This window comes from Papio anubis, chromosome 19, assembly GCF_008728515.1.
Source record: "Papio anubis isolate 15944 chromosome 19, Panubis1.0, whole genome shotgun sequence".
NCBI classification, from domain to species: domain Eukaryota; kingdom Metazoa; phylum Chordata; class Mammalia; order Primates; family Cercopithecidae; genus Papio; species Papio anubis.
In genome coordinates, this window is record NC_044994.1 from 24,692,058 (window position 1) to 24,836,236 (window position 144,179).

Consider the following 144,179-nt stretch of genomic DNA (forward strand, 5'->3'; position numbering starts at 1 on the left):
ATATAGTTATTTTGAATTCTTTTTCAGGCATTTCATACATTTTATTTTTTTCATTTGGAATCTATTTCCTGGAGGTGTGTTCCTTTGGAGGGGTGTAAAATGCTTTCCTTTTTTTTTAATGTTTCTTGTGTGTGTCTTTATGTTGAGTATTTGCATCTGAGGTATATGATTGTTTTCTTCAGGTTTTGGATTGCCTTTCATAAACAAAGACTTTTTCCTGTAGATGTATGTATGGTATTAGTTGAGTAGGGCACTTTAGTTTTGATTCTGGGTATGTGCAGTATGTTTATGTTTGTGATTTCTTTGGCTGTAAGTAGTGTCAATGGTGTCTGTGATTTCCTCAGTGACTTAGGCTGAAGTTGTTAGTGGAGGTTGTGGTGAGATGTTGCTTAGGATGGGGAGGCCAGGTGGGCCAGTCCTTGGGCCCCTGTAGTGGCAGTGGTGAGCTAAGTATACCTGTCCTTGGGTCCCCCTCGTGGCATACATGGGCACTGGTATTAGTGGGTCTAGAAAGACCCACTAATTCTTGGGCCTCCAGGCTACACGATGGCAGTGACAGCAATGGGCTGGGTGGCTGGGCAGGCCTCAGGTTGCTGGGCAGTGTGTATGGCATACATGATGGCAGTATCAGTAGTAAGATAACCTCAGGCTCTCAGATGGCATGAGCTGGTGTCAGCGGTGGCTGCTATGGCTGGGTGAGGCAGTCTCCAGGCCCCTGGTGACATGTGTGGGTGGTGGTGGTGGTGGTAGCAGGCTGGGTGGGCCTGTTCTCCGGCCTCCAAGAAGAGTGCACAGATGTCAGTGGTGGCAGATGAGGTGGGGTGATTCTCAGGTTTCGATGGTATGCTTGGGTGCTGGTGGCAGGTTTTGTGGGACTGGTATTATGGTGAACATGTGCACCTGAGGCGACTGATGGGTCAAATGTTCCAGATTTAAGCAACGTGACTGGAAGCAAAGAGCCTGCTATCTCCCTGCAACCAGATGTTCACCTTTCCCCGGCTTACCCCTACAGATCATTGTGTTGTATGTAAGGGATTTGGAAGGCCACAGAATAAGAGTCAGCTTAATAAGTAAAGAAGGGAAAGGGAGATTACAATCAAGGATCACTTTATTACTCTATCTGAAGTGATAATAATTCTTCTGTGCTTGAGGAGTAGACAGTCCCATACATTAATTTACTTCATTGTCCTGTCTTTAGCATCATTAGTGAACTAAAATACACTAAAATAATACTACTGCTGTTAATGTTGAGAATTAACATTTACTGGGTCCTTAATATAAGTTAAGCAACAACCTAGAATAGAATAGAATGAACAGAATAGAATAGGCCACTCAAGCTTCAAGTTACAGAAAATTTTTCTTATTCTAAACTTTGTGTTGGGTTCTTGAAGCACATTTTTACTATGCATATCTAGAAATGCACTTTTTGTTATTGCACCAAGCCTATGGAGTCAACAAATATAGAATACCTTTGCTATGGCCTGAATGTTTGTCCCCTCCAAAACTCATATTCAAATTTAATTGCCATTGTAACAATGTTAAGAGGTGAGGTCTTTCAGAGGTGTTTAGGTCACAGGGTCTCACCTCCGTGGGTGGAATTGGTGCTGTTATAAAAGGGCACATTGGGCCTCTCTTGTGTCTCTCACTTTCTTGGTTTCCACCATGGGATGACACAGTAAGAAGGCCCTGGATAGATGGCAGAAACTTGGTATTGGACTTTTCAGCCTTCAGAATTGTGAACCAGTAAATTATGCTCATTATAAGTTACCCACTTTCAGGTATTCTGTTCTACCAGCACAAAATGGACTAAGATAACCTCCATAAAGACACCCCACCCTATATTTCGTGTATATTTATTCTACAATTCAGAGCAGCACTATATAGCTACAGCTACATAAAGCAAATATACTATGCATTTGAATATTTTATTCCTCCATAGACCCTTCTGCTGCTTCTTACTGGCATAATATTTCCCACCGAAGTTTTCATATCCTCAATGTTAGGTGCTTCTAGAAAGTCAGGCATGATCAGTCATGATCAGTCCTTTCTGTGAGAACTCAGTCTATCGAGGTTCTCATCAGTGTGTATTAGTTGGCTTCGGTGTGCTTTACTAATCCTATTTTAGCTTATTTATTTGTTTTTTAAAACTCTTTTGACCTGAAGAATTAAGTTTAATCAGAAATCTGGCATTTATAATGATGCCCTTTGGGATATATTCAGTGAATACTTGATACTTACCATGTTGATAATGATATAGTTTGTTAAGTGATATAAGTGTCAAAGAGCTGGGAAAATATGAGTCTGACTGACTAGGATAGAACAAATGCAGACACTAATTTCAAGCTCACAGACACAGCTTAATTAATTTAAAAAATCTGGTCTGTAGTTTTAGCCAGTTTTAAGACGTATTCTTAGAAAAAATATCTTTTTTTGCCCCCTCAGTATATTTCCACTTTACCCAAAATTCCTTCAAGTATTAACTAACTAAATATAAAACATGAAAGTACCGTCTAGCGAGGGACACCAAGTAGGTGGTTTCTTGAGATTAGGGAAAAGATAAGCATGTCTTCTTAACATCTCATGATATTTAGTCAGCACTGGAGCCTTGGGTATTTCAGGGGATTTGGAGAAGCACTTCAGCAACTAGCCATTGGCTCAGGAGACGGGTCTTCTTTCAGTGTGCTACTCTAGTATGTGGAGGAGAAGATCCAATGGAAGGAGAAAGAAACTCCATTACTCTTTCTTGTGGAATACTAGGGAGGATCAAAAGATCCTTTAATTCTGAGTTTAATCATCACTAATGATAGATTTGGCTGGGAAGCATTAAAGTAAATTTCCCCCAGCTTACAGGCTTCCGAGCCTAGCTCCTGATCTTACATAGCTCTTTGCCTGGAAGGTTGCCCAGTTACTACCCTCACCTACAAGCCTTAGTTCCCCCTATGTCTCCCATAGCCCCTTTAATTGCCCTGTACAACCACTTCATCAGATCTTTAAAAGAGAATAAAATTAAATACTATGTATTTGATCATTGATTTAATAAAATGTGTGATTCATTATCCTTTAAAAAGTATTTGTTAACACATATGGTACTTCTAATAATGTGTGTAAATATTTAGTTATTTGATCTCAGGTAAGTTATGTCTTATTGTAACACCCTTGTAGTGAAAACATCAGATTCCATATGATTTTTAACTGACAACATTTTCCAGAAGTATTCCATAATTTTAGCACTGTCCATACTGTATACATTTACATATTGTGAGAAAGCCAAATACACTTGTAAATCATAGCTTCAGAATGAAAATATTTAGGCATTTACATATCACTAACCTTCAAACAGTTTAATGTAGAGATTTATACATATGCTATGTAAGTAGGATATGAGAGACAGTTGAATTAGTACATAAAGTTTTTATTTAAAGTTTTCCCCTTCCAAGCAAGCTTCATTTACACATTCTAATACTGTACAAAATTTACATTCTCTGTGACTTATTTATTCACTTTTCACTTTCTAGTAACTTATGTCTTTCTGAAATACAGAAAGCTTTACTTATAGTTCTCATAAATGCTTTTATTTATTTTGGCAAGAAATAAAAAATAAAATTCAGAACAAGTCTAAGGAAAGCAAATGTTCTTGTATAAACTGTGACTTTTGGAAGAAACAGTGACAGTTGACAACAAAAGGTTCTGAAACAGACCTCGTTCTATTCATGATGTCAGCTGAGATTTTCCCACAGAGTACTGTAACTTTTCTTTCTATATACTCATATCAAGGAAAAAGAAATGAAAGTTGATTGCACTGGATATACATATATTTATATATATATTTTTACAACGGATCCTTTGGATCTGAACATACAAATAAATACAAAAACAATGAAGATTGCACTTTACTGTAGAAACGGCATTGGATTCCAGTATACCCATTTATCTTGACGTGCTCTGCCATGAAAGCTTATCACCAAGGCATTTTTCATCTGTGGGATTTCCCTAATTATTGTTTTGAATGACACATTTGTTGAAGGATTCAACGCCATCTCTGGATGGTTAAAAAATATTTTAGGCTTTTATTTACTCCTAAAGTTGTTGCTCAAGCTCTGAAGGGCGTGAAAATCGAATGTGCATTCCTGTCAGTTTTGTCCTTTTGGTTGGCCACACTGAGACTATCTTATGCTATCCTGACCTTCTGCTCCTGAATTCCTCATGCTCCTCAAGACAACTAGCAATTGCTCGCTTAACTGAGTTCAAGCATCTCTGGTGATAACAAACAAAATATGATGAATTGGGGGAATAACGATCGTAAGTCAAGTGTCTAGAGCCACCCAAAGGTGAGGAAGAGGAGAAGTATTTTGTCAGGTGCTATAATTGGCTCCTGTGGCTCTTGTAAGTTCTGTGTTTTAGAAACAGAAAGACAACTGGAATTGTACTTAACAGAAATTATTCTTTCTTTTCATCCCTGAATTCCTGAAAACAATCTCTCATTTTTTTTTATTATGGATTAAATTTGGGTCAGACATATCATATAACAGAATCTCTAAAATAGTACGTGACTGAATTTGTCAATCCTGTCTTTTGAAGTAAATAACATGTTAGGAAAAAGCACAACCTCCATGAACTGAATAGTGACATAATGTGTTTTGTTTTAATCTTTCAGATAAAATTGAGGATACAGAATTGATGACATTGTCTAGCTTAGAACCTAGGGTAGAAAGCATTTATTACAAGAGCCAACATGTTTCTCTTTTCTGATCCCATGAGGTGCTATAAGGGCAGAAGGTGTATGAAATGAAGTTGTATAGAAACGAAGATGCCTCTCTTTAATCTTATATGATTTTCAATAACAGTGTTGCCAATGGAGTCTGTGAAGTAGCCAAAGGTTAAGAATACAGAATCAAGTGGCAATTTCTGTAATGCAGTATATTTTGCTGGCTCAAATTTGGAATCATTCTTGAACACAATATCCCCGAAATGTCAACATAGATCACATGCAGGTAGACTACAATGCACAATACTGATCTCAGGTCTCTCTGGGGCCAGTCTTCTGTATTTTATCTTTCTCCTTTTGAAAGTTAAGATTCACATGAAGAGTTTTTGTAAAGCTGGGATAAGTTAAAACCAGTCTGAAATGGAAGAGTCTGTCACCACAGGAAGTTTGGTGCGATCTGGGTTACAGACACAGTATATGTTCAAGAACAGGTCTCTTCCTTTTGTAGTTACTTATAAATCATCAGAAACCAGGGGTGGGTTTTGGCAGTTGTACCATTAGAATGCATTGTTCCTATTATAATAGTGATGTCACGTGCCATCGCTTCCTAGAATGTGATACCGTTCATTCCAGAGTTTCCTGGTGTTATTTATTGTATGGCACACAAGAGGGCAGAATAACTGTCACACAGGCAGGGCCTGCCAACGGTTCTGCTACATCTCCTTCGAGTTCTGTCCAGGTTCCTTTCTCTGGACAATAGCATATTGTAGATGACTTGTAGGCCCCCTGTAATGACAGAGGAGGGAGCATTTAGAGAAGGAAGTCAGAGAAGTGCAGCGGCAATGTTACTGAGCACATTTATTAATATATTGAAAAGAAAATATCTGTTCTCCATTCTTGCTAAATAATTCCAAATGAAAGCAATGGATTTTAAACTGTTCTATTCCAAGGTAAAAGGTAAGATTGACAAAATTTTTAAAAAAATTTTGTGTGTGTGACTAACAATAAAAGTCAAATAAATACCTAGAGGATCCTGGATGCTCAACAAATCCTAAATTGGCTGGGCCCAGTGGCTCATGCCTGTGATTACAGAGCTTTGGTAGGGAGGGCGAGAGGATCACTTGAGCCCAGGGGTTTGAGACCAGTCTGGGCAACATAGCAAGACCTCATCTCTGCATACACACCAAAAAAGATAAAAACAAATTGGGCCTGATAGTACACATCTGTAGTCCCAGCTGCTTGGGAGGCTAGGACAGGAGGATTGTGGTTACAGTGAGCTCTGATCATGCCACTGTACTCCAGCCTAGGCAACAGAGTAAGATCCTGGCTTAAATAAATAAATAGATAAATAAATAAAAATAATATACTAAAAATAGAAGTTATCCAGCTGGTTTAAGTTTTAAAAAAAAAAAGAACAAATTTACTTTAAACATTCAAATAGTTAAGACAATGATATTTCAGATTGTTGTCTCACTTTTCCATTTTTATTTTGCTACTGTGAAGAATCAGAGCTAGGATTGAAAACCAGTTTGAAGTAAACTGGACAAGAAAGTTTGTCAACTTTCTCATATATTGATTTATTTATTTTCAAGAGGCCACATGAGAAATAAAATGTCCTTAATCTTGTTTTCTTTGTCAACTTTAGAGGCTAGTGCTTGTGTAACATTTCCCTCCCCAAACCAAGGCAGCTTTGTGTTTATCATAGGAAACAAACAGAAAAGCCAACCAACCTAATAATTATTTTTTTGAAAATGCCCCAATGTCTACTTCCAAATGTATATATTCTTGCAGCTAACAATTTGTACAAGCAAACAAGTGCATACATGAATATCTAGTTACATATGTCAATACATATTTGCCTACATATAACTAATAATGTTTTAAAGCTCCCCAAAACATTATGTCACAATCTTGTTAGAGGCAAAAGAAATAAAACTAAATAATATTATTAAAACCACCAAATTAATCTTATAAAACTAACACTGGTAATTAGGAAAATATACAAATGTTCATCATTTTAAAAGTGAATATGTAATCTGCTAGACCCGATGTGTCTCCTGATGTACTGTAATTTGAACTACAAAGCCACCTTCTCAGGTATTCTTGCTAAAAAAGAAGAAAGAAGTTAGCAAAGGAAATAAAAAAAGGAAAAAGAAAAAAGCTGAATTTAATTATGCCCTTATCTCTAACTTCCAGTCTCTAGAAAATATGCAGACGGAGGACTATTTCAAATGACTCCACAAGGAAGTCATTAACCAATTTCAGAATGTAGGGTATTCTGTATAACTGACCCTCTTTTGTCAAAAAGTCAATGGCATGAAACAAAAAGAGGCTGGGTAATGTTCTAGATTGCAAGAGATACAAGAGAAATAATGATGAAATATAAGAAAGATTTGTTGGATCCTGATTTGGATATGTCAATTTGAAAAACACATCTTTTTTTTTTAAGTCAGTGGCAAATACCTGAATATAAAAATGGTTATAAATGAATTATTGTTAATATTTTGGAGAATGTATTTACACAAGTTAACGATTTTTAAAAGGTAAATACTGAAGCATTTAGGGTGAAATGATATGACATCTGGGATCTACTTCATATTGCCTGAGCCAAAGATTTTAAAAGAGGGGATAGATGAAGTGTGGCAAAATGTTGATGGATGTTGAAGCTGAATGATGGGTTAATGAGGGCCCATTCTAATCTCGATTTTTGTGTATGTTTAGAAAATTTCATGATAAAGAGGGGAAATAAGGGGAAAAATCAATGGCAAATCACACATCCTAAATAGACTTCATGAATATTGGAGAATGAATTTCCATTTTTCATGCCTTACCAGTCAGAAACCTTTCAGACTCTCTTAATGAACTGCAGACCATTTGTAAAATCACCTCAGTTTGACTTTTAGTTGGGAAGCCAGAATCACAAGATCATAGAGATAGGAGAGAAAGAGACCTGCCGCACCTTGTCATGCTGTTGATCAGCCAGCAAGCCAGTTCAACAGCCACCAGGCTGATCCTATTTTACTGCCTAAAGCAACTGACTGCTTGTGTGTAAGTATGATACTCTTAAAAGGTACGTGTGTGGAAGATAACACATTTGGAAGGATACAGAAAAAGTAAGCACAAACAAAATAAAGGAGCATGCAGTAAATGTGGACACATACCATACTCCAGCTGTAGCCTCCCACAAGGTAAATGCTGTCATCAAGCACTGCACAGCCAGGGCCGCTTCGACCCTCCAAAATGGGAGTTTGCAGTATATTCCACTGGTCACCTTTCGGGTCATAGCATTCCACAAGCATTACATCAAGGTGGGAGAAACCTAAGTGACAGAACAAAGTGGAACAACAAAATAATAAATGCTCAGGGTCCCAATTCAATGCTAGGCCTTCTTTTAAAAACAGGTCTCAAGCCAAAATAGATAATTATGGTTTTGAAGATACAAAAGCATAAATTCACTGAGATTGGGAGAAATGTCAGAAAGACCTAAAAAACCCCAAAGAAACTCTAGTTGTTTTAGATTACTTCAAAGCAAGAATACCTGAGCAGATGTCATTAGTAAAGGTTGATTATATGTGGATAGATCTTATTAATATGGTTTATTAAAACCTTATTAATAAAGGTTTAAAATAATAGTTTAAGCAAGCATTTTACAGGGCACTTACAATATGCTAGTTTTCTTTTCTAAGGACTTTATTTAAATGAACTCATTTAATCCCTTCCATCATTCTATGAGATAGTCCCTGTCCTTACTTTCATTTTATAGATAAGGGAACTTGGGGACAGAGAAAGTCAATTACTTGAGTTAAGTCACAAGTCAGTAAGTAGACAGGTTGAGATTTGAATCCGGGAGAGGCTTCAGAACTCAGACTCTTGCATACTAAATTATATTGCTTTTTCTCAAATGAATATTTAACTCTCTCAGAATGTTTTGATAAATTAAAAATATGTTGTTCAGCATCTTTTACCTGTTTCACAATTTGACTATGTTTATAAACAACTCCGATGATGTAAATGGTTTCTAATATTTACCAAGAATCAAGGTTTAGAGTAGGAGGCTGAGTACCTTTCACTGAAGAGCTTCTCCTACCGCTTCTGATAGGGTTCCCAGTGTCTGGGGCAGTACCTAGGTCACTGAGAACAACTTAAGTTCCTGGACTCTACGGGAGCCCTGCCTTTAATTTAAAGGGTGAGAAATACCTAGTGGGAGCTTCATACTCACCAAGCAGATCAAACCCTTAATGTTTTTATTTATTTTATTTTTTCCTGTAGTTAAATGCAGGCTATGGATATTTGCTAGCTGACAATCACAGTGCGTATTTTAAAGTAACCAACATACCGGATTCTTTAAAATAATTGAGAAGATGAATCAAAAAGTGGAGAAATTTTGGTCTTGAAGAGGTAGACAGGTTATTTCGGTTACTAACTTCCTACAGAAAATAAATCACATAGATGGTGGAACAACAGAACAATGTACTCACTGCAACTCCAGAGTATATTCCTTTCCTTTACCATTAAGATTATTGATGATGATTTTTGAAACATATACACTTAGAATGGGCACTTGGGCAAATTCCAGGTTCTGACCTTGGAGGCATAATTTGAAGATATATATGCCTTCTCTGTACCAATGTTATACATGGGGACTGTAATCCTCATAGAAACCACAAAGGCAAGATTAATTATCCCTCCTTTACAGACATGAGGTTAAGCGTCTTGAGTGAGACCACACAGCTAGAATGTGCATAACTAGAATCAAACCCAGGCTTAGATGCAATGTCTATATCCTATGCTCACCATGATGCCTCCTTGAGCTAACCCAGTTTTGATGTGTGTGCACTATTTCTCATTTAGATTGTCATTACCTGAGTCTTTCTGTCCAAACCCAACCTTAAATGTTAGAAGATCCTAGAGCATTTAGACAATATCTTGTGCAGAAGAAATGAAAAGAAATCACATTTTAACATAAAAGGATACAAAGTTAATATAAAACATGTCGACATAAAGGAATGGGTGTGTGACTTGAAATGAAAGAGCACCATCGAAAGAGATAAAGAATAAAAAGGGAAGAGTCACAGTAGTAAATAAAATCTTTTCCCACTGGAGAGAGCACTTAAGCTGAGCAGCAGATATGCACTAGGCTATTGGCATTTCTGAACATGAACTTGACTGAATGAACACGAACTTGGAAGTATCTACGTAAAAATTACACGTGTTCAGACTTTATTACATTTACAGGTAAACATGTATTAGGAAAATAGAAAAAACATCTAGGTCTAAACCATCTAAAAAGATATATATACTATTAAAAAATAAATGCACACATGTGTGTTATCTACCATCCTTAGATAGCCTGTTTCCCATTTAGCTCAATTTCAGGGATCACAGACTAACAGAGCTGAAGGAGATTTTAGAGATCATAGAGCAGTTTCTTCATCTTCAGATGAGGAAACTGAGGCCCAAAGCAGTTCAATAATGTTCTCGATATCATCGGTCTCTCTGTTTTCCTGTCACATTCAGTGTTACATGCATGCACATAATGTTATATATGTACACATACACTACAAAAAGTTGCAGTCACATACATATCTGGGGCAGGAAAGGTGCCAAAACATATCTCTGAAAATGCTATGCCTTAAGATTTTTATTGAAAAAAGCAACAGAATTTGATAATCATAAGTGGTTTGCTGTTCAATTCTTAAAAAATTCTAAATTTAGACACAAAAATCTGATAAATATTACCTTTTAAGAAATCACGTTAGCTTTGTGCACTTATGACTAAAGCTCTTTATGATTATTGCAAAAAACAATTTTCTGGAAAAAATTCATTACTACCACTTTGGTGATAAGAAATAATGTATTTCAGTGAATTCATTGTTACAACAAATTGTTTGTGCTCTTCAGTTATTAATGCTCCTGTTTCTTATTTTCTGTAGACATCATTATTCATTTCTTTTATGTGTATGGTAACTAAAAAATAATCCTATCTGCAGAAAAGCCAAAATAAATGCTTGCTCAAGGGTACTGCCAATTTACACAGAGTAGATTTTATTAGATCAACATGTTTTTTACTTGGTTAACTATCATTATCTAAGGAGAAACCCCCTTAGCAAGAAATATGAGATGCAAATGTTATTGTGACTAAAAAACAAAACAACAAAAAAAAGACCTTTCAAATGATTTCCTCCAATTGCATACAAGCGATCATTCATTACAGCCAAAGTGTGAATTGCGCGTTTTGTGTTCATATCTTGTTTTCGAGCCCAGACATCCATTACTGGGTCATAGCAATATAGCCATGGGACATATTCTCCATTGTGTACACCCCCTGTGAAATAAACATAGACGTACAAGTCAAGAGAGTGCTTTGGAACTGAACTTTGTAACAAAAAGTGGAGGAATTACTCGCCTGAAATGTATATTTTCCCATTGTGCACTGCTCCCGCATGAGCCGCCAGAGGCTGTGGCAAAGAGGACACATAGCGCCATTCATTTGTTTCTAGGTTATAGCACTCCACGCTGGACAAGTAGCCAGTTTCATTCCTTCCGCCAATAACGTATAAATGTTTGTCCAACCGACATGCATAGAAACTGGCTCTTCTACAATGAAAACAACCCACAGTAAATCACAAGAGGAGCTGTGAAATGTTACCTTTTGAAATAAGGTAAGCACCACCCAGGTAGTCAGGAAAAGGGGTGCATTCTGCTTCAGAAAGGGTTGCAAATCTTTAAAAATTACACATATACCTTGTAAGTCTGAGACCTTCTACAGTAATCATATGTATTGCCCTTTCTGGTTAATATTCTTGATATTAAAGTAATAGTAGGGGAGAAATTCACCAACTCTTTGTTTCAGCCCTTTTTATCTTGCTTTTTATACACTGTTAAGTGTTCATTAATATTTGGGATATTCGGTACCTTGTGAGGATATCGTAGCTCTGTAAGACAAAGTGAAAAATGAAGTAGATAATGTAACAATAATAAATTATCTTGACATTCACTTTCTTTATGGTCCTTCAAGGGTCATTGTTCCCAATTTATAAGAGAACTACATCATCAAAATTTTTCTTCAATTATCACTTTTTTTTACCCTTAGTACTACTACAAATAGAATAACTTTTGTGAACTTCATATAAAGTTCAAATTTTGCACTTATATAACCAGTTACAGGAATTTCATCTAAGTAGTTTTTTGTGTTGATTCTTAAAAGGCTATAAGATATTTTAAGTCCCTTTTTAAGAGAGGCTATTGACTATATTATCCCATTATGCCATCAGAGCAAAAGATACAAGCTGTGTTGGAAGGACTGTAGACAGAACGATCCTAAGATATGCCATCATTTAGGAGTGAGATTTGAAGATACTGAGGACCTGAATTAGAGCTGTAGTAGAAGAAGTGGAAAGGGGTGATGCAAAAGATATTTTAAAGTTAGAAAATGTAAAACTTGGCAAGTAATAAAATATGGGAGCTCAGGGAGAATAACGTTCAAATAGCAGCCAAAAATTGGGAGTTAAGATGACTAGTTTGAAACTTTAAGCAAGCTTTTGACTGTTTGCTTCTTTTTTTCATTGCTACTACTGGAATAATATACTTCACAAGGAACACATGTGATCCAATATTGAATAAGTATAAACTGTTAAGTGCCATGTCCCTCAGATAATGTAGTTTATATTTAATGAATTAATGATCTCTATTAAGATAGATGCCAAGATTCTTGTGCAATGTCGATTGCAAGACAAGGAGTGCTACAGGTTTTTATCAAGTAAACATGTTGCTTCGAGATTTTCCAGGTTGTGTTTAGGAAGTACCAAAACATTTAGGAGGTAGTGTGTAGCATGGTGATTAACGATTTGGCTTCCTGAGTAAGACTGCCTGGCTAGATGACGTATTAGGTGTGTGGCCTTTGACATGTCACCCAACCCCTCTCAGCCTCAGGTTCTCATCTGGAACATGGGGACGATAATGGTCTCTTTCTCACAGGGCTATTGGCAAATACATATAAGTGCTTGTCATAGTGTCCAGCATTTTGTTCATGTTCAGGAACTGTCAGTTAATATTACCCGGATAAAAGGTTTTTAAAAATTGACCATCAAGATGTTTGCATGTAAACGTTTCCGAATAATGTTTAAGTGACAACTAAATTCTTTAATATTCGTTTAGATGATTTGTTACCATACAGGCATGATATTTGTTATGGATGGTAATGTATTCATTTTTTAATAGTCCTGAAATTATCCTAATAGACATCATTGATAATTTTAGAGCAGTATTTTAGCTATGTTTGGTTTTTTTCTAGATTTTCTTGATATATTTGAAGGAAATATGTGCCTTGGATAATTCAGAAAGATGATGAACAACAATAATGAAAACAGTGGTAGGGAGAAAAGTAGGAATAAAATAAAGAGAAGATGAGTCAGATTTCATAAAGTAAAGACTTAACTGGGTCCATGTCTTCTGTGGGGTTCGTGAGGCTCTGAAATTGTAATAAAATGCTGTAGATAGATGTTTTTGCACATGTGCATTTTTGGGGGGAAGCTTTTTTTTTTTTGAGACAGTCAAGCTTTGTAGCCCAGGCTGGAGTGCAGTGGGCAAGCTCAGCCTCCCGGGTTCACGCCATTCTCCTGCCTCAGCCTCCCGAGTAGCTGGAACTACAGGCGCCCGCCACTGCGCCCGGCTAATTTTTTGTATTTTTAGTAGAGATGGGGTTTCACCGTGTTAGCCAGGATGGTCTCAATCTCCTGACCTTGTGATCAGCCCGCCTTGGCCTCCCAAAGTGCTGGGATTATAGGCGTGAGCCACCGCACCTGGCCAGAGGCAGCTTTTAAATGTGATCATCAAAGGGATTTCTGATCTTAAAAAAATTGAGATTTTTCTGGTATGAGGGACTAAAAATTCATCTAAATATAAAATAAGATTTCAAAGCAGTTGCAAAATTAAGTGCATACAGATAAACTACTGATTCCTTCTATTTCCTCAACCAGACTTCAGTTACTTTCTCACTGAATATGATAGGTCAAAGTTATTCTACTAGTACGTTTACCTTTTCAAGTTTAAGTGTTTCATTGAAAAGACTGACACATGTCTACAAAAATCCGTCCTAAAGTAACATATATTTTTTTTTCCACCATTGACACTAGGGTAGTTCTGTATACTTCTTCCATGTGATTCTACAGTAGGTCTAGGGGCCTCTGAAGCAGTACATTTTCTTTTTCACTAATGGGCCATCTTTAAAGAATTGGGACTATATGGGTTGTAAGCTGGTCATGGTGAGTTCTGTGCAGCATTAGTTTAGAAGAAAAGATGCCAATTAGTATGAAAACCTTCTATTTAACTGAGTTTAGATTTTGGAGAATAAGAGGAAGATCTCCCTTTGGTGAACTCATTTTCTTGTCTAAAATTCAGTTTTTTCACTTTTTATGGTCTGGTTCCTTCCTCACCGTGACACCTGGTCAGCCTGTCAGAACCTGCTCTATTTTCTAGCCAAGGCGTTCTTCATGTGACACTCCGTGTGTACTCCTAGCTTTATCCACACAGTGTCACTGTTAGGATCTAAATGGGAAAAAATCAGCAGGTTTCACTTCCTGAGGAAAAGTGCATTTTTAGGTAGAAATTCCAACAGTAAAGATTCTGAATCTTTGACTTATTCCCTTGCGTGCCCAAAGTGAGAGTTCCTGAAATGCATTTTAGAAACCTGATTGTTAATGGTCTGCCAGCAACTGTGAACATTTGCTCTAGGCTAAAATCTTACCATATCAGGTCTCTCTTGACAATGCTCCCTGCCCCTCTTCGCCACATGAAGAACATACAAGGTTTAGGCTATTTTATTTTGAGAGGAAAGTAAGTTCAAGATTGTTAAAGATTTTTTAGTGGGATTACACTGTTTCTATTTCAAATTGTTCATCTCTCCCTCCTTCAGCCTCCCCTGCCCCCACTGCCAGAAGCAATATTCAGTATTTGTGAGATAAGTTTTAAAAAGATTAATAATAATGCATACAAATATACTTTAAACCCGGTTTATTTTACAGATCTTTACAAGTTCTTTCTGGCCCTTAGAGTTGTCAGTTTATATCCTAAAGCATGAGATTGGATTACTATATCCTTACCCAGCTTGAAGTTTTGACTTTTGTCATTGGATTAAAAACAATGGATATGTTAAAAAGAATATTGTCTCCCATCGTTTCTTGTAACACAAAATATTACTAGAAACAAAATATTTAAACATTGGCGCATTTTTTTGACATATGAAATTCTTGTCTTTTATTTACTCTGTGAAATACAGGCTTTGTTCTTAACGCTTCCCAAACTGCTTTTTCTTCTATTTTTTTTAGATTAGCTAGGGGGTAAGATCTCCATAAGAATAATACTTCAAACGTCAAGTTTTACTGAAAAAAAAATTAAGTTACCAAAGCATTTCTACTGATCCAAGTTTTTAATTTTTCCTCTCCTTACTGAAGAATTAAATTCTAAATCTGAGAGCAAAACAATTCATTGGCACTACATTTAAATTTATATTTTCATCTATTCATTTCTGACAGTAAATTCATAGCCAGCAGGTATGCAATTCATGAGCCGACTCACGGTTGAGTGAGTCTGAAGGCCATGGGCCCATTTCCCTGCTAAACTGGGAAGGCGTTCTGCACTTTTTCTCTATTCTTTTGGAAGGGTTGGCTAGGTAGGGTATTCTGGGACTCAGTCTGTCAGCACTGAGTGGGAAAAGGCAGATCTCACAAATGCCCCGTCAATCTTGCAGCTCCATCTCTCCTGTGGGCTGGTTGACCCAGGCAACAATCTATAACTTAAAATGAAATTTTTCTATCGTTACCAAGCTTCCATTCAAAATAGCAAGCACAGCTCTGTAAGGGTAGGTTACCCCGGAGGTGGCTTACAATGTGTTTTCAGTATTCTCAATTGGTTTGGTGATTTCTCAGCATAATAATTTTTCAGCAGTTTGGTAGCAGCATAAGGGAAGGGGGTAGACAGGAACTTCCGGTTTCATTCATGATCTACACAATATAAAATTAACTAAATGTTTTAAGCAACTTTTCTGATCTGAAGAGTGTCTCATATATTTCTAGATTCTTTTTCCTCTTTTTTTTAAAAACCACCAATTAATCTACACTAGTAACTGATTGTACTTGCTATTTTGAATGGAAACTTGGCAACGACAGAAAAATTTCATTTTAAGTTATGGATTGTTGCCTGGGTCAACCAGCCCATAGGAGAGATGGAGCTGCAAGATTGACGGGGCATTTGTGAGATCTGCCTTTTCCCACTCAGTGCTGTAAGGAGCTCTTTATTTGGTCTATCGAGTTGATTGTTCTAAATCTAAAAAAAAAACTTCTTTTACTAGGGACGTGACATGATATACCATAATGACTTAGAAAGAAACGTTGAACAGTCCATCCTGTCAACGGTGGCTGCCGGGCGCCGACAGACCATGGCAGGTCTTTTTATCAGGTCAATGAGCTGCTAAAAATTGTCTAAGTAGGACCCTGCCATGATAGGCCATAGTGCCTCAGAGGAGGTCATTACAGACTATCAAGTAAACAATACACATTTTCAAAAAAATTACTAATTAGGTTTTGCAGCAATACTTCCCATCCTTAGGGGCTCTACAGTGGGATAATTGACCACGACGTGAGTTATGCCTCCCAAGCCGAAGGCATGAAGGTTAATTATCATGGTGTACAGCCCCCAGCAAAGGGGTCCGCGGTGATGAGATGATGACATTTCAAACATGTATTGATAGTTGTGTTTTAAGTAAAACTTTTTGGAATAGTTTTGATTAAAGGGCAAAGTGATGCAGCTGTAATAACAGCAACCAGGAAATAACCTCCAAAAGAGAGAAACAGGGTGCACTGCAGGAAGATACCAGGAAGCTTCAGATTCATTAAGTTGGTCAAACTATTAATTGACTTAGAATTATTTCCTCAGGTACCTTTGAACTAGACATTCCTAAAAGTGTCTGTGGTCCTTAATGTATCATGCCTTATCATTTTCACTGTATAGCCTTTAGTCTTCTAAGGGAGTTTTAATGTATTTACCTGTATATAGAGTAGAAAGTTAGGTCTTGAGTTTCATTAGAGCATGGATTCATGCTGTCTTGCTGCAATAAGTACATTTTTCAATAAATGGTATTGTATGAAAATTTCTTTTAGCTTGGAATTTAGGATTAAGAATCCAATTTAATCTCAGGGTAATCTACTTGAATGTTATAAAAAGAGAGATACTCAGGTGAGAGATCATGTAAGAAATAGAAAAGAGAAAGAATGCTGATGATTCCTTTTTTTTTGAGATGGAGTCTCACTCTGTTGCCCGGGCTGGAGTGTAGTGGCGCGATCTAGGCTCACTGCAACCTCCGCCCTCCGAGTTTAAGCGATTCTCCTGCCTCAGTCTCCCAAGTAGCTAGGATTACAGGCGCCTGCCATTGCGCCCGCCTATTTTTTTTTTTTTTTTTTTTTTGGTATTTTTTAGTAGAGACGGGGTTTCACCGTGTTGGCCAGGTTGGTCATGAACTCCTGACTTCATGATCCACCCGCCTTGGCCTCCCAAAGTGCATGCTGAAGAGGCAATAGGATGCAGCTTACTGTCTATCACACTGGAGAATTTGCTCAAGAGGATGTCTAGATATTATTTGAAAAGAACCAAGTGTTCAAAATCTAGGCTGTGAATTTGCATATGCAGATAAAGACATGGTGTCATGCCTGAGGAATAGCTAGGAGAGACAAACTATGTGTAAATATAGTAGCCATCTTGTCCTTTGGTAGCCAGGAGACTTGGCTGAGATAACTAACTACTCTGTATGCAAAAAATGAGATGACACGTTGGAAGACTAATTTTTTTTCAAACCTAACAAATGACTTGTTCTTGAATGTATGGATTCAAAGACATTTGGGGAGGTAAATGTAAACAAGACAAAATTTACTATTGAAATCTTAAATTTCAATATTTCATATCTAATTATCTAAATGTCTAATATTTAAATATTGAATTTTAATATTGAATATTGAATTTAATATTACATAATTTAATATTGAGTATTGAAATGTCTGTACCAAAATGCACATCATTGCAAGTATAGTGTTTTATATTTCAATTTTAGGGTTTAAATATATTATCACCAAAAAGAGGGATATAGCCAGAGAAATTTTAGCTCTGTTTGCAAAATGCCAATCAATATAATCAAGAAAGACAAGTCACACATTTTTTTTTCTTCCTACATTAGGACAAATAGTTGACTTATTTTTCTCTATTGAATTAACAAGGAAGGTCATGTAAATTGGCTAGGCCAAGTTTTGTATTTTGCCTCATATGTCTTTCATTGACTCTGTTTATCATTCCTTCTCATGAAAAATCACCTAGCACCCATGCCCCCTATAAAGCCGTCACAAACATTTCAGGTGCAAGAAATAAACACTTACCTTTCTTGCATGGGTGGAAGTTGAATCCAGCTGTTAAATCGAGGATCATAACGGCTGACAAAATTTGTACTGTGTTTGCCTGTAAAAATATATTTGAGACATTTAAAACTGAGATTCTTTTGCTGATTTGCACATATAGTAGTATTTTATAAGACGTCTCTGTTCTCAGGTTTAACAAATAGATGAATTAAGTAGAGGGAGTGCCTACCACAGCACAGGCGACGAGTCAATGGAAAAATAAATGTGCCGCCTCAAGTGTTTTTCCTCTTTCCTTCTCTTTCCTTCTTCTGTTTTTGCAATGAGTTAGGATAAAACTAAATCAACCACAAGAATCAAAGCAACTATATTTACCAAACTGGCTTTTATTACAGTGTTAGGATAAAAATATCTGGGGTGTTATTGGTGTTTTAATGCTTTAAACACAGTAAGTTATTGTCTGTAAATTATCAGTTCCACTCACATGTGCACGGCCTCTCTATCAGGGGGATTCTCTCTGTTCAATAATAGCAGCCACTACAAAAAGAGCCTGATTGGGAAAGTTAGTTTTGTTCTACACACACCATGTAAGTTCTGTGTGTGTATTTGGGGGAAGCACAGTTGCTGTGACATATACACAGGTGTATGTGCTGAAATGGGAAACATGAGTCCTCCGAGCTGCTTAACTAGCTTATCCCCTCTGTTGAGCCTGAGAAGCATGGTAATGCCTCCAAAGTATTAAAATGAATCTTATTTTATACACAAGACAAGAAATGGAAGCAAGATAATATATTACATTCTCTGTGTAGCACCTGAGATGATAATCATCTAGAGGACTTGAAGCCTTAACTCTAAGTCTGCCTTTATTTATATATGTGTAACTAAACATTGAGAGATGGGTACCAAACTTCACTACAGGACTGAACAGATAGGGGTGTGTGAGTGTGTGTGCATGTACTCAACATGGAAGTGTCCGCCCAACACAATTATTACCTGTACAAATATATATCAAGCACCTAGCACCTACTGTGTGTTTTATGTGTTCTAGACTCTGGAAATACTTTGGTATGCAAGATAGACATAGTCCGTATCCTTATAAATGAATAAACAAACGTATAATATCAAGCAGTGATGAATGCTATTAAAAAGTGAAGCCAGGAATGATAAAGGGAGGCCAGCTTAAGTAGGAGAGTCGCCTGCTCACAGACGTCTTTTGCAAGTCATGCAAATATCTACAGAATGAGCCTCTCAGGCAAAGGGGCGGGAAAGAATTAAGTCTCTGGGTGGCAGTAAGTTCAAAAACAGCAAGAATGCTGGGGTGACTGGACAGAGGTCAGAAAGGGGTCAAGGGCCAGAACATAGTGTGCCTTGGGGGCTGATGCAGGATTTTATATTTTGTTATAAGGACAATAGCAAGTCACTGGAGAGTGTTGAGCAAGTGAAAAACAGTCTAATCTATCACGCTGGCTGCTGTGTAAAGAGTAGACTATAGGGGGGCCACTGTGGAAGAGGGGAACTGTCAGGAGGCCACTGCAATCATCAAGGTAAGAGCTGTGGTGGCTTGAATGTAGGTGGAGGTGGTGAGAAATGGTTGAGTTTTAAATCTGTTGTGCAGGCATAGCCAAATAAAATTTCCTGCGGGCTTGAACATTGGTATGAGAAAAAGTGAGTCATTCAGGATGACTGTTAGGTTTTTAGCCTGAATAATTGAATGGAAGGTTATGCAATTTGCTGAGGTGGGGAACACCAAGGAGGAGTAGCTCGGGAGTTGGGAAGAGAAGTTATGAGCTCTGTTTTGGAATTAACCTTGGGAGACCTATAGGATCTCAAACAGGAAGTGTCTGGTAGGCCACTGGCTAAATGCGGCTATGGGTGCAAATTTTGGAGTCATTAGTCCAGAGTTATTTAAAACCATAGGGTTGAGTGAAACCATTTATGGAGAGTATATGAAAATGAAAGACAATGGGTCCTCAGAGTGAGCCCTGGAATAGAAGAAGCAAAACCGACAAAGGAAAAGAATGCTCAGAAATAGGGGGAAAGGTGTGGTATTTTGAAAGCAAATAGTGTTTCAAAGGAAGGGAGGTGAGCAGCTGAGAGGTGACTATGGGATTTGGCAGCATGAAGGTTGCTTGTGGCCTCGACAGGCATTGCTTCAGTGGACCAGAGGGGATGAAAGCCTGAGTGCAGACTACTCAGGAAAGACTAAGATGTAAGAAAGTGGAGGTAAGAGGATAGGCACTGCTTCTTAGGACTTTTGCAATAGAAAGAAGGTTGTAACTGGAGGATGCAGCCCTGAAGGAAGGTTTGTTTGGTTGTTTTTAAAGTTCGGTCACACTGGAAAGTCCTGAGCAGGCAAGAAGGAATGAGGAATAGACTTTAGGATTGGGGCAGAAACAATAATAGGGGGAAGACAGAATATATAAGTTGCAACGGAAATAAGTGAATAGATTGGAGGTAGCAAAATGAAGAGTTTATCTTCTGAGTGCTTCTATTGAATTAAAAAGTAAGGTCATCAACTGAGAGTGAGGATGGTGACTTTGAAGAAGGAGGCATTTGAAAAGACTGAGGAATGAAATAGTTACCTTGGAGGGTAGAAAGGTGCATTGACCACAGAAATTTAGTGGAGCTGAGTAGTTGCCAGTTTGGCTGTGTGGTTTTCTCTATCCACATTTAGTTGCTCAGGGGCAGGGGAGAGAGGGAAGAGGGTTAGGTTTAACCAGGACTAGTATTGCCAGGCAAATACAGAGGAAGGAGAGAGAGAACAAAAGGCAGGTGTATGAGGAGTGTTTATAGGGATGGGCCATAGAAGCTAAGCTCAGTAAAATGGGAAGTAAGGTCACGAGGGGATGATGGTCAGTGAAAAGGTGGCATTACCGGCAAAACAGTGGATTACTGCCACATAAAGAGACAGCAAATGGTATCATCTGCAGATATCCTTTAAAGTGCTTGGGGTTTTAAGGGATTGAGAATGGCAATAAAGAGAAAACAGAGAAGCTGCTTGCCTCTAATAATATAACGTGTGTGGGGGAAGTAGATACACACTGGCTCCCATTAGAAAGAGTGGGCAGGAAAGCAGTACTCTCAGAAGATAGCCAGGTTTTGGCCGGGCGCGGTGGCTCATGCCTGTGATCCCAGCACTTTAGGAGGGTGAGGCGGGCAGACCTTTGAAGTCAGGAGTTCGAGACCAGCTTGGCCAGCATGGTGAAACCCCGTCTCTACTAAAAATACAAAAATTAGCCAGGCATGGTGGCGGGCTCCTGTAATCCCAGCTACTTTGGAGGCTGAGGCAGGAGAAGCACTTGAACCCAGAAGGTGGAGGTTGCAGTGAGCCAAGATCACACCACTGCACTCCAGCCTGGGTAACAAAGTGAGACTCCATAAAAACAAAACAAAACAAAAACAAAACAAAACAGTGCTAGGTTTTGATTAGAAAAGAAGTTAAAGGAACCACTCAGAGGAGAATTTAAGGATTATAGATATTTTGCTGATGTGAGATCATGAGTTACAGGAATCATGTGGGAAAGTTTGGATGGTTAGGTTGAGTGGTAAATTGAGTTTTATTTGGGGACACACAGGAAGAAATAAGAGTACCAGGGGGAAAGGAAGACTCAGAAGATTTGTATTTCACATAAGGAGGCTCCAACTCAAGAAAGAATTATATCTAGAGCTGGTTAATAAGTGAGTTTTTGTGAAATCTGCAATCATTTCCATGTAGAAAAAATATCATCATTCTTAGTCAAGTTCCAAGGTTAATTCCCAAATTCAGGTGAAGATTAATGATATTCATAAGAAAGTAGAACCTACCCACTATGTATAGGAATGTTTCTCTAGATATTTGGTTTAGAATTTCCATTTGGAAGATGATATCTGCCTCCTCCTGGCAATGGGGCCGAGAGTGCCTTCACGTGCTGAGCAGTGGTGGTAGAAACTAGCAGTGTTCACTTTGGGTTGTAATGGTAGTGGCCTTGATTCAGAGAAGAGGCTAAGCAGAAACTGGTGTAACATGGATGTGAGATGAGAAAATGGTTTCCAGAGGCAGGGTCAGTGATGCAAAAGAGTCTGGGTGTGGTGGCTCATGCCTGTGGTCCCAGCTACTCAGGAGGCTAAGGTGACAGGATTGCTCAAGGACGGGAGTTCAAGGCTGCAGTAAATTATGATTGCAACACTCCAGCCTGGATAACAGAGTGAGACCCTGTCCCCAGAACCCCCAAAGAAGACGCAAAAATAGGGCAAGAATGGAGGACCGGGAAGACGAAAAGAAGGAAGGCATTCTGGAGGTGGCAAAGGAGGTGCAGAGAGGATAATGAACCTCAGGAGAAATGAGTGTGGTAGAGTGAGGAAGGTGAGATGAAATGGGGTTATTCTCCTTCCTTGTGGCTACTATGGAGATGCTACCAGCAGCCTGAGAGTGGCGGCCATATGCTATGAAATTTTGGATTATCTTCACACATTCTGTTTTTTCTCATCCTTTTCATGTTTTTTTTCTCATTTTCCTCCACTTTTCTTTTTTGTGCTGGTGCCCTGTCACCAACATTGTTGCTTAGCACTGGGCTGATGTGATGAATGGGGCAAAGGGTGGCGGTTTCCAGCCAATGTAGAGGAGAAGGAGGTGGGAAGAAAAGAAGTTCCCTATGAGCAGTTGTTTTGGGAGCCAGTTATCAGGAAGTGACAAATGTAAACTGGGTTTCTATAAGCTGGGGCACTGACAGAGTCTATGCATATCTATTAGAAGAGGATCATGCATTCCTATCACTAATGACATGAAGAGAGTTGATAGGAGTTAATAAATATATCTGAGTAGAAAACCTTATGTGTATATTTTGATTATATTTCCCATAACTAATATATTTGCTGACTTCAAGTTGTGGTCATCAACAGATCATCAATAGATATATTTATTTCAATGAGTATATGTTTGTGTTTTATGAGCATGTATTGAAATTCGCAATTTTGTACTTCAAGGGCACACATCTCAGATACCATTGTCATAAGAACTAATGTTTAACTTAAGAAGATTTCATCTTTGGGACTGACATACATAACATCTGAACCCACGGATTTAAAAGCTTTCTTCGTGCCAGCAGTGATGTTAAAGCATGCTATATATTATCATAGAATTACTATCCTTTATATGTTTTGGTATTAATTGCATGAGGTATTATAATACAAGACGCTCATATTTTAGAGATGGTTGAGTCTCTTCACAGTTTTTAAAATGAGGAATGATGAAGAGTTCCTTGTGAGTGAGTGGGAGCCACTTTCCATGTGATCCAATGTTGATTTAATTTCACAAGATCAAGATCAAAAGCAAAACATGACTGTTACACATCTAACCAAATACATATGGTTATGTGAAACACAGTATATTACAGTGGCTAAAGATGACAGCTCTGAAATCAGATAGACCTAGGATGAAATCAGCTCAGCTTCTTGTAAGCTATGTCTGCTGGCAAGTCATTTAACCTCTTCAGGCTTAGTCTTCTCATAGTAAAACTAGAGCTACCATGGAATGATTTGCAGGATGCTTGTGAGGACTAAGTGAAATGATGTAGGTGTGTGCTTAGCAAAGTTCCTGGCAATAAGGAGTACTCAATAAGTACTACTAATAATACTAATGAAGTTAACTATTGTTGACCAGATGGATGGAGTATGGAAATGATTCATGGGATTGTGGCGGATGCTCTTGGTCCTTAGCCCAGATTCCTTTACCAGACCGGTTCACCCATTCTCTGGCTGCTGAATGCTGGCTGCTCATGGTCGCGGCAGCTCCTGCTGCTGAACAGGCCACCTCATTGCCTTCCCTCATGCCCCACCTGGGGGAAGGCTTTAGCCAATGACTGACATGAAGTGCATAAGACTGGCCTGCTTGCCGTAAGGCGTAACCAGTTCTCCTCTACTTAGGTGAGCCCAGCCCATGGTCCAGCCTCCTTTGCCCAAATCTATGCTAAATGACTTCACTTGCCAAATGAGTCAGGGACACAATGACTCAGCCTTTCATGTGGAAGCTTCCAAAATTCTAAAAAGGGATCTTAAACACACACACACACACACACACACACACACACAGAGAGAGAGAGAGAGCACTCCCAGGCCTGTATTAAGGCTAAAGGTAAAATTAAAATATAGTAATTAAAGTTATACTAAAATTTAGTTCTGTGCATCCTAGTGGTTAAAGCAAAGAGAAGAGACACAATAGTCACATGGTTAGCATTAGTAATAATTTTCAAAAGCACACAATGCCTCAGTACTTTGGTCTAAAGAATTTATCCTCTGGGGCTTCACAGGGAGCCCATGAGTGGCAATGGTGAGAACCATCCCTATGGTAAATGCAGTTGTGTGCTGTTTCTAGTCATTTCTCACAGCATATTCACTGATGGCTTTAAACCCAACTGCTGTTCCTCTCAGGGCCGGAAAAGAGAAAATCAGTGTAATCCAACAGCATGATTTTATGGGAGTCTGAATTAGTTCAAAGATAAAATCTTGATTCTCTAGACTAGAGGAAGGAGTATGTCCTTTCAACTCTCCCCTGTTCCCCCCACCCAATTCTCTCAGATGTGTCTTTGATTAGAAATTGAACAGCAAGTAGCTACAGGATTGTTTGTTTGTTTGTTTGTTTGTTTGTTTATTTATTTTCTTTGCATATGCCTGTGGGACAGGTTTTCTGTGTTGCTGCTTAAGGTCTGACTTAAGACCTTAAGTCAGGCAGATTCACAGTGTTTTGTGAGAATGAACTGTGGCACCAAGACTGCTATTTTAACAAAGGCCTGTTCTACCTGTGAAGCGCAGTAGGCTGAAGACGTTCCTGTTTTGTCTTGTCATGTTTTAGTTTTAACCTGGCCTTCAAAAAGAATGTTCTGCAGATTATTCGCTTAGGTAAACCCAGTGGCTGCACACTGTGTGTTTGCTTACAAATGCTCCTTACAGTTCGAATCACTTCTGAAGAAGGATAAGTGAAATAAATGAGGAGTTTACAATGCACTGTGCGCATGTCAGGGTTTTCTGGTAACATATCGAATCTATCATTACAAAGGTAAGTTAGGGGAGAGACATGAAGTATCATCCTTGCCCCTGTTCCAAATCTGTTTCTCACAGAGCCCAGGAACTGTCTTCTTTCGAACATTAGAAAATGTGGCACAACAAAGCTGCAGGTCTTGAGAAAGAATGTCCCCCTCTCTTAAAAGAAATGTTCTTGGAGGGTGGCCTGGATTGTTTTCCTTGAAGATTTTCTAGAGTGAACAGCTGTAACAATTTTCTATAATTTGCCTTGGTGCAGATGCTGAAAGAGAGCGTTCACAATAAAATATATGCATATATGTAATTTCAGCTGGATGTTCTGGGGTTTTAAAGTAAAAATGTGTACCTGCAAGCTGTTTTATAGTTTCTCAGTCATAATTATCTCTGTTACACAGAAGGCTACAACTGCAACTCCTCCTTCATGTGCAAGCTTTCCAAAAATATCTTGATAATTTTGCATATTCTGCAAGCCACAGTGTTCTTCTTGTGTTCGATTTGGGAAGTGCGTTAAAATGTTTAATTTCTCTTTGCAATAAGTTTATGACGTAATCACATCAACGGGGAGGATGGTGGATAATCTATGGAAGAAGCGCTTGCAAAAGGTACAGCAACTGGAATGGATGTCGAGTAATACCTGCTGCAAAATAACTTCAGCTAAAGTTATATGCAGCATGACTGGACATAATGCTTGTGTATTGCAACCCACATTATTCTATTGATAAAATGGGAGAAAGGTGTTGGAGAAGATGGTGAGGATTCTTAACAGCTGCAGCTTGCTCCCTTCCTCTAGGGAGTTTGTGCTCATGCTTGTAGCATTCCTCAGGGGATGGATAAGGAGAGGGGCTGGGGTATCACTGCGAAGCCAAATCCCCAGACAGTTGATGAGTGATCGCTCTGCTACACATGTCCCCAGTTAGCTCAATGATTGACCCTCTCTCCAATTGTCAGCCCCATTTCTTGACTACTTCATTTGTCCCCGTTGCACAGAAATGTATTTTCCACACTAATTACAAAATGGACTGCTACTGATGCCCTTCATTACACACATAGTTGCTGAGCACCTCCAATTAAGTTGTTCAATAGTTACCATTCGGATTCCACTGGTCCTCTCCACCCAACACGAACAAGAAGTTTTCCACCTCCACAACGCAGTGGTGGGCACTGTTGTATGGCATAACTGAAATTAAGAAAAAAAAAAAAAGACATGAAATTTTCCGTCTCAGGATTTGCTACGTTGGCTCACTGGCTATTTGTTTCACTGAAGTGCATAAAATGTGAGACTGACTCAGAGGAAGAAGAACGCACAGGTAGCCAAGCCGCTAGTCACCAATCCAGGGATCCCTATGCAGTGACTCAGCGGTGTGTTCCCAGTGGTTTCAAACCCAACCCCTTTTGACTAATTTTACATAATGTTATTCCAGAAATTAGTCAAGAACAACCTGTCATGCTGCTTTCAATTCCTAGGTTCTCCTAACCTGCCTGATGATGTGGATAGTGATCTGAACGACTGACACTCCTAAATGGTCAGGGCTGGGGTTACTTCTTGGAAGAAGTATCCCTGAATACACTTGGAGCCATTAAGAGGCTCTGCCCAACTTGGTTTGCTGGCAGTCTTTCCATAAACAGACTCAGGGTGCTTGGTAGCTTTCTATTCCACAGCAATGAACAAGCTGAATTTCCATACAGTTTTAAGTTTTTAAATTAAGGTCCTGCTGATTTAATGCCTCCTCCAAATGTATACGCTTAATTTCCTGTACAATGTCATTAGCAGCACAATCACACATTTTCTATCTATCTGCTTAGGAGCTCTTCTGTAACAAAGATGAAAACTGTCAGGAATATCACAAATATCTATTCTCCTTGCCTCTCCCTTCTCTCTGCCCAAATGTGGTGGATGTGAGGAGGGGACATTATTCAGAAACCCACTAATGCCAGCTTTCTCTGTATTTGTTCTGATTTACATTTCCTTTAGGGAGACACAAAATACCAGAATAGGATGCTCCTGTCTCCTTTCGTGCTGTGCAGTGTTAGTCTCTGCTACATTAATATCCTGTGGTAAATGTAAACGTATAGAGCATTAGTTATATCTCCTACAGTGGTTTGGGCCCAGTAGGAAAAATGATGTCCTTGTTCAGCTCATCATATGGGCACCTTAAATCTAGGTGAGGACAAATGGGGAGGTGATGTGCATGTTCAGGCAGGGAACTTATTCCTTGACACGGATCAACAGAGCACTTAAGAAACCAGTGCAGTGGGAAATCAATATGAGTCAGGGCCAACTCTTACTTTGTGCTCCTTTGCCAATGCAGAGAGAGAGAAAGTGAGGAGACCTATCTCACGCCTGACTTATTTTGGGTGCTATATAGCTCTCATTTCATTTTGTTTTTATTATCTTTTATTTTTCTCAGGAAGCATTTATGCTGGCTAAGATATGTAAATAAAAAATAAGAAACAGGCACAGGTTTGAGACTTACAACACAGCCTCTGAAAGAGCAAATCAGATCATTTAAGCTTCTTACCATGGGATTTTAGGAGTTTTGTTTTGTTTATTTACCTACTGACTTATTTATTTGTACTGTAAATATGCATTGTTTTTGAACTTATACCCACAAGGCAGAAGGCATTGGTAGGTAAACCTCCAATCTGGGGGATAATGTAGAAATTGGGTGGGCAGTGGTTTGTGTGGTCCATGAATCAGGTCAATTGACTTTGAGAGTCATCTCAAGAATGTCCTTTAGCCCATCAATCCTCAGTTTCTCTCTTTGAAAAACACTTTTACCTGTGTAGATCCTGCAGCCTTCACTACTCAGAATTCATTGTGGCAGAGTATACGTGAGGCTCATTGAGCAACAGAGATGGAATATGTTTGAAAGATTTTCTTCCCTTTAATTAGTTCATCATTGTTTGGAGCATAATGCTGGTTCCAAAATACCAAAAACAAAACGAAGCTTCCGTTATCATATTGTGAACAACCTGGTGCCACTCCAGTTGACGGCAACGTCCTCTGGCCAGTGGTAAACTTACTCAGCATTAATGATAATGATGCTGTATGCATCAATTCACATGAGATACAGAGCAGTCATAGAGGCCATCAGCTACAACGAACTTATTCTATGACCACAGCTCTTCAAATATTTCTTTTAAACTTTCAGTCAGTTCAACATTTTGCCCAGATCTTATAAATAATGAAACATGGTATTATTATTTTTTAAACCAGAAGTCCAGCTTCATAATAAAGTACAGTCTCTGAAAATAAAATGACACTTGTGTTTTGTTCTTGCCATTCATTTGCTCTCATTCAGGCAAGCAGAAATTAAGTGAAGGAAACAATACATGATTTATTTTTAAGCCTCTTTTTCATTTGATTACCCCTATTGTTATGCTTTATGCAAACAAATGAAACTATTGCACTAAGCTAACTATGGAACTCTTCAAAATAAGAGAAAAGAAGGTCTTTGAAGTCCTAATTTAAAGGCTACTTGAAGGAATTCTCATCTATTTACACATTTTTACCCTTGTTTTAAAACCTGTCTGCTATATTTCTTGGCTGAGCATTTCAGTATTCTCATTCCTGAATTATTGTCTTTTCTGAATTATTACTGTGGATTGAGAGGCTATAAATATACTCAAATGCTCATTGAAATTATTCTGAATATAAAACTCTCCCAAATTTATTTTAAAAAATCTATATTCAATCAATGTTTGAATTTTGCAAAAGACCTAATTTCTTTGACTTCTGATTAAGCCCAAAGAAAAGCAAAATAAATAGGGTAGTGAACAAGAGCAAACAATTGTTTAAAATGGCCTTGGGTACTGCACTTATTGATTTTCTTTTAAATAACCACAGATACATGCCTGCTCCTTTCCAGATTTCTCCAGAGGTGGACAAGTGTCTCGCCCGCACAAGCAGGTAGTGGGGGAGGTTTGTACTCCTGGTTCACATACAGCCCAGTGTGAGTTTTTAGCGTGTCAGTCAGTGAGTTAGAGGGAAAGGGGAAAGAGAAGCTAATCAGGATGAAATGAGATTAAAGGCTGTCTAATTTTACAGCAACTGTGATCCATCAGCCACTGTGAAAGTGACAGTGGAAATGAATGATGGAGACAGACAGGTGGGGCTGTACATTTCACTGATTTATCCTCAAATGCACTGGGCCTTATTTTATTGAGTGAACATGACCGCATTTATCATGACTGTCATCTAAACCCACTTCCCTCCATTTAAAAAGGTCACTTTACTCGGAGTAGGAGAGAGGCACTTTCAAATCAGATTCAAAATCTAATAACACGTGTTTATAAGGCCCTTTGCGAGACTTCTCAACTTTATTAAACAAACAGGTAGTGCTAGGAGGAAAGAAAAAAAAAAAAGCCAGAAAATTGGAGAAGAAAACACTTTTCATCACCTGAAGGGGCACTTCATTTCATCTCTAAATTTCAAGCAATTTGTACCATTTTTCCCTTCCACTCCAAGCACTCAAAATTCTATTCTAGTCTTGGGAAATTAAATAAAACATTTACATTTAATACTTTCAATTAAGAAAGTAGGAATCAGGTAATGCTATAAAATAAACTTGGAGAGGATATTGTCACAGTATTTACTCTGCAGAATGACTAATCATCACACAGGAAATAGATGTTAGCAATTGTAACAAGCTGAATCTCTGCCACAATTAACTTATGTACCTGTTCATTGTTTCCCCATAACTTTAAGGCCATAAAAATCTCATTTACACAGTCTTTTACCCCTCCCTGTACCAGAGCAATAAAATGTCCTGAGATCTTGTGCACAAAATTGGTCTCTGTGGATGGGAAAATGGAGTCAGACTCTCTGGGAATTCTCTGTTACTTTTTGCAATAATAACCAGCACTGACCAAACATTTACTATGTGCCACATATATGTACATTAAATATATAATTATATTTATCTATATTATGACTTTGGAAATACAAAAACAGTTGCATTCTTGCTATTCATTTGTTCACACCTTGGCCAAGCAGAAATTAAGTGAAGGAAATAATACATGATAAAATATACCGATAGTATATTTACCTAAATTGGCTCACCTCTTCCATTTAATACAACTAATCGTAAAGGAGGCATTACTCATTCATTTCATTTTTTTAGAAATACTAAAAGGCCTTGAGAGGGTAAGTCACTTGTTGAAGGTCAGACTCAGGTACCGAACGGCAGAGATAGAATCCAAACATGGGGATATCTGGACCCCGACTCACGCCCTTATCCATTTCACTCTACTGATTTTCAATAGGTATGTTCATCCATCCAGCAAGTAATTACTGAGTTCCTGAGTGTTCAGTGATGGTGTTTTTGAAATTTGTGTATAATTTTTTATATTGAATCGTATTTTAAACGTGTTTATTGCTATGATATTTGAATGAATCCTTAAAGCAAGAAGACATTCCTTTAAATGATTTCCTATAAATCTGGATATTCGAATAGCTGGTTTTCTTAAAGCAGAGTACATTTGTTTGATAGAGCCAGAAAAAACACTGAGAAAATCAGCCAGTTAAGGGTGGGTAGAGTCTGTTGGCAGATTTTTTTTTTTTTTAAGCAATGAGGACATATTTCAACCTTGAAATGTGAAATATCTTGGTTACAGAGGCTGTTTTCCTGGCCTATAAGATGTCCAGGGGTCTTGTTTGTATTCCTGAAGGCCTTATTGTACTAGAGATCCACACTACTGTGCCTCCTCTTCTCACATTTTACATCTAAGGAATGTAAACCTCTTCCAGCAGAAAGCATAGGTATCCTTTGCAACCCCCAAATTTTCATGAATATCCAAACAAGAGATTGGATAGGGCTGTGCCAAGAATATAGACTTGCTAAATAGATGGTTATTGAATGTTTATCAATTAGATGTAACATTTGTGAAGGCCTTGATATTTTTGGTCTCAAACACATAAGCTTGCAAAACTGTCAGATATAACAAAGTTCTCAATTGTTTTGAAAAAATAATTAATGCCCATGGTAAAAATACAATCTTAAAAAAAAGGACATACAGAACAAATAAGTCTTCCTCTTACCCTCGGCCCGCCCTCAGCCTTTCAGTTCTCTACCACAGAGGCAATCTCTGTTACTATGTTCTTGGGTTTTCTTTCCAGAGACATTATATATCTGGGTCATGTTTGTTAACACAAATGGCAGCAGCATACTATAGACATACTGTTTAGTGTCTTGCTTTTTCGCACTTAATAATACATTCATTCATTCATTCTTTCTCCATTAATCAAGTATGTGTTTTTGTGCTACTCCATGCCAGGCAATGTTGCACCTGCAGGGGAGGTCATGGTAAGCAGCAAACCAGGTACACACTAGTCAGGGGAAGCACATAATAAACACAGACACAAAGAAATAAGCTTTTTTGTTTGAAATGATAAGTGTAAGAAGAAAAATAAATCTGGGTCGGAGAGAGGGAGTGGCAAGGTTAGGAGTTTTACCAGTGCTCAGGGAAGGCCTTTCTGAGTAGATGACTTGTGAGGAGATGAAGTGAGTGAGGGAGCTGTCCAGGGTGTAGGTGCAAGAATAGCAAATGCAAAGACCTTGAGGAACAGGTTTGAAATGTGTGAGGGACAGCAAGAAGACCAGAACACAGGGATCTGAGATGAGGATGAGGAGAGAGGCCCAGGGCAGACCCGTGCAGTGTGGAAGGACATGGTCAGAAGATAATGCTGGCATTATCATCCACTGAAATATTTTAAGTGGCTGCACAGTGTTCCATTTGATGGGCATTCTATCATTGATTCCATTTCCTTCTGATGGTTAATTCATTCAACAAACATTCACTAAACACTCATTAGGTGCAGGCACCTTTCCAGTTGCTGATAATACTTAACTGAACGAGGCAGACAACATCCCTGCTCTCCTAGACCTTATATGATAGAGAGGAAGAACAACACAGATAAATAAATAACAAATAGAAGCACAGCCAGGTGATGACGGATGACATAAAGAGAAATACAATGGGACGATGTGCTAGAGAGTGAGTACCTGTCTATTATTTTAGTTGAAGCAGTTGGTCCAGAAGTGGGAATGAGTTGGTTGTGCCTGAGAAGCCGGTTGTGCCTGAGAAGCAAGTTGGTTGTGCCCGAGAAGCCTGTGTGTTGTGAGCACCTTGGGTGAGGGCCCAACAGGCATGGGATGAAGTCAGCAGGCAGACACAGGCTGAAATGCAGGTCTTTATGAGCCAGAATAAGCATGGTGGATTTTATGCTAAGCATGATGAAAAGGCATGGGAGGGGTTTAAGTGGCAGAATGACATAATCTGATTTATGTTTTTAAAATATCAGTCTGGCTACTATTGAGGTTGTAGGAGGAAAAGAAGGAAAAGAGGGGGACCAAGCAGAGGTTCCTTCTGTGATCTAGATGAGAGAAGATGGAGGCTTGGCCGGGAGGGGACAGTAGGGATGGACAGAAGGGTCATGCTTTGAAGGTTGCTGCTGTTACAAGCAGTGCTGTGTTGAGTGTCCTTGCAGATACATAACACATGTGCATAGTTTATCTGTAGGATTGATTCTTGTAAGTGAAGTTTCTGGGCCAAAGAATAGGTACATTTTACATTTTGATGGATATCATCATATTGTACCCATTTTTACACTTGTATCTTTGCCAATATGGTGAGTGAACAATTCATGTCTAGTTAAAATCTAAATCTTTATTTATTTGTGGTACAGGTGCAGCAAGTGTTCCTACACTTAAAATCCATTTGTATTTTACACATTTTTGTTGAGTTTGAGTTTTTGATATAATTTGTTACTTATAATTACATAATTTCTGTTTTTAAGGTATTCTTTTCTAGGAATGAACAAAATAAATGATATTTTGGAAGCATCATACTGCTAGAATATATATTTGTGAAATATTTACTCATTGAAGCAAATTCAAATAGCAATTACATGCTGTTGAAAACCAATAACCTGAAAGAAAGATGCTTCACTTTAATAATATTGAATATTCCTTGCCATGGGATCTTAGAAGGTTTTTTTTAAAAAAAACAAAAACAAAACAAAACGAAAACTTCTGGCCGGGCACAGTGGTTCACGCCTGTAATTCCAGCACTTTGGGAGGCCAAGGTGGGCAGATCACGAGGTCAGGAGATCGAGACCATCCTGGCTAACATGGTGAAACCCCGTCTCTACTAAAAATACAAAAAATTAGCCAGGCGTGGTGGCGGGCGCCTGTAGTCCCAGCTACTTGGGAGGCTGAGGGAGGAGAATGGCATGAACCGGGGAGGTGGAGCTTGCAGTGAGCCGAGATCGTGCCACTACACTCCAGCCTGGGCGACAGAGGGAGACTCCGTCTCAAAAAAAAAAAAAAAAAAAAAAAAAAAAAAAAATTCTTCAATTTTAAGTAAATGCAATTGAGAAACATAAATGTTTTAAAATGTGCTAGTTAGTTTAATCCTACCATTCAGTCTTACAGCAAAGATCTAGCAACTTGGCTAACGCATTCCTGGAGATAGCAACAGCTACACAGTAAAACATTTTACACATTACGAAGTGCTTGATAGATATTATTGAATAAATAATCCATAGAAAAAGCTCTGCTACTTTTTTTCTTTTATATTTCGACTCTACTATCGTTTCAAACTACAAATAAATGGAAACATTTTGTATATTTGGGGGATGATTTGATCATTATGGACAGTTAGTCTGGAAAGTTTAACCCTGTAAGAGTTTTTATGGTCTGAATCCAGTTATGAGTTGGCAAATGTTCTGAATTAACCCAAAGGTGGCCAGCACTTTCTCCCTTACCTCCTACTTGTTCTGCACATACCAAGCCAGATTTTCATAATCCCTGGAGATGAATTTACTTAAGTGAGTTTAAGGTGTATGAATCTAAAAAAAGTGTGCATTTAGGAGGCTGTGCAAGAACCAAGAGAGCTTGTCTCTCATAGTTCAAAATTGTATCTAGGGGTCAGTTTTCTTGACTATGAAGATTATTTAATCACTCCCTCATTTGTGCAATGATTGGACTAAATGCATGCTTTTACTGTGTCACTTGCCAAGTGATGAAACAGTGTATTAAAATGGCTTGCTTTTGGCTTGTCACCCCCAAAAGATCTATGAGCCCCTGAAGGCCAGATGCTATCATCTCCATAGCTTCATGCCTAGCACAGAACCCAGCACATAGTACTGGGCCAGACTCAGGCATCCCTATAGCATTTAGGCATAACGTAGTAATCAGAAATATTAATGCATCAGTAAATGTTGATTTATTGATCAATGAATAGCACAAATGACTGAGTGCTAGCTAAGAGACTATGGAATTCACTTTTTTGGAAGGTGGAAAAAATTGTGATGGATGCCAGAAGATGCGAAGGAGGGAGGAAGTGAAAGAAGAAAAGAAGAAGAAAGGGTGCCTTTGGTAAGGATTCTATGGCTTCTAGGATTGATGTCACCATGCAACACGTATGTCAGTTTTAAGCAAAGGAGGTTTGCAAGCTTTTCAAAGGCTGACCATATATTATTTCTTTCCAGAACTATGATAACACCTAATTGTGCCAAGGGCAAAGGTTTTCAGTAAAACCTTGTTGATTTACAGTTTTAGTTCTGAACACTTAACTTGGGGAAGTGCTAATAAGCAGTGAGATTCATGTGATTTCACATTGGACTTCTATTACCTGTTTAAGCAAAACTGACCTTCAAAGTCTTATTTTTATCTTAGTTCAAATATTTTCACTAATATATTCCTAAATTATGATCATGTTATTTTAATATCAACTGTTTTACTTTGAATACTTCCTGGCATGCTAGTAGGAACTTAAATACAGTTTTACTTTTACTTTTGGAGAGTAAAACATCTTTGGGAATGAAAGCTGCCCTCTCTTTCAAAGATTAGTTTTTCTTCCTGTTTCACAAAGTGTTGTGTGTTTCAGACACATGTCAATGAAACACTCTAGAGCTTTGATGATTGCCCTTTTCCAAGTGTCAACACAATATCTTCCAGATCATATTTTTCTGGGAGAAAGTATCATCACTCTGATACTTTTTATTGTTCTACACCCCAAAAGGATCATGTCAAAAATAGTAAACCTTCTAAATGAATTAAATTAGTAGAGCAACATATATTCTTTAAGCATTTGATAATAAAATCTTTGACAAAGGTTAAGGGAGTCAGGGCGATTTATAAGGTGGATGATATGGCAACAGGTAGCAAAAATGATTGTTATGTAGTTTAAATTATCTTGGATGATGGCCCCATAGTTGCCCCAAGTTATTGAGGGCAGAAGGAAGGAAATGGGTGTGGCCTACATAATGAGGATTTATAAGAGGCGTTTTCTGATGCAAAACCCACATACTCAAATATGGGAAGGTGAACTCTAGTGGTTCACTTGAAAACCTGCAAGGTATCAGAAGGTCTAATTGAGAATCTATTTTGGGCCAGGCACAGTGGCTCACGCCTGTAATCCCAGCACTTTGGGTGGCCGAGACAGGCGGATCACCAGAGGTCAGGCGTTCGAGACCAGCCTGTCTAACATGTTGAAATCCCGTCTCTACTAAAAATACAAAATTAGCCGGGCGTGGTGGCATGTGCCTGTAATTCCAGCTACTTGGGGGCTGGGGCAGGACAATTGCTTGAACCCAGGAGGTGGAGGTTGCAGTGAGCCGAGATTGCACCATTGCACTCCAGCCTGGGCAACAGAGCGTGACTCTGTCTCAAAAAAAAAAAAACTGTGTACCTATTGGTTAGTATGCTAACCTAACCAATTGTATGAAGATGAATTGTATACCTTTCCTTCATCCCAGAGCTCACCGTGTAGACAGAGAGAGAACATGAGAACAGATAAATAGGATACAGAGTACTCCAGGTAGAAGAGCAATAGATGCTCTAGGGAGGAAATGACTAAAACTTCAGTGAGAAAGTGAGGCTTAAGCTTAATCATAAGGCTGAAAAGAGATTTTTCCAGGCTATTGCAGCAGTAAGTGTCATTATCAGGAAAAGGCACATAGATTCCACAAATATTTACTGAGCACCTGCTAAGTGCCAGGCCTTGGGCGAGGCCCTGTGATATAATTTTTAAATATCAGCTTAATTTTTAAAAAATGAATTATTAGATCAATGTCTGAAATCTTCTTATAAGTTCTAGTGTTCTATATCACTGTATCATGACTACAGTTAACAATAACATATCATATAGCTTCAAATAGCTAGAAGGAGAATGTTGAATGTTCCCAACACAAAGAAATGATAAATGTTTGAGATGATTAATGTGCTAATTACCCTAATATGATTGCTATACATTATATGTAGCAAAACATCACTGTGTACCCTATACGTTATTATTTGTCAGTTACAAAACAAAATAAAATTTTAAAAACGATTGTACTATGGCCGGGTGTGGTGGCTCATGCCTGCAATCCTAGCACTTTGGGAGGCCTAGGCAGGTGGATCACTTGAGGCCAGGAGTTCAAGACCAGCCTGGCCAACATGTTGGAATTCCATCTCTACTAAAAATACAAAAATTAGCTGGATGTGGTGGCACATGCCTGTAATCTCAGCTACTCGGGAGGTTGAGGCGGGAGAATCACTTGAACCTGTGAGGTGGAGGTTATAATGAGCCAAGATCACACCACGGCACTCTAGCCTGGGCAACAGAGCAAGACTGTCTCAAAATAAATAAATAAATAGACAAATAAATAAATGTTAAATTATTACAATATCAACTTTTTAATTGAGGTCTGAGAAAATGTGTTGGGAGACAATGGTGCAAATAAGAGGAACGTGCTTTTATCTACACTGTCCTTTTGGACAGCGGGTCTGCTCTACCTACTCAGGTTTCCTTCTGGACCACTCTCTTCTTACACAATCCGGTGATCACAGCCTCTGCTCTAATTAAATCTTTCCTGACATGTGGAGCCACCTAATCATTCTGGAAGCAATTGGTAGCATTATCAGAACTGTGAGCAATACCTTTGTTCCTGCTAGATAATCTGTCATTGCATTTGTTCTAGCCGTCTCGGTGTGTTATTGGTGCCATTGCACTTATTTGACTTTAAAGCCGATTTCACTGCAAAAATTCAGAAGACTCTGTCATACAGTCCTCCAACGGCCATTTCATGGTGTGTGCAGGTGTATGTGTTATGTCCAGTAAGTACTAGAGCAGTTGGGCCAGGACATCAGGATTATATTGAGTCAACAGCTCGTCACACATAAGTGAAATGAAGGTGCAGTCCGTGATCTTAGCAGATGAGCCCAAGGTGGATGCTCAGGGCCATGATGAGGCCTAGAGCCATCTTTCCAGGAGGTTCTGCAATCTTGATTGCTGGGAAAAGGTGAAGAACCGAAGCAGTGCAGGTCAGAGCATGTAGAACAACATGATGAATCCCTTTACCCCTGTTTTGGCACTGTTTTTTAACTGGCAAAACTAGACATTCACTGAATACTAAGTAATATTTTTTTATGAATGTATTTATGAATGATATGAATATTTGCCACTTCTCCAGTCTTAGAATATAGACTGAGACCCTAGTGCTAAGACAATCTAAAGATACATACCGGACTTGATAACTTGGCCCCTAAAACTGGTTTGAACTGGTTGTCTGTGTGTCCACACACATGTATTCAGTCTATGCGTACAAAGATGTGGAAGACAATTGGTGAGTAGTTTTTTTTAAGTAGTTGTGGGAATACTGTGCATTTTCCATCAACAAGAGAGAATAATGATCGTCTCACCCTCCACCCTAAAGACAAGGCAGAGAGTGGGACAATTCTTGAATCAGATGTGTGCATGTCTCCTGGAGCTTGGCAGGCACAGGGAGACATCTGAAGGCAAGAGGCTGGGGGGAAGCTATCTGTCACGAGAGTGTGAAGGAGAGCTGGGGGAGAAGTCACCTGCACTTCTGGGTTTGGTGGGACGATGGTACCTGGCACCTTCCTGCAGGCTAAGCTGGTGCAGTGGAGGCTTGCTTGGCCAGAGCTGTTTTGAAAGGACACCCCCTCCCACCACAAGAAGATTAATTGGCAGTCAAAGGTGACCCTAATAAAAGCTATGTGGTGGGTATAGCCCATGGGGCAGTAGGATGTCTTCAGAAAGAGGCTCACAACAGAACTCATAAAGACAGTTCATCACCAGAGAAACTCAGCTCTGTATCAGTTGCCTCCTGAGGAGCAGGAAGCCAGGTCCTGGAAACCAGGCAAATAAAAGCTTTTCTCCCTTTACCCCACACCCTCCTCTAGCTGTATTCCTGGTGAAACCAGAATACACAGCATGGCTGATTTCTTTCAGGGCAGGCCAGCCTGGCTCACTCTCATGTTAATACAGGTGTGCAGGAAAGAGTTCACATAGCAGGCCTGAGGCTGCTTCCTCAGAAAGGGCTACCTGCAAAACTAGCCTTTGGCTGGCATCTGAGAACTTAAGATTTCAGGAGCATTCCCACTACCTCAGCTGATAAGAGTAGCTCTCTGTACCCAAACTGTTGGTATAAACAATGTGATTTACGCTGAACACTTCCTTTTCTTCTGGTAGTCTGGAATTTTGGTATGTTCTAGAAGATGCCTACCTGACCAGCCCCCAGTAAAACCCGTGGCTGGAGTCTCTAACCAAGCTTCCCTGGTAGATAGCATTTCAAGCGTGTTGTCACAATTCGATGCTGGAAATGAATGTGTCCTGTGTGACTCCACAGGAGCAGGACGCTAGGAAGCTTGAGCTGGGTTTCCTTGGGACTTTGCCCTGTGTGCCTTTAACCTTTGCTGGTTTTGCTTTGTATCCTTTTGCTGTAATAAGTCACAGCTGTAAGTATGGCTATTCCATAATCCTGTTAGTTCTCCCAGTGAGTCACTGAACCCGGGGGTGGTCTTGAGAATTCCTGATACAGTAGGAGATGGAGACATTTTAAAGGTATTAGGGGATGATTTAATGGTCCAAAGTGACTGGGTCCACTTTAGAACTTTTCAAGGTACAACCTGCAGGGAGAGATAAATCATCCAACAGAGAGGGTTTGAAAATCGGTGGCTGAAAAAAATGAAGTTGTTTTTGGCTGGCCTCGTATGTGAAGCTCATTCAGTAAACTGATTATGGATGGATGGATGTATTTCTGACAAACTGCTTCTGGGCTCCCGAGGAACACTTTTTAAGAAAGCATGGCTCCAATTTCCTCTGGTTGGAGCCAATGTGCGTATCTCTCCTGAGAATCCACTAGTGCCCAACACCATCCCACCAGAGGTGCTAGAGGATTTGTCAGAGAAATTGGCATTATCGCCCTTTTTATTCCCTAGGGACATTTGCAATGCATTTGAAACACTGATACAGATCCATATGAGGCCATTTGAAAGGAATAGGGTGGTGGTATAGAAGATTTATGTCAAAACAAAATCTAGAGATAGCAGAAATCACTGGGGTTTGGCTTAGTTAGGTAGCATCATGCCCTCTTCAGTCTCTCCCCAGACACTACCTTCTTCTGCTGTCTTCACAGGGTCCCCTGCTGTATCTTTAAAAAATAAAGAAAATGCAAACTTCTTTCATCCTGCTCTCCCTTCTAGCTGCCCCTTCTACAGCACCCCATTACCTGACCCCCCAAGCCAGGTTTGTACACACAGCAGTAGAATGTGAGTGATTGGTCTAGGGAGGGTTGCATGATCCAGCCAGGTACTTGCAAGGGGTTTTCACACTGGAGCTGAAAGGAGAGTCGTTTCTTTCCTGACCACAAATCTTGGAGCTGCTTACAGTAATAGAGAAGCAGGTCTGAGCAAAGAAGGAGCTTGTGTTGTGAGAAATGAGACGTTCAGAGAAGCCATCCTGATGGGATTTTGAAATTTGGTTTCTTAGTCATTCTTAGGCCAGTACTGCCTTGCCCTCCTGGTCATGTGGCCCAGTAAACCTATATTCCATAGACCTTTGTGACAGCCTCCTCACGGGTCTCCTTGTTTTCATTCTTGTCCCCTTTTGGCTTATTTTTCACAATTTACTGAGAAAGGTCCTTCCAAAACCAGAGTCAGGTGATGACATTCCCTTCTATTCAGTCATTTCCTTACTTCTCATTGGAATACATTTTCAAGTTTCCAGAACGGTCTGCAAAGATCGCATGGCCTGGCCCTGGCTACCTTTCCAAGCTCCTTTTCCACACTCTGCCTCACTGACGGTGCTCCAGCCATACTGGCTGCTTTGCTTCTGCAACACTCCAAGCACATTCCTGTGTCAGGCCTTTGCACTTGCTCTTCTCTCTGCCTCTGACATGTTTTTCCTTTGAATATTCTCATGGTTCACTCTATCATTTAATTCAGGTGTCTGCTGGAAGAGAGACCTTTCCTGACAGTGCCATTTAGAAAGGCCTTGCCTATCATTCTCTGCTCCCTTACCCTTCCTTTGTGATCTCGATATCACTTGATAATGCCTACCTTTAGAACTTTTTTTTTTTTTTTAAGACAGGGTCTCATTTTGTTACCCGAGATAGAGTGCAGTGATGTGATCATATCTCACGGCAGCTTCCAACTCCTGGGCACAAGGGATCCTCCCACCTTAGCCTTCCCACGTTGCTAAGACTACAGGTGTGTGCCACCATATCTGGGTAATTTTTAAATATTTTGCAGAGATAGAGTCTTGCTATGTTGCCCAGGCTGGTTTTGAACTCCTGGCCTCAAGTGATTTATTTCTATGCTAGTGTATTAACTGCGTAAGTAAGACAAGGATTGTCTTGCTCACCACTGAAATTCTAATGTGTAGAAAAATGTTTTGCACATAGTGGATGCCCAATAAGTGTTTGTTAAATTAAAGACAAAATAGTTTAAAGTGATATAAAATTGGAGTTCTGTTATTTGCAAATAATACTACAAATTTTAAATAGAGAAAGGAAAACAATTTGGTTAAGATGAAAAGGTAATTAAATAAGTATGTAGGTTTAGATACTTGGTTCAGTATTACAGATTTATGTACAATTTGCTTTTTAAAATGGAAGACAGTGTATTGTCATACAAATCAGGTTTGATATCATTTACTTGTGTCAGTTTAGGAGCCTTGATTTTCTTCATCAGTAAAATGTTGACGATAATATCTACCTCACAGAGCTATTGTGAGAATTCTATTGAATTGGATAACTTACGTAAAGTACAAGGCTCATTACAAACAAACTGTAAAACATTGTTCTTTCATTGTCCCCTTTCTGTAGTTTCTTCACAAATATTCTCCAAGCAAAATATCTCCAAATAAACAGTGTCTTTGAGATACTAACTACTTAACAAAAGTTTGCTGAAGCATGGATTTACTACAGAACTGAATCATAATACTATTTTGAGTTATAAGGGGGCAGGAATGTATGGTTTCCAGAAGATGATGATATCTGGACATGTGGATAGGATGAAGTGCCACAAGTACCCGTATTTTTCAGAGTTACATTGGTTTAAACTTACTAGCTAACAACTCACATTTGCATGAGAAGGATAAGGGATGTCATTTAATTTTTAACTAACATGTATCAGACACCTACTATGTGCTGTATATGAAACAGAAAACAATGTAAGCATCTCTACCAGGAGCTCATGTCTCAGAGAGAGATAATTTATATGCACATGAAAATTTAACATAAAGCTGACTGTAGTTAATGATGTAATAGAGGTCCAAAGTACAGAAAAAGAGGAGGCATGATAATAGTAATCGCTTTTTTCAGTTGTCTTGGAAAATAGTAACTACAGGTGGATTTGTGTTGGGCCATTGAAGGAAGAGTGAGAAGTGGACAGATGGAGAGGGTTTCAGGGAGGTCCCACCAATGTCATCTGTGTGCACAAAGGCATGGTGGCTGGAGTGCAGCTTTGGGTGCCTAACAGTTGGCTGGCGTGTAGGGGAGGTATAAGGAGCAATGGGATGTAAAGTGGAAAAATAACAAGAGCCAAGATGGTGGAGGTCCCTGAATTCCACAAACCCTACTGCTCTCAGTAGAAAGGCCTGGAAGAGTTTAAGGAGGGGAGTAAATCCTGAACTGTATGAGCAGCAAATAGGCCCCCTCCTTAGATCTTGGTCACATTCATCACCTGTGCAGAATCTGCCAAAATAAAAAAAGCCATCATCTCAAAATGTGGAAATCCAACAAAAGAAAGGTCTCTAGGGAAAAAATATGAAGCGTATAAAACTCTTCAAGTCACAGCCCAGAAAAAATAAAGCACAGCTGCATGTAAAAGTTAAGAGGCAAAGAAAATGTGAGACAGCAAAAGAAAAAAGACCATTAATTGGCATGTGACAATGGGTATATGTAGTATTTGGGGAGAAGGAATAGGCAAGAACATCTTTATGTAATATAAAGAGGAAGAAAAGGAGTAATTTTAATAACTAAGAAACTAGATATTATTATAAACAAGACTGTTTAAAATACAATCTATTCAATACAAATCTATTCAATGTATTGTGTTTACAGTACAGATTTATTCAAATACTACTTCTGAATAGATTTGGATTCTGTTTTTCCTGGCGATAAAATGGGGAGTAACATCACTCTTACCCTGCAAAACGTTGGCTGTTCTATGCAGTCACTCAACAAGTTTGAGTCACAATTTATCTCTTACTCTTTAATAAAGTAGTTAATGAACTGTCCTCTTCCCTCAGGAAGAGTATCTGAGCATCAAGGGCTAGTAGCAAGACCTAAATCCATTAAGCCTGACTCTTTTTCACTGTTCCTCACACATCATACGATCATATCCTTATTCCCTCCTGACTCCGTTTAGTTTTCATAGCTCATCTTTGCAGTAATTTCCTGGCATACACACTCAACTCTCTTGCCTCTTGCTTTATTCTTCAGAGTTGTATAGCTGAACCAAATCTTGCCTATATTCAGTCCCATGTGAACACCCACAGGGCTGAATGTGACTAGATAAATTTATATCACTATGTGAATAAGCCTCATTTTACATTCATGTTATTGTTGCCTAAAATTCCTATTATGTTTTCTTAGTCCATTAATTATTCTATTCTCTCAAATCGAGGGACTCATGGGCCAAAATGGGCCTACCATTTGTTTTTATTAATAAAGTTTTATTGGAACACAGCCACTTTCAACAATTTATGTATTGTCTCTGGCTGCTTTTGTGCCACAACCACAGAGTTGAATGGTTGCAGCAGAGACCTAATGATCTGCAAAGTCTAAAATATTTCCTATCTTTCCCTTTACAGAAAAAGTTTGCCTACCTTTGTCCTAAATGACTATTTCACATTTGTTCTCTCTCCTCAAGTCTCTAACATCTGCTCCCTGATTTACTTTTAGCTGATAACCTTGTTTTCTATTTCACTAAGAAAATACAAACATTTAGAAAAGAATTCCCACAGCCTCCCTGCCTCATACCTACCAAATGACCTGCATCAGTAGACCTGTACTCTGCCTGCCTTTTGTTAGCATGGATGGACCTTCCATGCTCCTTTCTAATGTCAAGCCCTCTATTTGTGTACTAGGTCCTCTCAAATACTCAAGGATGTTTTTTTCCAGCAATTTTATCATGTCTTGCATCATTAATTTTCCCTCTTTATCAGATCTCTCCTATCAGCAGGGAAACATGCTGCTATATTGGTCACTTTAAAAAAAGACATCTCTTGAGTCAATATCGCCTTCTTTCTACCTATCCCATGTCTCTTTTCACCTTTATATAAACTGTCCTCAAAAAAGTTGTCTTTGCTCAAGATTTCTAGGGTGTCTCTTCCCATTTTCACTTCAACCTGTTCCCATGAGGTTTTCACTTTCATAATTCCATGGACACAGTGTTGTTAAATTAACCTTCATGTTGCTAAATCTAATGTCACTTCTCGACGCTCACCTCATATCATCTACCTGAAACATTTGACCTAGTAGATCACGCCTTCAAATGTGTTCTTCCAGGAGATCATTTTCTCTGGATCCTCCTTTTACCTGATTGGCTGCTGCTCCCTGTTCATACTCCTTGCTGGTTGCTCTTCATCTCCTCAATCTGTAAACTTCAGCGTGCTCCAAGAGCTTGCTTGTAAATCTTTCTCACCTCCATCCACACTTAATACTTTGTTTTTGTTAATAAAGTTTTATTGGAACATGGCCACTCCCAACAGTTTATACTGCTTTTGTGCCACAACTGCAGAGTTGAATAGTTGGAGCAGAGACCTAATGACATGCAAAGCCTAAAATATCTACTATCTTCCTCCTCCCAGAAAAGGTTAATAAAGTTAACCCCAGAGTATGACTTTAAAAACCGCAATCTAACTCCACTTGGGTATCAAATAGGCTCTTCAACTTACCAGTGCCCCCAAACAAACCCCTGACTTTTCTCTCCAAATATTCCCCTTCCCACCTAAGCCATTGTCAACTCTATCCTTCTACTTGCTCAGGACAAAAGCCTTGGGGTCATCCTGACTCCTCTCTTTCTATTATGCTTTGTAAAATAAATGACTTATTTCTCTTGAGATAAAAAATATCCTTTAGGCGATCATGGTGACTCACGCCCATAATCCCAGCACTTTGGGAGGCTGAGGTGGGAGAATCCCTCGAGCCCAGGAGTTTGAAACCAGCCTGGGCAACATGGGGCGACCCCATCTCTATTATAAAGAAAATAACAACCTTTAGACATTTTTCTTTGCCCACTCACTAATACATAAACATGAATTATGGTGTATATGCTTTTGTAATATGCTGTCTTCACCTAAATATATGGTAAGCTATTTTCATTTTAATAAATGTAGATGTTCATTAATAGTTTTTAATAGTAGTATGCTATTTCTTTTGGTATGGCTAAACTAATATTTATTCAACCATCTCTAATTGTAAAACACTTAATTTTTGTTCTAATTTTTTGCTGTTATAAACAACACTGAAATGAATATCTTGGAACATGTGAATTATTATTTTCTTGAAGTAAATTCCTAGAATTGGGACTGCAGGAATCAACACCATTAAATTTCTTTTAAAAAAATCTACCTTTGATAACATTTACATATAAACAAACATATTTTTGCATGTTCCTGGATGAGGGTGATATACAATATTTGTTGATGAAAATTATGTAACAAGTAAATTATTGATAATTTAGTAATGCTTTTTTACTAATTGCATTTGAACTGCAGTGGTGAACCCAGTGTACATAGAAGACATTATACTTTCAATTTATAGAGAATGTGCCTCTGATTGTGGATTCAGGAATCCCTTATGTGTTAGCTCCATGGCTGTCTATGAATTTAAAGGCTGGCGACCACAACTTTGGTGATTATTTAAAGAAGCAATTCATTCAGCATATGATCACAAATGGAACGCATTTCCTCTTTCATCCAAGCTGCCCACTTCCTGATAGAACAAAGCATTACAGTAGTAATACTAATTCTGGTACTAAGAAGGCAAGTAAAAAGTTCTCATTAAAGCAGAGTAATTATAGATACATAGTTGAAATAGAGTAGGATTTTAACTGTGGGCTATTTAAATTAACTTCCTAGATTGAATCTTTTTATGTACTGTGAGAGCTTCTCTCTGGAATTCATGGCAACTACTTCAGCGTTTCTCAGTCTCTTGCAGAAATGTAGAAGGAAGAATGAGGTCTGTTAATTGCCATGGTTGCAAACACCCGTTGCTGCTTCCTGTTCAAACTCGCCTTTCGTTAACTGCAGCAATTTTGAACTGAGCCACTAGATGGTGTACACTGTTCTTTGCTTACCCCCCAGAAAAAGCATCAAGAACTGTGCTCAGGTACAGGATTCCAAGGCCAACAAAAACAAAGAGGAAAACTTACAACACTAAGGCCAAAATTAAGGGCCTCTCTTTTAAAATTCTGGTGCTCATCTTTTTTTTTTTTTTTTTTCTGATGCAGATTACACTGAGTTGGAGAATGTCAATATTATTTTCTTGACTCTACTCTTCCTTAGTATACCAAATATTTGAGCTGGACCAAAATCTGTTTCAACCTTTCACAGCAACCTATTTTTGAATTTCATACATGAGTCCTGAAGGCACTATAAAATAGTTTCTCCTTTAGAAACTCATATGTACAGACACCTAGCAGGCATACCCTATGCTAATATTGTTAAACATACATGTTTAAAAATAGGTCAGGTTTCTCAATATCTTGAAAAATCTGCAGATAAGTCCTGTGGTGTTGACATAGCAGAGATGTAATGAGCTAGAATTTAGCTCTGCCCTTTAGTCTATAAGCAGCTCTGATCCATGTTTCAATATAAACTTGCATTTCTATATAGGGTGTATATGTGTTTGGAAAAATGATATGGTTTTCTTTGAGTTTCAGGGAATAATTTCACACCGGAGTCAAACACATTAAATTCACTTTTCAAAATGGGTAAACTGCTTTAAGAGACAAACATTTTAGAGAAGTTAGAAGATAAAGTCTTCCTCCTTACCTTAAAGAGGTGTCTCAGGTTTTTATAAATGCATTGGTATTTACCGATGGATGGTTTTTTTTAGTAGCTTCAACCTATCTTTTACTTTATTGAATTCACTTTTTTATATAATAAATTATTTTAAGTTAGGAGCAAACAAAGTTGAAAAGATAAAAAGTCTTTAAGTTACCTTAAGGTGCCCTCTCAGATTTTTGCAAATACACATATATTTCAATACGGGTGATCTTTATTCATTAAACAGTTTCAACATACCTTCTAATCTTTCTTGTCATCTTAACCTAGATCCTTTATGAATTATAGCTCCTCACCTCAAGTAGCAGTTAACTTTCTAATCCTTAATAGTCAAAGATGACCGTAGCAAATCTGTATAATCATCCTTTATGGGGAAAATAATTTTCAAACCAGTCAGGGCTCTTGAGCTGACAAGAGCTGCCCAAAGTTTATTTCTACTACACAGTAATGAGTTGAAAGAAATGTCTATAGGTAGATCTTCAATTGGAAAATCTAAAAAGTCAGTGAAGTTACTAAAAGGCCTTAATGGTGCTTCCGAAAACAGACACTAATTTTATGTTCTCATTCTTTGAATTACATTCATCTGACATTTAGAAGTCATTTTATGGGAAAAATTTTTATTGACTGAGAAACAAGATTTCTTGGATTATAATGATAAACGATGACTATATTTTTAAAATATAGGCAACTCATGATTATTCAATGACCAGTGCTCTGGTTTATATATTATTCCAATATTATTATTTCTTCAGTTACCATCTTTCAACCTGTCTTTTTGTTATTTAATCCTTCAGAGAGTGGGCAAAGCCAAAGGGCAGTGGTAAATACAAATTATCAATCATGTATCAGCTGTAAAAAAAAACTGGCTTTTTTGGTGACAGAACAGAATGATGAAAGTTAAAATTCTTATAAATTGTGAAGCTTTTAGCTTGCTAGCCTTTTTTTTTTTGAGGCGGAGTTTCACTCTTGTTGCCCAGGCTGGAGTACAATGGCACGATCTCAGCTCACTGCAACCTCTGCCTCCCAGGTTCAAGTGATTCTCCTGCCTCAGACTCCTGAGTAGCTGGGATTGTAGGCACCCACCACCACGCCCAGCTAATTTTTTTTGTTTTGTTTTGTTTTTTGTATTTTTGAGTAGAGATGGGGTTTTGCCATGTTGGCCAGGCTGGTCTCAAACTCCTGACTTCAGGTGATCTGCCCACCTCAGCCTCCCAAAGTGTTGGGATTACAGGCATGGGCCACTGCACCCAGCCCTAGCTTGCTTCACTTTTAACAATCAATTTTATACCTTCACTTCATATAGCTGATATTTACAAATTGATCAGTTTTCCTTTACATTGTTTTATACCTAGTTTATATTTTTATTTTTTTCAAATATGACTTTTGTAGATATAAGCCTTTTACATTATGACTCCTAAAAGCTTTAGTTTAATTTTAATTTTCTACTGTTTACCTATTCTTATTTGTCCCACTATCCTCATCTGCTAGACAGATGTCTAGACTGGGACTATAAGAGAAAGGCCAACTTAGAACAAGACTGAAATATCCTCTCTCTCCAAATTGGAGGGCTTTACCAAATAATGGGCAAGATGTTGAACTAATAGCTCCAAAACCTCTGGTCAACCTGATTGTACCATAGTAAATAAGGTGAATGGAATGAGTATTTTTATTCTCTTTGGCCCACGTTTAGTTACGCTAGAAAACGTTATAAATTCTTGTCATTGATGTAGTAAGTGAAATCTTAAGGAAAGAATAATCTGTTGCAAGTGCAATTTGATGGTAGATTTAAGTAAATAAGTCAAATAAAAAATAAAGCATGTCTAAGTGAGAAAAACAAGAGGAAGAAATTCCTCATGGTTGCTTGAAATTTAGAGTATGTCATTCACATATCCTCATGGGAGCCAGATGTTGAACTGTAGAATTAGTCTATGATTCATACGAAATGCCTCAGAAAACACCAAGGGCTACTATGAGACTCCCAGCTGCTCTTTCTTCATCTACCCCTGAAAAGTTGGTATTCATGCATTTCTTCATTCATGTAGTCAATGAATGATTATTACTGAACCCTATTCTATGCCAAGGATTGGGCATACGTAATCCTATTTTCTTGGAGTTGGGTATTTTGTCCTCTTTCCTCTCTATCTCTTCCCCTTCCAGATCTCAGTGATGCTGTTTGCTTAAATGCTGACTTCTGAATTGGTATTTCTACTCTTTTCTCCTCTGTCATGTAGACCAACATTTTTTAGTTCTTTCTGTAGAACTTCCCTTGAATCTCTCTCAGTCTTTAATATTCTTCCTTCCTTCATTGATATACTCACTAAATATTTGTTGAACACCTATCATGTGCCACGGGCAAGTCTGAGTATGATGAATATAGATATTTTGACTTGACATACTGAAGACTAACTGCATTCCATCCTCCTCTAAAAGTTCATTTTCTTGGTTTCATCTTTTGACCAAAGGCATCAGCTCAATTTGGCCAACCAAGCCAGGCTGTCTCTTACTTCTACAGCCCAGCAGTTACCAAGTGATGTCTAACTCTATTTATAAAATGAGTTTTACATTTGCTAGTGTCTCATCGTTTTCATAGCTATTGCCGTAAATCAGACCCTTATTATCCCTAGTCTGGGTTATGCAATAAATGATTACCCTGCCTCCAATCTCTCCTTTTCCAATTCATCCTAAATTCGCTTTTTAAACACAGATTTAATTATGTTATTTATCTGCTCAAAGATTTTTGGTGACTCTCCATTGACTACAGAATAGGATCCAAATGCTTTTCACATAATCTTTTACACCTGATCTCAACCCCTGGATTTAAAATGCAATGTCAAATTCTGCCTTGCTCACATTATCCTCTTTCTCCTGGCACAATAAGAACCCATCACATTTGTATGTTGTTTTCCAGTTTACAGTGAAATTTCCCATGCACCTTCTGTGAGGTAGGCAGAGATATTTCCCCCCAAACTTAAAGCTGGAAGAGTTAAGGTTCTGAATGTGTAGGTGACATACTGAGGAAGCTAATCTTGCTTATGATTAGCAAGAGAGCCCAGATACTAAACATCAGTGGGCAGTAGCACCAAAAAACAGATTAGGATGAAGTGTAGTATTTTACCGCCAACATGAATTCAGAATACAGATTTCCATTAATATTTGGTGTCATATATTGTAATCTAAGAGTTTCTTTTACACAGAAAGCAAAGCCCATTTTAAAATTCCATGTATCTTTTGATTTATAACACTAATCAGAGTTTCAAAAATAGTTTCAACATTTTATAGCTATTATGATAAACTCTACTTTCTTTTTAAACTTTATGTATCTTTACAGTGATATAGATATACTGACAATATCGACACAGTCTAGCTTCCATAAACATTTTGTAAAAATGGTACCTGCTACTTTCATCACAATTTTCACTATATCATGCTATAATTTGATGGAAACATGCACTTTCTTTTTTTTTTTTTTTAGACGGAGTTTCACTCTTGTCCCCCAGGCTAGAGTACAATGGCACAATCTCGGCTCACCGCAACCTCTGCCTCACGGGTTCAAGTGATTCTCCTGCCTCAGCCTCCCGAGTAACTGGGATTATAGGTATGCACCACCACAACCGGCTAATTTTGTATTTTTAGTAGAGACGGGGTTTCTCCATGTTGATCAGGCTGGTCTCAAACTCCCGACCTCAGGTGATCCACCCACCTCGGCCTCCCAAAGCCCTGGGATTACAGGCGTGAGCCACTGCGCCAAGCTGGAAACCTGCACTTTCAACTAATGTTAAGCTAATGCCTGTTTTGTACACCAATGGCAGGCACTTAATAAAACTGGCCATAGGAAAGAATACATTTTAAAAATTTAGAATTTTTGAACTTGAAGTATACTGTGTCTATATCTCGTAAGTCCACGAATGAGTCAAAGATGAGGATGAATGTATGAATGGATACTTCTCTCATTATTAACAAGTATAAGTATTTTGGGGCCTTACTATATAACATTTTATATATGTCAAACGAGTTGATATAATGCGTCTGACTTGATCCCTGTATAAATAAGATGTGAAGGTAAACTGACTTGTATGTCATCAGTTTAAAGATAGCTAGGGTTGCTTAAGCTGCTCTTGTCGTTTAGGCACTATTCATTCATTTATTCAATAATTACTACATGTGTTTGACACAGTGGCTAAAAGATTTTCCAAAGGCATGATATCCTTGCTTTCAGCGTAGGCAGGCAGACATTTAAACAACTATGTCACAAAACAACAAGCTTTCTAAGGTACCTATGGACAGGGAACTGTGACAACAGAGAGGAGATAGCAATCATTTGTCAGAGGTGGGTCAGGAGTTATCCTGGTGCTTGGTCGGAAGGATGTGCATAGCCAGGTGGGTGTAATGGGATGTTCTCCCTTCACAGCCTGTACCTACTTCATTCTCAGCCAATGGCAGTATATGTAACTGACTAATTTATGTGTTCTGTGAAAATTGTGGAGACCTTAATAATGTGGGCCTTGTTGTATTTGTATCCAAAATTCCTGCACAAAGCATAATTGTGTGTAGAATTAAACAGGACTGAAAAACATTCCACACAGAAGAAGAGGCATGACCACTGGCCTGGATGTCAGCAGCACATTTTAGAGGTCTGCCTGTATTCAGCAAAAACTGGAGGAAGATGTGTGGGATAGGAGAGACAGGAGAACGTAAATCTGAGAAGGCAGGTTTTAGGAGCCCTGCTAAAGAGCTGGATTTCATCTTGTACATTCTGAAGATTCATTGAAAGATTATATGCTAAGGCTTGACAATGAGAATGGGATGAGGAAATGGATAAGAATGGAAGCAGAAGATCTTAGCGACAGCACTTATGATGGGTTGAGGAAGGGGCTGGAGGAGAAAGAGGGGTCAGGGATGACACATAGGATTTCAGGTTGGAGAGATGAAGATAGTATTTCTCCCAACAGAGAACAACAAAGACAGAATGGGTTCAAAGGCAAAGTAATTTTAAGGCCAACTGGAGATGTTTGGGTTTCTATTTGCAGTCAGAAATACAGTAGTCTGCCTCAAGAGAGAAGTCTGGGAAGGAAACTCAGACTAGTGGTCACCCAACAATTCTTACGGCTGCTGTCACAAGGACGAATGTTCAGGATGAGAAGGGGGCTTGGGATGACATGCTGCCAAACACTAATGCTTCAAGAGTAACTAGAATTAAAAAGGCATCCAGGAAGTTACATGAGGAAGCACATTTTTCACAAAGCTGTGCTTTCCAAGTAGATGACTTAGCCAGAGAGATGTGACTTTCACTGAGATGAAGGCCATCTCACCACTACTACAAGTACAAAATGAATTGTCTCTGGACCAGAAGTCATTGACAAAGAAAATACTCTGCATTCTTCATGATTTCAATGCCATGCCCATCAGCCTTCTTCACATGTTCACAATGGTCATTACTCTCCTCTTCCTCAAGTCCTTCCTCTTCTCCTTTGGTAGCACGTGTATTTTAAGATCATCCTTTTCACACTGGTTTCATCAAATGGAAATATGGGAGAATAATGAGAGGGCAAAGTGGCAAAATGAAAGCACAATTGCCAACAAAGTGTATTTTCTACAGAGAAGGCTCTTGACTTCCACATGGGCCAGGAGCTTGGCAGTGCTCTGAGGCTGGCGGTTTTTGAGTACTCCAATAATCATGCCCTCAATTCCATGCCTCTGGACACTTTAGATAACCACAGCAGCAGGAGACAAAAAAAGGGGCAAAACCCACATTTGATATCCTACTGAGAGAAAACACAGGCTTCTATTTGTAGTCTGCAGAGAAACCTTCACCTTTGTGCACTGTTAGAGAGGCTGGGCATGCAGCAGTTGTCTGCCACTCTGATACCCCATGCCACCTGTCATAAGAATGTGTAGAGCTAAGAGATAAGACATAAGCTCTTCCTAATGGGAGCTATGTCAGGGATACAAGAAAGGAAAAAAATGACTTTCAAACTGGAATTTTTTAAGTTAATAATACTAAAAAATGATTCATTATTGATATCTACACTTACTGAGCATTTGTTCAGGCTTTATTCCCAAGAAATTTGTATTTCTACCTATTTTCTGTTCACTCTAGAGAAGGGATCTTCTCTCCCAACCTTGATACGTTATTTTTCAATGGATAATTAATGAAACTCTTCTTCCAACTCTTCTTTTTCACGTGACTGGCTTTCCTCAGGTACCAATCTGAAACTCTTCATGTGGTGAAAAAGGTTATATTTAATTCTCCAGTGTAAACAAAGTTGGGAAAAATTTTACCAATCATGTCTCTTCAAATCACAGCCATAGTGAACCCACCTACCTGACTCACCCATTTAAATCCACGAATACCCACGTGACCTAAACATTGTGACCCTTCTCCAGAATCCTCCTGGCCGTGGTTTTCTGATATGGTTTGGCTCTGCATCTCCACCCAAATCTCACCTTAAATTGTAATAATCCCCTGATGTCCTGGGAGGGATCCGATGGGAGGTAATTGGATCTTGGGGGCAGGTCTTTCCCATGCTGTTCTTGTGATAGGGAATAAGTCTCATGAGATCTGATGGTTTTACAGAAGGGAAGTTCCCCTGCACATACCCTCTTGCCTGCCGCCATATAAAACGTGACTTGCTCCTCCTTGCCTTCTACCATGCTTGTTAGGCCTCCCAAGCAATGTGAAACTGTGAGTTAATGAAACCTCTTTCCTTTATAATTACCCAGTCTCAGGTATATCTTTACTAGCAGCGTGAGAACAGACTAATACATTTTCCTTCAGCATTCTGTGACCATCAGGAGGCTCCAGCTCAAACCTATGCCATCTGTCAAATATGCAGTGACTTTACCAGAAACGGCCTCAAGCCCAATATGCTGTGAGCAACAACAACCAAAAAACGAGAGAAGCTTAACCAGAAGGAACCTGGGAAAATGGAGAGGAGATGTCACAACAGAGCTGAGCTCTTCAAATAAAAACTCTTAGAGCCCAGCAGGGAGCCATGGTACTGAAGACACCATGGTCTCAGTTCTCACCACGAATATGCCACTTGTTCGTTCTGAGACAGGTGAATCAAACCTGTCTCCATAACCATGAATGTGTGCACAACACAACACTGTACCATGAACAATACCTTCAGCTGGCAAAGAAAATCATGGGAGAGGAAAAAAAAGTAATCCATCTTAAAAATCCAGCCAGGTACAGTGGTTCACACATGTAATCTCAGAACTTTTGGAGGCTGAGGCAAGATTTGCTTGAGCCTGGATTTTGAGAGCAGCCTGGGCTACATAGTGAGACCCCGTCTCACTATTAAGAAATTAGCCAAGCATGATGGCACACACCTGTAGTCTCAGCTATTTGGGAGGCTGAGGTGGGAGGATCGCTTGAGCCTGGGAGTTGGAGGCTATAGGGAGCCATGACCACACCACTGCACTCCAGTTTAGGTGACAGGGTGACACCCTGTCTTTAGAAAAACAACAACAACAAAAACAAAAACCTAACAGATGTGGTCATTTTCACTGTAGGGAATGGGCCTAGGATAACACTGGTTTTCTCCTCCTTCAATGGAGGACAGGCTTGTGCAGTGGAATCGTGTCACTCCCCTTTGCTTCCGTTTCAATTTGTTTATTTGCTATTGGGTCAGTTAGACACAATAGAAAACATAAAGCAGCTAAGGTTTTAAGGAGCTTGGTTAAGCCAAACTAGATATTACAGTTCCAAAGAACGAAAAATGTATTTGTATTTTGACATTTTAAATAGTTGATTTTGATCTCTAATGAAAGGTAGTGAATCCAAGGATGCTGGCATCTTTTGATTTTGACCCTACAGATGCACTCTCCACCCCAGGTCCTTGCTCTGTTCTTCCACTGACCAAATTAGGGGCTCTCTTGCCTCTGGCTTCTGGATGGATATGCTTTCAGAAGACTGAGGGAGGTAGGAGAGGAAGGTCAGGGTATTTACTCTTCGCTTTCTTTTTCTGGGTCAGTGCAAGCTGCCTTTCTCATCTTAATGAAGTTCCTCAGTTGGCCCTTTCCACAGAGCCCTCCCTGTGTCTGGTTCTGGTGATCCTCTCTTCCCTTGTGGACATGTATTGAGGGCTTAGATTACATACTCAGAGTAACAATGTGAGGTCAATAGCATTACTATCTCCATTGCGTTGGTAAGAAAACCAAGGTCAAGGATGTGTCCAAGCTACTTTGTGCTAGAGTCAAATTATGAGCCCAACTGAACAGTGCCCCTTTTACTAGCACCAGGGATTGGAGAGGGGGGTACACTCGTTCTAAGATATTCTTGCCTTTTGACCACAGCTCTCAAAGTAGCTCTCTTATTATTAAACAGTGTCATCTGTTTCCTGTTGGAACCCTATGTTATATACCAAGCATGCTCAATTTTAATATGGGACTTTGTGGGTTCTCCTCTCTGCATTATTTGCAAACAAAGAGTTAATTATTTTCATTTCAAAGTGGCCATAGTGATTTAAAAGCTTCCAATATATAAACACTTTTCTGAATAAATCTAGTTGGAAAAAAAAATATCATGTTAGAAAGAGATCAAATAATGTCAGTTACAGGTCAAAGAACTCCTAATAAGGTTTCATAGAACATGGCTTAATAGAAAGAACACTGAACTAAAGTAGGTCAGAAGCCAAGGGTTTAAATCACAAATTCATCAATTATTGCATGACCTTGACAGGTCACTTAACCGTTCTGATCTTAAGTTTCCTCATATGTCAAATAGTGATAATAAACAGTGACCTGTTTATCTCCTGGGGTTATTATGGGGGAACCAATAAATGACAGATTTGAAAGTGCTTTCCAACTGTGAAGATTACACAGGGATATTACCCAGAGTGGTGATGAGGATAACATTTATCCAATAAATAAATGTGTAAACCTCCATTACCCTAGAGAGCCCTCAATACATGTCCTTACTCTTATCCTTAAAATCATAGCAACCAGATAAAAGTAGTGCAGTGTTGGGTTTCAGAGGCAGGCTCTGAAGCCAGTTGCTTGAACTCCAGAACAAAGTAGCTTGGACACATCCTTGACCTTAGTTTTCTGATCAACACAAAAGGAATGGTAATGCTGTTGACCTCACATTGTTACTCTGAGTATTTAATGAGATAATTTATGTTAGAAACAGAGCACAATGTCTTATATATAGAAGTCCTTTGTCTATGTTAGCCTCAAGCCATTAGAGGTGCAGAGAGAGCACTTCAATGCAGAGTGTCATACAGTGGTTGAGCATCCAGATTTCAAATTAAAAATTTCACACCTTGGAATATTAACTTACATATTTACTAACTGTTTAAGTTTGGACAAATAATTAATCTTTCTAAGTTTTCAGTTTTTCCATCCTCATCAAGCTAGTTACATCTGCCTTATGAACTAAATGAAACCATGTTTGTAATGTGTTTGACATGATGCTGGACACATAATAAGTGCTCAATTAAAATGTCCATTACCATGTTTAGCATGGTGTTGCTAAAGTAAAAATTCCCCTCCCTTCCTCCCGCTTTTTTTTTAGAGACAAGATCTTACCCTGCTGCGCAGGCTGGAGTGCACTGGCACAATCAGAGATCAGAGCTCACTGTAGCCTCAACTTCCTGGGCTCAAGGACTCTTCCTGATACAGCCTCCCAAGTAGCTGGGAGGGGACTACAGGCATACACCAACACACCTGACTACTTACTTTTTAATTTTTTGTAGAGACAGGGTCCTGCTTTGTTGCCCAGGCTGGTCTCAAACTCCTGGGCTCAAGCAATCCTCCCACCTTGGCTTCCTAAAGTGCTGGAATTATAGGTGTAAGCCACCAAACCTGGCCTTCCTTGCCTTTTTATTCCTTACTTCTTTTGCATATGGAGTCATCAAATAGGCTCATTTTATGTAACAGATATTTGCAGTTCAAAGAGAGCATTAAGAAGAAAAATCACACTACATACATTTAAGAGCTGGACATATCTTTGAAAGGCTGTTGTTGTCTCAGTACAACCAGCAGATGCTCCACTGGAGGAACCCACGGCTAATGAGCCAATGTCTGGCCCCCTTTGGTGCTTGCCCATGGCCCTGGCACAGCACGAGAGTTAATTCCCTGATTAAGTATTGTCCAGTGTCTGTGGAATATGTCCCGTGAGCTAGGCATGGGGCAGCTGTCAGTCATGGAGGTTGACATAATATCTGCCCTCATGTTGCTGACAGAGAAAGTGTTTCTTTTATAATCAGAACAAAGTCTGCCTCTGAAGTTAAAGATGAAGGTCACAAAATATCCCCTGAGAATCAGTACAGCTTGTGACTTTAGGTGTGATTTCTGGAGTTAGACAATCTGAGTTTAATTCTTGGCTTTGCTTCTTAGTCATGGTGTCGTACAACTTTACCTCTTTGTGCCTTGGTTTCCTCCGCTATGAAATGGAAGTTCTAGTAGAATTTGCATCATATGGTTGATGTGAGGATTAAATGAATTAATACATGTAAGTGGCCCAGTCAGTCTAATATGTTAGAGTTACTACTATCAGTATTGTCTCATTACCAAGTGGTGTGATTTGTGAGTGAAATAGTTATGGCCTTAGATTATAGTGCAAGGGTTAGCAAATATGGCCTGCTGGCCAAATCCAGCCCTCTACCTATTTTTATAAATAAAGTCATACTGGAACACAGCTATGCTTATTTACTTAGGTATAGTTTATGGCTGTGTTTGTGCTATAATGGGAGAGCTGAGTAGCTGTGACAGAGACCTTATGGCCACAAAGCCCAAAATATTTACTACCTAATCCTTCACAGAAAAAGTTTGCCGACTGACCCCTGGATAGACAACTACTATTAACATATTTTTCTTGGCCGGGCATGGTGGCTCATGCCTGTAATCCCAGCACTTTGAGAGACAGAGGCGGGCGGATCACTTAAGGCCAGGAGTTTGAGACCAGCCTGGCCAACATGTTGAAACCCCATCTCTACCAAAAATACAAAAATTAGCCAGGTGTGGTGGTGGGCGCCTGTAATCCCAGCTACTTGGGAAGCTGAGGTAGGAGAATCAATTGAACCCGGGAGGCGGAGATTGCAGTGAGCCAAGGTCGTGCCACTGCACTCCAGCCTGGGTGACAGAGCAAGACTCTGTCTCAAAATAAATAAATAAATAAAAATAAAATAAAATAAAAACATATTTTTCTCAAAAGAAAAAATTGGCACAGCAATGATTTATTCTGGGAAATATGTGTATATTCATGCTTCTGCATTCTTTCAAGGGACATATTACACACTGCGATAAGTGCAACTGAGAAGGCCTCGGATGGGTCTACCATGTGCTCTCTTCATCCTCATCAGTTCTGCTTAAAAAAGCATCATGCATGAGGATGATGCTACTAACCCACTTTCAGCAGAATAAACGTCCTGTTATTTTCCAGTAGTGTTCCTGGATTTGCATTTTTCCATCTTCTCTTTCAATGGATTTCCGTTATCCACAGTCACATATGCTCATAAGGGGCAAGCTCGTTGGGGTGCAGCCTGTGGCTTGGAGAAAGAATTTCCCTATATGAGAAGGCAGCTGAGCTATAAAGGGGAGTGAATTCCCATCCTTGGCTTTATGCAGCCCGCAATAAAATCAGGTGTTGGCTACCATATTTGTGAATGACTAAATTTTATTTGGTAAAAGGAACAAAAGCTGCTTCTGAAAAAGGTATGTATTTTATAATTCTGGTCTTTTTTAAACAAAGTATAGGGAACTTAACAATTTTCCAATGGCCAAGAAAGGTTATCCTGTCTAGCAAAAGTACTCAGTAGTGCCCGCCTCCTGGTTTTACATTGTATCCATATCTATTCAGGCTTTTCCATTTAGGGCTGACATCAGATGGAGTAAGACATAGAAGATGAAGCCCCAGTGCTGAGATTAGCAGATGAACTGGGCACTAAAGATACAAATAAATTGTGAGAACCATCCTGGATTATCTTTGGAATTACATCTAGAAACTTATTTACATGTATTTGTGACAAACACAATATAGCATATTGAATCTTTGCAAATTGTAATGATAGATTGAAAACAAATAACCACTACACATGCCCTTAATTTATGTGCACGTATGTCCTTTCATTATTGTTGAGGTGGGGGAAATGATTTGGGTTTTTAACAAGAATAAGGACAAAAAAGGATGCTTTATCATTTTTTAAACTGAAAGCTCTAAAGTGGAAGAAGTAATTTAATGCCATGAAATGTTTATGTACACACAAGGGCAGCTACTGATATTTGATGAAGTTAATGATTACGGTAATGAAAAACTTCAAACAAATTTATGAATGAACACAAAACAAAGATCTGAGATTTACCAATATGTATTAGACAGAGGAGTACCCCCATGTCGTTAGTCCTCAGAGAACCAAGAGCACAAATACAGTTTTTCTCTCTTTAGAAAGTTACATCTTGGCACACAGACCTTACCATTGTGATTTTTGCAAGTGAGGAAGTATACACAGAAAGCAACGTAGAAGTTGCAACTCCCCTGGAAGTGATTGCCTCATTCTAAAATAATTTTCATCTAGAAAATAATCCAATATGATGTTCTTTCTTCAATCATTAATTAATTACAAAGAGGATAGTAGAAGGTTCAACAAATATACATGTATATTTAGGATACTGGTATATTCTATTTGTGTAGAGGAAGTTCAATTTTATTCTGCATAAAATGCTGAAGTAGCCTGTTCGTCTTGCTTCACCGTTGACTCTTTACAACATGCACTCTGTTGTTAACTACAGTAATGAGAAATAGCAAAGACTGCAGGCTCTGAAGCTTTATTTGGGTACACATTTTGGCTCTGCCATTTACCATCTGTGTGACCTTGAGCAAATTACTTAATGTCTCTGTGCCTCTATTTCTGCATCTTAAGTAGAAAAATAATAGTGCCTACCATGGTAGAGGGCTGATGTCTGAATTAAATTAACAAATGCAAGTGAAGTGCTTAGAATTTTGTTATACCTTTTTCTTATGTGTGTCATTCTCTAGGTGTAATGAGTTGAATTGTGTCTCCATGAAAAGTTATGTCAAGTCCTTACTCCCAGTACCTGTGAACATGATATTATTTGGAAAGAGTCTTTACTGATAAAATCATTAAGACGAGGTCATACTGGATTAGGGTAGGCCCTTAACGCCAATGCTTTTGTCTTGTTGTAATGGTAAGGATGTATTTTTGCCTGGTCAAAAAAAAAAAAAAGGATGCATTTTTGCCCATCATCCTTACCATTACAACAAAACAACAGCATTAAAGTCTTTATAAGAGAAAGGAGAGGAAGATTTAGACACAGAGATACAGAGGAGTGACACGGGGAAGAAGCCCATGTGAAGAAAGAGACAGAGATTGAAGTGATGAAGCTGTCATCAAGAAATACCAAGGAGGACTGGAAGTCACTAGAAGTTAGGAAAGAGGAAGATCAAGTCTTCTCCCCTAGAGTCTCTGGAGGAAGCACGGCCCTGCTGACACCTTCATTTCAGCTACTTTGCAGAACTGTGAGAGAATGAATTTCCATTGTTTTAAGCCACCCAATATGTGGTCCTTTGTTATGGCAGCCCTGGAAAACGAATCCTACAGGTAACCTAGAAGTTGGGGTTTGTGGAAGGAGAAAATGAGAAGCCAAAAGATGAAATCTCAGTACCTAGAACGAGGCTCACACGTAGTTTGTTGGGTGTTCTTTGACTTTCCTTATTTCGTGGGGGTCACCTATTTGTTTCCTTGCCTGTAGGGAGATGGGCAGGGTGAGGATGGCAGGCAGTGCCTCTGTGGGAATGTGAACTCTCTACTACCTAGAGCTGTGCTGTTCACACAGAAGCCACTTGCCACAGGGGGTTACTTAAATTTAAATTCATTACAAAAAATAAAATTAGAAATTGAGTTTCTCAGTTATACTACTCATATTTAATACATACAATAGTCACATGGGGCTAGTGACTTCCATGTTAGACTGCAAAGATACAGGACATTTCCATCCCTGTGTAAAGTGCTATTGGCCTGTGCTAGATGATATTTACATTGTAATAGGATTTGTTTAGGAGACAAGGACAGTAAGCAGACAGGTTGGGTAGAAAATGGAAAGATGTCCTTGTCATAATATCATTGGTTTTAGGACCCAACCTAATCCAATAGGATTCATCTTGACTTGATTTTGTCTGTAAGAAAGCCATGTCTAAATAAGGTTACATTCACAGGTACTGGGAGTAAGGACTTATCTCTTTTCATGGGGACACAGTTCAACTCACTACACTTAGATGCTCTTGTAATACAGACAAGCAACTCCATAATTCATTAAGGAAAAAGGAAGAGAGAATATGGTAGAATTGACACTTCAACAGCTGCACACGAGGCAGGTCTCACTTGTTGAATGGTCTATTGTTTTCATCTTAAAGTCACGTACATCACTGCTTTTTTGTAGTTTGAACAAAGGGTATTTACTATATTCAATTCTTTTAGACTGAAAATCAGTGTAGCCAGAAACTGGCTTATATCTAATGACAGAGATCAGCATGGAGAAGTATAGCCTGCTTCACCTTGATCTGCTGGAGATGGACCTTGTAGAGAATTGGTTAATGTTTGATCCCTTAACACTGTGAAGGAGGGAAATGCTGCAAAGCAACAAATGAGATCAAGAAATCCGTGAGCTACGATCTCTCTCCTCCTCTTCAGATCTAATCATACAGATGAATAAATTGCTATGAAAATACCAAAAATAAAACTAAAAACAATGACTGAGCCATTAAAACAAAAATCTCATGTACTCTGTGTTCAGGTAGCAAGAAATTTAATTCTAGTCAGACCAGTCTCCTGTGATTTTTTCCCCTTTCATATAAGATATTTTTAATGCTCAGAGGCATTATAATAGAAAAGCATGTATTTTTGTCTGGTTTATACCCATCATCCTTACCATTACAACAAGACAAAAGCATTAAAGTAAAATTAATCATGTCAAAAGATTTTAGCAAAAACAAGTGAGACCATGCATAAAGCATCGCTTTGTCTAGTGTGAAGTCACGCTCTGATTAAAAACATATAATGAAAGTGAAAGTGATACATCATTGCCTTAGCAGTAGGGTTTTCTGAAAGTGCTTTGCGGTTCTCAACATAAAAATGTGGGAACATTTTGGTCTTTGAAACTCACAAAGATTATTGTTCTCGCTAAACAACTAGAATTCAATCTCAATGTTTTAAAAAATAAATTAAGACTTAATGACCAAACAAGGCAGGTTGGTAGGATTAATAATTAGAACACGCTGTGAGGAGCGGTCGTCTGCCTTGACAACCAGACACAGAGGTATGAAAGTGTCTGCTCAGCACTCCCCTTTCACAAAACCATCCTTAGCCCAGCTAAATGTGGCCAGGTCCTTAAGGTATCAGCACAGCTCTTTGCTCCATCGGAGACACTTAATGAATAGAAAGGTTTGCTTGTAGAGTAATCATACACTCCCCAGCAATGGAGTCAATTTATGTATGATCCACAAAACCAAAAATTCCAGGTGGCTGGCTATTCCTAAAATGTAGGTTTAGTTAATGATGTCACCATAGAGTCACCTCATGGATTTGAAAAGAAACAGTTGACTTATTTGTACTTTGCCTTCATTACGTCTTTATTTTGATGGGGACATGTACCCATAATAATTGCTGGCCAAAATTATCTTTCTATTTGTTTTGTTGTTGTTGTCATGTTGAAAGTCATTTCGGGCTATTGTCCTTAGCAAACTAATGCAGGAGCAGAATACCAAATGCTGCATGTTCTCTCTTATAAGTGGGAGCTAAATGATAAAAACTTATGAACACAAGGAAGGAAACAATAGACACCGGGGTCTACTTGAGGGGGAGGGTGGGAGGAGGGAGAGGAGCAGAAAAGATAGCTATTGGGTACTGAGCTTAATACCTGAGTGAGGTAATAATATGTACTGTGACATGTGTTTATGTATGTAACGAACCTTCACATGTACCCCCAAACCTAAAATATAAATTGAAAAAAAAGAAAGTCGTTTCAGCTGTTTTTTTAAATGAGGTCTCTCTAAATGTTGAAAACCATCCTGTTCTATGAGATCTATGTGTATATATCTATATAAATAATTTATATATATACATATTTTCATAACTATATTTTAGATGTATAATAGTTTACATACAATAAATACTAGAAACAATGACAACTGTATAAACTCAGACATATTAAAACTATCTGAGGGAAATAAGACTTTAAAAAATTCACTCAAAATGCATCATAATAATATTCAGAGTGTTTTTCTAAACTTCCTTTTAATAGAAATGGTTTTGGCTGGGTGTGGTGGCTCACACCTGTAAATCCCAGCACTTTGGGAGGCTGAGGCGGGTGGATCACCTGAGGTCAGGAGTTCAAGACCAGCTTGGCCAACATGGCAAAACCCTGTCTCCACTAAAAATACAAAAACTAGCTGGGTATGGTGTCACACGCCTGTAGTCCTAGCTACTGGGGAGGCTGAGGCAGGAGAATTGCTTGAACCCGGGAGGTGGAGGTTGCAGTGAGTTGAGATTGTGCCACTGCATTCCTGCCTGAGAGACAGAGCAAGACTCCATTTCAAAAAAATAAAAAGAAAAAAGAAATGGTTTTACATCCTGGTAATGAATATCATTCCTGACAATAAACTATGTAGAAAGTGATAGAAAGATACATGGAACAATTGTATTCTGACTAATAACTTCCCCTCACGGGAGAAGTGAGAATATTTTGCATGTGACAAGAAGAGTGAAACAAATATTTGGGAACATAAGGGTGCACTGTTATAAACATTAGGAGCCAGTAAATATTTTGATTATCCACCTTCTGAGACCTTGGACGGATTGCACTTTTCCAGCTACTTTGAAATTAGATGTGGCCAAGCAATTTGTTTTTGCTGATACACCATGTTATTCAGGGCAGAAATTTCAAGAGTCAGTGTGACATTTCCTCTTCTCTGCCATGAAAATGGTCATATGTCAAATAGTGGAGTCTATCAACCTGAGGACTAGAATGAGAAGATGTGGAACAGGTTCCCAGTTAACCTGCAATAGACATGTGACATGAAAAGAAATAACTATTTACTTACATAAACCACTAAGATTTGGGGATTGCTGTCACCGCCTAACCTGACTGATACAATTGCTGTTAAAAGGAATGTCCAGTGGCCGATAAGGAAACTGAGATGGAAGAGTGGAAAGATAGAAATGGATATCACGGTGAGGAACATCACTGGGTACAAATGTTATTTGCTCTTACTTGGAAGGCTAATCAGTTATTTAATGAACTTCTACTTCCAAGGGAAGAGGTTGAAAACAGAATGTTGATTCTATGTGTTGGTTGCTGTTGGGTGGACTTGGCAAGATTTACAAAAAAAGAGATGATCTCAGAAAAAGCTGGCCCATTGATGAGCAGTATTGAAAGGAAACAGAGTCCAGAAATCTAGGGTGTGTAGCCTTGGAAGATGGATGTTTTTCAATTTCATCGGGTAAGGTAAGTTAAAACTCAGCTTAATGAGAGAGAAAAAATTAAAGGTGTGACTTTCACTGAGTTGGGATGTCTTAGAAGAAAGTTTCAATTAAGGCTGAGACAACCACCAGTAAATTCTAAAAATTCAGAGAAAAGAGTTAAAAGGAAACTCTCCCACTGAAGTCTTACAGATACAGAAATATAAAGAGTATTAGATGGTGGTGGTGTGTATGTGAGAGAGAGACAGAGAAAGAGAAAGGGAGAGAAAGATGAGAGAGAGAGAAAGAGAGAGAGAGAGAGAGAGAGAGAGAGAGAGAGAGAGAGAAGGGCACAAGAAAACAAAGGAAAAAGCAATCTGAGAAGTTTACCAGAAAAGAAATGTAGCATGGTCACCGACCTTAGAGTAGCTGGAGACATAAGAAAACAGCTAAGTTTTCTTGAGAGTTAATTGCCGAAAGAACTGCCAGCCTTGAGTAAAAGAAGCTGTTGACAATTTGATGCCTAAAACCACTATGGTCCTCTAAGTGTTTACAGACATGGAATGTACTTAGCAAATTCTTCCATTCCCAGGAAGAGCATATTCATCAGGGTCACTTCAGACATGGCCAATGAAGATAACGGGAAAAGAAGGATCTCCCACGGGGAGAAGCAGGGACCATGGGAGAACAACAAAAAATAACAGAATTGGGCAGGACCCTAATCAAGGTACACAACCCACCTCTTGGACAGGTGCCCTTCAAAATGTCTATTTGGTAGAATTGCCAAATGGCTACAGTCTTTCCAAATGAATGTGTTCACTGGGGTGATCCTGTCCCTATTCCATCATGGTGCATTATGTGTGAGGGACTAGATAATTAGTCTCTTTAGTTTATTCATTCCGGGTCAAGAGGAGTCTCAAATCAGCTAGATGTTGGGATGACTATTCTTCTCACTCAGAGATCCTCCACAATGAGCTTGATGATTTGGGGTAATCTCCCCTTGGAGGAGAGGCGAGAGTGCTTTGAGCACAGCAGAAGAGTACACTGAATATTTGATGTCTAGTAGTATAATTAGGATAATCACATTGTGTTGTTTGAAAATTCTCTGGTTTTCCTCCTTCTGAACCCTGGTGAGCTTGCACTTTCCTGCTTCCCTGAAATGGGGTGTAGTTCTGTGACTGAGAAGAAATAATATATGTCACTTTTAATCACCAGTGCAAGACCCTGCAGCTCTTTCTTCTCCCTGCTGCATCCATGGTGGAAATGAATGTCAAGATGGAGCCCCCATATGCCTGGATCCCTGAATGACTCTGCAGAGCAGATGCTCTCTATCGACCTGTGTTGGACATGTAGAATAAGCAAGAAATCATTTTCTCTTGTTGGTTTAAGCTCCTGAGACTTTTGGAGTTGTTTATTACTGCAGCATAATCTAGCCCATCCTGACTGATACACATAAACTTCATGCTAGACATAGAGATTTCGTTCTGAATCAAACTGTGTCTTCTTTCTCAAACTTTAGATGAGCAGAAGATAAGATTCAATATTTTGGTTTTCTTTATTTTGTTAAAAAATAATGCAAAGTTAGCAAAAATACAATAAAAATGTATTGAGGAACAACTCGATTCCAGATCTTGAGCCTGGACATTTATTTGTATTGTCTGATTTAATTCTCACAATAAACCTGTGAGGTGAGTACAATTATTCTTAATTTGCAGATGAGATTAAAAGATCAGAGAGTAAGCAGTTTCCCAAAGTCACAGAGTCAACACATATCTTGTGTGTATTTCAATTCAGGTCTATCTGTCTCTAAAGATGTTACTGTGTGTGTGTGTGTGTGTGCACATGCTGTTTCATTTTTGACACTATGTTGCTTCCAAGACACAGTTAAAATGTCAAGAAGTTGCATTGAATTGTGGTCTGTCCATAATCTTAAATGCAAATTTTGTCACTTAAACATCGTAATTTGCAGTTTAGTCCATAAACCAAGATTATATTATTGACCTCTAAGAGTAGGTTGTTATTTCAATTAGCCTATTCTACTCTATTCTATGAACATGGTACTACATCAAATACCTTGGATCCATTTAGATTTTCATGGGTGAAATGGGTGAGCACAGATTAAATTCCATTCATCTGTTTGGACTTTTTGACTAATGGCACTTTTTGGTGAGATGAATTGGTGTGGGATCTGGAGCAGCATAGTTTGATGGAAACACAGATACCAGTGTTCCGTTCCTTACCCTTCCACTAAATCACTGTGTGACTCTAGGTATACAGCACCTCCTCTCTTTGCATAACTTAAAGTAAAAGCCAAAATTTAAAAATTGTGAGCCCGCCACTGAAGTTCCTATATGACCTGGTCTCTGCTGGTGTCTTTAGCTACATCTCCTATCTGTTTCCCCCTCACTCTTTGAGTTCAGCCGTGCACCTTCTTTTTGCAGCATCTTTGCCTTTACTGTTAACTAACCTGGAACAATCTTATCTCACATCTTCACCGGCACACTGCCTAACTCCTTCTCATCCTTTAGTTGTCAGTGCAAATGCCATTTCTTTAGTAATATTCTCCATGACTCCTTGATTAGATCAGGACTCTCCATTGCCAGATCTTATAGATTTTATACCCTTCTCTCAGAGCACTATCACATTTTCTTATTATATATTGCTACCTGGGATTATATATTAATGCTGGTTTCCCTCTCTAAACTATTAACATGGTGATACTTGTTTTGGCTGAGTGTGGTATCCTCTGTGCTTAGCACAATCTCTGTTACATAGGAGATACCAATTATATTTCTTAAATGAATGAAATGAGTGTGTAAAATGAGAGGGTTGGGCATGGAGATCATTTAATCTTTCAGTACTCACATTCAATGGTTTGCCAGACTTAGTCTGTAATTTGCCCAGGAATGACACACAGCAAATTTAAACAGCCTGCATGACTCATACCTCCTTCATTTCAGATTCAGTAGCACATACCACAGCTTGTGTCTAAAGAAGGTATCAGAATTATTTGTACACATGCTGTTCTCTGGAGAAAAAACAATTGCTATATTCAAGAGAGGTGTAAGCCAGAAATAAATGAGAGATGGCCAAAGAAGGTCAACCAGTTTTTCTAGGTACCCAGCTTCCTTGAAATGCAGTATTTGGAGTGACCACCACACATATTTTCTTAAAAATCTATGAGAAATCCACTAATGCACTGGTGCATGAATACACAGTAGCAAATAATTCAAGATATATAGCAATGTGCAGCCATGTATCTCAAATTAGAATTGAGCTCATTGAAGGTAAAATTAGATGCTAACATATTTAAAAAGTCCAAACACAATTGTCTCTCCTTCTTTGTCCAAAGCCATGGAAACGATTGCTCCATGAACTGAAACAAAAAATTCCAAGCTAAGAGACACCAACTGGTATGATACTGTATGTAATATTTATATCACTGTGTTTTCAGTAACACTGAAAACAAAAATTAGAGGGGTATCCCTACTTGCAATTCTTAATTCTTGAATCTGTCTTGATAATTCCTTGAAATAGTCTCCATGTGATAAGGTTCTTGGTTAATTCTGCAGCCCCATCACTTATGAGTCCAACTTCAGACTTTCCTACAGATACACAAATTTATTTCAGTTGCCAAAAGACACTATACTCCCTCTTGCCTTTTGGCATTCTCAATACTGGGTGGTCTTAACTAAAATACTTCCCCATCTACCTTTTGTCTAGGTACTTCCTACCCATTTTTTCAGAGTTACAGATGGTTACTTTTAGGAAAGCTTTCCTAACCTCTCATGTCTACATCAGAGGCTCCTTTTCGTGTTCCCAATGCACCCTAGAATTTCTCTATGTATCTCTTAGCACCCTGTATTATAATTACTTCCTTAGGTTATTGAGAGGAGAGATTATCTTGTGCATGTTCTATCCTACCATCCAACACAGAGTGGGTATTCAATAATTGCTTATTGCATAAAGGAATGAGGTCTATAAATAAGTCTAAATTCTTCCTAGGCACTTTCAGAGTCATTTTCTGAAGTTCTCCTGCAATGAGAAATGCACTATCTATGAACTCTACCTACCTGTCTAGAAATAACATTAAATTAAATGGTTTGTGGGTTTTAGTTCTTGGTAATAAAGATAATATGAATAAAGGAAACGCACAGGTACAAAGCCCTTAATTTAACTTACATTTTATTTTCTTCAAAACAAATAATGATAAATGATTATTAGGTTTAGACTAATTTTACTTTCCTCTCTTTATATCCTTAGGGAAGAGAAATGAACTGAAATCAAGAAACAGAAGAGCCAAGGAAAGAAGTCCATTTGAATGTATCAGCATGCAGGTATATTAATTATTCCCTGAATAAGCAACAACTAAACCATTCTGCATTGCTTGGCTACTGAATATGATCAAACCTATATTTATCGTTTAGAACTGAAGTTCAAAGTCTTATACAAGCTTTGTTTGCTTATGACTATTCCATCACCACTTATAGAAAGCATATTTTTTCAAAAGTGTGAAGAATCCACGAGTTTTCTGATCTTTGTGACTCCTCTTAAAGAAAGAAATAACAACCAGACCCAGGACTCCTCCTGTTTGGATGGGATCACGTTAAATGTCGTTCATGGGCCAGAGGAGACAACCTAGGAAACCACCACCCAACAGTTTCCTTTGGGTGTTCACAACTGAACAATAGAGAATTCCCAAATCCTTCCACTACAAAGAAGAGAAAAGAGTTGTAAATCAACAGAAGGGGAGAGAAACAAAAGGCATTTCCTCTACGTTTAACAGAGAGAACTTAAGAGTTATCAAGAGAAGGAACACGCCTTTCTACTTAGCTCCATAATTTTCATTCTAAGGTTATTAAAAAGAAGTCATCATTGGTACATGGAAGGATAAATCTGTACTTTAAAGTCCCCTTTTTTCTGTTGTTGGTCACAAAAGGCAACAAAGGAATAGCTAATAAATAGAATATCTTATTTGAAACGTTGGAAAAAGGATGCCAGTTCCTGGAAAATACCTTGCCCATTAGTAAAGAAATTGGTCCACAGGGAATAAAAATGGAATGGAGAGCTCTCCAATGCTGCCCTGTGGGGAGAAATACAAAGGGTCTCCACATGTGGACTTCATAAAAACTTTGATATATAAGAAATCTGTTATCCAAAGTACACGGTAGCCCCAGAAATTGTTCTGTTTAATCTTTGCACAGAGGATTTAGGGCCTGCAAAGTGCAAGAGGCATGATTTTTGCATTGGCCGTTTTAGTATTCATGTCTCCTGTACTGCTTTCTAATAAGTTAAGATGAAACGGGAGACTGCGTGCAGGAGTGAGAGATGCAAGAAAAGCAGTGCTGAGAAATAAAGATGAACAAAAGTGCATCTCTACTTCCCTTTTATTATTAACAGGCGAGAGAACAACAATGCCAAACTTATAATGTTATTACTTAACACTTCACATTCACAAAAAGACGTTGCATCATTTTTACATGTTATTTCTCCATACTTTTCTGATAGAAGCTTTTTTTTATAATCAGTTTTTATGATGATATATGAAATGATTTTTTCCAAAAAGGAAGATAAACATGCAGTCTGTGCCAGCATGTTACCAAAACAATCTTTTTGGTGAGAATAATTGTTTCCTTTACTGTTTGGGAAAGGAACAACTGATTGGCCTGCTATTTAAATGTTGTTTTCCTTGTGTTACATAGACCCACTTTTTCACTCCTATTCCCCTCCACCCCATTCAACTCACTATTACTTAAGTGTACCCCTTACACCATATTTCCGAAATATAAATAACATAACAGGATGAGATCTAAAGAAAACTAGCCTTCCTCTTAATTCTTCTGTGATATAAGGTGTGTAAATGGAGTGGCGGCTCCCATGAGTGAGTATATGTGCACCTGCCTGTGGGCTGGGCTCTTTCTAAGAGGAGCATGTCTGTGTGGCACACTGAGAAATGTTTGCTCAACGTAAGTGGGCAAAGTATGCTGAGATTCAGAAACTCCAGCCACCCTCATGTTTTAGGTATCTGCTAGTTAATTTGTTAGTTTGCATGGAGAAAGTCATTCAATAAATAAGTAGACCCCAAACCAGGGGACTGTCTCCTACCTTTAACTGTCATCTTCAATTCCCTGACAAATTAGTTTAGTATTTCTTCTGGGGCAAAAGAATGGCAGTGGAAAGTTCTCCAAACCCTTAGGTTTTATTAAATTTGGGAAGAATCTGGGATTCTGATGAGAAAGATTTCTTCATTTATTATTACATGGCCCAGAGCATAGCAATCTGTCAGTTACCTTTTTCAGTTTTGCAGAATAAGATATCTTAATAAAACAAAAAGCAGAAATTATCTAGGTAAACTGTCTACATTTCTTCAACAAATGTAAAAAATATGCCTTCACTTGGGGCCACATAGTCATAGCCTAGCAGGTAATAAACTATATATTTTTAAATACAAGTCCTAGTGAAATGAACATTGTTAAGTAGAGTAAACATTTATTTCAAAGCCATAAGTATGTCTGAGTATAGAAAAAGTTCAAGATCTTTAAATATGTTCCCATTATTAGAACTTTACACACACACACACAATTTATTTCCTTCAATTTCAAATCTAATAAATAGAGTCAACAGATACCTTTTTCTCTTTACTTCTTAATCCATACATTATGAAATCTAACATATGAAAACTATGGAGAATATGCTCCCTACTCCAGGGCAGTGGGTTGAAGTGGTATGTCTGTTGCTGTGTTACTTGTCTGCATGGAGAGCTTGCATTGATTCACTGATGCCTCTAGGAATAAAGGTCAGTCCTTATGCTAATGTTGATAGTGATGTTACAATGATAGCAGTAGTACCTGCAATTTTTTGAGTGCATTCTATGTGCTAGATGATTTATAAGCACCATTTTTATTTTAAAAATACTACAGTGACTTGCACAAAATGAAGAAACCGTGACTCCCAATATTTATATGATTTTCTCAAGGTCCTAGATCTGGGTTTGCAACCATGTCTGTCTGATTCGAAGTTCATGTTTTCTTCCTACATCCCTCCAAGCAGAGAGTTAATTCAGGCAATGTGAAAACTTGAAGTAAGGTGACCATATGTTCCAGTCTATACCTGTTATCCTAGCGTAATTAATAGATTCCCCTTTCATGCTCGAAAATGCCCCAGTATGGACAATGTTTAACAATCAACCTATCTTTGAGCAAGGTTTAAAATCCACGTAAGACTTTTCTAAGGTATTGTTCACAATGCTTTAATTAATCTTGTTGTCTTTACTGAAGGATGTCAAGCAAGTAACAAATTGGACCTAGCTTGGTGTATTTGGGAAAACAAATGGATTTATGAATGAATATCATTTACTGGTTGGGTGTATTATCGCTCTGTCATCTCTCTTTGAGAATCTTTTGTCCTTCCTCTTTTCTCTCTCCTCCTCCTAGTCTCCATGTTTCTTTCTATGCAGGCTTTCGCTATTGGTCAAGTATTAAAAAATAAATTCCTTGGTTTTGCTTTAGCTTTTGTTTCTGATGAACGTTTAAAATTCAGCTTGGCCACTCATTCAGATGTTTAAACCACTAGTAATGGTAGTTTTGTCCAAAAGAGAAGTAAAAATCATTTTAAGACATCAGTAACTTATTTTTCTTTCTTTCTTCTCTTTAATCTCACTGCTACTATTCCACTACTTCTTTACTACAGCCGTAGCGCATTGGTGTCCAGGGAGCTTTCTTGTTGCAGTTCCTGGACAATGCTACTGCAGGTTTCGCTGGGGGACGCCAGCTCCAAAATGTATTATTTCAAGCACCACCACACATGTCTCTGTTCCTCTTCTGCTTTTATGGGTAAACTGCTGTCCAGTTTCTATTATTTTAAAGGGCTTTCAGGAAGAGGAAAGGAAACGATTTTTGAAAAATAAACAGGATAAAATATATAACTGTTTAAGACACATGCAGTAAGAAAATCTAACATTCGCTTTTGTTGGTTTCAAATGTATGGCTTTGATTTATGGATTAAAATTGCTCATTTATTATTTTATCTATACAGCTCTAGGCAATTTTGACAGTTAAAATTTAGTTTTATTGACCAGTGCAGCCACTGTGCCCACGAGGGGACTGGTGCACACAGCCTGCTGCACTCAAGAAACGATGATTTTTGATTCCATGAGTGAGTCCGATTGGGAAACATAACCAATATAACAATAAGTTCCAAATCTCAGTGCCCAAGGCAAGAGGTTTGCTGTAAAACACAATTGCCCTTTAAGAAGGGGAGGAGAAGAATCCCGGGTAGAAGTTTGCAAGCACAATGTCCTGCAGCTGGAATAGGCCACAAATATCTCTCTCCATTCAAACTATGCAGCAGTATAAGGGGACGTTTCTCTAAACACCCAGTTCCACAGACTAAATATTAATGAGCAAACATGCCTGAAAAGCAAAATGAATGTTAGTTACAGAGACAATGAACTAAACAACCATTTTGATGTGAGAAAATTTACTAGTGAGTGCCACAAACCAACCTTTTGCTTTTCAATGAAAAACAACAAAAAGAACAGAAGAATTTCGGGGTGAAGATCTTTGCTCCTCCCCCACACCCTCCATGGCAGCACATACAGAAACATAAACCAGTACAGTGATTTTAGGCTAGGCCTACTCGACTACCAAATTGGCCACCTCTGCAATGTTAATTTAGTCTTTTACTCTAAATCCCCCGTGATACATAAACAAACCTCCAAAGGGGAACAAATCAATAAAATGTCTAATTTGATTAACCATGTTTTCAAATTCATCAAGACAGCTCTAACCTGAAATAAATAGGTGAGTGAATAAATAAATAACGCACTCACTTGTGAGTATTTTCCACGTCTTCTTTTCATCGTCGTAATACTGAACCAAATTGCTGGGGAGCCGGTCCGGTCCAGGAGGCAGCCCTCCAACCAATAACAGCATTTTCTTGTTAGAGCGAATTCTTCACCCAAAACAAAAGAGGAGATGAATAACCACATTATTGTAGAGTCTTTTTAGTGGCAACAAAATCATAACCATCAAAGACTGTTCCTTGCTTGCAGATATCTATTTCATTTTTTCCTGTTTCTTCCCCCATTCATGTCTCAACAATTTTTTTGAACCAAGCAGAAAAATGATCAGAAGAGCTGCACATCCCCATACTCATAGAATAATAAGCTCCCTTTATGCAATTTGTTAGAGGTTCATTCTAGAACGACCTTTTTCTTATATTATCCCTTTAAATCATCACTCTTTACAGCTGAGTACACATGAAATGCTCTGGAGTTGTACTAAGGTTAAGCATTAAAGTTGCATGTCAAAAATCGTATTAGTCAAAATCATTATTATAAGCCATTCTCCACTCAAAGAACCTTGAAAAAATTAAGGTTATGCGGGGAGTTTGTGAGCCAACTCTTTAATCACCCAGGGAACTTCAAATACCAGTTTGGTACAATTAGTAGCACAGGGCTAACTGGGGTGGGTTAACCAGTTTGAACGTGAATTTTTTTGTTTGTTTAATTTAGCTTAGACTTCTGCCTTCTTCCCCTTCCCCCACTCCCAGCTCACCCTCCCCTCTGCTCTCCCCCTGTGCACCACTGGCGATATAGCAGCACCAATTGGTAAAAATGAGACTGTGATGTTGTTGTGAGCCTCCCCAGAGTGGAGCCCTGCCAATGCTTGCCACTGATCCAGCGGCATGAACCTGCTCAACTGTGCAAAGTCACTCTAATTCCCTCCCTCTGTTTTTCTACCTTCTCCCCCAGGGGGCAACCACTGAAAGGAGTGACTACCCACCCATCAAGAGCTGGCAATTCGCTGCTATTAACCGTGACTGTGATTCCCAGTCCGCCTGGCAGTTCCTGAGAAAGGCCTGCAATGTCTCATATGCAGTAAAAGCTGTAAGATGCACCCTGGCCGGCACACTCGACCTGATGGATGTACAATCCTCAGGAACAGTAATGGATTGAGCACACTTGTGCTTGAAGCAGGGAGAGGAGGCCCAGACCCCCACAAAGGGCCTGCTGATTTAACAGTCGCTTTACATATAATTGAACTTTTCATGTACCTGAAAGGCTCAAGGTGGTGGTGGAAGAAACGGAACAACAATGATTGAAGGAAAAAAGTCAATAAATACAAAAGGGTTCCTCTTAGTGATGATCACAAGCCATGGCATGGCTCTGAGTCTATGATTACATATTCAGCTCGTTCTGATTCAAGAATGCTTGGCGAAGTATGCCCTTGTGGAGAAGCATTGTTTGTTGGTTAAGAACCTAACATTCGGAGAGTTAACTTAACACAGTTAATGACATCTCCCTGTGAAGGAAGGGAACAACAGAATTCCTTTGATGAAACTCTGGTGCCATTGAATACATTATTATGCCTCAGTGGGAAAAATACCTTCTGGAGAATTGCCCATATTAGACACTCATCGATAGAGGGAGCTGTACTTACAGAGGAACGAGTAATATGATGGCAACTTGCAGTGTTAATTCTGCCACTCTGTGGATATAGTTGAGCCAAAAGGTAAACAAACCCAAACTCTGAATTTGAAGTAGCTTCGAACTGTACCCATATGCCTTATAGACTAGTAGTTGGCAAATAGAATACAACAGCAAAGAGCCCCCATAGTTGGAGGATTTCAGTGATTGGGGTGTTTTTGCAAGAGGGGTTAAGAAAAATCAGTGCAGTCAGTACCTCTCTTTCATTTAGAAAACATACATGCATAATTCACATGCTATAGAATCTCCTAAATGCATGGCCACAGAGCTGATATATGAATAGTTTTTTCTTATTGTAGTCTTTAGTCCAAATAACCAACCACTCTGTGTGTGTAAGAGAAGTCAAGATGAAAACAAATACTCTTTTTAGGTTGCTGCAAATGACCATGTGTAGACAGACCTGTTCAACTGGAAGTCATGATTCTGTGGCTGTCCTAACATCACTTGTCCACATGCCACCAGACTGCAGTTGGGGGTAGATCAATATCAACAGATGGACACAGAGGAAAGAACTCACTGAAGTGGTGGTTGTGCAAAAGCAACATAATTAAATATGTTTTAGTATATAAATAAATTAAGTGCTTAAAACATGTGCTTAATGGGGCCCAGCGTGGTGGCTCATGTCTGTAATCCCAGCACTTTGGAAGGCCAAAGCAGGCAGATCACCTGAGGCCAGGAGTTTGAGACCGGCCTGACCAACACAGTGAAACCCCATCTCTACTAAAAATACAAAAAATTAGCCAAGTGTGGTGGTGGGCGCCTGTAATCCCAGCTACTTCGGAGGCTGAGACAAGAGAATCTCTTGAACCCAGAAAGCAGAGGTTGCAGTGGGCTGAGATTGTGTCATTGCTCTCCAGACTGGACAAAAAGAGCAAAACTCCATGTCAGAAAAAAAAAAAAAAATTAGCTGGGTGTGGTGGCACATGTTTGTAATCCCAGCTATTTGGGAGGCTGAGGCAGGAGAATCGCTTCAACTGAGGAGGCAGAGGTTGCAGTGACCCGAGATCATGCCACTGCACTCCAACCTGGGCAACAACAACAAAACTCCATCTCAAAAAAAAAAAAATGTGTTTAATGGATGGCAAAGGGAGATGAATGCATGACTCACACATGTTTGTAAGGTCATTTCATTCATTGATAAGAGGAACTTCCCTGGACAAGTTACACTGGTGATTCTCCACCCTGATTTAGATGGACCATCTCTGCTGATAAGGAGAGGATCTAATGTCTTTGTTCTCTCTGCCCAGATTGCCAGCCATTGCCATCTGTCCTCTAAGAACTGGACTGACTACAAATACAAAAGCCAGTGAATGGTGGGCAAATGGTAACACCCTCCACCCCGCCAACAGTGACATGATTCAAGGGCTAGCTAGCATAGCAGCAAAGAAAGATTCCACATAACTAAGGTAAATTTCTAAGCTACTCAGGCCTCTGCAGACACTGTAATAAAGAATTACGTGGAGGAAAAGGAAATCCTACTTACCCTCAATGGCTGTGTGTTTTCTACAAAGGGGCAGTGCTTTGAAGCCATTATGTATGGCTTTCTTAGTGAATCAAGATGCCTTCCAAATCTTTTGCATTGTTATATTTACATCATCATTCATTCAATTTGTCATGACATTTTACTTAGAGTATTTTTTCTCTAAATCTTGTGTTATTCAATTTTCCAAGCCAGTCTCAATATTATTTAATTCTAAATAAAACTTGAAGCTCTACTTTGTGAAGATGAATCAAATCGAAACCCAAAATAAGACAAAACATGTAAGAAGTTGGATCATAAAGAGGAAAGAACACATCAAGTAACAAAACACATTTGAGTGGTTTTCTCACTATTTTCTCCATTGACTCTCAAAACAGCTCAACGTGGTAGATATAACTCTCCATTTTACAGGGAGGAGAGAAAGTTCCCATAGATGTTACAAGAAAGTACACATTTGGACATTACAGAAAACTATGAAGATTTCTGAATCCAAATGAAGAAACCTAATGGAGATTACTTTACATTTCTTATTGCTTAAGAATAATACAAATGAGAATAACCATCACATATTTTACTTTGATATAAATGCAATGTCAACTATTCAATTACTCCTAGAAAGCAATACACGTGAATAATTCCTGTGGAAAAGCTTCCATTCTTTTTACAATGTGCAATTATAATAGTGACAATGACAATAACGACAGTTAATAATGAATGCGTATTGAATACTGAACTTCTGATTATCATACTATTTATTTGATGTGTGTGAACTTCAATTTGAAAACACCATAAAAAAAGATACCTGTGAACTAGAAAAGTAAAATGAAGAGAAGCTGAACTAACTGTGCTGAAGGGGGTTTTAATTATTCTTTTTAAAATAATTCCAGCAGAGCTTTACAGGTTTAATTTTAGATTAGTCAAAATTTATAAATGTAGCCTCATTGCAATCACTAGAGTTTCTTCTCATGGCAACATATTATACTTTTTAGAAGCTCTATACATAGGGAACCAATTTAGCCAAAATTAATATGTTCTCTTCATACCTTTTATTATTTTAAAATACTCCTTTCACTCTTCATTTTACCCATTTTGCCCAACCCAGACCAAAGTATGTATTGAAAGACAAGGAATAATAGAAATGTAAACAAAACGTTGAGTATATCGTGGTTGATAATATTTGAATGTCTTTGATTTGAGTTCCTTGATTCTTGCATAGAAAAATGTAAGGTTGCAAAGGCGATGGAATCTGAAGGTCTCCTTTGTTCCATCCCAGTAACTGCCCAACATTTACCATGTGTCACATTTGGGCGTGTGTGTGCGTCTGTATGCGTGAGTGCTGGCGTGCATACCACGCATTCCCGGGATGAATGATTGAAGGATGACCTACACCTCCTGGTGTAAACAAATTTTTCATCATACTGGTGTTCTAAGTACTGTAAAATCTCATTTATTTATATTTCAGTGATTTGGAACTTCAATAATTGGGAAACAGGCCAGATAAAGTTTTCCTTTCCATGATACATGAGAAAAGTTTTCATGAACTAGATTGCGAAAAAAACGTTTAACCTATTTAAGAAATCAGCTGATACGCTGGCACTTTATAATCACCAATGCACATTTAGGCAAAATTCATTTTACAGGTAACAAATAATTCTCATTTATGAAAGAAGATATTCTGCAATGTTCTAAGAATCATTAATTCATAGAGTTTGAAGAGAACTTTGAGGCAATCTAGTTCAGTGATTCCCAGACCCTAGCAAGTTACCAGGATCAACTGAGGGCATTAGAACTTTTGGATTCTAGGTATAGATTTTCACTTCTCGTCTCTCAGAGATTATGATTCAATAGGATGAGTCTTAAAAAATCAATGCCGTTTCACAGCCTTCCAGTTGATGCTAACACATAGCCAGAGTTGGAGCCACTGACTTGGTCTAGGCCCCTACATCATGTAGAAATCCTTCTAATAGTTTTTTAGATAAGTAATTATTCTTATGTATTTGGAAATTTGAAATGAATCTTAGATTTTCAAATACACTCTGTTGTTAAAAGTTGTTGGACAGTTGTGTTAGATATATTTTTTTCCTCTTATGCTGAGCTGAAAAACCTACCTAGGTTTCCTAGAGCAGTGGTCCTCAACCTTTTTGGTACCAGGGTCTGGTTTCATGGAAGACAGTTTTTCCATGGACCAGGGGGATGGTTTCAGGATGATTCAAATGCAGTACATTTATTGTGCACTTTATTTCTATTATTATATTTCTATTATTACATTGTAATACATAACAAAATAATTATACAACTCACCATAATGTAGAATCAGTGGGAGCCCTGAGGTTGTTTTCCTGCAACTAGACAGTCCCATCTAGGGGTGATGGGAGACAGTGACACATCATCAGGTATTAGATTCTCATAAGGAACACACAAGCTAGTTCCCTCACATGTGCAGTTCACAGTAGGGTTTGCGCTCATATGATAATCTGATGCTGACAGGAGGCAGAGCTCAGGTGGTAATGCAAGCGATAGGGAGCAGCTGTAAATATAAACGAAGCTTCACTCGCTCGCCCACCACTCACCTCCTGCTGTACCGCCCAGTTCCTAACAGGCCACGGACTAAAGAACACTAAAATACCAGTTTTCTTTTAAGGCTTTCTAAAATCACAGTAGTCTTTTAGCAGTCACAGTGCAATGTTGGGCCCCTGTTCAGCTTCTAGCTGATTATCAATATCGATCTTTTTTTTTTTTTTAACAAAAACAAGTGTTTTCAAGCCAAGTTTTTCCTATCCTATATTTCTTCTAATTAAGATATTTTGAACAGCTATGCATGACTATTGTTTAACATTTTTTGTCCTCTACTGATTTAGACACTTTGCTTCAATTCGTTTACAGTTAGCAATTGTTAATTGAGTTCCTACTATGTTCCAGGTAGTGTTCTAAGAATTGGAGATAATAATGGGAGCAAGAGGAGTAAATTCCTTGTTCATTGTGGTACTTAATTCCACCCTAGTGGGGACATCTGTGGAAGCCATCACAGTCTTTGAGGCAGAGCCTAGTGGGGACATCTATGGAAGCCATCACAGTCTTTGAGGCACAGCCTAGTGGGGACATCTATGGAAGCCATCACAGTCTTTGAGGCAAAGTAGCCTAGTTGTTAAGGGTGCGGACCTCTTAGCTAAGGTGAGATGCCTGGTTTCAGCTGTTTTAAGTGAACTTAGGTTGGCCTTTTTGCCCCTCTTATTTTTATTTTTTTGAGATGGAATCTTGCTCTGTTGCCCAGTCTCCTGGAGTGCAGTGGCGTGATCTTGGCTCACTGCAACCTCTGCCTCCTGGGTTCAAGCAATTTCTGGCTAATTTTTGCATTATGTATTTATTTATTTATTTGAGATGGAGTCTCACTCTGTCACCCAGGGAGGATTGCAGTAGTGCAATCTCGGTTCACTGCAAGCTCTGCCTCCCAGTTTCAGGCCATTCTCCTGCCTCAGCCTCCCGAGTAACTGGGACTATAGGTGCCCGCCCCCACACCTGGCTAAGTTTTTGTATATTTAGTAGAGATGGGGTTTCACTGTCTCCACTTGGTGATCCACCCGCCTCGGCCTCCTAAAGTGCTGGGATTACAGGCGTGAACCACCACACCTGGCTTTTATTTATTTATTTTTTTAAGTAGAGACAGGGTTTCACCATGTTGACCAGGCTGGTCTCTGACTCCTGACCTCAAGTGATCCCCCGGCCTCGGCCTCCCAAAGTGCTAGGATTACAGGCATGAGCCACTGGGCCTGGCCTCTTTGCCCCTCTTTAACCTTATTTATAAAATAGGGATAACACTAACAAGATCTAAGGCACAGGCATCTTTAATTTTCAGAATTAAAAGACATAATATATGTAAAGCATTTAAAACAGAGCTAAATAAATGCTAATTATCATTACCACAATCATCATCTGCATAGTTATTGACATCATCATTATCCTCCTCATCCTCATCCTCATTATCATCAGTATTATCTGTTCCTTTATGTAATTTGCAGGTTTGACAAGCAGGTGGCCTATGTCCCCATCCCAGTTTTATAACTTAAAGATAATAAAGAGTTGTACTTCAATGGTTTTGTTATTTTAATTATGCTAACTCGTTCTTCCTGAAATGATACTAAATCATTGGAATTTTTACTTTAATTCTCTGCATAGGGTCTTTGGGAGTGTATGACCATTTTTTGAAACATGGAGATTTGATTGAAAAAAAAAGTTTAAAAGAAAAAAGGAAAATGACGACAACAACAACAAGAAGAAGCAGTTTTGAAGCAGCAAAGTGATCCAGAGTAGATAATCATTATCCCATCTTTCAGAAGCCAAGTTAATTGCAAGTTAAGAGTCATCAGACCTGGATTTAAATCTTCTACCTTTTCTTATGTTTATCTCCTTGGATTGACTCTAAACCTCCGTTGCTTCATCTGTAAAGTGAGAATAATGGTATCCTCTTACAAGAATGTTGTAAGGGTTAAACAAAGTCATCTAGGTGTAATAGGAAAATAAATGCCTTCTGCTTGTAACCAAAACCACCTTGTAGAGCCAGTCCCTGCAGCGAATGAAAGGCCTTTTGTGCTGCTGACACCTTGAAAGATGAATGTCTCTGCATACTGAAGGGGAAAAATATTGATACTTTCAACATAATCCAGTAGGAAGGGGCTGTGGAAAATGGAAAGAAGTCTCGACTCTTTCCCATGTCCTCCCAATTTCAGTGGACTTTACTAAACTCTTGATAGGTTAGTATTGCATAAAAGCAGGAAATGGGCAGTTGCACATCTGATAGTACAGCAGCAATGTATGGGAGTGATTTGGGAGGTAGAAAAGGCCAGGAAAACACAAGCTCCAGGGACTCACAGACATGAGGATGGGTGTGTGAGTCAGTTCAGGCTTCGGTAACAAAAATACCATAGACTGTGTGGCTTGAACAACAGAAAATTATTTCTCACAGTTTTGGAGGCTGAAAAGTGCAAGATCAGATTGCTGACAGATTCTGTTCCTCGTGAGGGCTCACTTCCCATTTATGTTCTCACATGGTGAGGGGGGCAATGAGAGAGAGAGAGAGAGAGAGAAAGAGAGGAGAAAGAGAGAAAGTGCACATGTGTGTGCTCTCCTCTCTCTTCTTACAAAGCCACTAATTCCATCATGAGGGCCCCACCCTCATGACCTAATTACCTCCCAAAGGTCCCATATCCAAATACTATCTTATTGGTGATTAGGGTTTCAAGGTATGAATTTTTAAGGGGCAGACCCAAACATTTAGACCATACCAAAATAGTTTTGGTTTTCCACAGGCCATAGGATTATAGGGGTTCATAGTAATTTCTTTACCAGATCTGTTACACCTCCAGCTGAAATCTGGGTTACATAGAAACAAAATATTTATATAGTTCAAAACTGATAAATGATAGCTATTATTATTGTGTGTAATTATTAACTTTACAAAGTACTCATTTGAAAATTCATCTTTGGAAATGGAGTTTTTATTGCTTAGAAGCCTTGCAGATACCATATGTTACATTGTATATAAATAGCCAGAACGTTGATTGCATAAGCAAGTTTAACAAAAATATAAAACCACTGGACTTCCTACAATGGTATTGACTCAGATCTCATTCATAAAATATAATCTACTTACTCTCTTTGCTGCCAGCTGCCTCTGTTAGGGTAGTCACCAAATCTTACGATATCCAAGTCGCAAAATTTCAAGGTATCCCTGACTCTTCCATTTTCTTGCTATATTGTATAGTTTCTAAGGCTGTAATATTTCTTAAATCTTTCCCTTCATTCCAGCCGAGCTGCCATCAGCTGGATTCAGCTGTGTCGGTTCTCCCTTGAGCTGTTGTAAAGTGGTAGCCCTGCTTTCTGGGCCCCTATCCCCATCTAATCTACACTACATATTTTGTCAAATGAATTTTAGCAAAGCCAAACATTAATAATCAATTACATCAGTCCTCTTCATAAAAACCATTGAATTCCCAATTACTTATTACAACCTCTCTTTCCTTTCTTTTTTTCTCCTATTGGTAAATGTTTTCCTGGAATTTCATTTGAGGGATAAAAGAGTTTGTGGGTCCAGATCTGGAGAAATGTGAAAGGGGAATTTCAGATGGAAACTGCTCAGATCATGGGGAAGAAGTAAACAGAGGTAGAGCCCTCCACTGCGAGTAACTGGCCTGGCCAGAAGGAAGCTTTGAAAGTCAGCTAGCCTTCCCTAAACTTCCAGCCTGAATGGTACCCAAAACTCCCCCAAGGAGAGCTGCTACCCTTCTCTTAAAATTTTGCAGCAAAGTAAACTCCCTTGAGAGTTTGTTCCAGCTGATTTGCTGTTGTATTTAGGTTTCTTTATCATAGCTGTTCTTGGTAATTACACAGCAGCTTTCATCGGAAGAGCCTTTAAATAGACCTGATAATGCCTCTCTGAGGTAGGTAAACACAAAGTATCATTATCCCCATTTAACAGATGAAAGACTAGAGGAAAAGGGGCTTGAGCAGCTTTTCCAGTGCTGCAGGATGGGTTTTATTTCCTCCATTTCACACAGGAAACATCTCCAGGGTTTTCTCACACAACTTTTCTTGGCTCTCAGGTGTGGCTGAAAATGCCTTACTTCCCAGAGTCTGACTTTGGGCTCCCCTTCTTCCTCAGACGTGGAGTCTGGCTATGTGGTGACTGGAGAATGGTCAGTCATGTGCCTTCCTAAGATGGAAGTAACCTTAAGATTTGTTTGATCATATCATAAAGATAATACATGCTCACTGAAAAAAATTCTGACTATACTTAAAAGCGAGAAGAACTTACTACATAGTAGGTGCTCAATAAATGCTTGTTGTAGAAATGAAGATATGACGAATAAAAGAAGGAATAGAGTCCGGCGTAGTGTCTCACGCCTGTAATCCCAGCACTTTGGGAGGCCAAGGTGGGCAGATCACTTGAGGTCAGCAGCTCGAGATCGAGATCAGCCTGGCCAACACGGTGGAACACCGTCTCTACTAAAAATACAAAAATTAGCTGGGGGTTGTGGCATGTGCCTGTAACCCCAGCTACTCAGGAGGCTGAGGCAGGAGAATCACTTGAACTTGGGAGGTGGAGTTTGCCGTGAGCCGAGGACACATCATTGCACTCCAGCCTGGGCAACAGAGTGAGACTCCATCTCAAAAACAACAACAACAACAACAACAACAACAACAACAAAGAAGGAATAGGTGGGAAGACTAAAAGTCACTTGTAATCCCTATCCAGGAAGATGTTATAGATTCTTTACATCCTTTTATTCCTTACTTGTTTCAGGGTTCAGTCGTGGGGGTAGAGGTGTCAAAAGGCAACTGGGAAAAAGGAAAAAGCGACATTTCTGAACCACAGGGTGGAAGACTCAGAGAACTGTATATTGGGGGAAAGGACATTCATATCAACGAACTCCCAAATCTAAGCTGCTATTTTTACTATGTACTGCCCTAGACCCTCCACCTTTTATCCCTGTCTGAGCATGTCCAAATAATGAGTCTTTCTCTTCGTACATTATCACATTCATCATTCTTCTTTGGATGTCTCTGCTTATCTTTGCTCTTTAGTTCTAGTGTTGTCTTATAGAATAGGAGCCTACCTACCATGACAGAGTACAATGTTTACCAAACTTCAGTTACCAGTACAACAAAGGACTTTCATTGTTTTTGCCATAGCTACACACTTTGAAATTATTTACTAAATATTTTATTTAAAACTCCTCACTTAAAAAAATGCTTCCTTAAAAATCCCAGGCTATTGTAGTGGTTCCCAATGTGGGCTGTGGGAACCTTTATAAGCTATCAGAACTTCTCAGGGACTCTGATTCAATGATCTGGGATGGGACCCAGCATCGTTTGTGTGTGCGTGTGTGTGTGTGTGTGTGTGTGTGTGTGTGTGTGTCTTTTAAGCTTTCTGACTGATTCTATTAATAACATGCAACCAGTATTGAGAACCATGTTTCTAAGCAATTATATTTACTAAATCGTGGGCTTCATGGGTTAATTATTTTATCTCGAACACACATTAAAATATAACAATACCTAGCTTGTTATAAATGTTAAAATGATTTCTTGTGTACCATCTGAAATTGTCTGACCTTCTACCAGTGGCAGATAAATACTACTTGGGGATGCACTAAAAGAAATGGAAGAAACCAGGACTTTAATATCTGAAACTCTGAAAACCTGTTACATTCCAACTCTGCCACTTCCCGTCTGTGTGACCATGTGAAGATCAACATCTTTGTTGGCTGTTGCTTTACACACTGCAATTTTGATTAGCCATCTTACCACCCCTTCACTTCTCATCCCGCCCCTGTGGCTCACACCGGTCCTCCACAATTCTTCCAGAATGTTACTGTGTCCTCTAGCATGCAGTTAGAGGAGTTGGCTTATGCTTTTACCACATTCCTCTAGGCACCAAACTTATAGACTGGCTGGTGATGGCAGCGGCAGATATAACAAAAAAGTCATAAGACCTTTACCTGAATCCATGAAATGTAGCCCACCCCCACCACCCAAGCCTTAGCTCATAAGCCCCAAGGATCAGGACGAGTTTATCTTTATACTGTACATAGCACTTGACACTTCTTTCTTGGTCGTTTGCTTCATGAGGGACAATGGCTTCCAGCCAAGTTTATACTCACTGCATTTCCCCCTCCTTCCCCACCTCCCAGATTAAAGCTTCCTTTAGTAACTAGAAGCAGCTGAATATCTTCTTTGCTTGATTACCTATATAATCCCTAATTCTAATACCTAGTACTTAGCACCTTTCTTCTGAAGAGCATAAATTGCAATGGAAATAGCATCTCATTAATCCTCCCCACATCCCTGTGAGGAAGTTGCGTGGCAAGCATTAGCTCTCAGACTAATCCTCCTGCCTGCAAGTGCGATGCAGGGTCCTGCTGCTCTCTAGCACAGATGCTTGCTACTGAGCAAGCTGGTGGAGACAACCAATATGTGCGTGACAGGAGAAAGCTCTTCTCTTTGTTCAAGAGAGAAGTGGTTCTGTGCAGCCTGTCACAGTGGAGTCATTCAAGCTCTGTATAGCCTAGTGACCAAAGGAGATAAAGCATCACTCTGAGGCTAGTGATGGACTCGTAAGTAATGCCTGCATGTAAATTCCTAATAAAGCCCAATTATTAGACTAAGCTGCCTCCTGAGAGCCAATCTGATTACTGAGACTTCGTCCTCTCTTTTTATCTCTCCCTCCCATCTGGCTGGCTTTTGGAAGAGATAAGAGTGACTTTTTGACCTAAGGAAACTTTGGCACCTGCTGCAGAAGAAAAAGTGCAGAAAGACGCCAAGGTCGCAAAATAATAATGAAAATTCAAGTTCAGAAGGATGCAACATCTTTCCAGTAAAATTTTATCTCTGAGAGAGTGAGACATACTGGTAGAAATGAATATTTTGACAGCAACATGACATTCTGAAGAAAGGAGTTCAGCCATTCAAGATGATGTGGGACAACAGCCTCCTGATCTAAAGTCCAATTTCATTCATTACTTTAACTCCAGGGGGAGGTTCCTTGTGGGGAAACTGTGAGGCTCTTTCTGAGGAACTGGAGCCAGCCTCCTGCCAAGCAGGCTGTTTCCAGTCGGAGAGTCACTGCAGGAGTGGCCATGCAGGGAGATAGTGAGAAAAGTTAGTAACAGGATAGTTTTCTCCAGGCTTCTCCTGGAATATTCATGGCAACAAACAGGTGTCCATTTTCAAGAAGGGACTTTCAGTGGATTCCTTCTAAAAGGACTCAACATTTATTTTTAGGGAAAGAAAAATGCTATGAAATCATCCCGGGGTAAAGATAAAAGAAGAAGGTTATCCTTATTTTGGGGTAGGTCTGCAGCAAGGGAGGGAAGCAGGCCCTGGTGGGTGTGTGTGCTGTGGAGACAATGAAGTGTGGCTTGTGGAATCCGGCTTAGGGACACCCTGCTGCTGTGGGTGAAATGGAATCTCTTATCTTCCTCTGCCTTTCCTCTCCCTCCTTGTAGGGAGCCAGTTCTTTCTCTTCTTTGCTGTATCACCAACCCTCGAGGGACTATGGTGCCACAATGAACCCTAGGTGGAGGGCTCCATGGTGTCTAGGAAACCCTCCAAGGTCATCCCCTGCTGGAAAGAGAATTCACAGAAGCCTCTGAGACTCACCCAATCAGCTAATCTGGAGCAATATTCTTTTCATTATCAGATCTTTGACATGCAGCAACAAATTATTCTGAAAAGTTTACCATATTCTCTGAAGCTGAATTGTGGATGCTATACTGTGTGGCTTCAATTATTTCGCAAATTCTCTAGCGTGGTAGGGACCCAAATTTCATCTCGGGGAAATAAATCCCCCAGAATTTGGTCATTCCAGCAACTTTCCCTATGACTCATTTCCCTTTTTCTCATATCAATTAATCAAATTTCTTTTAATTTTGCAAAAATTCTTCCCGAACTTATCTTTTAATAAATTACTCTCAGTATTTTCTCCTATCTTTTGTAGACATGTAGCAAATTCAAAAAACAGAAGCAATGATTTGTTTAGTTCCATGATTTTCAAAATGTGGTCCAAAATCTACTGGTAGCAAAACTACCTATGTCGCTTGCTAAACATGCAGGTTCTTGGGACCTCCTTTCAGATCAATTTATTTAGAATCTCTGGGGTGGAGCTAGGGAAGATATATTTTATTTAAAAACTCTATGGTTGATTCTTTAAAAAGCTACTGATCTAGGCAAGATCTTCTGGAATTGAGGAAAAAGGATCTGCATTTTTTTCCTCTACTAGCTTTACATTACTGGAAGAGCTATTTATACACTGCTGACTTGGATAACTGCTCAACTGCCTAGATAACTTTGCTTGTATGGATCTAGTTGAAAAGTAGTATTTCAGTTAATTTCCCTGTTTTCTAATTTTGTGTCCTAGACTTGGCCGTGTTATGGATTAAACTGTGTTCCCTCCAAATTTATGTGTTGAAGCCCTAACCCCCAAAGTGACTATATTTGGAGATAGAGTCTTAAGGAGGTAATTAATGTTAAATGAGGTCATAAGGGTGAGGCCCTGATCCAATACGACTGGTGTCCTTATAAGAAGAGGAAGAGACACCAGATCTTTCTCTGCATGTAAGCACAGAGAAAAGGCCATATGGGGATACAGCAGGACGGCAGCTGTCTACAAACCAGGAAGAGAAGCTCCACAGAAATCAACCCTGCTGGCATCTTGGTCTTGAACTTCCAACCACCAGAAATTGGAGACAATAAATTTTCGTTAAGTCACTTGGAGACTTTAGGGTTTAGACTTTCTTTCACACACACACACACACACACACACAAACACACGCATGCAAATGTGAAACACTATGCAAAAAAACCTTTCTAAGGTGAAATGATTCCTTCTCTTAATAGGTCAAAAGAACGACTGTTTCCTGGAAGTTGGACTGTCAGTTTGATTAAACTGATGGAAGGCTTGAGGGGCTCTTTCCTGCATGAGAGGTGTCCCTTTTCCTGGCATCGATTTTTACCTAGACTACTTTCTGTTGGTTTCATTTGCTGTTCCTTAACCCTGGAAAAATCCCGAATCTTGAATTTATTTGAGTGCATCAAGGGTGGTGTTTAAAGATTTCAGTTTTGCGTTGTCTATTTTCACTTTTCAATTTTGAATACAAGAATGCCAATTGAAGTTTGTCCAGATTCCAGGTGTTCTGAAGTGACTGTCTAGAATTGGTACCTTCTCTACATGACTAGAACTTCTGCCAAGGGAAGAAGATGTCTTCTAAAGACAAAAACTTGTAACTAATTTCAAGAGGTTTTCTGCATTCTTGGGATTTGTTGAAAATACATTCTAAAACCTATAAAATAATCACATACTTTTGATAATACCTTGTGTCCGTGAAACATAAAGAAATCCACATTACAATCCATACCATCTTGCTCTCAGACCTGTCATGGTGACTCAGTCTTCCTTCTTAAGTATCAAAGATGTAAATCTTTTCAGAGAAAGCAAGAATTTGATTGTTCATGAAAATACATAATCAAAATAGAAATTGTTCTATTCAGCAGCATAAACATTAAGCCCAAGAAACAATTTGTTGACCAATCTTCCATATCCACACACTAGAAGCGACAATGAAGTAACGGTACCCAACTTACTAAGAGTAGTAAAAGTAATTTCTCTTCAAGAGCAGCAGTAGCAGCAGTTTTTGTCCCTAAGGAAAACTGCCGGGAGACTGTAGCAAAGGAAAGATGAAACCAGATAAGTTATTCTCATGATAAATTTAGCTTTTCCATGTTGGAATCCACTTGGTGCTTTGTGTGGTGAAGCCCTCCGTCGAATCTCAGCCTTGACTGAAAATCCCGTGCTTTGCTGTTTCCTGCTGATCCCCACAAGGAACGTTTTAAATTGAGAGCTGCTGTTTTTTGTTGTTGTTGTTTTCTTTTGACATGCAGTACTTCTTCTTCTATAGTGCTTCTTAACAGATATCACGTCTTGGAATTTAAAAAAATTTCACCTTATTTTCCTAAAGTAATTATTGTATTAACATTGCTTGAAAAAAATATTTCTTATGTGTCTTTAAGAAAATTTAAGTAACTCAAGTAATGAAAATATTTTCCTTGAAATGAAAGATTTGCTTATCCAAGTCCAGAATATCATTTAAGAAATATGATGCCCAAGTCATCAAAGCTAAAATGATTACATGAACAGGAAAATAAACAATACCAAAATCAATCACAGATATTTTTCTCTGCCATACCAAATACCAAGATTTTTAATAATAGTCATAAGTGTCATATAAAATCATCTAGAGAATTTTTCACTGTACATCTGCATGTATTTTCTTTTCATTTTTGCAAATAGTATAACCTATTCCTGCAGAAGGTAGCCCCAGCTGTGATCTAGGTACCATAAGAAGTCCTATGATGCTTACAGGATATTTATAACTTAATCATAAACAGACACGTAGCACAACTAAAAAACAAATGGCCAAAGAATTTGAATAGACATCTCTCTCTCTCTCTTTTATATTTTTTGTTTTGTTTTGTTTTTTTTGTTTTTAGAGACGGTGTCTCGCTCTATTGCCCAGGCTGGAGTGCAGTGGACCGATCATAGCTCACTGCAGCCTCAAACTCCTGGGTTCAAGCAGTTCTCCTGCCTCAGCCTCCGAGTATCTGGAACTATAAGCATGCACCACCAGGCCCAGAGACATTTTTCAAAACAGATATGCAAGTGGCCAATAAGCACATGAAAAGGTGCTCAACATGATTGGCAATTAGGGGAATGCAAACCACCATGAGATACTACTTCACATCTATTAAGATGGTTATAATGAAAAAGACAGATGAGTATTGGTGAAGATGTGGCGCAATTGGAACTGTCATAAACTGCTGGTGTGAATGTAAAATGGTGCAGCTGCTTTGAAAAGCCATCTGGCAGTTCCTCAAAAGGTTAAATATTTGTTTAATGCTAACTGAATTAACATATGAGGCAGCATTCCCACTCCTAGGTGTATGCATACCCAAGAGAAATGAAAAGATATGTTCATACAAAAACTTGTATAGGCATGCTCAGGGCAGCATTATTCGTAATAGCAAAGAGTGGAAACAGCCCACATGTCCATGGATAAACAACAAAATGTAGTTTATCTGTACAATGGAATATTATTCAGCCATAAAAATAAATAACGTAGTATTACCTGCGAAAACATAGATGAACCTTGGAAATACACTACATGAAAGAAGCCATTCAAAAAAACCCATATATTGTATGATTCTATTTAAATGAAATGTCCAGAATAGGCAAATCTCTGATGACAGAAAGTAGATTAGTGGTTACCTAGGGCTAAGAGTGGGGAAGATGACGGTGGTGGTGAGGGAATGATTGGTGATTGCTAACAGATAGAGGTTTTGGGGGGAGGAAGTGATTAAAATGTTCTAAAATTGTGGTGATGGCCACACGACTCTGTGAATATACTGAAAACCATTGAATTATATATTTTAAGTGGGTGAATTGTATAGTATGTTAATTACATCTCAATAAAACTGCTCAATGTGAATCTACCATGGGTTTTCTAAATTTTCTGGTTGCATGAATAGATCAAAAGGATGGAATAAAATTCCAGGATTGGCCTGGGTTCTGTACATCACTCGAAGGTGGATAAAGTGAACATAAACTTAAAATGATGACTAAAATGGATAATGCTTCAGCAGAAGCATAATCATTATCAGAACAGTGCCAGGACTCATGTGGAAATCCAACTCTAAACATTTTGTATGGAAGTGGAAGTCCTAACAACTGAACAGAAAGGTAAGTAGATGTAAATGGAACTATTCCTATAAAACTCCAAGCTATCAATCATTGAATATTTATAGCCAGGCACTATACTAAGTGATGTACATACATTATTTTAACATTTAAAATTGCCCTAATGAAGTGAGTATTCTGATGTGCATTTTATAGGTAAGGAATCTGAAAATAGGTTAAGTAAATTACCCAAGGAGAAGCAGCTTGTAAGTGGTAGAGGTGAGATTTAAACTAGCATTTGTCTAACTTTCAGGTCTTAATTACTACACAATACAGCTGTTTAAGATATCTGCATTATAACCTTCTCTCTCCTCTCTCTCTCTCTCTCTCTCTCTCTCTCTCGTCATTTTGGAGTGAAGGCTTACGAAACCTTAGGAGAGGGCGATTACAGGAATTGCCACTGACATGGTGGTACAGTTGCTATAGTAACCAATCCACCAAATTCATCTGTGCTACTGGGCACACACTTCTGCCTCTGTAATACACCCATACTGACTGGGATCTCTCACTGTATCAGTGAACTCCTGTTAATGCATAGGAAATAGAAAGTGGTGAGGGCCTAGTGTACCCCTGACAGCATTGAAGGGCTTCCTGTAAAGTTTCCCTCTCTGACTCAGAGGTTATTCCCTCTTTTAATCCCATCATTTTGCATGGGATGCTCTGATGTGGTTGGTTTTGAGGGGTGCTCAAAATCAGAGCCAGACAGCCGTCTGCTGTTTTGCTCTAAGAAGGATTTACAAATATGACTATTTTCTTTTTGGTGACAAATTGACCCTCCCAGCCCAATAATTCCTCACTCAGTGCCAGATTGTGAATTGTGGACCATCCCACCCCGACCCTGACATTCAAAATAGACATTTATCTGATAAAAACACATCTCAGAAATCACTCTGTAGAAAATTTGAAGGGAGCACCCAACAATATGCGATTGGAGTGTGTACACACACACAGGCACACACACACAAACACACATACACACACATTCATCTTTCCATATTTTTCAACAATGCCTCTACATTTTCAAGGACTTTTTCTTCTCAGATATTGCTGCTTTCTCTCTTCTTCCTCCTCTCCATTTCACTGGCCTCGCCTGTCTTCAGAGGCACCTGAAGGCACATAAGGCAGGGAAGTGAAACCGACTGTAATTCTTCAGTTCACTTCTCTGCAGCCTCCAGTGAGCCAGTCTCCATACGGTGGCCCAGCTGAGCTCTGAGGAAGTTCAGAGTCCCCGCGCAGGTGCAATTTACCAACCCCCTCACAAGCGCTCTGGGAGCAAAGAAGCCAGACATATGCATGTGAAAGGCTTTGGGAGCAGCAGAAAAGAAAGTCTCTAAGCTTAAGTTTATGAGATTAAAAAGAAAAGGAACTCTCTTCTATGAAAGGAAGAAATGAAAGACATTTGTAACTCAACCAGCCATCATGTTCCTTTTGAAGAATGAAATATAAATTGCTGAGAGCTGTCGAAAATTCTAATGCTCCCACTTCCTTCTGATGCCCTTGGTTTCACCTTTGGTTCCCTCCAACTTCATTCTCCTGGTGTTAACAGTCTCTGACTATTTCTGTGCTATCAGTGACATCACGAATACGTCCTAGTGTTTTTTTGATAGGCAAAAGTGCATTCAGGTAAGTTTTGCTAAATATGTCTTTTAAAATTAATAATATACAAACTTAAAACAGCATTTTATGTTCAGTTTTTCTACAATCTCAGCTGATCTTTCTACAAACCCTGGTAAGTAGTTAGAACTATAATTATCAGCCCATTTTACTGCTGCAGGACTCGACTGAAGTGGAACCAGGCCCATTTAGGTTTATGATTTCAAAGGCAGCCGTGTTTCCACAATAGTATTACTTCTTTTCTCAGTTCAACTGAAAAACATGCTGATTTTTCCATTTTAAAATGTATCTATGTTGTAAATAATCCTTAGCAGGGCCTACAGCTTCCTGTATGATTTGGACAACCCCTCTTGCCACAAATGTAGCCACACACCCTTTTTATTTATTTATTTACTTTTAGTTCCTGGAAGGTGCCAAGCTCTTTTCTGCCCGGGAGCTTTTGCACGTGGTTTTCTCTCAGCTTTGCCTCTCCAATTGCATACTTTGCCTTCTCCCCAGGCCCCTTACTTAGAATGGCTCATCTTTCAGGCTCATCTCATACCTTCGCTGCAGAGAAAGTCTTCTCCAGTCACTCAGATAAGGTTACAGCTGTCTGTTACAAAGTGTCCCAGCCCATGTCACTTTTCTCTTGTAGATTATGTATCGCCAGTGTGATTATTTTGTGTTATTATTTACTCTTTCTCTTTTTACTGTAAATTGCATGCAGTCAGAAATGTGTCTGTCTTGTTCAACTCTGTATCTCAGAACTTAGCTCAGAGCTTGATGTACCATATATGCTCAATACAAATGTGGGGGATATTCCACAGAACAACTTCTGATTAGTAGTAAATTGCAGTACATCACTCTAAGTTTTCACTATCAGTGTGACACAGTCATCGGCCTGCATTTAAAAAGCTGTCAGAGGTCCTGAAGTTCTCCTTGCTTCTCAGGTCTTTTGCCAGGTCAAATTACAGTGGGAATTAAGATGAGTTTGCAACAAATGCAGTTATATGTTTATCTCCTTATATTCACATAACGGGTTGTCCCCTTTGAACTCTGACACTTCTGAAACTACTGCATTACCTAGCACAACAATGCATTTAAAAAAAACAAAAAAAACTCATTAACTCAGATTACATATACATAGTTATTGAACCGAATGGAATTATAGGCGGTAAGGTACCATGATTGACATTTTTTTTCTTGTGACAATATTTTCTTTCTTTTGAGGACTAACTTTTTTTTTTTTCTTTTTAATGGAACTCTGTCTATAACTCTAAATTATATAAGGTTGGGTATGCCATGATTTAAATGTGTCTTGATTTGTACTTATCCTGATTTGTAAATATTGAACACCTAATTTCCAGTCTTTAGAACTTTCTTGCCCATCTTCTTTTTCTTCCTTTTTCAGATAGTTCACATTCTTAATAACTTGTTTGATGCCCCTTATTTCCTTGCATTTTGCTTACTTCTTGTTTTTCTTCTTTTTCTCATTACCCTATAATTTATGTTCTCTTTTTATGGTAGGCATTCCCTAGCACCTTTCTGCTTTACTTCTAATGTTGCAAATAGTTCTAATCCTATATGCATTAATATCATTTGTGAATAGATAAACCTCTCTGGTATTTACAGTAAAATGAACACACTCATTATATCATCGTATTACAACAGATAGCCTTTCTCTGGTTAAGTCACCCTCCTACCCATATCAAAATAGTGTTTTTGTTTTGTTTTAATTTAAAGAAATCATCAGTAGTAATTCATGTATTGTGAATTATCTTGGAAATCAATGAAAAGGACATGGAAAATGAACGTATTTTCTGAATTCTGAATGAATGAGAGAAGACAAACATTTATGATCTAACAATTGTTAAAATGATTCTCTTGAAACAAAACATAAACAGAATGAATTTTCAGTTAGAGAGGTCTTATTTTATGTTAGTAAAATATACAGGTATTTTTATAATTCCAGCTTCTACTGGTTATTTAATCACCTGAAAGCATCACCAACATGAATAGTGTTTTACTGTCACAAAAACAAATCTGACACCCCTCTAGTACTTCAGTGCACAGAAATCCAGGAAAAACAACTTTTGGTTCAAATTCAAGCTTCAAGGTTTTTTGTTTGTTTGTTTTCCATAGTTATTTTTCATAGTTAAACTGAAAGTTATTTTTCTTTCTTTATTTAAAGTGCATTGGCTCATTCTATTTTTAGTAAGTCAATATTATAGTGCCAAATCTCAGCAACTTCATTATTTAGCCCCTTAATTCAGAACTAATAATTAAGTGCTGTAGACCAGAAGGATAGAATTCTGACTTTCTAATGTCTTCCCCTCATTCTTCATTGGTTGAGTGGCCTGAAGAAGAGTTAGATGGCAGGAACTTTTAATGACTTTTGTGGTGTGGTAAAACAGAAGTGGAAGGTGTAGATCAGAGTTTGTCTTTTGTCGATGCCACATCTCCAATATACACTCATAATGGCAGGGTATTCCCCTGGTGATAAGGACCTCTGACTCAACACTATTCAGATAATTGGGTAAATTACTTATCTTCTCTGAGTCCCAGTTTTCTAATCTTTAAAAAGGCTGAAAGGGTGCTGTAAAGATTAGAAACACTGTAAGTGATAAGTCAAGCTTTGTGGTAGTTGCTCAGTCAGTGATAGCTACTATTATTGTTGGCAAATAACAGGTTGTGTGTATGTTTGCGTGTGTGTAATCATCTTTAAAATTACCTAAATTTTTATTGCACATTAGCTTTGTTGATTGACACTGAGCCAACCTTAAGTGCCTATCTCAATTATATTTAAGACCAATAGCAATATATAACGAACTCACATTTTTAGATCAAGGGTCAGGCACTGAGTTAAGTGCTTTGGTTACAAATATTCAGAGAAGTCACTGTCTATTGGGGTCTGAGACAGACACATAAGACAAACCTACGATGGGGTAAGTATTCCTCCAGAGGCTGTTCACTTTGCAGAAGGCAAGCAGGATCTATACTCAATCCAGTGGATCCACTCAGAAGTCAGGAATCCTGATAGCACATGCCATTTGATCAAAGCAGCTGGAGATACAGACTGACACTCAGAAAAATAATTGTTCACATGTTCATTTAGTTTAGATTAGTTTGCCTAGATTAGTTTGCTGAATATGTGCCCGTTAATCTCAGAAAAATAGTGTGTTAAATATACTCGCCTACTTTGATTTCCTACTCGAAATGATTAAAATATCATATAAACAATGTTTAAGCCTCTTCTGAATAATGATGACCATTCTACATTAGGAGGTTTTATATCCAGTATGCTTGAAAAAATGAGAAACTCATCCATTGTTTTAATTAATCACTATTTAGCTTCCAAGGATCACTATTCAAATCCTTAAGTCATATTCTGGAAAAATTAACTTCTAACTTAGCACGGTAGAATTATTTAGACTTGAGTTCTTTCCAAACGGAAGGATGAAGACTAATGGGGATTTTTTTCCACTAGAATAAGGGCAAATTGTTTTTGTCCATTTTCTTCACTGATATATCCCAAGTGCCTAGTACATGGGTTGGCAAACCGTGGCTCACAGAATAAATCCAGTCCACCTCTTATTTTTATATTTTTGTGTAGCCTGAAAACTAAGAATGCCTTTTATGTTTTCAAGAGGTTGAAAAAATTAAAAGAATAATATTTCATGATGTGAAAATTATATGAAATTTCAGTGCCCACAAATGCAGTTTTACTGTAACACAGCAATGCCCATTCATTTATGTACTGTCAGTTGTGTTTTTGCACAACAGGGGAAGAGTAACATAGTTGCAACAGAGACCTTGTGACCCCAAAGCCAAAAATAAACACTGTGTTGCTTTTTATAGAAAAAAAGTTGCTGACCCCTGGCTTGGAAAAACAACTCTCCTAATTTTTTTTTAAAGTCAGATACATTAATATTTAACCCTCACAAGTTTCTTTTTAAAAGAAAAGTCTTAAGTCTACATGTAACTCTTCAGTCAATTACTAGATTACAGCCTGGCTAGCATTTGAGGAGTGATAGTAAAAAACAGCACACTGTGAATGACAACATAGACTTGCCACACTGCCTGGGTTCAGCTGTGCAATCAGGGAGCAATGCTTAACTTCTCTGTGAATCAGTTTTTTATCTATATGAGGCTAATGATGGTACCCATACCTTGGGCTATTATGAAAATTCAATTAATTAAGGTTTTGTGAAGTGCGTCAACATCACCTGTTACTCAGTAGCAGTTGTAAAAAAGGTAACAAATTTTTTACTGTTTTTTTTAAGTTAAGAAAATTGGGATACTTAGAATTTGCTAAGGTAATGAGTGAACCTCATGTTCATAAAAATGGTAAAAATACAAGCATGAATTAAAACTGGAAAATGTCCACTTTTAACAGTAAGTCCTCTATTTCAATACAATGCATTGGTATCCTTTTTAATTGCCTTCTGATTGTAGGATGTAACTATTTGACTCCCACACCGGTTGATGTAATTTTGTAATCAATGGTCCTGTTTCAGATAATAAACAAATTGTATTCTGAATGGTTGAATAATTTCTGATACAAAATTTAACTACCTAACAATTTTTAATCTGAGGGTATCAAATTGATATAAAGGGAAGTAACAATTTAGAGAATGCATGGATACAAGATTAGTTTGCTTTGTTAAGGTTATTATTCAGTTCTTAGAAAGAGAACCAATAGAAAATATTGTCCTACATTTAATGAAACACTTTCTAAGCACCAAAGCCAGGAATCAAAACTGTATATTAGGAAATGTAATGGCATTTTAGTTATTACAAGTCATTTTAGCAGATAGATAATTAGTACCCTTCATGTTTAAATAGATTTTTACGTTAATTTATGAGAAATCTATGAATAGACTATGTTTTGTAGTAAATGAAATCTTAGGTAGTCTCCTGTTGTTTATAAAATATAATTTCTTTAAAACTACACTTTGATATGGAACCCCACACAGGACATAATAGCTAGTTGTTAAATGCTTAAAAAATATGATCATTTCATGAATATATTTCTATTACAGGTGTTTTCTTGGAGAAGGTTCAGTAAACTTTTGTTATGTGCAATAGTAACGTAGATTAATGTATTGATGAAGTACAACATTGAGCCTTTCTTATTTCATCTTAATTCATTCAACTTTTAATAAGCATTTATGTGTTACATTGTGTGAGGTGCAATGAAAATGTAAAACATTAGTTAATTTTATCCAGTTAATTAATATCTAGTCCAATTTGATTTATTTGGGATAATTGCTAAATTACACATTAAAATTTCAAACTGCAAATAAAAAAACTATTTGGGTTACTTAAGCTAAATTTAGACTATAAGTCTTCTGTTATTTACATTTAATGTACTAAACACTGCATATCATGTTACTTTATGAAACTAAATTTTCATGCTTTAGATGATGTTAATATTGACTTGCAGAAAGATTAAACCAAGCTGATTTAATCTATCCATCACCTCACCTCTTTGTCATGTTTTTGTGTTGAGAATGTTTCAAATCTACTCTTTTAGCAATTTTGAAATATATAATACTTTTTTAATAACTGTGGTCACGTTACTGACGCAATAGATCACTAAAACTTATTCTTCCTGTCTAACTGAAACTTTATATCCTTTGTCAAGTCTTGTCATCTTAAATTACTTTTGTGTGTATTTGAATACAGAGTGACAAGTTTCTTGTTTTACTTATTGTCCTTATGTTAAGTTTGGTAAAATGGAATACGAATTTGAGTGCAACCGGTAAACTTAGAAAAACTAAGCAACAAGAGGGAATCTTTTAAATTAATTTGAGCATTTGTATAAAGATTTTATACTTGAGTTCGTTTACTTTTCTAGACTTAATAAAAATGCAAAATTATTTAATGATCTTTAAAATGCTTAAATTGTGATTATATTAATATCTCTACTTTCTATAGATAATATATTCTTTAACAAGTGATTTCTGTTTTGAAGTTATTCTATTTGCTTATACTTTGTACTTATTCCAAAAGACTGGTCAATTTTACATTTTCATCTCCCTCTCTGAATTTAATAAACTCTTTTATATTTAGAGTTTAAAAACTACAGGTGGATAACAAGTAATAAATACCAGGTCCTTCTATTCAATTGTCTTCAATAAAAGTGATGTAATCTCAAAACCAATTGGTTAACACATTTATCCCCCTGTTAAGCGACACATAAGGCTGAGGGAACATTTTTATATTACACTGATGCTATAATAAATGGGCTGATTTAATACTGCTGGTTGCAACTTACAGCATTTTTGTCTACTTTAAAGTTAGGAACTTCATGGTTATTTTGGCATTCTTCCTGTGAATTAAAATTAAAATAATGTAATTAGTCTGTAAAATTCAAAGTGCTACATTTACGAATAATGGAATAAAACCCAAATTATATTATTTTGAGGTCAATGACAGGTTCGCATGAACTATTTTCTTTTCTATATCTTTCTCTTTTAAAAGAAAATACAGCTTTCTTCCTACTGCAGAAGTATCAGATTCTTGCAGCATCCATGACACTTGTAAGCATTTAGTGGTCAGACACCACTACATATCCTTCAAATGATGTGGCCCAGTGAAGCTGGAAGGTGTCGTCACGGAGCCAGGCAGCCTGGTATCTCAGTCATCCACCAGGACAGAGCCAGCAGGCCTTAGCTGGTGTGCTGAATCTTGACTAAAGTGGGAAATGGATCTTGCATTTTGAAAGTCAACTCTTCTAACATCGAATCTTAGGACATACGTATTAAATAAAAGTGCATTGAGAGCTTCAGAAATTATTTACTGGATCAAATTTATAAAGCTCCTCTGCCAAAATTACTTTTAGAATAAGTTAAATCTTAATTTGATTATTCCTCTGGGTTTCTGAATTTATACCGCATTATACATATTTTTAAAAGTATGAGTAAATGTATGTGCAGAACCATAACTGTGTTGTCTGAATAACTGACTATGTATGATATATGCTAAATGAAGTATACTTGTAGGTCATTTAAAAGTGGTAAATATTAAAATGACAGAATATTAATCACCAATGCCCACTGCCCATCACACTGAGTTTGCCATTTGGATGTTTAGACAAGCGAAAAATTCCAATAAAATAAAAATACTTTTCATGTTTTTTTCCTCATTGGCCTCTTGTGCTCACTGTTAAAAGCACAAGGGGATTTCGATTCTTGTTTCTTCTATTGTCCTATTATCATCTTTTGACACCACGATTCATTAACTCATCTCCCACAGATGTTAGAAAAATCAACTTACGGGGTTTTGTTACAAGTTCAAAATTCCTCATGCCTACTCTTGGCCTCTCCTTAACACTAGAGCCACCTAAAAAAGTGTAGAGAATATCTTCCATTTCTTGAAACTTTAGTTACCTAGGTCTGCTGGAAATACAATGAAAAATACACACACACACACACACACACACACACACACACACACACACCATTTAATTCCATAAGGCTGCACAAGGTGGGCCCCATCCTTTAGACATCATTCTGATTGGGAAAATGCCCTGCTAGATTTTCAAACCATTTGCTTTACTAATGTAACACTTTGGTGGTTAGGCTGGAGTAGCCTAGCATCTGGAATCATGATGTTTTATCATGAGAAACTGAGAGGATACTGTTTCTCTTTTCTAAAAAGAGAAAGAAACCCTTTGCTAGGGCTCATTAAAAATGGTTTTAAAATTGGAGCCAATAAAACACGACTGTCAATTCCTACAACCTTTTTATCTCAGCAGCATTTTTAAAAGGCATCATTTCTCTCTCCCCTGAAATCCTACTTGCAACACACACAGCCACGTTTCTAACTAGCAACAACAGGAGCAGCAACAACTCCCCAACTTCTTTGTCACTGGTGAGCAGGCACACAGCCCAACTGGAGCTAGAAGCCTCTCCACTCCCCCATCCCAATTTTCAACTGCACTCTTCTCAGAAATGGGAGTTACTAGGCAAGATTCACCCCATCACCCTGAAATCTCTTGCTTTACTCTCCTTTAAAAGTGAAAAGGAAAGGCTTTCCACAACATAGAAAAGTTTGCCTGGGCACATGATACCAGCATTTCCAATAGTGACCCTAATAGACAAAGCATTTTGGAGCTCTGACATCCACAGGGAGCAGATCCCAGTCATGAAGAAACAACTTGAGTGTGTGACAGCAAGACCATGAAAGCCTTCCTTTGCAAGCATCGCCTGGGCTCTTCTGCTCACCCAAGGCAGAACTGAAGAGGGGTGGAGTGGGCATTCCTCACCACAGGATCCCTTTTCTAGAACAAGCCCATCTTGAGATTTGTAGGTAGAACTGGCTTAGAGAGACTGCCAAAGCTACACTTCTAACTCTCCTGGCCTTTGGCCCCACCTGCCTGTCAATTTCAGTCTGAGTCCACAATTCCCATGTTTATGGCTCTGGAGATATCTAGAACCTCGGCTTTGGAGCGCTCAGGGATGCTGTTAGGCCAGTTCCCTATTGACCTTTCAGGGACTCTGAAATCAACTTTCCCCACACACTCTGAATTGTTTGCGTTTGTTTTCATCCTGCCAGAGCCACCCGCCCAGCCCACCCATCTCTCCCCTCCTCCCTGCCCCCTCCCCTCCCTCCGGCCTCTCTGGCTCTCCCCCCCACCCCCGCCACCCCCGCCCTCCTCTTTGTTGTCTCCTACCTGCTGGCCAGGCTCTGCCTGCAGTGCTGCCTGAAGGGCATCAGGTGGTAGTTCATGGCGTCCAGCAGCAGCTTCTGGCAGACCGGGTCGGTTCGCATGAAATCCACTGACTGGACCCGCTCCACCAGCTCCGGGGCCGGGATCAGCGCGAAGCGGAGGCGCTTCATGAGGTCAGGCGCGTACTGCATGCGGGTCTCGCGGTCGTGCTCCAGCCACAGCACGGACATCTGGAAGAGCGCCAGCTCCGACTCCACGGGGGGCGGCAGCGAGTCCAGCAGGGCGCGCATCTCCTCGAAGTTGAGCAGCAGCACATCCTCCACCAGGTACTTGTTGGCCAGCTTCTTGGTCTCCTCCAGGCCGTGCAGCGCGGCGATCTTGCACACCTGCTTGTAGTTCTGCACCGAGATCTGGTCGTTGAGGAACTGCACGCAGAGCTTGGTGACCTGGGGGATGTGCAGGATCTTGCTGACCGACAGCACCTCCTCCACCGTGTCCAGGGACAGGGTCACATTGGCCGTGTAGAGGTACTCGAGCACCAAGCGCAGCCCGATGGACGAGCAGCCCTGCAGCACCAGGTTGTTGATGGCCCGGGGACTGGTCAGCAGCTTGTCGTCGGGGGAGGAAGAAGGAGTCCCGGGCTCTTCCTGCGGCGGCGGCTGCTGCTGCTGTGACGGCTGCTGCTGCTGCGGCGGCTGCTGCTGGTCCTTGGGGGCCCCCAGGCCGTCCTGGCCGCCGACCCCTCCCCCGAGAGGGGGGTGGCTGGAGAAGAGCGATCGGAAGTACTGCGAGCAGGAGGCCAGCACGGCCTTGTGGCAGTGGAACTGCTGGCCCTGGGCCGTCAGGGTCACGTCGCAAAACAGCTGCTTCCTCCACAGCAGGTTGAGGCCGTGCAGCAGGTTGTCGCTGTGGCTGGGGTCGAAGGTGGAGGTCCTGTCCCCGGATCTGGACATGGCGAGCTGACTCGGTGCACCTGGCTTTAAACCCTCCTCCAACCTGGCAGACAGGGGTGGGGGATGGGAGGGAGGGGAGCAGGGTGGGGGAGGGGGGGGGGTGTGGTCGGGGCGGGGGGGGGGGGGGGGGGGGGGGGGGGGGAAGGGTGGGGAGGGGAGGGGAGGGCGAAGAACAAGAAACAAGGCTCAGCTTAGCTCCCTCCTGGCGCGCTCCGGACCCCGACCCTAGGAGGAAAGTCCGAAGACCCTGGATCCGTGAGCGCCACCAGAAGGGCCCTGTCTGGGGTCCCGGCGCCGGTTCTGCTCCCTGCGACTCCTCTCGCCACCTCCCACACACTTCGTACCTCACTTTCCTAAAACCACCTCAGCTGTTGGCAGCAACAGCAGTGGCAGCAGCGACGGCAAAGTGGCGGCTGAGGCCGAGGCACCTCGTGGGCTCGTGTCCATGCCGGGCCGGATGAAGGGAAAGGCCGGGGAGTGGGGAGCTGGGGGTGCCCTGAAAGCGCAGAGGCGACCGACGGTGAAGGTTTCAGGTCAACTTATGCCCGAAGCTTTGCTTTTCGCAGTTGGCCCAGTTTGGGGGAGGGGGTAGGAACAGGGGCCCGACAAGCGTGCGGGGTGGGCGAATCTTAGCTCTCCAAAAGCTGGGACCCCCTTCGATTATCCATGCTGCCCCGAGAAACTCCTAGGCTAGTAGTCTGAGGGAGGAGATAAAGCCCTTTCTTCTCCCGGGAAAGTGCAGCGGAGCGCGGTGAGGACCCGCTCAGTGGACTCGGCAGAGGCGGGAGCTGTCCTTATCAATTCGAGCTCATTTCCCTCACCCTGGCCCTGCCCGCTTCCCTGCTTCGCAAACTGTTGGCTTCCCCGTCACCACTCAGTTTGGCTCATTTTTCAGAGACGCCTTTAAACCTGGCAGGAGAATCCTTCCACCACCCCCACCCCCACCCGGTGGCCCCCTTTCCCCCGTCTCGCTCATTTCAAAGCGCGGAAGTTCGGGCATCTATCTCCCCTTCCAGTGCGGGGCGGCACCGAGGACCCAAGGGGAGGAAGTGGGGCTGCGAGGACGCGTTTGGAGCGGGAGCCGGGAGGCCGGGAGGCCAGGAGGCCGGGAGGGATTCGTGTGCACGGTTTTCCCTCCCGGGCATCAGGCGCAGTCGCTTTAACTCCAGTAACTATGAGAAGTTCAAGTTAGAAGGCAGGTGTTGGGGGGAGGGGTGGGGGCTGTGGAACGAGTGGGGGGGCGGGGGCGTAGTGGGGTGCGGGGTCTCTGCGCCCCACCCAGCATCGTGGCCGGCAGCCGCAGCTGCTTTCTGACCCCCTCGGTAGAGCTCCCAGCGGCCCCCCACTCGGGCACCCCCACTCCCCCGGCCCTGGAACTACTTCTGTAAAAAGTCTGAGCCGCCGGCATCTAGGCGGAGGAGGGCAGGGTGGGGGAGGTGAGGCGAAATCGATACGCCCGGTCCTTAACCTGTAATTGCACCTTCCAGGGCTGAGCAGAAAGGGACCCTCTGCTCGCATCCCGCCCGCGCACCCGCCCGTCCGCCCGCCCGGGAGAGCCGCCGCCGCCGCCGCCTCCTGGCTCAGAGGGATCCCGCCGGACCTGCCCCTTCCACTGCGGCTCACTCTGCCCTGCCTGGCGCCGGTCCTGGATCGCCGGCTTCCTATTTATACCGGACTGAGCTCCCTTTCGACTCACTTTACCATCCCGTTCCAGGTGGACCCTACCCTCCCTCGCGCTCCCTCCCTCGGCAGCACCCCCACGCCCGCCCCCAAAGCTCTGGCTTGCCTGAAACATCTTAGAGTCTCTCTCCCTTTAAGAGGACCCGGTCATACCTCTCTCTAGCTCTCTCCGCTTCGTTGTCTCTCCCCCCCGCCCCATCTTTTCCTATTCCCCTTCCTTCTTGTTCTCCTCCCTTGCCTTTCCTCCTCATCTGCTTATTTCTTGCAATAGGAGTTTTATTCTTTATGAGCGTTTGCCATACAACTACCCCCCCACCAACACCTCTGAAAGACTCCCTCCCCGGCCCTTCCCCCTACAACAACCCAAAAGACAGAACAAAATACACACAAGGCAGACACAAGGCCAGAAACTTACCTGCTCTCAACCAGCTGCAAAGTCAAGGCTCACTTAAGCTCCCCCCAAAAATCAATTGTCCTTCCTTTTTAAAGGTTTGCTCTCTCCTTGGGAGGGGGAAAACACCTTCTGCTTCCCAACTCCAGGCAGTCACTCTTTACAATTTATTTTGTCGTACATCATTTGATCACCATGAATTAGCAACAGCAAGAAAATGTAGGAGAGGGAGAAAAGAGAGAAAGAGAGAGGGAGAGAGAGAGGGAGAGAGAGAGAGGGAGCAGAGCTTTCTGCAAGAGAAGAAGAAGAAAAAATGTACGTGTGACAAATTATGCTACCAAGAAACAACACATCATTATCCTTGGGCCTGGGGCTCAGTGAGTCGTAACGAGAGTAATAGGAAATCCACGGTTGGGGAGAGAAACGGTCGTGCTTGGCCAGTAGAGAGAGACCATACAGGGGGATGGATGCTGGAGAGACTCGCAAAATTATGGCTCAAGGCTATTGTAAAAATTGTCGAGCGTAAATGACTGCGATTTCAAACATCTTTGGAAGAAAGAAGGGGAAAAAGCGAGCCCCCCCTCCCTCCCTCTCCCTCTCTCTCCCTCTCTCTTCTCTCTCTCTATAAAGAACCGTCAAGTTTTAGTGCGCATTGCTAATTAGTCAATTTCTCTCTGCCTTCACAGGCTGGCGACTTCGCTGCTGAGCTGAAACTGCTAATTTCTGTGACCAGCTTTTTTCTTAGCTGTGATCTGGATGAATGAGTAGCTGTCTCACAGAGATGACAAAAATAAACTCTAATCCCCCCCAAAATTTCCACTACATCTTTCTCATGCATAGATTTATGATCTTCAAGCGCTCTGTGCAATATGCAAACTTTTTTTGTGTCTGTATATATGCTGTTGTTTCCAGATTTCACTACATTGGTATGCTGCTTTTCCCTTCCCCCCACACCTCCCCCTCACCCCCAGCACTATGAAATGCAGAAACAGTCTGATCTCAAAGTATGCTAAGATATCACTTTATTCTGTTTTGGTATTTGGGATTTGGGTCTGACCTGGAAGATAGTAGCCCTTGCCTAAAAGGTGAGTGGCTGAGGATACACACCAGGGTGGTGGGAGTAGAGCTGGTAGACAGAATAGAGGACAGCCCTTTGCTTTACATTTGCTTCCCATAAAGCACTATTCAAGGTTTATGATCTTATTTGAAAACATATTTTCTCTATCATTTTGTCTGGTGAAACAACTGCCTCTGAACTTCTCTGTCAGCTCTTCAACAGATAAGGGTGCAGAAGTCACATTTTTTTTTTACTGAAAGATTGTCATATTGTTGGATTTGTATTTCAATTAGGAGTGTTTATTTTGCAGGAGGTAGAATCAAGTGCTAGGAAACCCAGCTGCAATTTCACAAATGTAACCTTTCAACTTTGGAACTCATCTGATATATAAGGGCAACCACCTAGTGCTCACATTTTTGACCCTGCTTACCATGCAAAAGGAACCCCAGCATGTTTCTGGAATTTTAGCTGTACTAGAGATTCATGTGCATTTTGGTAGAGGACATGTTCTCCAGACTTATCTAATGATGTATTGCACCCTTACATTTATAGCCCTGCATTTCGGTCATCAATGGGGGTTGGAGGTGTCCAAGAAAGAAAGAAAAAAAGAAGCAGAAAAAGGAAGGCATGCCCTTAAGTAAAATGAACACGAAGAAAACTGGACATGAGCTAAATTGAGCTTTGTTTGCTATTAAATATATGAATATGATTCATTCTAATTTATATGTGCTCTGATGAGTAAACTTATTAAAATACGTATCAGGGCACCACTGCAAGACATCTATTCACACCCCCCATCATCTCTTTGATTTGTGAGAGATGGAAAGACACCTGCTTAGGAAAGGGAGGAAAACTAACAATTCTGAGGTTCAGAAATAGAGATTCCCCATTTACAATGATAATGTTAACATGCACATGGGATATTCACTCTTAAATAAATGAAGAAGGATCAAACTGAAACATTTAACCTTCACAAAAGCCCCCCCCCCTTTTTTTGTCAAGGTTCTAGATTATCTGAGAGTAAGACTTCTTTATTCAGATCCTGTTGAGATGCTGCATTCTCATATTTACGTTTATAATGGAAATGCCCCAGTACATGATTAAATCATACAAAAGAATTTTGCTGTTGTTGTTTAGGGCAGAGGAAAGAGAACAGATTATCCAATTCTCCTGGCCCTATTATTTGTTTTGATTTTTTTTTTTTAAATTTCCCTTGTTTGGGTGTTGAACAGGAAGATCATGTGACTCTAAGGTGGAACATTTTTGGAGTTCTGTGTCACTAGCAATTAAAGCTATTAAGTATGTGGAGTGTCAGAAAACTCTCACACATGTAAAGTGCAATTTTTATTTATGCTTTTGATGTTGATCTTTTATGGACTTCTCATGAAGTATTTGGAACTAAGCCCAAAGGCAATAATAGTATTTGATCACTGAAATTATGGCCACCTTCCTGTTTTATCATGAAAGAAAGTATGTTCGTAGGCCTCAAAATAGCTTAGTTTCAAATTTCTATTTTTCTATGGATAGGATATATTGGTCACGAATTATGATTACCAGGCTCTTTATTGCTTCCAAATAATATAAAAGCCACATTTCAAACATATTAGCTACCTATAATGTTAATGCTTATTTAACAACTAGGGTTGAAGGGGAAGAGAATGGGATTGGGAGCTGGCAATTCCAAAAATGTCTGTTGAAGTGAATAAAAACATTTCTTCTGCATTCTAAAGTTATCTGATAATGTTTAAATTTCAGGAAAAAATACAATTCTGGTTATTTTATAAGCAATTAAAAAAGAATATCAATAAAACGTCTCTTCATAATCTGTGCATAAACTAGCATATATGTCCTATAAATCTCACACCTCCAGTATCTTATACTGGCTTTGACTGAAATTATTGCAGAACTCACAAATGAGATGACACTATTTACAATAAATCTCGTTATGAAAGATTCAATTTGCAGCAATCAGATGCTAGCTACTAAGCGATTGTAAGTATTTGAATTTTATCCTACTTCAGTGTTCAACATACAGAAATTGCATCTGTGTGTTTGATCTGTCCTGCTGAGCACTATCAGCAGCTTGCATCTCTGCCACTATTGTTTTTAAAATGGCAGGAAGGACGTGACTAGTCAGGAGCACTCAGCAGGATGGATTTCACGTGGCATAAGAAGAGCCAGAATTGTCTTTTTTAAAAAATATTAAATATGATTGTGTAGTCGCCTAATGCAAATCATCTTCATACTTCCATAGAATTATCAAAATTATTCGTTAGTGAATTTGCATTTAAACCATGTACAATGGAAAGATTCTGAAACCATAGCCACTGAGCAGTCTACTAGAGCTGCCATTAGCTTCTAGTGGTCTGGTCAGCCTTCAAGGTGGCAGAGATCCAGGCCTATCAGTGGCTCCAGTTGCTCAGGATCGTCTCACTGGACTGGAGGCGCTGAAGATTATCTTTAGAGCAGTTCTAGAAATGTTTTGCTGCTTGACATATAGGTGCAGCCACACTGAAACTTTATTTTCCTTATTCTTGACTTTTCTGCTTGGGATTTATGAGTTATCATCAAATTGCATAAACATCAGAGCCTGGTCTCCCCTGTGTCTTTTGGATAGTAAACACTACTTCAATGTGATCTGACCTTTAAGATTACCATTATTGTGGAATGGATGGATAAAGCAAGAAATTATTCCATTTTACACTTGGAATAAAATTGAGTAAAGAAGGACCACATAGCTCCTTCAAAGTTAGGGAGCAGCAAAATCCAGACACAACTCACAGATTTCTAGTTATTTATTTGTTTATTTTTTTAATCTTGAGTAGATGGGTCAAAGATATCACAGAACCATCAGCACTGAGAAGCTTATTAAAGAACACAGCATCTGAAATAACAATAAGAAATGGTGCTATTGGCTAACAGTTAGGCAAAAGCCAATGGTTTGATATTGCTCTGCTGTCAAGCCCAGCTCTGTGGCTGGCATTCTAGGTTCCCAGTGTTTAGCTCTAGCTCCTCTGGGCAGCCTGTTCTGGACACGCTCCACTGTTAAACCACAGCACCTATTGTTAGGCTGTGTCCTTTTGAGAGGCCTTCGTCCTCTACAAATAGAAATCCCACTTACCTCTCAAGAGTAAACTCAGATTTCTTTCCACTATAAAACTTTTCCTGGCAACCTCCAACAGAATAACAATGGCTACTACTTATTGGATTTATTACTGCGTGGTGGACACTGTTCTAAATCCTTTAAATGTTTTATGTTCTTAATCCTCTTGCTAATCCTATGAAAGAGTATGGCAGATTGCAAAAATAGCTCAATGTCTCCACCCTTCCTGGTATACATACCACATTATAATGTGGCTTTGCTGCTCCTCTCATCAAGAGTGGATTCGACTTACCCAATCCTTGAATGTGAGCTGGCCTTGTAACTTGCTTTGACCAATGGAATGTGCCCCAGAAGCGACCTTGTGCCAATTCTGAGTCTAAGCCTCAAGAGGCCTTGTGTGTTTCAACTCTCCCTCTTAGAGGCCTGCCAGATGTCATGTGATGAAGCCCAGGCTAGCCTGGTAGAAGATGACACATCACATGGACAAAACATTCCCCAGATTGCCCAATAGCTGAACTCTGATGCGTGAATGAGCCCAGCTGAGACAGGAGAACCAACATACTCCAAATGACCGATCCACAGAACCCTGAGTTAAATCAATGGCTGCTGTTTCAAGTCATTAGCTTTTGGGGTAATTTGTTCCATAGCCAAATTAGCTGCTGAAGAAAGGTACTATTATTTTCATTTTACTAATGAGCAAAATGAAATGCAGAGAAATCAGGTAAATTTTTCAGAATCACACAACTTTTCAAAAGCAGTGCTTAGGTTCAAACCAACACAGCCTGACTCCAGGGATTTACCATTCTATTGCACTGGCCACAAAAGAAATGCCTGCCTCTAGGAAACATTTATTTATTTCTTCATGCATTCATTCATTCATCAAGTATATATTAAGTATCTATTGAATACCAAACACTGTGCTAAACATCAAGGAAACAATGATGAATAAAACTGCATTCTTGTCCTCAAGAGGCTTACATTCTAGTAGAAGAGACAAGCAGGTAAATTAGCTTCAGCAAGTGAATAATTATACTTGATAATTGCTCTGATAAGAGCATGTATAAGGAATTATTGAAGCAGAAAGAAACACGTCTCTAACTTCCTCAGAGTACTTATTGTCTGTAACACTCTTTCAACATTTATTATTTACTGCTTTGTTAATTGCTTATTCAGGGAAATCTGTTACCATCTTAACTAGATTGTAAGCATCAAGGGGAGAAAAAGCCCTCTCTCTGGTAAAAATCTCCCATAGTACATAGCTTTGTGCCTTGCCCGTAGCCATTATTCAGTAAATATATTGATGGACTATTGAAGGTGAATTTTCAAATGTCTCAGAGAAAGAGCAGAGAGAACAAGGGAAAAATTTAACAAGCAGAGACTGTCAGGTATTTGACTAAACTGGTATTAGTCAGTCTCCAGATTATAATGTCTTAAAATTAATAAAATATTTATTCTATTGTGAAATTATTACTCACAGCACATAGCTAAGAGTTTGATGGGACCTTAGTAAGTGCTTTATCCAAATTTTTCACCTATAGCCACAATCACCCAGCAAAGCTCTCCAAAACTTTGAAGAGAGTAGTTGCTTTAATAGTAATTAAACTACTCAACAAAGGTAGCACAGAGCTGCAATTCTGTACATGGATTCTGGAAGCAGATTCCCTGGAATTGAATCCTGTTCTGCCACTTTCTATTGGTGTGACCTTGGGCAAGTAACCTCCCTGTGCCTGCTTTCTTCATTTGAGAATGGGATAATTATAGCACCTATCTCAACAGATCTTACGGTGTTTAAATTGTTGTAAATATTTGTAGGTCCTTAAAACAGTGCCAGACACATAGCGAATGCTTTGTGAACATTTGTTAAATAAAAAGTAGACAGATGTAGCTAGAGAATTCTCTTCCTAGTTTTCCTTTTTTTCTTTTCTACAGATTATGCCTCGTGCTTAACAAATATTGAATGATGAAAAGAATACATCTGCTTTTCTTAGGGTTGTAAGGATTCATGATGCTATTCAAGAGGCAACTAGTCACTTTAATGAAGGTACTACTATCTTTGGCTTTGCTCTCTAGATATTTTATGTCTATATATGCTGTTTACCTGTAGTTTTAAAAACCATCACACTTTTCCCTCTGGGGACATTGGTGTTTCACGCATGTCTTGAGTAATTAAGATTTTTAAAAATTAAGGCTATTTCGTCTTTCTGGCAGTGATGATCTCCCCATGAGAATATGCCTCTTGTAAAGGAAATTCTTCATCCTTCTTCAAAAAAGGAGGAGAAGAAACACAAGAAGTGCCTGATGCAGCACTCCATTTCCTACTTTGTGGATGTGAAATGTTCAAGATGCTGTAAAATCGCCATGGTCTTTAGCCATGCACCAATGATGGTTGTGAGTGTTGGCTGCTGCACTGTCCTCCGCCAGCCTACAGGAGAAAAAGCAGGATGTACAGATTTTCCTGCAGGAGGAAGCAGCACTAAAAGCATTCTGAATCAAGATGAATGGAGAACTATCCCAATAAACACAATTGGATATTAAAAACTAAGGATATTTATTACTAATGATGATTTAATAACAGGTTGCTGAATAGATGCAGGACTCTGAAAAGTAGCTTTTTGGCACTAGGCCTTCATGACAACGACTGAGATGAGAGAGGATGTTGTGATTGGCTTCTGTCTCTGACATTACCTGGGCCTCTAGACAAATCACTTTCCTTTTTTCAGGTCTCAGTTTTCCCATATGTGAAGAGAGAGAGCATTTCCTTCATTTAACTACTGTATAGGCTTGCATTCAGGAAAAGTGAACTGAATGTTCCCCAAAGTATAACTGGGAGCTCTCCTAGTGATTTGCAGGATAAGTTGGAGGTTAAACAGGAGAATAAGGAGGATAAGAATAATATTCTTCTCCCCTTGAAAACTTCCCAGAGGCTGGAGGTCAGAAGAATTCACCCAGTCATCTTTGTGGAAATCATCACAAACAACAAGTCAAACATGTCAATGTATTTTGAGTGCATTGGCAGAAATTATATTACTTATATTCACAAATTATTTTATATGCATCAGAAGTTTTCAAAGGATTGGAGTTTATTGGAAAGTATTTTTTATATTCTGAGTGCTCATTTTAGAAGGGTGTGAAACTCTCTATAAGCAAGATAATGAATCTTTATCATAAAGAGTTATCATCCAAATTTGCAAATTATTAAAATCACCTTCTCCACCCTTAAATTTTTCTTTCATTTGTGGCAATAATTTTGTTCTTTCTCTTACCAATTCTTAAAAATGAATATATGTATTGCTATGTTGGAATATTCAGCAGCCCATTGAAAGTTTTACAGTTAATGGAAATAAATGATCTAAATTTCTTAGTCAAATATTTATATGTCCAAATAGTAATCAAATATCATTATATCTTTACAAGGATCTATTACCTTGACTGCAGTGCTAGATTCCCTACAGGTGACCTGTTTATATCTTGTGGTATTTATTTATTATTGCTCTTTGCTTCTTTGATGTTAGTGCAAATCTCTCCAACTTTCCATTTAAAAAAATATTTCTCTGTTTTTCTGTTTATCTTTATCCTCCTTATTCCTCCACTCCACCCCAGTACACCCAATCCTATTTCCATTTCTATTGTTTATTTTATAATACCATATTTCATAGTATACCATTAAAGTTGTTCAAATTGTTTAAATTCTGAGTTAATATAGTAATTATTGAAGTATTGTCTGAAAGTTTGGATAAACTTGGGGAGTCCATTGTCTAAGGTGACAAATCAAGAATTCTGATGAGTATTTCTTTTTAGTTGTTTAGAGACAACCCAGGAACTAAAGGATATATTTTCTCAAAATCAAATAGTAACATGTAGTCACAGCTAACACAACACGATACATCTGCACTGAAGTCTTTTCATTTTGTCTTTATATTGTAATTGAGCTTAGAGGAAAACATGGGTCAAGATAAGGACTGATTCAAGTCTTCTGTAGGGTTTTAAATTCCAACTGCTAGAGTATTTGGTCTTGTTTTATTCCTTTTTATGTGTATTAATTTTCTTGACTTTCTAACAGTAGTGTCAAAAGCAGCTAAATACTTGCAGAGAGAATTTCACTCCCTGTGAAAGAGAAACATTCTAATTGTGTAAGATGCAGATTTTTACAGCTGTCATCTTTGAGAGATGCTTTTAATGTAATTGTTTCCATAAACCTGAAATACATATATTATTGACACAAAATTCTATGGAGTCTCTGAAATGGGTAAAACTTGTCAGTTGAATCTTATATGTAAATGTTTATTTGCCCATTTAATGAAATGTATTGTAGCTGTTTGGGGGAAAACTAAAATATAATGATTTTATTTAGGTAATATGTACAGTACTTAATTTTGAAGGTGAAATTGTGTGTGTCTGTGTGTTTGTTGTTGTTTCCCAAAGTTAGTATTTCTTAGCATGGGTAGCTGTTAGTATGTGCTAACTTCATCTTTTGAAACTATTATTAGTAAAAAAAAATTATTTAGTTGTTTTCTAAGATACAGAGTACTTTTAAGATAAACATTTAAATTTTAGAACATATTTAGATTTACAGGAAAATTGAGAAGAAAATACAGAGTTCTCATATACCCATTGCCCAGTTTTTGCTAACATATCTCAATAGTATGATGCGTTTGTTATAACTGATGAGTAATATTAATCATTACCAGCTGAATCATTATTCACTGAATGCATAGATTATTCAGATTGCCTTCATTTTTATGTAATGTTCTTTTTCTGTTTTTAGGATCCCATCCAGGAGACCACATAACATTTAGTTGTCATGTTTCCTTAGGTTCATTTTGACTGTATATTTCCTCAGACTTTCCTTGTTTTTGATGACCTTGATGATTTTGAGAAGTATCAGTCAGATAATTTGTAGAATGATCCTCAGTTAAAAGTTGTCTGATGTTCTCATGATTAGACTGGGATTATGGGTTTTTGGGAGGAGGACCACCATGGTAAAGTCTTGTTTCATTACATAATATCAGGGATATGTGTGATAAATATGACCCATCACTGCTGATGTTAAACTTGTTCACCTAGCTGATTTAGTGTTTGTCATGTTTCTCCATAATAAGATATTATTTTCTTTTTATTACTCTTTCCATATTGTACTTCTTGGAAAAAAGTCATTATGCACAGTCCAATCTTAAGGAGTGGAGAGCAACTTCTTCAATTCCTTCTGGGTGGAGTATTTATATAAATTACTTGCAATTCACCTGCAAGAAAAATTTGTCTATTCCCACCCCCATTTATTTATTTATATCAACAGAAACTCGTGGATATTTATTTTACACTTTGGATTATAATCCAATACTGCTTTATTTTCCTGATTAAACTATTCCAGCTTTAAAAGGACATATATTTCCTTCTTTCCTTCCTTCCTTCCTTCCTTCTTTCCTTCCTTCCTTCCTTTTATCCATTCTCCCCTACCATCCTTTCTTCCTTCCTGCCTTCTTGCCTTTCTTCTTTCTTTCTTTCTTTCTTTCTTTCTTTCTTTCTTTCTTTCTTTCTTTCTTTCTTTCTTTCTTTCTTTCTCTTTCTTCCTTCCTTTCTCTTTCTGCCTGCCTGTCTGTCTGTCTTTCTTTCTTTCTTTCTCTTTCTTTCTTTCTTTTTCTTTCTTTCTTTCTTTTCTTTCCTCTCTCTTTCCTCTCCCTCCCTCCCTCCTTCCCTCCCTCCCTGCCTTCCTTCCTTTCTTCCTTCTTTCTTTCTCAAGAATATACTGCAGGCTCATCTTGTATATTTTATACCCCAATCTTAGAATCAATCATTTCTTGAAGGAACACTGCATCCTGTTATTGGAGAATGGTATTGGAAATAAAAATCTGGCCATTAAGTGTGCTCATTGCTACTGAGGTGTTGTTTCGTTTAGATTCTCTGAGCTGAAAGATCAAGGAAATATGTGTGTACACTAACCCTATATCTACACAGATCTATACATGTTTACATATGTGTAACCATCTATATTTAAATTAAGCTAAACGTGAGATTATACTCATGTCTCCAACCCTAATACATTATAGGCCAACTTTATTTTAACTTAACAGGTTTTTATGGGAAAGACATGAGAAGGAAGAACAGGCAACACAGTGTTCCTACTTTGGGGTTGATGAGTCCACAGACTACATTGAGCTTTCACAGGACATAATGAAGGAATAAACTACATCCTGTAGTAACAACTTTCAACTTTATTATTTACTAGGGTTACACTTCAAATACTTTTAGTGTAACATGCAGAAAATAAATACTTTGCAACTGAAGTTCATTATCTTCAATAAGAGAGTTGTAAGGACCTTCTAGCTTTAGAAGAAGGCCTCAAACACAGACCTATTGGGAGAAAGCTATAAGAAAAGGATCTCAGTCGATGCTGATTTTACTTTTATAGGTCATGGCTTTTGACAGTCACTGAAAGTTTCTATAAGGGGGTGATTGTAGCTACAGTGCACCTAATGGCTCACCGACCAGTGGGGGAGTAGGAGGGAAGAATGCAGGACCTAGACTAGAAATAAAATGGACTTGAGGCTTACTTTCATCATTTATTAGTAACACAAGTATCCCAGTGTCTTTAAACCTTAGTTTTTTTCATAGAGTGGATAGTATTAATTCCTACAAAATTTATTTTAAGCGGCAGTGTAATAATTAAGAAAACTGTGAAGTGTGAAAATAATTTGTGAAATAATAAAATAATACAAAGGAATTATTATTTATATTATCTTTAGTGGGAGGAGATCATACCCATTGGATAATTGGAGATGCCATAGCATAGTGGGCAAGGATGTGAACCCGATCTATGCAATTTACCAATTGTGTGAAATAAGGCCAGACCCTTCATTTCTCTGATTCACTTTTCTTATAGGTCAAATGGGGTTCATTTATCCTATAAGCTCATTGTAAGGATTTGATGGGAGAACACCCTGTACATGGAAAACACTCAATGTTGGTTTAGTAAAACCCAAATAATTGATTCACAAGACAACTGAGAAATAAATCTATCTACATGTTAACTTTCCTTGAATTTCAGTTTAATCATCTGAGGGGTGGAAAGGGGATTGTGTGGTTGCTAATGTCCTTTCTTTCCATCTATAAAGTTCATATTCTGAATCTCTCTGTTTTTTGGAAATGCTGATTGGTGCATGGGATATGGGATCCCAGTTCGTAACAGGGCCTGGGTAAATTCCCTTGATATAAGTGGAGGGATTGGCCCTCCCAACTTAGCTATGAGGGGCCACAGAAAAACTACACCCCAATTGAGTGATTAGAGGCAATTGTCCAATAGATAGGCACTTCACTCTTCTGGGCCCCCTCCAAGGGTCTAGGAGGGGCACTCGCAATGTGTAAAATTTACAAAAATGAGATTTTTTACTGTAATCAACTAAGAGTACCGTTTCCATTCTGACTTCCCCTCATGTCAGATGGCTTTGGAGGAGTTGTGAATACTTTGAGACATAGCTAAAGGGAAGTTGATTCGGGAATCTGGTTTGGATTGATGTAGAAGGATGCATTTATGTGGTTCACAACTGCTTCCATGTAGAGTTAAATTGTTGCAAGCTGACCTGATGCAGGAAGGACTACTAGGAATATTCTGACTTCCCACTGTGCTGACTTACATAGCAACAAGACATGAAACTCTAGAGAAACTTTGGGAAGCTGAAAAAAAAAACTTTCTAAGCTATTAATAATAAAAACAATTAAATTTTTTTCTTAGTTTTTTTTTTTTTTTTTTGAGACACAGTCTTTCTCTGTCACCCAGGCTGTAGTGTAGTGACATGATCACCACTAACTGCAGCCTCGACTTCCTAGACCTCAGAGATCCTCCCGCCTCAGCCTCCCAAGAAGTTGTGACCCCAGGCACCTGACACCACACCTGGGTTTTTTTGTTTTATTTTGTTTTTGGTAGAGATGGGGTCTCCCCATGTTTCTCATTCTGGTCTTGAACTCCTGGGCTCAAGCAATCCTCCTGCCTCAGCCTTAGAAAAGAAATTTTGATCAATCACATTAGAAGACAGATTAACTGATTTACTTTTCTTCCTCTAGAAAATGGCATTATAAAACCTTTGTCAGTTTGCTACTTTAATAATATGAAGCCAAAATTTCAGGGAAAGGAGTATTGTAGAGGTCTGTCACACAGTTAATTAATGTTACATTATTTTCCTGGATTTGGCAATGTTTATGGTATTGTTAGCTTTAAAAATTTGTAATGTTATGCACCATAGAATGTGTACTTGCCCCTGTATCTACCCTACGTTTGCTTCTTTGAGAATCCTGCCAACACATAGAATCTGTAACAAGTAGCTGTGGAAATAGATGGATTTCTCTGGTACACAAAGATGTAGGACTGAATATAGATTTTCCTTTAGATTCTTTACATTTCAGGAATCTTCTCTTGAGAAATGAGAATTGGAAGCTCCTAGAGCCATGCCTTCAGTGTTTTCCTTCTCCTAGAAATCCCGGGCTCTTAGGATTTCTCCTTCTGTTTGTGCAACCTCCTCCCTTACTGACCTAGAAGAATACTGTGGCTCCCAAGGGCCCAATTAACTATTGGAAGCCACTTAGGAAATTAGCTTGTCATCACTGGGGATTGGAGACTTAGACTTGCTTATTCTAGTTGTGCTGATTCATAGATGGATTCCACTATGCATTTATCATTGATTCATTGATTTGTTCAACAAAACATTTAATGTTATATATAAGATGGCTTTTGTGTTTATATGTTGATTCTTAGAACAAATATTTAGAGACTTGTACAGTGGAAGAACTGGTACTGCTAGAAAAGCTGATCATTTAAACCCTCTGTTGCTCATCAATATGGTTCTGAAATCTACAGAAACCTGGGAACTCTTCCAGTATCATAACTTTAATCTGGCTTTTCTTGTAATTATACAGATTCATGATGGCAACCTAGCTATCCCCACCCCAAACTGCTTTATTCCAATTGTCACATGTCATTAACACTCAGAATCTGAGGGTGGATCATCTTGATTGCTAAATGAATCTCCTAATTAAAAGTAAAATTTATGAAAATAATTTAAAGTTTGCCGAATTATTCTGGAAAGTGACGTATCATTGGTCAAAACACCTGAACAACAATTTGGGTGTCAAGTTCTCTATCTTGGTGCAGACACAGTGATTTTATTTGTAGATATATATCTATGTTTATATGTATGTGTGTGTACATATATAGTATGTATGCTACACAAATATATAGGTATTTACTCAATACATTTGTATGTATGTGCATATACATGTATATGTAGTATTGTAATTACTGCATATGTGCAATTCATAGAACTTAAGAATTATTTTACCCTTTCTTGGAGAGTATGCTCTGCTAAAATGTTGTTTTAGGACCTACGTGATAGCATCAGTAGAGCGAAAATTACTGTCTCCTATGACCAGTGTGGATTTTACTGTTTAAGAATATATACACATATGTGCTCACTGGCTTTGAGTGTGAATTATTGGCATATTCAAATAATAATATTGGCATTATTTCCCAAGAGTGTGGCATTAGGTGGCAGATGCTGACATTAAACAACTAAAAGTATTTTGTTGTGCTCTCTAAATATTTCAAAGAGGACAACATCAATCTCCTGAACCCAAATTTCTGTACATCTCTGCCCCAAAGCACCAGGTGAATGGACGGAATAAGCTTTAGGCAAAAGAGCTGTAGGAGTCCATCTCTGGCATCCACGCAGCAAACAGTGGCAAATGAATCTCAGCTGCAGAGTCAGTTAGAGTGTGGTTGATAATTCTGCCCTCTAACAACTGCAGATAACGTCAACCTGTTACACAGTAGCCTAGCGGCATTAACTGAAGGCTGTGCCTGTATCCCAGTATCCTCTTCCCATCGGAGGTGCTGTCGCGTTCTTTCTTCTCCATTCTCTCCTGAGAAGATACGCAGCTCCACTATAAGGGTCCATGGGTAGCTTAAACAATTTCTGCAAGTTATAGCTTACTGTAAGCTTTCATGCACTTACCCTGCTGAAGAAAATGAATTTACTACATGGAATCACACTCCTCTGAAAATATCTCTGGGTCTCCGCAACCTACAGATACATAACAAGCAAAAGACTACTTATAGACACGGATCTATTAAGCCATTTTCCTAAAATACCTACAGTCTTTTCATATGAAACAGAAAAAGAGTCATTAAAGCTATGGTTTGCCAGACAATTACTTTGTCAAATCTCAAGAAATTGCATAATAAATTGTATACATGCATCAAACATGAACAGCAGAGGACTGTAACAAGCTGTGTATTTCCAGTCCACTTGCTCTTTCATCCAAACAGTAGCTTTTGTTTTTGAGAACAGTTCTATATTCTTTTTAAAGGGTTTCATAAAATATGGCTCTACATTTGTCTATCAAACTAAGTAGAAATAATTGAAACACTTAATATGCACAGTAATAGGGAAATGCATGAATAACTTCAATATTAACGTCTATTGATTATTTATGTTTTCAAATAGGCAAACGTAGCTGCTAGTATTCTTATCATGTAAATCTATATGTGTATTTTGGCTCTACCTGTTTGATTGGCAAATTTACCGTCCACATGATGGGCATTTTTATTGCTTTACACACTTACTTGATATGCGCATAACCAAGGTCAGTTTACAAACTGACTAGTGTTTACTCAATTTGATTACTATGTTACATTTCTGAGCTTATTTTCCCTTTGGAAAATTAACTGTACAAAGAAGCCTAGTAAATCTTTACTTAAAAATTCCAAACTTTAGATTGATTTCAGCAGTGTGTTTGTATTGATCTCAAAAGCTTTGCGTTCCTAACTAAAAACTAATCTTTATTTCACCCTTTAGTGACTGTAGTCATAAATATGCTCACTCCTACCAGTGTAGAGTGGATTAATGGTTATTGGAGACTGGGGCTTCCACTAAGTCTGGGAAACCTTAACCTTTGGAGGACAACATGAAGGCATTTACCCCTTGTCAGCTATAATCCCTAGTTCCTATTTTGACATTTACCTGAGTGTTAAAGAGGAGGCAGAGCAGAGGCTAAGGAATAAAGCTCCAGAGATTCTATTTGGCTATTAATCATCACTGTTAGATTGATTGTCATGCCTGACCCTGGCTGCTTCTAGCCATCGGACTCACCACAAGGCATGACTCTGCTGCTGCACTCTGGAACCCAGGTTAACTGCTCCTGGAGAAGCTTTCCGTTGCTTGCCTTCAAGGAAGGACTTATTTCATTGCAAAAAATGCATCTGTCATTATTGTTTCAATCTTGCTGTACTGATGGAACAAACATTTGGGGAGCATGCCCAACCCATTTACAAGATCTAATTATGGAGAATAAAAGAGTTAAAAAGGGACAGAACAGAATTTATTACCAAGGATAATCAATAACAACTCAGGCAGCAGCAATTGGCTGACAAATGGTAATAAAACCATAAAGCAGTGTTTCTCAAAGTGTGGTCCTTGGCACCTTCTAAATCACAGTAACCACTAAGCCTGCTAAATTAGAATCTTGAGGGTTCCAGAATTCTGGACTCTAACAAGTATTCCAAGTAGCTCTTACATTCCCCAAAGTGTGGGACCTACAGTGTCATGTAGGTGTGTTTTGAGGTGCTGCCCCTTTTACCACTTTCTATGGCGGAAAGGAAGAATGTTAATTTTCTTGGACCTGATGGCATAAGTTACTATTTATTTACCCAATATTCATATTTCCCTTTCTCTTTAGTAATGGAAACTTAATTTCTCCCTGAGCTCCTTGCTGCCCAGTTCACATTTGTCAACCTCCCTGACAGCTAGATACAAAGGGGGCTTTTGTATGGGACTTACAAAGTCTCCCTCAAAGGATGGGCATGTGACCTTTTTCTTCCTTTCCTTCAATCTTCTGCTTAGAATGTGCCTCTATCTGCTGCAGCTCCAGTAGCATAGCCTGGACTGGGAGGACAAGGCTCATACCTAGGACTGGTGGGTCAGAGAGCTGGAAGGGCTCTGGGTCTCTGAAGATTTGTGAACCCACTGAACTAGTTCTGGATTGCCTATGACTGGACCTTTTTTTACATGAAAAGAGTTAAAACCTTGCATATTTTATCCCTTGTTGGGGAGGGTACAGGATCATTGTTATTCGTAGATGAATGAGATTACTAACTGGTACAGAAACCCATTTAGGGTTATAAATTCACTTCAGGCTAAATTCTCCACTTCAGATGACCCCGACTTTTCCCAAGCATTATTATTGACTGTGAGGGTGAGGGTGTTTCTGAATACCGGTAGTGATTTTGTTAAGTTTCTGTGGGCTCAGGAGTCAGAGGCCTACTCCTGGTCTTGCTTACAACTGCAGAAAGGTATGTGTGCCTTTGGCTGTGCCCATAGAACGCAGGTTATGCAGTTGCAGCTGGCCAAGGGGGTTCTAGGGAGGGCAGCAGCCCCAAGGACACCTGTACATACAAGAATCTCTATTGCCTGTTAAAGCAATTGATCATTTAGTGGTGCCCTCTATGCTCCATGAAGTTAACCTTTATCAGACTTAAGGCAAAGACTGTTACATATGGATGAAATGCAGTGTCTTCAAGACATTCAAAGCTTCCTTAAAGTGTTTCTCTTACCTTAAGGATGGAAAAACTGTATTTCTTTTCTCCCATTAAGGTTTTTATTTCTTTTAATTCCAAAGTTGATGCTATCAAGTCATTATCTTTGTGGAGGGACAGCCCTTCTAAACCTTACTGACTTTTAAGTTAAGATGATGTGTAAATACAGCAAGCAGAGTAAGATTCTCTATTTCCTTCACTAGTTGGCTCAGTTATTGAAGTTATTTATTAGAGGCTTCCCCCTAACCCTGCTTTCTTTTCTTTCTCTTTCTGCTACAAACGCAGTTACAACTGTTAACACAATTACCTTTACTAATACATTCATTAATGGGATGGCAACAGATCCACTTGCGTAGATAATTTGTTATTAAATTTCACATTCCAACATTGGGTGTGACCCTGGTTATGACAGAACAGTGATTCACAAAGTGTGATCCCTGGCATTGGCCTTACCTGAGAGCTTGTTAGACATGCAAATCCTTGGATCCCACCCCAGACCCTCTGAGTCAGAAACTCTGAAGGTGGGGCCCAGTAATTTGTGTTTTTAGAAGCCTTCTAGGTGATTCTGATGCCTGCTCAACTTTGAGAATCAGTGTTCTAGAGTGAGTCTAGTCATATCTTCAAATCAATCCACCAAGAATGCTTACAAATTAACATTCCTTAATGTATCCACTCCAGTGAAATCCTAGAGAAACTCTCACATGTTGGCCATCAAACATTTAATTATATTATTACTTTTATCTCACCCATCTTCAGCCTACAGATAACTGGGCCAGGCAATAAGATGATTCAGCTTGTACTAAAATAGCACTAATGATAATAACACCTTAAATTGTGTAGCATTTTTTCAGTCTTTAAAGTGCTAACACGTATAAAATTTTACTTGATTATGCAATAGATTCAAATACACCATCTGAGTCAATACAATTTAATTGCAGGAAAGGAATCATAAACACAAACTGTTGCAGAGCCATGTCTTACTCTTTTTTTTTGGTCTCTATTTCTCTGCTTCTCTAGCATTAGAAACTATACTTGTTAAAACATATATTTTTAAATAAATGAACACCTACATGCATAATTAATTAGCTGTGATTGACTGATGAATTAGGGGGAAAATCTATGGGAGTTTTAAGTCTCTTCCATCTGCACAGAGAGGAGATCTTCTTTTAAACGTTTCCATTTTCTAACCATAACTTTAACATTAAGACATTTGACAAAGGTTAATACTTACTGACTTATGATGCACTGCAAAGATTGACTTACTGTCTTCATTTTAATAGAAAGCACAAACTCAGGATAGTTACTGAGTCACACGGATGAGACCAGTATTCTTTCTGTGTTATTCTTAAATACTATTAGATAGGAGAATATAATTTTTTGAGAACATAAATACAACATTTAGGAATTGATTTAAATAATTTTAAGTACATTTTTAATTATACTTATAAATTGGGGTATTATACTTCAATAGTTTATTAAATGTAGCTTAAATAGTATTTTTAAAAAACATTAAAGATAAAAACTAAAAATAGTCTTAGAAGATGGGGGAAAATAAAAAGCCTCTAAAAAATACCCTAGCACCTAGCTAAATGCTAAATTTGTAAAAGGCATTAACCAAGTACCTTTCCAGGACTGTAGTCCTAACCAAATATTTCAGGGTTTGGTAATATTCTTTGTTAGCTCTGTGACTCTTAAAAAATAACATCAGGCCGGGCGCGGTGGCTCATGCCTATAATCCCAGCACTTTGGGAGGCCGAGATGGGCGGATCACGAGGTCAGGAGATCGAGACCATCCCGGCTAACACAGTGAAACCCCGTCTCTACTAAAAATATTTAAAAAATTAGCCGGGCGTGGTGGCAGGCGCCTGTAGTCCCAGCTACTCGGGAGGCTGAGGCAGGAGAATGGCGTGAACCTGGGAGGCGGAGCCTGCAGTGAGCTGAGATCAGGCCACTGCACTCCAGCCTGGGTGACAGAGCGAGACTCCGTCTCAAAAAAAAAAAAACAAAAAACAAAAAACAACAAAAAAAACATCAATTCTAAGACTCTTAATCTTTTTGTAAGCTTTCCAAAAAACAGCAAATCCCAAACCACAGTGTTTTGAAACAAACTTCTGATAAATAATTTGGAGTATTTTCAATAAGAATAACACAAAATTAAATTTCCAAAGTGTGTTTTAGTAGAAAAGATTCAAGTTTTGGAGTTAGAAAACTAGGCTCAAGTTCCGCCTCTGTAATTTACTAGCTGTAAGGCCAAGTTATCAATTCCTCTAAACCTCAGTTTTCTAATCTATAAATTGGGAGCAATTATAATACTTGTCTTAGAGATTTTTTAACATCAAACAGAACTATGCATATTAATTTTCTAGCCTAATGACTAGCAAACAGAAAGTCCTTCATACATAATAGCTCTTATTGTTAGAAAATAAGAAGGTACATGAAATAATTTATAAAAATAAAATGATGCATAAAGACTGGTTGATATTGTTCAGTTGACCCTTGAACAAAGTGGGGGTCAGGGGTACCAATCCCTCACACAGTAAAATATCTGCATGTAACTTTTGACTCTCTAAGAACTTAACTACTAATTAACTATTGTTGATGCGAAAACGTTCTGAAAACATAAACAGTCAATTAATGCACATTTTGTATGTTATATATATTATATGCTGTATTCCTACAGTAAAGTAAGCTAGAGAAAAGGATATATTATTAAGAAAATCATAAGGCAGAGAATATATATTTACTATCCATTAAGTGGAAACAGATTATCATAAAGGTTTTTATCCTCATCATCTTTGAGTTTGGTAGGCTGTGAAGGAAGAAGAAAAGGGATTGGTCTTGCTGTCTCAGGGATGAAGGTGGTGGAGGTGGGGGAAAGGCAGGCAAGAGACGCAGACACACTCTGTGTAACTTCACAGAAATACATCATAATTTCTGTCTGAGTTTTTTGCTTTTTCATTTCTCTAAGAATGCTTCCAAACATTACCAGTTCTTCTTTCACCATTTGCTTTATTTTCAGTGCCCATATCATAGAAAGATCCATCTCATAAAAGAAGTCAAAAGCAGTCTTGAGTAATTAAAGAGCTGATGTCAGATTGTCTAGTGTCAGTTTGTTTTCTGGCAAAGCATATTTTATGTCTTCTTCCATATCATCTGGCACGGGTCCAGAAGCATTCATTTCCATCAAGTCATCTTCTGTTCGTTCCTCTGATGTGGCGTCTATTAGCTCTTCAACTTCTCCAAGATCCATATCTTGAAATCCTTCACATACTCCCACCTTTTTGCCATATCTACAATTTCTTTCATGATTTCCTTGATTGGGTCCATCATAAATCCTGTGAAGTCATGAACAACATCTGGACATAGTTTTTTTTAAGCAGGAATTTATTGTTTTGGGCTTGATAGTTTTCATGGCTTTTTCCATAGCAACAATGGAACAATGGCATCTTCAATAGTGTAATTCTTCCAGACTTTCATGATATTCTATCAGGGTTCTCTTCCATAGAGTGTGTAATGAACCTTAAAGGTCTTTATGATTCCTGAACTAGAGGCTAAATTAGAGATATTTTGTTTGGGGGTAGGTAGACCACTTTAACACCTTCTGTATTGAACTCATGGGTTTCTGGGTGGCCAGGGGCATTGCCCAATGTCAAAGGAACTTTAAAATACAGGCCCAGCCAGGCACGGTGGCTTATGCCTGTAATCCCAGCACTTTGGGAGGCCGAGGCAGGCAGATCACCTGACATCGGGAATTTGAATAGCCTGACCAATGTGGAGAAACCCCGTCTCTACTAAAAATACAAAATTAGCCAGGTGTGGTGGCGCATGCCTGTAATCTGAGTTAGTTGGGATGCTGAGGCAGGCGAATTGCTTGAACCTGAGAGGTGGAGGTTGCAGTGAGCCGAGATCGCGCCATTGCACTCCAGCCTGGGCAACAAGAGCGAAACTCAGTCACAAATAAACAAACAAACAAAAAACAAAAAGACAGGCTCTTACTAGAAAAGTGCTTCCTGACATCAAGGACAAAACATCAATGGAACCAATCCAGAAAAAGAATTCTTTGTCCAAGGCTTCTTATTGTACAACCAAAAGATTGGCAGCTGGTGCTTATCTTTTCCTTCAAGGCTCAAGAGTTAGTAGCTTCATACATAAGGGCAGTTTTGATGATAAACTCAACTGCATTGGCACAAAATTGTAGAGCTAGCCTACCCCTTCCTGCCTTAAATCCTAGTGCTCACTTCTCTGCCTCACTAATTAATGTCCTTTGTGTGTGTTTCCCACACCCCCAAAAATAGGACATTTTCATGTGCATTAAAACCTGTTCAGGCAAACATCATTTCTCCTCAATGATTTTCTTTTTTTTCCCTTTAAAAAATATTTTAACTTTTATTTTAGGTTAAGTGGTACATGTACAGGTTTGTTACACAGGTAAACTCATGACTTAAGGTTTGGTGTATGTATTATTTTGTCACCCATGAACTAAGCATAGTACCCAACAGTTCATTGTTTTTTTGTTTGTTTGTATTTTTTTTTTTTGGAAACTCTCCCTCCTTCCATCCTTCACCCTCAGTAGGTCCCATGTCTGTTGTTTCCCTCTTTCTGTCCTTGTATTCTCATTATTTAGCTCCCATTTATAAATGACAACATGTGGTATTTGGTTTTCTGTTCCTACGTTAGTTTGCTAAGGATGATAACCTTCACTTCCATCCATGTTCTCCTGACTTTTTTAATGGCATCAGGGAAATTTGTCGGCTGTCTCTTGGTTGGCAAAAACTGCCTCCCCTATTATCTTGACTTTTTTTTTTTTAAAGCCAAATCTCTTTCTAAAATTATCAAACTGTCCTTTGCTGGTATTGAGTTATCTAGCTTTAGATTGTTTACTTTATTTTGCTTTAAGATGTCATATAATGACTTCGTTTTTTCTCGAATCACATTACAGTCTATAGGCACACCTTTCTTATAGCAATCCTGCACCCACACAAAAGTTGCATTTTCAATATAAGATAAAAAGGTATTTCACAAAAAGTGCAATGTTTTCTTACCTCCTGGCATAGCTGCAGCAACAATCTCATGCATTTCCTTCTCTTTTTTTTAACAACGATTCTTAGGCTAGATCCATTTATCATGAAATGATGAGTAACATAGCTGCAGACTTCAATCTATGTTACAGATCAAGTAATTCAACCTTTCCTTGAAACGTCATGTCTTTTCTCTCTTTCTGGGGACACTTCCAGCATCACTAGTGCCACTTTGTATTCAATTCAATGCTTTTAGTGTTGTGATAAACACAATGAGAAATACACAAGAGCCACAAGTGATCACTTTTTATTGCACTATGTAATTTACTGGACTGGTCACAGGAAGATTGTTAGTGTCATGCGGCATTTTAAGTGGATACTCCTAATGCTTATGATCATTGCAGTAACAACAGGGGGTGGCTAAAAAATTATTACAGTATGGTTAAACACTGCATCTTTACATTTGTTTGCCTTTCTCTCAACTGCAAATGATGCCGTGACAGTCTGCAAACGTTTTCGAGTGTTAATTTTGACAAATTTTAACTTTTTATAATAGATTTGTATAAATTTATGGTAGTAAATAATAAAATAGACTAAGATTTACATATATCTTATGCATTCATAATAGACCTAATGGAACTTTTTCTCAATTTTTAAAAATAATTCTAGGCTATGTGGTTCATCTGTGAGTTTTTTACAGTTGTCACAGATCCCCCCTAAAAGTTTTCAATATATTTATTGAAAAAAAGTGTGTGTATAAGTTAACCTGTGTCGTTCAAACCCATGTTATTCATAATAGCCTACCAACCAAAAAAGCCCAGGACCAGAAGGATTCACAGCTGAATTCTATGAGAGGTACAAATAAGAGCTGGTACTATTCCTTCTCAAACTATTCCAAACAATAGAAAACGAGGGACTCTTCCTTAATTCATTTTATGAGGCCAGCATCGTCCTGATACCAAAATCTGGCAGAGACACAACAAAAAAGAAAAATTCATGCTAATTTCCCTGATGAACATTGATGCAAAAAAACTCAATAAAATATTGGCAAGTCAAATCCAGCAGCACCTCGAAAAGCTTATCCACCACGATCAGGTCGGCTTTATCCCTGGGATGCAAGGCTGGTTCAACATATATAAATCAATCAATGTAATCCATCACATAAACAGAAAAAAAAATGACAAAAACAAAATGATTATCTCAATAGATGCAGAAAAGGCCTTCAATAAAGTTCAACACCCCTTCATGCTAAAAACTCTCAATAAATTAGGTATTGATGGAACATATCTCAAAATAATAAGAGCCATTTATGACAAACCCACAGCCAATATCATACTGAAGGGGCAAAAGCTGAAAGTATTCCCTTTGAAAACCAGCACAAGACAAGGATACCCTCTTCCACCACTCCTATTCAACATAGTATCAGAAGTTCTGGCCAGGGCAATCAGGCAAGAGAAAGAAATAAAGTGTATTCAAATAGGAAGAGAGGAAGTCAAATTGTCTCTGTTTGCAGATGGCATGATTGTATATTTAGAAAACCCCATTGTCTCAGCCCAAAATCTCCTTAAGCTGATAAGCAACTTCAGCAAAGTCTCAGGATACAAAATCAATATGCAAAAATCACAAGCATTCCTATACACCAATAATAGACAAACAGAGAGCCAAATCATGAGTGAATTCCCATTCAGAATTGCTACAAAGAGAATAAAATACCTAGGAATACAACTTACAAGCGATGTGAGGGACCTCTTCAAGGAGAACTACAAACCACTGCTCAAGGAAATAAGAGAGGATGCAATCAAACGGAAAAACATTCCATGTTCATGGATAGGAAGAATCAATATTGTGAAAATGGCCATACTGCTCAAAGTAATTTACAGATTCAATGCTATCCCCATCAAGCTACCATTGACTTTCTTCACAGAATTAGAAAAAACTACTTTAAATTTCATATGGAACCAAAAAAGAACACATAGAACCAAGATAATCCTAAGCAAAAAGAACAAATCTGGAAGCATCACACTACCTGACTTCAAACTATACAACAAGGCTACAGTTACAAAAACAGCATGGTACTGGTACCAAAACAGATATATAGACTAATGGAACAGAATGGAGGCCTCAGAAATAATGCCACACATGTATAACCATCTGATCTTTGACAAACCTGACAAAAACAAGCAATGGGGAAAGGATTCCCTCTTCAACAAATGGTGTTGGGAAAACTGGCTAGCCATATGCAGAAAACTGAAACTGGACCCCTTCCTTACACCTTATACAAAAATTAACTCAAGATGGATTAAAGACTTAAACATAAGACCTAAAACCGTAAAAACCCTAGAGAAAAACGTAGGCAATACCATTCAGGACATAGGCATGGGCAAAGACTTCATGACTAAAACACCAAAAGCAATAGCAACAAAAGCCAAGATTGACAAATGGGATCTAATTAAACTAAAGAGTTTCTGCATAGCAAAAGAAACTACCATCAGAGTGAACAGGCAACTTACAGAATGGGAGAAAATTTTTACAATCTATCCGTCTGTCAAAGGGCTAATACCCAGAATCTACAAGGAACTTAAACAAATTTACAAGGGGTAGTTGTATTAGTTTTTGATAAAACAAACAATTATATTTGGGGGATCACTCTTTCTTAGCACACATTTGGACAAATTCAGACAAGTTTAATTACCTGACTTTCTTCAGTTAGTGCCGCTAAAGATGCACACAAAATTTGAGAGAATACCAAGGTATTTTACAAATTTGTATGAGGGAAATTCAAACAAACTTCCCCAGTAATTCAAAAGAAAGCCTGTCTAAGAGATAAACATAATCAAAAACAAAAACAAACAAACAAAAAAACCACATAAATTCAGGCACACACTGACACACATACATATGCACAGACATTTATACTATGGGTCAGTGGGCCTTCTTGCCACCTGTTGAATTCTGCTACACTAAAAGTCTAGGAACTAGATAAGTGCATTCAGAAAGCCTTCATGTCCTTTAGTAACGTGAGTGTAGCATTGAGTTTTCTAAGGGAGAAGTAAGGTTGACTAAGCAAGTGAATGATGTTGTCCACAAATGATCTTAACTTAGGTTCTTTGAAAATTTCCTCATCACCATCTAGTTTCCTAAGGATGCAATATTATCTTGAAAGATGACTATCGGCCTGGCACGGTGGCTCATGCCTGTAATCTCAGCACTTTGGGAGGCCAAGGCGGGCGGATCACGAGGTCAGGAGATAGAGACCATCCAGGCTAATGCGGTGAAACCCAGTCTCTACTAAAAATACAAAAAAATTAGCCAGGTGTGGTGGCAGGCGCCTGTAGCCCAGCTACTCGGGAGGTTGAGGCAGGAGAATAGCGTGAACCCGGGAGGTGGAGCTTGCAGTGAGCCGAGGTCGCGCCACTGCACTCCAACCTGGGTGATGGAGTGAGACTCCGTCTCAATAAATAAATAAATAAATAAATAAATAAATAAATAAATACGACTATCCTATTATCCTTTACTTTACTGAACCCCAACCTTTCCTGAACTAAGTATCCTGTGCTAGGATTTTGAAGATTAACAAGACACAGTATCTGCTCTTGAACAGTTCAGCATTCAAACTCTGCAGGACATAAAAGAAGGACAGACAGCTGTAAAAACTCAAGCAATTGTTGACTGCAGAACTAAAAACAGGCAATGAAAATAGCCAGCAGGCAAAGCACTAACTGAAACACACTCACCTTAAGGGACTGTCATAGTAACACATATGCAGTATGCACATCTTGTAAATAACACCACAGGTAAACCAGACAGAGGAGGCTTAAAGGCAAGAATTCAGAACTTCTAATAGCTATAGGTTCTAATGTTTTTTGTAGCCACAGGCACAATAAATCATTTATGTAGAGCTGTGGTTCTTAACGTGGTCCATAGACTCCTGGGGGTATCTGAAATATTTTCAGGGGATCCATGAAGTCAAAACTGTGTTTACAATAATTCAAAGAGTTTATTTGCCTTTTCTACTGTATTGACATTTGTACTTAAGGTAGAAAAGCAATGGTCGGTAAAACTGGTGGTACCTTATTAAAAATCAAAGCAGCAGCACCAAGCTGACCTACCAGTCATTGTATTCTCAAATGCTGATCTTTCACAAAAGATGCATTTCTCATTTAAAGAAATCATCAGTCTCACTTTAAAAAGTCTTTAATGAAAAAGTATTGATTTTATTAACTCTTAATTTCGAATACATACTTTTTAGTATTCTGTGTGACAAAATGAGAAACTCTCCTGCATACTGAAGTATAGCATTTGCCTTGAGGAAGAACATTTATGCAATTGTTTGAGTTGCAAGCTAAACTAGCCACTTTTTCATGGAACATGATTTTACTTGAAAGAAAGACTGACAGATATTCTTCAGACTTGGATATATGGTGAAAACATTCTTGTCAATGAATAATGTAAAGCTGTACATTCCAAGAAAACAACTGATTGTATTACCCATGATAAAATTTGAACTTTGCAGTGAAAAATCAAATTTTGAAAAACCTGTATACACCACCATGAACTTGTCTTAAACACTTTTCTAATGAGATTGGTAGTGCTACTAATGGACTTTGTTTTTTATATTGTATGATAATATGTGGCCGTTTAGAAGATTTTTTAAAAAATAATTCAATGTGGTAACATTTTCCAAACACTGATGCTCAGTAATACAAAATCATACAATAGTAAAGGACTCAAGGAAAATGAAATAACAGTGGATTTTAATGTAATCGAGTATAAAAAGTTAATTAATATGAGTTCATATTCCATATTGCAGCTAATCTACAGGAAACTACCACTTGTGGAGTTTTGGTGTAGTATTAAAAATGACATCCAAAATTATCTGAAATGGCTACTAAAATGGTTCTTCTTTATCTAATTACATGTCAGTGTGAGTCTGGATTTTCTTCATATGCTTCCAGCGGAACAACATATTACAACAAACTGAATGCAGAAGCAGACATGAGAGTTTGGTGGTCATCTATTAAGCCAGACATTATGATGATTTGCAAATATATTAATCAATGCCACTATTGCTAACTTTTGTTTGGGATAATATACTTTTCATAAAATCATAATTCATTTTAACATATAACATGTTTATTATATTTAAATAAATTAATAAACTTAAAAAACATCTACTTTTTTATTTCTAGTAAGGTAAATTTCAATAGATATAATCCTTGTAACTAAAATCTCTTTAGGAGTACTCAATATTTTATGAGTGTAGAAGTTTCTCGAAGCAAAAGGTATGAGAATCACTGATATGAAGTATATATAAGACAATTACTGTTGGTAACATTTTTATTTCTCAATCACACTCTCTTAGGAAGACTTTAACAATCTTGGCCAAATGTCATGTTTGAACGTGACAGGTCAAGGTTAAAATTACTGTGATGAATATCATCAAGGATCCCTCTGGAGCAGTGGTTGCATTTGCTAATGGACTTTCTGCATATCCAAAGGAAGGGACTCTCCCTTACTAGTAAGTCCCTCTGATAAACTCCTCAGGCCATTTATTCTCTAAGGCCAAAATACTTCTAGCACTGGAGCATAAGGTACTTTGATTTTATGATACCCTAGGATGCAAAAACTATCTCAAGGGATGATTATAAAAACTTAAGTGTCAAATTTAATTTTCTTTTAATTTTTTAAAAGGTTGTAAGTATTTACTTATGATGGGCCTTTAGATGTGTTCATGTATGTGTGTGTGTGTGTGTGTATATATATATATATATGTATATATAAATATACTATATTTGTTGTCTAAAATTTACTAGCTGAGGGATATGAATATTAAAACATTAAAAGGCATCTCATGGCTTTAGGGAAATTGGTTATGATATGAACTAATGTAATCATTACCGAAGCTCACCTGTTACACTTTTTCTTCAATTCTAGCCACTGTATTCTTTTGTTGTTTTTTTCCCTCTCTTCCTTTCTAGCAAGGTTCTAGCTCAGTACTCTTATTGTAATTGACTCCCCCAGGCTCTGTCCATTTTTATTAAGAGCCAAAATGTCAGCTAGTTAGCCAAAAGATGTCGCTGAACTCTGCATGGCACACTGCACACACATATTTAAAGTTATATATGCACAAAGGGGTTCTTGTGCAGAGCCAGGAGTAGGTCACAAGGCGCAGGAAATCTTCCCTTCATTCCCTGTAGATGCCAGAATTTCCTCTTAGAACAAAATCCCTTCAGTTTAAGCCTGAAAACTTCAGGGAAATCCAAATACCTACAAAGTGGAAATAGAACATTTGTACCTTATGTGAAGGAAGAAACCAGGATCTGTTTAGTTGGGGATCTGGAAGCAGAGGCTGCTGGAAGGCAGTGATTTCAAGGTGATTCAGAAACAGAGGCCGTCCTGTGGAGGAGGAGAGCTGAAGAATTCAAGGGCTGGAGACACCACTGTTAACTTCTCCAGAAGCCTGTGTGGTGCAGCAGCAAGAGCACAAGGGTTGGTGCCAGCTAGACCTGAGTTTGAATCCTTGTTCCCCGACTCAGTTACCAGCTGGGTGACTGGAGGCAATCTACTTAATCTCATTGACCATCAATTTCCTCATGTAGTAAATGAGGACGATCATATCCACCTTCCAGGGCTGAGTGAAGATTCAATGAGAGTGAGCATGTGACATCCCTAGAACACAGTAGGTGTCCAGTAAGTCCTATTTTCTTTTATTATTTGAGAAGTTTGCACATACATTCTGACATTCAATACCTTTTGAGTGGGCAAATGAAACCATTTTTTCAGGAAACATCTGGACATTTTCTAACTTTTCCCTTTGCGTTAAGCAGTCTACCTGTTTTAAAACTTTTTATAGTATTTAACAGAGACCACCGTCAAAAAGTTTCCTTAACAACAACAACAACAGCAATAACAACAAAACATTCAAAGAATAGAGTGTTCATTCTATTCTCCTGGTCTCCACGGTCAGTTGTGTCTTCTAGAAATTCCAAGAAGTTAGTGAGGCTTGACCTTCCTCTTTTTTTTTCTTTTCTTTGTGTAAAGCATGCCAGCAATCTTTAATCATGCTGTGATTTTCTACATGCCACCCAGGTTAGCTTCTGAAATAGTCAAACAAAGATTTAAACCACAGACACATAAATATCTAATCTACACTTTCCAGAGTCCTCAGAAGCATGTAACTATTATTATTCTTAGTATATGTGTTGTTTTTATATTTTATTTTTATATTCATTACTGGAAAGAAGCATTTCCTCCTATTATATATTTTAATAAAAATTCAGGCATCATTACAGCATTTTTTTCTGGCGCTTACTGTTTCTTGGTGTAATTCACATGCAAAGCATTTTGTAACTTTTTTTTCTTTTAAAAGAAGAAAAGTAAAAAGGATAGAGTTAATCTATTAGTTACTTCGCAAGTCACCTAGTTTTCATCTGATAAGAACTAATTTGATCAATAGAGTTTACCTCTTGAAAATGAGAAACTTTGGAAAGAAAGATTAGTAAAGGAGAAAATATGCTAAAAGGAATTAAGAGCAAGACTATCAAATGCTCTCAATATTAATAGTGATCACACTGTTGATCCATCTTACTCAATGTTGAAAATGAGCTATGAGCTATGCAGTCACTGTGATGGAAGATGAGGATAGTTACGAGAGTTAGAGTCTGAGACAAATGCAAATGGACACAGCCAGGACGAAAACATTCAGCAAGCAACAGCCAAAAAACGCGGAGGAAAGAATTTTACCTGTAATACAAGTAGAACTTAGAAAAGTAAAACACATATCAGATTTTGTGTGTGTGTGTGTGTGCAGTGAACATTTGTTACCCTACCTGCTTTGATGTGGCCATTATGATACGATACCTGGAGGGATGTTGAAGAAAGGCAAGTACACAGTTCAAAGGAACAGTCTCAGGATGATAGTATGGTAAACTGAGCTGAAGAATAAATGTCATAATTCCAGAGATGTACAAGAAGTAAACAATGGCAAAAGTATCACTTAAATTATTTTAAATTGTTTTCTATCCTTCCTTGGAAAATAAATCAAGGTCATTTTACCTGACCTGATGAGATTTTCAACAGGAAGCTTCTTACTGTTGAGAACCAGAGATAGTCTGTGCATTTGCATTACATACTCCTTCATTACTGAGCAATGGTCAGAGGAAAATGCTGGAGCTACTTTTTGGAGTGAATTGAAGCATATGATATGAGATGAGACAATAACACCATGATATTAATGATAAAGGCATAACCAACTGGACTAGGTGCCTGATGTGGTTGGCCTTTCTGCATTTCCTTCTACCTTAGATTTCTGCTTTACAGATTTACTTTCATTCTTTTCAGATCTCCAGTGCATGCAGTGGAAATCCATCTTAAGCATTCCTCTCTCTATTTTTTTTTTTTTTTCTCTGAATAGGTTGCACGCTTCCTTCACCCTGTGAGAAATAGATCTGGCACCTTTGAGGCAGGTTACTCAAAGTATAGTGGGAATGTCTTTTGTTATTTGTTGAACTTCATACAAAGGTCCTCTTTCATCATACCCAATGTGCTGTTTGCAAAATGCACTGCAAATAACCATCCATCACTTTACATCATTGTCACATTTTACCACTTTGTTTCTTCTCCTCCAGGTAAGTGAAAATGATGATCTGGCTGAGATCATAATCATTGCTGATTGGTACTTGGCCTCCTGCAAAGTTCCATGCAAGCACAGAGACTTTTTGTAAGATGCCACTGGGCAGATATCAAATGAAGTGCCCTCCCCCATCACCTTCTTGGTCCTGAAAAACTTAATAACTTGGTATTGTTCAGTGAGTCATTCAAGCGAGTAGAGTGGAATTCTACCTGTTCCTCAAGGTAGAGTATCTGCTAAGCTGCTGCAAAGAGTGTTAGGCATTCATGGCTCTTTCTGTGTATAAAGAGCTCATGATTCGGAGACAAGGTGAATGCAAACCCGGAGTGAAAGCTTTGTAACTTCTGTGTTTGTCTGAAATCATGCACAAATTAAGCCAGTATGCAAAACAGAGCTCAACAAATATATTCCTCTTTTTAGTGTCATTTTCAATGCTAGTTTTTTTGTTTTGTTTTGTTTTAAGATCAGGGAAGAGGTACCCTGGAAACAAATCAAAAACACAAGGAGATGAAAACTTTAAAATGATCAAGCCACACAGTTTCATAAATGATAACATAAAGGTTTTTAAAAACATTGGTTGTAATTTCTACTGGGTGTCACAACTCAGTGAACCATTGCAAGTGAACCGGCTCACTGAACCGAACTGAACTGAACAGATGGAATTCCACCCTTACTACGCTTGAAAGGCTCCATGAACAATACAAGTCTTCTTTTAAGTTCCCCTTTGAGCCGCTTACCTCACTAATGCAAACACGTGGGGGCTGCAGGATAGGACATGGCCCCCTCAGCTGTTTGTTCAGTTGCATGGTGCCGTTGTTCCAGCAGAAGGAAGGCAGTCCATTTTGAAATCCAGAGGGCCACCCTCCTCATTTTCAAAGTTGCAGAGTTATTTTCCATTTGTTCTCAAATATATGTTAAGAGTGGAGTGTTTTGTTTTCTTTTGCTTTTCCCTTGAGTTGTAATTCACTTTAATCTGTCCAGACACACCTTGAAAGACTTTTTTTTTTTGTAAATACGCCTGAACAACATGACTAGTGTTATTCTTTTTGCCTATTTTCAGTTTATTTTACTTTCTTTTCGTTTCAGAAAGTGCAGATGAATGTTAGACCACAAGACAGACACTTTCAGTCTTTTCTTGGCTTCTGAAATCCAGACGGCATGGGGCAGTATATTACTATAGAGGATTATAGATGTGCATTATTTACTCATTTACGGAGGTGCTAAAGATATCCTAGAGGACGGGGAGATCTGAAGGCTGTCTGTAGCCAATTCATTAAACATTAATCAATTACTATATTCATTAATTCAATAATACAGTGCCTAGCTAGTACCAGGCACCGTACCAACATTGTGTGGAATCTAATATGGAAAAAAGTTCAACTCTTTGCTTTTAAGGAGATTATAATTTAGTAGAATAGATAAGCCAGACAGAGATAATTCTGTTTTTGAAAATACTTTAGCATTCAAGTGGCTCCTTGATATCTGTCCCCTCTCCTGCTCACCTTCCTCTTTTGACTCATGACTGATGTTGTGGTCTGTTGACATGTAGTCAGCATGTCTTCAGTTTGGGAGTTTGTACCTAGGCTTATTTTCAAGGGTCATGTGTTACAAAGTTTCAAATTGATTTTGTATCTTTGAAAATCAGACCATTTCTTCAAAGCATATTCTAACAGAGTTTGGGAGACAATGGACCAGAGATAAAGCCAAAGAGGCAAGGACTGGGGGTTTGTTGGTTAGGCACAAAAGGTACTGGCAGGTGGATCACTGATTAATTCCAGAGAGGTCAGCTGAGGGAGAGATTAGCGTGTAAGAGGTCCAGAATCCAGGGAGACAGGCATCAGGGATCAGATACCGAGGTTAGGATTCCGGAACATCCAAGGTCAGGAGGTGAAAAAAAGTTTTTTTGAAACATGGGGTCATGAGTCCAGGTCAAAACCTTTCAATAACAAGAGATTAGAAGCTATTCAAAAGATCTGAATAACAAGCATAGGATGTAAACAGCAGACATGAGTTTGATGCTGAGTGGTCCTGAGGCTCTCAACCCTTCACATGGCTCTGAATTAAGGCCAGAGCTGGTTGCAGGGATGACCATGTCTCTCTGAGTCCACAAGTGGATAGTTTTTGGATTAGAGGAAGGATAGGGCAGATAATTAGATATTTTGTGAGAACAATAAAATATAGCATTTGCAAGCTGTCTGCAAATCTGGATTTCCAAGTTTATATATTCTTTAGGGATTAAATCTGCCACTTCATTTTAGACAGTAAAATATAGTACCGATACTCAGTCTTTAGCATTTGTAGATTTGGATTTGAGTCCATGTAACGCTGCTTATAAGCTGTATGAACCTGGGTAAGGCATTTAATCTCTCAAAGACATAGTTTCTTTAAGTGTAAGGTGAGGATGACAATACCTATCTCAGAGTGCAAAATACTCAACATTTAAAAATAATAGAGGAAAAATTATTCATTTTAGACCCTACTACTATCACAATAATTATTATAAACTTGGATATTTTATTCAAGAATATTATTCAAAATCCCTTTCAGAATGCAAATATGTTAATTTATTTAATATATAAAGTTAACAACTTGGCTATTTCCACTGATTTTTTTTTTCCCCCGCGACAAAGTCCTACTGTCTCCTAGGCTAGAGTGGTGCGATCACAGCTCACTGTAACCTCGAACTTCCAGGCTTACATAACTGCCTGGTCCTAGCTTCCCAAGTAGCTGGGACTACAGGTGTGCACCACCATGCCAGGCTGATTTTTGTATTTTTTGTAGAGATGGGGTTTCCCTATGCTGCCCAGTCTGGTGTTAAACTCCTGGCCTTGGGTTATCCTCTCTACTTGGCCTCCCAAAGTGTTGGAATTACAAGCCTTAGCCACTGCAATTGGCTCCCCACTGATTTTTTTTAAACCAAGTCACTCAATTTTTTCTTTGCTTGTTTTGTTTATTAGGCCTTATAGGCAGCAATAACACAAGCTCATGTAAAAATATACTTAAACTCCTATAGGAAATATTTCTAAGATTACATTCAAAGGTGTCCATCTAGTAATATGGATTGAAACACCAGGAGACTGGATGTCTAAGGATAGTAAGTCTAAATCCTTATCTATCCTATTCTAAGTACGACTCATCACAGAGCAAATATTTTACATTGTCACTACCCTCAAGCCATGCAAAAATAAGTTCCTATATGACTCCTTGATTTTTCTATATGGAAATCAAGTGAATAATGTTTTCTTTTGGGTATGTGGGAACAACATAAGGGGTCAGGACTTAAACCAAGTGGATGCTCAACTGTGGAATAGACCAGAATATATTTTACCTTAAATCCTATTTTAACTACTCCCTATGAGTTGTAATTGATAAAACTTTAACTTGGATTAGATGAATCCAATCTTCCACTTATAAGTGGAAGGTTGAGGCAGAAACTAACGGATACTATTATAAAGAAAAAAAAAGTCAGTTTTCTTCCATCTTCACAATGGGCTTCCATTACACTTTATTTAAATGCTAAAATAACATCAATAAAGGGAATATTTTTGCTTTCTAGCATAGACCTGAGCCTGGATCACTTTAGGCTCTTGAGAAGTTTTTGAATGGGTTTTTTTTTTTTTTTTGCCATGTATGCTTGCATTTTGATTCTTTCTACTTACTCCATTGTCTGATCTTCAACAGCATTCTTCACACCCGTTTCTGAACCCTAACTCATTTGTTGGGGTTGCCTATAGGTTGGTGTCATGTGGAGTGTGGGATCAACTTAAATGAAGGGGGACAAGGAGGTCATGGTCCTAAAAGCTACCATTAGTCTATGCTGGTTCCATGACTGGAGGAAATTCCTTCTTCTATAGATTAACTGAGGTTATCTCAAAATTTCATGCTTTAAGCTGGGGGCTAGTGGAGCTGTAGAGACCTGCTCATGTGGGCATTTTCCCAGGGGGTTGATGTGGAGTTGTAATTTCTCCCTGCTCCACAGGTGTTAGGAAGGCAGAGTGGTGAGGTTCTGTGTAGCCACTGAAAGCCTAGGAAAGAAGGAGCCAATGTACTATGCTCAAGCCACACTCTGCTACTCGTAATTCCTTCCCCAACACATCTAACAGATTTACAGTATTTCTGCCCCACGCTGTTGGAATGCCTCTGGAATGCCTATCTCTAATCCCTCGTTTCTTTCCTTCAAGTTCATATGTTGCCTTCTTTGCAATACTTTCTCACACATTCATTTGCTCCAGCTCTGCACAAATTTAATTGCGCATTTCTCTGTACTTCCACAGCAGTTATTTATGAATCTTTCTCCTCCATTCATCCGTGAACCTCTTCACAGGAGGTTCTATCTAATCGTATTCATCTTTGGAAGGCAGAGTAAGTTAGTGGTTAAGAATATGGACTCTGGAGTTAGAAGAGCTGGGTAAAATTTCCGCTTTCTCCACTTACTGGCTGTGTGATCTTGGGAAAGATGTTTAACCACTCTGAGAAGTAGTTTTATCATCAAACAGCAAGTCCAAGTAAAATGGACTTGCTGTTTGTCACCCCGTAGCAGTTGCTTTGAGAATAAAAAGGAAAATCCACACAAAGAACGTGACATATAGTAAACCCTCAATGACTATGAGCCCTGATTAACTATTGTTGAATGCCTTTTGTGCCTAGCATAGTGTCTGCCTCATAGTAGGGCCTTGACACATGTTTTGTTTCACTTAACTGTGTCATCCTTAAATGACATGGCAAAAATATGGCTCTAAAGGGCAGCCATATATATATATTTTTTTTTCTTGCACTGCAGGAAGGCAAACAATGAGAATAGAGCCAATCTGTGAAAGACAGTAGTAGCAATGAGATGGGAATTGAAGCACTGAAACCTGATTTCATATTTAATACTGGCGAACATTTTATTAAGAGAACAGAGTTAGAGATCCTCAGTTCTGACTTTTGGGTGGCTTTTAATTCAGTACATGAATCTAAAAATATGCTTTGATTTTTTTTTTAGTAGCTCAGTTTCAGCATACACAAAACAGATATTGGGGTGCTAACTTGTCTTCTCCAGGTGTGAAGAAAACAGCATGGCAACACTCAACCAATGTTACCATAAGTGTCCTCCCGCTTCTACCACAGGGAAACTGAGATACAAGTCTGAGGACTTGATCAAGGTCACAGTCAGTGGCAGAACCAAATTAAAATTCATGTTCCCAGAGTCCTTTCCATGCCATTGCTTCACCTACTGACCCATGTTGCTCTACTAAGAAGTACTTCTGATTAAGTGAACTTTCAGGTTTCAATAACACAAAACCTTGGCAAGGACTCTAGGTAATAATCTCATATCATATACTCCAGTTACTTTTTGTCAAGAACCACCTATCTCATATATATGTTGACTTAATTTTCATGTACAGGCTGACAAGGAAGAAAGCAGTGTTTGTAATGCTGAACTAAGAGTACAAAAGCTCAATGAAATCTCTATTTGAAAGACGAGGACGAAATAAAATGGGACAGATGCTTTTCTTGTAGACTATCCTGTCCATTATCAGAAACCGTGACTTTTTGTACACTGTCTTGGTCTCAGGGCCTAATGCACTGCCTGCATGTGGTACATATTCAACTAATATTCTTAAAGGAATAAATCCATGGCAACCTCAATATTTGGGGTATAGTGGAATAGCTTTTCAATGCCTCAGTGCAATGTTCCCCAAATACTAAAATCGTGAATGTTTTCCTTCACCCAGTGTTTGTTTTCCTTTGGGTACATGTTTTTGTAATAAGATGTTTTGATCTTATATAATAAGATGTTTAAGTTTCCAGCAAGGTTTCATGATATAGCAGATGCTGCACACCAAAGTGAGGTTCTATATCAAAATACACATTTTGAAAGGCGGAGTTGGTTGCACGAATTTGCAGCTGGACACTAGAAGGACAATGATTAAAATGGAGAATATAAAAGAATTAAGAGAGTGGGAAGGGAGAACACTTTTGAGGACTACTTCTCTGGGAAAGCTGCACAGAGAGCCTCTTTCCCTGAGAGAGGATAGATGGGGACTACCTGCTTTCACTCAAACACAGTAAGGGAGAACTTCAAAGACTACTTTAAGAGCTTGCTATGCCTTCTCTGGGTTTGTGCTCAGATTTGGCTGAGTCTAACTTCAGTCCAGGAAATCAAAGAGCAGGGGAGATGTGCTGGAGAGCTGGTTTGGCAACTGAGCAGAGGAGAGTCGCTGTTGCATCGGAAAGTAACTGCCTCTCCCTTGCCGGCAGTTCAGAGACAAAACTCCAGGGACCAGAGAGGAATCTAATAGAGGAATATAGGCCTGTAGCCATTTTATAACCTGTCAAGTAAGCTTGTCTTGAGGAGGCAATGGTCTCAAATAGAAAAACATCTGCATGGAATGGACCATCTGAGAAGCAGAGGCCAAGGCAGGGAGTGGGATGGAGTGGGACAAGAAGTACAAACTAGAGGTGTAGTTGGAGGGGGCCAGCAAGGACTCACCAAATAAATGTAGCCACTAATACCTACATGAGAGAAAGAGTCAGCTGAAATATTTTCCAGCCCCAGATAGGATAGAGTCAGCTTATAGCAACGTGAATTCATGTAGGAAGCTTTCCAGCCTGTCGTTCTGATTTGTGCTCCAATCCAGGAGAGCTTAGAAACTGTAGCTAATGAGCAGAGTAGAAGGAGCAGAAGAGTGAGGATGGAGAAAGAGGAAAGATGTACCGTCCTTCAGGTAGCAGGCAGCATTCCTAAAACTGGACCCTCTGGTGGATTAAAGAGGATGTAAACCCTAAGTCAAGTTCAGGATTTCACTATTACTACAGAAGGACATCTATTGATTTGAGACTGTTTTAAACTTAGACATCTTCTTATACTGAACAGCAAAATGCAGATGTAAAGGAGTCCAGCAAAGGGTGCATTTAATAGCAGGGGAAAATGTCTCCCATTGAATACATTTTAGAGGAGGAGAGATGGCTGGAAGCAGTAGTTCAGACCTGTAATCCCAGTACTTTGGGAGGCCGAGGTGGGCAGATTAGGAGGTCAGGAGATCGAGATCATCCTGGCTAACCCAGTGAAACCCCATCTCTACTAAAAATACAAAAAACTATCAGGGCATGGTGACACACACCTGTAGTCCCAGCTACTGGGGAGGCTGATGCAGGAGAATTACTTGAACCTGGGAGGCGGAGGTTGCAGTGAGCTGAGATTGCACCACTGCACTTCAGCCTGGGCGACAGAGCCAGACTCCATCTCAAAAACAAACAAATAAATAAATATATTAAAAAAATAAAGGAGCAGAGACCAACATAAAACTACATTTTGATTATGTCTTATAAGCTGAGCTTAATCGAAATAGCAGATATCTGGGTTTCTCTAGATTTTACTGTATAAGCCTGGACTGATCTCTCACATTAAAAATTGTACAATTATGGTAGCTTTCGAGAACTATCTCTGTGTGCCACTGCTGTGAATCTGTAGGTGTACTGCCTACTTTTTAGGGGACTGCCATGTTTCACCAGGTCCCTTTCCCTGGGAGCCAGATTAATGAGTACATGTCCAATTAGCTGGAATCAGAATAAAATTGTTGACAGAGATTTAGAACTCACTTGGTTTCACTTATTGTCTTAGTTTGTTTTCTGCAGCAATAACAGAATACCTCAGACTGGGTAATTTTAAAGAAAAAAATTTATTTGGTTCATGGTTCTGGAGGCTGGGAAGTTCAAGATCAAGGGGTTGCATCTGGTGGGGGCCTTCTTCCTACATTATAACATGGCAGAAGGCATCACACGGCAGATGAGGAAGAACCTGAGATAGAGAGAGAAAAGGAATCAAACTCTCACAATAACTTACTCATTCCTACAATAATAGCATTAATTCATTCAAAAGGGTGGAACCCCCAAGGCTTAATCTCTTCTTAAGGGGCCATCTCTTAATATCGTTACAATGGCAATTAAATTTCTACATGAGTTTTGGACAGGACATTAAAACCCTAGCACTCATCTAATGTTTGCATTGCCTTCATTTTACACTGAAAAAAGTCAACCCACTGTGGATCTGCCATACTACTTTTGTATTTTAGAGCTGCCACAAGCTGGATCAATGTTCACTGGCTGGTTAAAAGCACTTCCTATAATGCAGTTCATTTACATGTCTTCTCTCAAGTCTATTTCTATACTTCCATCTCTCCCACTGGTCCCACTGGTTGACCTGGCATTGGGGGTATTAATATTTTGGTAGAAGAAATAAGAAAATGAAAACAGAGAGGGAATGTCTGGTACACTGTCGGCCATGAAAAAGAATAAGACTTAAGGGGATGGGTGTGATATTTACCATGAACCTACCCTGTGCCACATGCTATGCAGATGTTTTTGCATGATCTATTTGACTGTGAACAATAACTCTACTAAAGTAGGCATGTCTGTACCCTTTGTGCAGAGGAGGCAGTGAGAGAAGAACTTGCTTAGCACCATGAATCTAGGTGAGTCAGGCTCCAAAATCCCTGCTATTTCTGCAATTCCATGTGGCTTCCTTTGAAACTACATTTTAAATACATTTTTGAAGCTTGCTAGTGACTTCTTTCATTCTTTTTAATCTCAAGAATCTAATTCCATATCAAAAATGATAATATTTTTAAATAAGGAGATTGTTCTTGGTTTCGATTACTACATTTTTATGAGACTACATTGACTTCTGTTATTAGAATCGAATTTCAGGACAGTGAATGTCATATGGTCTCTCTTAGCACTGTATACCTTTCCATTATAGCACACGACAGTTGATTCCAATCAACTTTTTAAAAAACTCATTCCACATATCCAATATTTCTGTATCTCTATTACCATTCACAAATATTCGCAGAAGTGTGTTCCAATCTGGTGATATTATGATAACTTTCCCCTAGGGGTTTATTAGCTTCCATGTTACAGTATTCATTTTACCTGCTTTCATTTCACTGGCCTAAGTCCAGAATAGCCCCTGGCCCTGTTGATTGCTTCACAAGCTGTGTGAGGGAACATTTTTGCAGTGCACTCAGAGACACGCATCCATCTGATTTCATTCCTGTGATCTATCAGTCATTGTCAGGGGATTGAAATGGCATCACACTGACTACTTTTATTTCTTTAATGCCTTCAACTTTTATTTTTTTCTCGTTCATTGCCTAGCTTTCTCTTACAGGCAAATATACCTCCTCACATTAGTATTTGTATTTATGAACTTTATTTTAGAAAAGTAAGCTTTCTATGGGGCTTGCTTTTTTCTAAAATAAAAAACCAAGTGCATAAAGAAACCAACTTGAGACCATGTTGCATTTACCAACATTTTGACATGCCTCTAAAGGCAGAGTTGTCAGAAGTCAGGTTATGGCCCTCTAGGATAATGTAACCTTTTAGAAAACACTTCCTTCTAAGTAGGTTCAAAGGGAAAAGTTAAATTTCAAATGGAAGGGGAGATTCTAAGTATGGCATGGTGCTTGTCATGTAAAGGGTTCAGGAAGCTGGTTACTAGGACTTAAACCTGAGTTCTTAGGATGTGGGACACAGGAAAAGAAGACCAGGTAAAAGTAAAACAAGCATGTTCTCCATCTCTGAAGGTTAATAATAACACAATGTAAAAGCAGCATTGATACCATGGGCCATGGTGTTGATGGCCATATGGGTGAAACAGCAGTTGCACTGCCCTAGAAGTGGCTAGAGATAGTAGTGCTAGAGATAGTAGTGCTAGAGATAGCAGTGCTAGAGATAGCTAGTAGTGCTAGAGATAGTAGTGCTAGAGACAGATAATAGTGCTAGAGATAGTAGTGCTAGAAATGATAGTAGTGCCAGAGATAGTAGCGCTAGAGATAGTAGTGCAGAGATAGATAGTAGTGCAAGTGGGGTTGGCAGTGAGGGCACTAAGAATGGCACAGTGTCCATGGTGTTCTTGTAGAACCTCAAAATGGGGCATTGGGAACACTGTTGTGTATGTGGGCATCAATGGTGGCAACAGCAGAGTGCCTAATGGGCAGCACTGAAGCCTGTGGAGGTAATGCCATTATATGCCTTTGATAAAGTGAGAGGATTAGACATCTTGATAACTCAGGGAGAGGAAACCTATTCCCAGAATTATTGGGAAATTGAGGAAGTAGGTTGAAATTCCTAAGAAATAAGTTGTTGTGGAATCAGAGAAATACTGTTTCGTAGCTTCCATGATCATCCTTAGCTCCAGGCTGGTATGGCCTGAGAAACACAATAAATGATAAGAATAAGAATAACTTCAACAACAAGTAACACTCCATGCCAGGCACTGTTTCATTCCTGAAAATAGTTCTAGGAGGTGATACCACTGTTGCCCCTATTTTATAGATGAAATTTAGGCACAAAGAAATCAAGCTACTTGTCCAAGGTCATACAACTAGTAAGTGATGAGCTGTAATTCAAACATAGGAAGTCTGGCT

General features: G+C 38.8%; 1 protein-coding gene and 1 long non-coding RNA gene across 3 annotated transcripts; one reads left to right on the forward strand and one right to left on the reverse strand.

Annotated features, from left to right (window-relative positions):
• Nucleotides 1–3,396: 3,396 nt before the first annotated feature.
• Nucleotides 3,397–103,904, reverse strand: KLHL14 (kelch like family member 14). Of its 2 annotated transcripts, XM_009192579.4 has the most exons (9): nucleotides 103,408–103,904; nucleotides 100,363–101,355; nucleotides 72,667–72,788; nucleotides 26,201–26,290; nucleotides 18,124–18,202; nucleotides 11,112–11,302; nucleotides 10,872–11,030; nucleotides 7,867–8,024; nucleotides 3,397–5,491 (listed from the first exon to the last, which is right to left on the reverse strand). In XM_009192579.4, the coding sequence occupies exons 2-9, from the start codon at nucleotides 101,310–101,312 to the stop codon at nucleotides 5,351–5,353; spliced, it is 1,890 nt and encodes a 629-aa protein (XP_009190843.1). In that variant the 5' UTR covers nucleotides 101,313–101,355; nucleotides 103,408–103,904; the 3' UTR covers nucleotides 3,397–5,350. The 2 variants fall into 2 exon arrangements, with proteins under 2 accessions (XP_009190843.1, XP_021785713.1); XM_021930021.2 differs by lacking the exon at nucleotides 103,408–103,904 and having other exon boundaries at nucleotides 100,363–101,377.
• On the forward strand, nucleotides 102,577–112,970 carry LOC103879656. Its single transcript, XR_002518665.2, has 3 exons — nucleotides 102,577–103,026; nucleotides 104,070–109,584; nucleotides 109,752–112,970. It is a non-coding gene; the product is annotated as an uncharacterized LOC103879656 (long non-coding RNA).
• The last annotated feature ends 31,209 nt before the right edge of the window (nucleotides 112,971–144,179 follow it).

Excerpts from the sequence above, each read along its gene's own strand:
- KLHL14 (XM_009192579.4), bottom strand. The coding sequence starts at position 101,312 with ATGTCCAGATCCGGGGACAGGACCTCCACCTTCGACCCCAGCCACAGC. Across the intron at positions 18,203-26,200 it reads GGACCAGTGGAATCCGAATG|GCAAACACAGTACAAATTTT; the intron begins GTAACTATTGAA and ends ATATTTTTACAG. Across the intron at positions 5,492-7,866 it reads GAGGCTACAGCTGGAGTATG|GGGGCCTACAAGTCATCTAC; the intron begins GTATGTGTCCAC and ends CTGTCATTACAG.